General features: G+C 38.6%; 5 protein-coding genes across 16 annotated transcripts in view; all 5 read left to right on the top strand.

The window, feature by feature from the left end:
• Window positions 1-22,225, top strand: part of otud7b (OTU deubiquitinase 7B) — a 29,816-nt gene extending 7,591 nt beyond the window's left edge. Inside the window, exons 2-12 of one of the 4 annotated variants that reach the window (XM_057339275.1) lie at window positions 9,897-10,077; window positions 10,809-10,979; window positions 11,254-11,478; window positions 11,725-11,826; window positions 12,508-12,635; window positions 12,934-13,040; window positions 13,163-13,290; window positions 14,521-14,670; window positions 14,942-15,056; window positions 16,390-16,468; window positions 17,246-22,225. In XM_057339275.1, coding sequence (XP_057195258.1) covers window positions 9,993-10,077; window positions 10,809-10,979; window positions 11,254-11,478; window positions 11,725-11,826; window positions 12,508-12,635; window positions 12,934-13,040; window positions 13,163-13,290; window positions 14,521-14,670; window positions 14,942-15,056; window positions 16,390-16,468; window positions 17,246-18,691 — 2,736 coding nt within the window. In that variant the 5' untranslated portion in view covers window positions 9,897-9,992 and the 3' untranslated portion in view covers window positions 18,692-22,225. Of the gene's footprint in view, window positions 1-9,896; window positions 10,078-10,808; window positions 10,980-11,250; window positions 11,479-11,724; window positions 11,827-12,507; window positions 12,636-12,933; window positions 13,041-13,162; window positions 13,291-14,520; window positions 14,671-14,941; window positions 15,057-16,389; window positions 16,475-17,245 lie in introns of all 4 variants that reach the window. The other 3 variants (XM_057339273.1, XM_057339274.1, XM_057339272.1) reach the window with 3 other exon arrangements.
• A 2,491-nt stretch (window positions 22,226-24,716) lies between these two features.
• On the top strand, window positions 24,717-47,892 carry mtmr11 (myotubularin related protein 11). The gene is made up of 17 exons (XM_057339277.1): window positions 24,717-25,042; window positions 30,641-30,710; window positions 35,163-35,299; window positions 35,441-35,510; window positions 36,184-36,323; window positions 36,625-36,709; window positions 37,724-37,871; window positions 38,213-38,300; window positions 40,058-40,146; window positions 40,237-40,361; window positions 41,067-41,145; window positions 41,553-41,623; window positions 43,941-44,113; window positions 45,148-45,318; window positions 45,411-45,626; window positions 46,496-46,795; window positions 47,478-47,892. The coding sequence occupies exons 1-17, from the start codon at window positions 24,986-24,988 to the stop codon at window positions 47,889-47,891; spliced, it is 2,433 nt and encodes an 810-aa protein (XP_057195260.1). The 5' UTR covers window positions 24,717-24,985; the 3' UTR covers window position 47,892.
• A 7,385-nt stretch (window positions 47,893-55,277) lies between these two features.
• sv2a (synaptic vesicle glycoprotein 2A) lies at window positions 55,278-84,185 on the top strand. The gene is made up of 13 exons (XM_057339278.1): window positions 55,278-55,425; window positions 67,416-68,166; window positions 72,712-72,892; window positions 73,195-73,346; window positions 74,108-74,241; window positions 74,708-74,797; window positions 75,250-75,360; window positions 76,712-76,800; window positions 76,982-77,146; window positions 77,881-78,014; window positions 79,598-79,801; window positions 79,888-80,047; window positions 80,467-84,185. The coding sequence occupies exons 2-13, from the start codon at window positions 67,569-67,571 to the stop codon at window positions 80,648-80,650; spliced, it is 2,202 nt and encodes a 733-aa protein (XP_057195261.1). The 5' UTR covers window positions 55,278-55,425; window positions 67,416-67,568; the 3' UTR covers window positions 80,651-84,185.
• Window positions 84,186-85,080: 895 nt separating this feature from the next.
• bola1 (bolA family member 1) lies at window positions 85,081-116,283 on the top strand. 9 transcript variants are annotated; one of them, XR_008963319.1, is made up of 7 exons: window positions 85,081-85,176; window positions 86,078-86,537; window positions 88,882-88,936; window positions 101,579-101,637; window positions 103,638-103,959; window positions 104,045-104,517; window positions 104,599-107,379. XR_008963319.1 is itself a non-coding variant. In XM_057339285.1 (5 exons), exons 2-5 carry the CDS (start codon window positions 86,100-86,102, stop codon window positions 106,747-106,749), a joined length of 654 nt encoding a protein of 217 aa, XP_057195268.1. In that variant the 5' UTR covers window positions 85,081-85,176; window positions 86,078-86,099; the 3' UTR covers window positions 106,750-107,357. The 9 variants fall into 9 exon arrangements, 4 of the variants coding, with proteins under 4 accessions (XP_057195268.1, XP_057195269.1, XP_057195266.1 ...); XR_008963318.1 differs by lacking the exons at window positions 101,579-101,637; window positions 103,638-103,959; window positions 104,045-104,517; window positions 104,599-107,379 and adding exons at window positions 113,100-113,259; window positions 114,388-116,283; XR_008963317.1 differs by lacking the exons at window positions 101,579-101,637; window positions 103,638-103,959; window positions 104,045-104,517; window positions 104,599-107,379 and adding exons at window positions 113,100-113,701; window positions 114,388-116,283.
• Window positions 116,284-118,735: 2,452 nt separating this feature from the next.
• nr2f5 (nuclear receptor subfamily 2, group F, member 5) lies at window positions 118,736-128,410 on the top strand. The gene is made up of 4 exons (XM_057339279.1): window positions 118,736-119,791; window positions 124,735-125,015; window positions 125,529-125,775; window positions 126,946-128,410. The coding sequence occupies exons 1-4, from the start codon at window positions 119,425-119,427 to the stop codon at window positions 127,260-127,262; spliced, it is 1,212 nt and encodes a 403-aa protein (XP_057195262.1). The 5' UTR covers window positions 118,736-119,424; the 3' UTR covers window positions 127,263-128,410.
• Window positions 128,411-144,179: the final 15,769 nt, after the last annotated feature.

Raw genomic sequence — 144,179 nt, 5'->3', positions numbered from 1 at the left:
TATCTTTTATTGCCAGAGGTGGATAATTCTTAAGCATTTTTACTTTCAAGTACATTTTAAAATATCTGTACTTTATCAGAGTATTTACTATTTTTACTTTGGACAAAAAATACTTCCCTACATTATAAAGCACATCATACTTTTTACTCCACTACATTTCATAAATAAATGTTGTTTTTAAACTTTTAATCCTTGAGTACATTAAAATCTACCACTTTCTTTTACTCAATTATTTTTACCTTTAAAAGTAGGAAAGTATGGTTTTTTAAATGTAATTAAGTACTGTATTAAAGGTAAAAAACATATTAAAAAAATGGTTTTTTTTGGTCTCATAAAGTACAGATACTTAAAAAATGTTTAACAAATAAATCTCTGTTTATTGCACAAAACTATCACCGTATAAAAGTCTCCAATGCAGAGTGGAACAGACTCGCTCATGTGCATCCTGGACACAGAATGATGCGCTTAATATATTCGCTTCTACGTTATTTACACTCATGCGCATTGGATGCAGAATGACGTACCCACTTCACTCACGAGCATCCCGGACGCATGATGATGCGTCCTGATGATGATCCTTCTGATGTCGCGGGCATCTTTGCTCCCCAAGTTCAAAACCGTTATAACACAAAGAGAAGAGGTATGTTATGTGTTTAAATCATAGTACATTGCATCCATCCATTCCAGTGTTTTAATCTAATAACGTTACACTCAGCGAGTACTGTCTCTGGCAAAATGCATTTTAAACAAAAGATAGACTATTATCTAGTGATTATGAAGAATAATGAAAACATTGGAACGCATAACGTATGCTATATTGGTTTATTCCTCGCATAAAGCCATCGAAATACATGACGTGGAATACAGTGCATGAAAACTTTTATGGTGGTTTCCTGATAGTTAGTCCTTTTTGAAGCTTAAGCTTAAGAGTAACATCCACGGGTAACGCAACGGATCGGATTTGAATGGAACCCGTCAGTCCGATACCCGATCCAGCAAAAAAGACCCGTATCGGCCCCAATTCCGATCCAGAGTATCGGATCGGTGCGTCCCTAGTTGTGATTAAACAAAGGGCTCCAATGTGAGTGTGCACACCAACGCGGAAAACGTCAGGCGTAAAAGCGTCATTTTTTTTTTAAACGCCTCGGGCTCGTTTTTTTGGTTTGACGCGCCGTGTGCCTGGAGCTGCTGAAGTTACAGTAAAACACGACTTGGTGGCGCTCAAGCACAAAACGGTCTTGCCGAGCACACATTGACGAATGGGAACCAAGATGAAGTCTTCTTCTGTGTGACAAGCGAGTGTCAGAATGCATAAAGTTGTGCAGTGCCACCTTGTGTATCAGGGTTTTTCTGTTTTTCATCAAGCGCCATCTATGTCAAGAAGTGAATTTGCACGTTCCCTCGGATCATCGCCAGTGAAAATTGTTTGGGTATGAACGCCGAAAAAATGTCTCGAAAAACGCTGGCGATAAGCACGTGCGATTAACGTCCCGGTCTGTACGTACCTTTATACATGCATGGGCAACTTATAACACACCAAAGACACAGAAAAACACATGTTCGTGCCATATGACCCCTTTAACAGCCTTTCATGTGATTTACATTCCTTAATGAATTAAACTATGAGAAATAAACTGTTGCATTACCCGCCGATCAACGCTTGTAACAAAAATACTCCAAAATTACATTTATGCATTTTGGCATAAAGTTATGGCGATACTTGTGTTGAGAAGTGTGTCGAATCAAGGACTAAGGTCATGTGGAAGATTCAGTATTGGTTAAAATATAGTAGCAGTGGTGGCTGCAGGCAAGTCCCATTGTCAAAGTCTTCTCCGTCTTATCATGGAAACCATTGTTTTGTAGTATTCATAGAGTAGGGGTTTGCCAGATTTCTTTTTTCGCATTTCCCCTTATACAGCTGTCTGTTTTTGAGACTGTGTGTAATGTTTGACTTTGAATAAACGTGGCTATTTTTAGAGGTCAAGAAGAGGCTTTTTTAGAGTTGCCACATTGCTGAAAAGAACTTGACTTGATCTGGTCTCACAGTGCATTTTAATATTTAATTTGCAATACATTTAAATTTGCGAGACATCTCTTTAATCAGATTGTTGACCCTTCTCTAACTAGCCTTTAAAATAATTTGGTCAACAGCTTTTTGACACAATTGCCAGTAGCTTCATGGGAGGGAAAAATGTTTTGGGCATCTTAATTAAACAGTCATGACTTGTTCTATTGTTTACCTAGTGGAAGAATTACAGACTTTTTTTTCGTAGATGGTAGTTCATTAAGCTTATTTTGGGAATGCATTGATTGGTGGTCATAGATTTATGCATTTGGACTATTTAGCAGTTTTGCTTAACTGCAAATGAACAAAACATCACTGGATCTAACAATTGCTTGGGCATCTGCACTAATGACTTTTTGATGAAGGCTGGGCAGGATGCTGAAAAGCAGATATTTGTGGTGCGGTCCCTGACCTCAAACTGTACAGTACATTGACCACGTTTACATGCAACCAAATAATCCACTTGTAATCGGATTGATGGCTCTGACTGAAAACCCTTCATGTAAACGCCTTAATCAGTCCGATTGGGGTCGATACGATTGAAATTTCGATTGGATTGAAAGTAGAGGTGCGCACCGATTGACTGGCCAGAGACCGGAATCGGACGGTTTTTCGTATGATCGGCCGGACCGGTGACCACGTCAGTCTCACGTCTTGCCGATTCCAAGCCGATCTTCTGTTTCCCGTGATGCGGGCAAGAACGTCACAGCCATCAGTACACTCAAAGCCGCAAGTAAACATGTAAACGTGCGCGCGCACAGTCTGTCTTTCACGGCTCGTTTATACTCGCATGTGTGTCTCTGCTGACTGACGCGCATCTCTCATATCCGCTGACTGCACGCGCGTGCACACGCATCATGTACTGTACAGACAAAAAGGTGCACTGTAGTTCATCTCTCGCTGCTCCGTCTACACGGGGTATGTATACTGATGCTAAACTCATGTTGAAGTCGTTCACTCTAAAACTGTGGTAATTTCACCTAGGTAAAATGACATTCAACACGACTTCTACTTGTTTTTAATAATCCAAAATATAAAAAAATGAATAAATCAACCAATATATGTGATATACACTCACCTAAAGGATTATTAGGAACACCATACTAATACGGTGTTTGACCCCCTTTCGCCTTCAGAACTGCCTTAATTCTACGTGGCATTGATTCAACAAGGTGCTGAAAGCATTCTTTAGAAATGTTGGCCCATATTGATAGGATAGCATCTTGCAGTTGATGGAGATTTGTGGGATGCACATCCAGGGCACGAAGCTCCCGTTCCACCACATCCCAAAGATGTTCTATCGGGTTGAGATCTGGTGACTGTGGGGGCCATTCTAGTACAGTGAACTCATTGTCATGTTCAAGAAACCAATTTGAAATGATTCGAGCTTTGTGACATGGTGCATTATCCTGCTGGAAGTAGCCATTAGAGGATGGGTACATGGTGGTCATAAAGGGATGGACATGGTCAGAAACAATGCTCAGGTAGGCCGTGGCATTTAAACGATGCCCAATTGGCACTAAGGGGCCTAAAGTGTGCCAAGAAAACATCCCCCACACCATTACACCACCACCACCAGCCTGCACAGTGGTAACAAGGCATGATGGATCCATGTTCTCATTCTGTTTACGCCAAATTCTGACTCTACCATTTGAATGTCTCAACAGAAATCGAGACTCATCAGACCAGGCAACATTTTTCCAGTCTTCAACTGTCCAATTTTGGTGAGCTCGTGCAAATTGTAGCCTCTTTTTCCTATTTGTAGTGGAGATGAGTGGTACCCGGTGGGGTCTTCTGCTGTTGTAGCCCATCTGCCTCAAGGTTGTGCGTGTTGTGGCTTCACAAATGCTTTGCTGCATACCTCGGTTGTAACGAGTGGTTATTTCAGTCAAAGTTGCTCTTCTATCAGCTTGAATCAGTCGGCCCATTCTCCTCTGACCTCTAGCATCAACAAGGCATTTTCGCCCACAGGACTGCCGCATACTGGATGTTTTTCCCTTTTCACACCATTCTTTGTAAACCCTAGAAATGGTTGTGCGTGAAAATCCCAGTAACTGAGCAGATTGTGAAATACTCAGACCGGCCCGTCTGGCACCAACAACCATGCCACGCTCAAAATTGCTTAAATCACCTTTCTTTCCCATTCTGACATTCAGTTTGGAGTTCAGGAGATTGTCTTGACCAGGACCACACCCCTAAATGCATTGAAGCAACTGCCATGTGATTGGTTGATTAGATAATTGCATTAATGAGAAATTGAACAGGTGTTCCTAATAATCCTTTAGGTGAGTGTATATCTGATTGAGTTCTTTACTAACACAAAAAACTGCAAATACATATACATCTTTAGAGTAGAATTCACTCATAAGATTTGTAACTTTTTTATTGAAGTTGCAGCAAAAATCAACCCACTTCTTTTAATACTACAGACCCAAGATAAAGACAATTTATTTTACATTTCAGAAAAAATGAAATAAAACAATGTTAGTTTCATAAACAGAAACAGACGAGAATAAAGTTGAAGTATTTTATTGTTATCTTAGACTTTTGTGATATGAGTTCAAAAATGAAAAAGGTAAATTAAGTGACATGTTTAGTTATATTTTATTATTTGTACTTCTTTTCAGTCACAGAGTTCTTCAATTTAAGAGTTGTTTGGGAAAGAGAAGATTCTGTAATTTAATGCATCTTGGAGAACTGCATTTATGGAAATTTGGGGAAATTGTAATGTTCAATCATTTATGAATGAAGGAAAAATTATGCATGTAAATGCTTGAATCAGAGTATTTTCTCAATCAGATTTAAAAATACCTGGTGCACATGCGCAGAGCAGTGCTGCGTATGTCTTAATTATCTAATGTTTGCATCAAATATTTAAAAACACAAAACTTACCACAAGAACATGTTCTTTCCATGCAATTCAAATTATTCGAAAACTTTATTTTCATTCCAAATGTTAAAATACTGACTATATTGACATCATCCATCCATCCAGAGACTAAGTTTGAAATGAGATGTTAGACGTGTGTGCAGTGTTGCCAGGTTCCGCTACGTTTAAAGTACATGGATAATCCCGAAATTTTTAAAGGTTCTCGCGGCTGTTTCTTTCCTGCGGGTTAAAGAGGAATAATGTCGTTCATCAGATGTTGATATTTGGGCTATGCAAGGTCATGTGAGCTAGTTTTTGGATCGTTTTGAGAGCCCTTGGACTGGATTTTTTACGTGAAATGTTTATCTCCTCTGTGCTGCATCTCTGAAAATTAGCAGTGATGTTGCATAATAATGCAATGCATCCCATTTCCAAAAGAATTATAGTGACATAGTGCAATTGACTTTTCGCTCTAAACGCTTCATTATAGAACTTTGAGTTTTTATCCGGATGCACTTTGAAAACATACAGTATCTGTCTTGGCACGAAATTAGTATAAAAAAATGTTACATTTCATTATTTTCAGTGTTGCTTAATATTTTATGCTTCGCAAAATCATAACTAACATATTGGGAATATTCAAAATACTACCCAGCCATAAAGACAATAGTGGACCCTTGAAGAGCTGCTCTTTCTTCAGCAGTGGTGGAATCACTGCAGCTCTTTGTCAGGTCCTGGGCTTGGAAGAATATATATATATATATATATATATACATATATACATATATACTCTTTTTCTGGCAGTACCCAGTATTCGCTCATGTCCCAGTTTAGTGTACGCACAACTTTGCCTCTAGTTTTACAGCATGTTTGCAAGGTAGGACTGGACAGAACATGGATTCAGGGACATCTAAAAATTACCAGCCAGGACAAACTGTAAAAAAGTATTTTTATTTATATAATATATAAAAAATTATATAATTATATTTCTGTTAGTAATTCACAATTCACCTTCAAATATTAAATATCCTTTTACTGTTTGTGATTTTGGTTTCTTGGCTTGACATTCAGTTTTTAGTGAGGCCAGAAAAATTACTTGTCATTCTTTCACAGAATGACAAGTGCAACACGGCAATTTTCAAGCGTCAAGCATGAGTCAAATTCTCAGCCACATTTCTGACTGACAAGCATTTTTGCTCTGTGAAGCTCAGCTATTGGCGCTGGATAGCAGTTGGACTCATTAATGCAGCTCTGAAGCTATGTGATGATCCATTCTATTACTCTTCAACTGTGACTTTGCTATCCGTTAAGCTGTGCTCTCCTGAAATGAGAAATCCTATTAGCTTAAAGCTTTTCTCCATTGCATTTGTATTCAGATTTTAGATTTTTAGTCAGCTCAAATTTAACACTTCTGTTGGATAACAATGACAAAGAAGCTTGTAATTTTAACCAGTTCTATATTATCCAGCTCGATAACATTTGCTCTAGTCAGAATTTAGGGTTAAACGCATGTATCTTATTCCCCAAAATGATTTCTAATCTCCGTTTTTAGTTGAACCTTTATGCAGTTGCACTCCTCAGAGCTAGAGTCAGTCCAGTGCACAAAGCGAACACAACCGAGTTGACCTCTGCTTGTGTGTCGGTTTTAATGATCCTGCTATCTTAAAGCACCCACGTGTTGGCAGCAACGCACGTTATGTAACAGACAAAAGCCCAGCTAGCCACTGCAGAAAAATTCAGTTGGGCGTTGTTGGGTGCTGCCTGTTTACATCGCCTGGGTGTCTCTTGCAAAACCCATGTGCCATAATGTTGCTATACATGGGATGTTGAAACATTTGCTCATAAACAAACTATGTAAACGTACAGGTGTGCTTTGTGACTCGTTTCCCCACATGGTTTTCATTGGAGAGCAGTGTTTCCCACAGTAACCCGAGATGTTAAATCTAATGTGACTTCTGACAGGTTTTCAGGTGTGGCGATTAAACCAAAACTCAAGGCTTTAAATAGTTGTGCATTCATGAGGACTGTCAATCAGTTGTGAATGTGGATTTGCAATTCATCTTGGTACATCATCAGCTTCGATGATTAGAAAAATCAGAAATTCAAAGATGGACATTCTCAGACGACATTATTAATGTAGTTAATATTTAATATTAAATGTATGGTATTTTATATATAATTAATTAATAAAAAAAATATGTATATATAAAAATGATCTTGTGGCAGTCCTAGCCCATTTTGCTTCCCGCACTTGTTTGTTGAGTGATTTCTCTGTTTTTGGCTGCTAAGAGATGGGCTTGTGACCTTCTATGGGGGTTTGGACCTTTGAACCTGCTGTTGCATTTGTTTTTGTCAGAACATTTAAAGAGGTTGACTCACTCTTGATAATGTTGTTAAAAAAACTGTGGGAATGAAGTGAGTTATAAGCTACTGGCTGAGTCATTATCCGGGTTTCCATCCAAAGTTGCGAATTTAGCTTATGCGCAAAATTGGAATATCGCATAAAACATTTTCGAATAAGCACCGTTTCCATCCAACTAGTCACTGTCACTTCCTAATAAACTGCTACTAAATACCAGTAAGAAAAGTAAGAGAAGCCACTGAATATAATAATTTTCATATATAATAAAACTTGCGCAAGCCGACGATTACGAAACACAATAAATGCGCTGCTTTTGTGGATGCGTGCTGTTTGGGAAACACAGTCGTGACAGTTCTAAGAGGCAATTACAGAAATACTTTGACGACTTTGCTCAGGCATTTAAGAATGACCGTAACAACATTTCTCATGCTGTGTAACAAGATCAGTACTCTGGTTAGTCAGGTTACGCAGTCTCATAGTGCAGTTACGTGACTTTTTGGAGGAATTTATTTGACAAATGCGTTTCTATCTCCCATTATTCACATTAACCTTTTTCTCAAAAAAGAAAAACCACCTCAAGCGAGCGTAAAAACTTATTTGCGAATTAAGGGTTTTTAATTCGAAATTTGCCATTTCCATCACTCGTTTCTGATGCGAAACTTCAAAATGCGAATAAAACCAGACTGATGGAAACCTGCTTACTCAGGGTTTTATTTAACACCATTTCTCTTTTGAACTTTGATAAGAACAGTGTTTACTCACTAATCCTGTCCCACCCAGTGGATTAGTCTGATTCGCTGTATTTGGCAGGTATGTCCACAAATTCTTAAAATGATGCAGTTTTGATCATTAGATTGATCATCAGCTTTGATTTAAATCAGCTTCTCTGCTTGTTTTTGTTGCTTTGCCATGCACGTCTTTATTCGCTCAGCTGTAGATGCCAAACAAAATCAAAGCGAGAGAAAAAGCTCTCCCTCACTGAAAAGGCCCTTTATGCCCGTCTAGGCACAGCGAAGACGTCTGCTTTTTTGTTGGGCGTAGCGGATGGGGAGGCAAGGAATCATGAGTCATGAGCATTTAGTTGAAAACTTTGAGTCAGAGTTTTAAGGGACGCAAGGCCAGCGCTGACTGAGGAAGTAACATTACATCAGGGAGGGGTGACGAAACGCTTGACCCCAGACAGAAGAATATCATCACAGGTGACGTTTGTTAGCAAACCTGTAAAGCATGATCAACAGCAGTGTGTCATTGTTTATGTTTTAAATACAGTACTAGCTTACCTGTTACTAAATATTGCAGTCTACACTGGAGTAGGCAGTATGTTGTTAAAAATAAGATGTGATCGCATTGCTATGTCAAGCTATCATTTGGAAACAAACAGTTATTTAGCACACACTTGTATGAGTAAATATAAATATCTTTATTCACAATGCATTGCAGGTCAAGTGCTGTGGTATACTGTGTGCACAGTATGGATACATGTTAATAAAATAGTATGTAGTTTGTAAGTGTGCTAATGTAAATTGAAATGCCTGGTTTTTACTCTGGTAAAAAAGGTAGTTTGCTTTCTTTGCACTTTGACACTTTCTTGTCTCCCATAAAGCTTTGACTAACCCTACATCAGTAGCTGTTTGCCTCAAAGAGCTGCTCTGCTGGGAGAAGCATTATGGGTAGTGTAGTGCCATTGTGATGCTCCTCTGGTGTTTTCCTGCACTGTTGCAACTGACTGTGCCATTGCTGTTCACTTACAATACATTCTGGGATTTCTGTTATTTTTTTGGTTACTGTTGCCAAACAACATGCTTTGTGTACTTTCATGGATTTACCCCGTAAGATGACTCTTTTTGATACTTAGGCTGCCTTCAAATGATTGTATTTACAGGATAAGTGCACTTGATTGACTCCACAATGTTGTGCTTGTTAGAGGAAAGCGCTGGAGTTGTTTGTTAAAGAATCCTATCAGAAGCTAAATGTTATTGGTCATCATAAATCGTAATAATAATTGTCACAAGATACTTGTTTGTGTACTGTTGCTGCTGTTTGTGTAAGAATTAAACACAAACACAATTTTACTCCATTAGCTGGCATAGAGGCTTGGGTGAGAATTCAATTTACCATCATTATTATATGGAATCGCATGAATAGTAAAAAAATAGTTTTCTTTGGCCCCAATGAAAGAACAAGATAAAGCAAATCATACATATATTCACATTTCCCGTGCCTCGTGTCATGGCATTTGAAAATAAAATGAGTAAGGTTAAGTAAGAAATATGTAAAATATGAAAAATGCTACTTTTATGTTAATATTATAGGTTATTTTAATGGTAACACGGTAATATTTACATAATAACATCATTTTGAGCGATAAAGTGTTTCTAAACCAGCTGTATTGTTCTAGTTGTCCTTTAATGAATTGCAAATTCTCTTTCATTCAAACTGAAGGGTTGAGTGTTCAGCTGAGCTCAACAGCAGAGGTCACAGGAAAGACATGTGACTGCTGGAGTCAACAGATCTCCAGTAATGTGCACCAATAGGATGCACTAAGCCAAACTTGAGCATGGGCTCTCTAATGATCTCTCTCTCTTTCTGCCTCTCTTTAGGTGTGGCCAGAACAGTGCTTTTGCAGTAAGGGAGATTTGTTCTCCAGTTTTTTCTCTGCCCTGGTGTCCCCTTCTGCACTGTAAATTCATGATCACATGACTTTGGATATGGACGCAGTCCTGTCCGACTTTGTCCGTTCTACTGGAGCTGAACCTGGACTGGCCAGAGACCTGCTTGAGGGTGAGCTGGCGCCATCCTGTTCTCCGTATTGCCCTTCTATCTGGCTTGTCTTTTTTGCCTTTCAGAGAGGCATCAGTCTTTTAGTGTAAATGGGTAGAGGTGGGGTTATATCACTGCTATAGTATAAATCTCAGTATAGTTATTAAAATAATATAGTTTTAGTTAAATTCTTTAGATTGATTGACTTTGTAGACATATGTCAATAAGATGTTTCGCCACAAAAAGAAGGCATTGCATCATTGCAAAAGAGCTTCATGTTATATAACGAGAATCAAAGGAGAATAAATGAACAAAAATGTAGTAAATGTATTTCTGCCTGCTGTCAATTTTTTTAAAATCGTACTATAGATATACCACATAGTGGAATAAACTGCATAGCAGAACACACAATATACTGCCATACTTACAGACCTAGGGATGGACAGCCTTCTTTATGATAAACTGCAGGAGCCAGTGGCTTAAGCGTCTATACGAAAATGCGCAGTAAGGTAAAGCCTTAACTAACCCGTGCATGTTGCCTAGCAACACTCTATGCTGATAAGAGAAGGGGTTATAAATATATAGTTCTGCAGTATGCACGCTTGACAGTCAGTTCGCGCCAGTGTTTACAGAGACAGCTGTAGGGGAATGTGTCGTTGACCTTTGCTGTATGTAATGACGTTTGGTTAACATTTAATCTCTCAGCGGAACTTTGACCTCTCATTTTCTTTAACATACTTCATATCTCACAGGCAAGAACTGGGACCTCACGGCTGCACTCAGTGACTTTGAGCAGCTCAGACAAGTGCACGCAGGTAACTTGTCGTGCACCTTTACGGAGGAGAGAGACTACACCATCGTTGAAAAGGAGATGGCCCGAACACCACGACCCCACTTACATCGCCAGGATGACGCTGTGCAAGGTACACAAAGTACTAGAAAGCTACTGTGCATGGCCTGAACTCAATTCTCAAGCAGTTTAATTATAATTTTTGTAAATGACTTACTCGAACCGTGACACTAGTTGCATATGATATCATTTTAAGCCTCGCCCACTGTCACCTGACTTACACTGCGTTTCATATTGAAACTTGTGGTGGGCAGATAAAAAATAGGTCTAATGACTAATAGGTTACCAGTTTTAAGTTTAGAATTCTCTAGTAAGTGAAGTAATTTGAATATGTATCATGGCAGCAGCCACGGAGAAGCGACTTTCAAGGGGGATCTCACACGCCAGCTCCACCATCGTCTCTTTGGCCCGTTCGCACATGTCCAGTACGGGTGGCGTCAACGAGCTGCTTCTAGACACTCCACTTTGCACTTTCCAGCTTCCCGATCTCACCATCTACAGGGATGACTTTCGCGGATTTATCGAGCGAGATCTTATCGAGCAGTCAATGCTGGTGGCGTTGGAGCATGCTGGTTAGTCATTCTGTTTTTCTGCTTAAAGAGTTTTGAAGACCTACTGTATCTAAACCAACAATTAAGAGTTTTATATATTTACATCATATATGGATGGTAATAGCTCTGCCATATGAGACAGTAATAATTGTTTTTACTAAAATGCTGCATTTCTAGGAAACTTTCTAGGTTTTTAAACACGGCTAAAAACGTAGACGTGTCTATTTAGGTATTGAAATATAACTGTCATCACCTTTAATTTAATAGGGAGGCTTAACTGGTGGACTCGTTTGGGAACCGGCTGTCAGAGCTTGTTGCCTCTGGCTACTAGTGGAGATGGGAACTGTCTGTTACATGCAGCCTCTTTGGGTGAGTGTGAAAACTAAACCATTGTGTTAATAAACAAATAAGATTGTTATAAAGATGCTGGTCACAGTGGTGTTTACACGAGGTGTTAACATCCATCGTAGACAACCCATTCACAAGCAGACAGCACTAAATACAGGTTTAAACGGTGTCCAAACACCGCTCATTTAAAAATCATTGCTTTGTAGCCAGAAACACATTTACATTGCATTTGTAGTTTAAACAAACAGGGATGCGTTTCCCAAAAGCTTCATAGCCTAAAGTTGATCTTAGAACCATTGTCACCAATGGAGCTACGATCAATTTAAGGCTACGATGCTTTTGGGAAGCCCAGCCCAGTGCATGTCAATCCAGCAGTCAACTATTAAACTTAAACAAATCCCCAAAATCGGTCATTATTTTACTCATGTTGTTGCAAACCTGTTTGACGTTCTTCCAGGGAACATAAAGATTTTAAGCTGTTCAGTCTTCATAGCCATTCACTTTCTTTATATGACAAAAAAGCAATGACGGCGAAAGGTGACTGAGATTCTGTAATAGCTCCTTTTGTGTTTAATGGAAAGTATGTCACAGGGTTGAAACAACATGTGAGAATGTTAAAAGAAATGTCATTTTTGAATAAACTATACCTTTATGAGTTTTGTTTAATTATTGCTCTCTAAGATGTTCAACGTTATTATGCAGGTATGTGGGGCTTCCACGATCGAGACCTGATGTTGCGAAAATCTCTCTATGCATTGATGGATCATGGGCAGGAGAGAGAAGCTTTAAAGCGCAGGTGGAGATGGCAACAAACCATGCAGAACAAAGAGGTTAGAGATGTTTTTTATTATTATTATGTACTCATTTTATGCCTGAACGCACACTGCAATAGTCATATCCACACATTGTTAAAGGTGCGCTGGAAAGGATAGAACTTTACTGTAGTATTCTTTAATTTAGCCCTAGATTACAGAATCATTAGGTAAACTAGTTGATAACAAATATGGCTACAGTATGTTATTCAAATCTAAGCAATTTGCTGTTTAACTTTCTACTTGAAGGCATATAATTATGAAAATTAGATGTTTATTGTGTGCGTGCGTGTGTGTGTGCGTTAATTGTGTGCAGTCTGGGCTGGTATACACAGAAGAAGAGTGGCAGAAGGAGTGGAATGAGTTGCTGAAGCTGGCATCCAGTGAACCCAGAATACACTACAGCACCAATGGCACCAATGGGTTTGTTGGAACTTGATTTTATCCAGTTGTTTCTATTATTTGTACTGGAAGTTATATATTTTTACTGTACCTCCATGTAACCTTTCACATTTCGCTCATGACATGTGTTTTGTTCCATGCAGTGCCGAGTCGCAGGAAGAGCCAGTGTACGAAAGTCTGGAGGAGTTTCACGTCTTCGTTCTGGCCCATGTGCTCCGCAGGCCGATAGTAGTGGTGGCTGACACCATGCTGCGGGATTCTGGAGGAGAAGGTTAAAAAACCAACCAACATTTATGATAAATCCCTGCCACTAAAATCTGCTTGTGTTTCGTCATCAAATGTTAATCACAACAGTGGTCATTTACATATAGAATTCTTGGACATGAAAAACTTCTTTATGGTATAAACTAGGGGAGTAACGGTTAAAATTAGTCACGGTTTGGTGTGTGTCACGGTTTTAGGGTAACGGTTTTGGTTCGGTTCATGCTATGTTCAGGGAAAAGGGACTACTGACAAATAAAAATAAGAACAAATAATCAAGCTACAAGTAACAGCACCAATAAAACAACAGAGCAAAGCAGAAAATAAAATAAGATACTGTATATATATATTTTAAGGTAGAAATGGATTAAAGTAATCAAATAAAACATAACATTGCATATGCACAAATTAAATAAAGATGAATCATAATTGAAGTTACAGAAGCTATTGAGTCACAAGCAGTGAGTGATTTCCTTGACTTTTAACAGACAGCAGGAATATGCTGCTGTCGCTTTAAGAGGAATGAAACGGATCCAGTACACTGATACTGTACACATGCGTTGTTTTTCATCTATTTCGTCCATTCACTTATGGCATAACCTACTATGTTTGTTAAGATACTCAACAAGAGGGGCATGTTGACCTACTTTGTGTGTAATTTTGTCCGTTTAAGCGCTTCAAAGACAACTCAATATTTGCGCCATGTCTGAGACTTTCCTTATGCATGCATTGGATCTTCTCACAGCGCGCAAGCGAGTTTTCTTGTGCATCATCTTGCACTTAAATGTTTAAATTTGCAACGTTTGAATGAGTGTAGTTTAAATAGCAACATGTGCTGTTCAGGTCTCACCTGCACTCGCGCGCTCTCAACACCCGGGTGATAAAATGACTGTACAGCATACGTCAATCCTATTGAAATTTGTCTACGTTATTTGATTTGTTGTAGGTATTAAATGTGTATCCATCGACAAACATACATTAGCTGAACTTTGTCAGTCTGTTTTACGCATTATAATTTCTAACGAGAACCATATTATAAATGCGTCATCAGATTTAAGATGAACCGTTGTGGAGAACCGTGCGGTTCAATTTTTTTACCGAGAACCGTTACACCCCTAGTATAAACCCAAAAATGCTACAGAAGTGTGGAACATCTCCTTTTTAATCATTTTAATGCGTGATAATGCTGTGGTTTTTACTTTGATAACCAAAGCATAACTCATATTATTCAATTGTTTAGCTTTTGCACCAATCCCATTTGGCGGGATTTACCTTCCCCTGGAAGTAGCTGCCAACAAGTGTCACCGCTCCCCTCTCGTTCTGGCTTATGACCAGGCACATTTCTCCGCCCTCGTTTCAATGGAGCAAAAGGACAGTTCCAAAGAGCAAGGTGAGGAGCCGTGTGATTTCATGTTGCAAGTCTAATAGCTTTTATGGTAAATGCTATTTTTTCTTGCCTAACAAATAAAAAGCAAAACAAGAAATCCCTAAATTTAATCACAGCTTATTCCTTCAAGGGTCATAAGACTGTAGTCTTAAAGTTTGCTTGAGTATTGGATTGTGTGTTTTTTAAATAACTATAGTCAAATAATAAATCTAGAATTGGAGTGTAATTTAAAAAGCCACTGACCATTTGTGTTACCTTTTAAAACTGTTCGCAGTGGTGATCCCTCTGACAGACTCTGATCATAAGATGCTGCCTTTGCACTTTGCCGTGGATCCCGGGGCAGATTGGGAATGGGGAAAAGATGACAACGACAACGTGATGCTAGCAAGGTAGATATTTCATTGGACATGTCTGTGTTTTAGAAGAATGTTCTGGGTTTAAAAAAAGGCATATTCATAGCATGTTTTATTGATCACACGAGACACTATTTTTGTACCTCAGAAAAAAGCTGGTGGGTTTTTCATACTGGTACTAGGTAGCATGTAGTCTTCACATAGCCATAATATAAATATTAGATTTTACTTTGTGCAGACAAGCTTAGTTAGCCATTTTTAGTGCACTTGTCTTATGTTACTAACTACCCTTATTAGCACATAATATAGACGGTTTCATCTTAACAACATAAACAAATGGTACTGCGCATGCGCACTTTTGTGACCCCACCTTAACTTCCGGTACACATTCACTAACAATAGAGCACCTGTAGATTATTTCTGATAACACTGAAAAGAAACCAAGAAAAAACGTTACTTCGCTAAACTTTTCTCTCCGATATTTTGAATTTAGACTCCGATACCAAGTTCAACCGCTAGATGTCAATGTCCCATACGGTTTGTTTAAATGCGACCAAACTGCAGGATCCATTCAACAAATATTTTTGAATTGTTTGTTTATTTAATAAAATGAACATTGAACAAATCGTTTATTTAATACAATTATTATACTATAAAATAATAATATAAATTAATAATAACTTAAATTAAATAAATATAAATAGTTATATTATTAGACACTAGCCAAACAGTCTATACACTCGATTCATACTTGTTTTTACAAACTATAAACAATAATTATTTTCTGTGGCAATCAACAGCATGTCACAATTAAACGCCATCCATTGAGTTTCACTTGTTTTGAATCCGAAACATGTCATGTGTGCATACAACAAATTCGATTGAAAGTTAAAACATAGGAATGTTTCCAAGTATTCAGTTTATTTTGACAACACCAGTGCCAAATGACTCAGCTCTGACTCGCTTACATCACAGTTTAGTAATGCCGGACCATAATGACAGAATTAGTACTGTGAGGCCTGCTGTGACTGTGTGCCGTTGACAAACATTCAAGATTAGCAACACTCATTCTTTAATGCAGGTTAAATGCTGCTATGAATAGAAGACGGGGACGTCTTCAAATAGATCAGGATTGCGTCTGCAGTTGAATTTTGTTCCACAGAAAACTTAAATATCACTTTACCTCAGGACAGGTTAGGTTACGCACAAGAAGTGGTGTGGTTGTATGTGACAGTATTCATTTATGCACTACATCTTCTAAGCATTGTTAATAAAACGTATAGCGTGATTTAGTTTTTTCCCAAAGGCAGTTAAAATTGAGCTTGTATGTGAATATCAGTGCTTTGACCTGTTTGTTGTTTGGTTGCAGTGTAACTTTATCTCTGGAGGCCAAGCTTCATCTACTACACAGCTACATGACTGTGACCTGGCTTCCCCTACCCGTAGAGGTACAGGTGAGCTTCTTGCTTGGCTGAAAATAAGATTAGTTTAACTAACTAGGTGAAAAGTAAAAGCTTGTAAACACCGGGACGATAATCGCACATGCTTATCGCCACTGTTTTCGAGACGTTTTTCCACGTTCACACCCAAGCGATTTTCACTGGCAATGAGCCATGTGAACGTGCAAATTCACTCATGGCGCTTAATGAAAAACAGAAATACCCCGGTTCACAAGGTGGCGCTGTGCAACTTAATGCTTCTGACACTCGGTTGTCACACAGAAGAAGAATTCATCTTGCTTCCTCTTCGTCAGTGTGTGCTCGGCAAGACCGTTGTGTGCTTGAGCGCCACCAAGTCACGTTTTACTGTAACTTCAGCAGCTCCAGGCACGTGAACAAAAGCACCAATCTCATTGGTCAGCCAGTTTTAATGCGGCGCATCAAACCAAAAAAAATACTTTTTTTGCGCGTCGGTGTGCGCCGTTTGTTTAGTCACGAGGCATTAAACGTTGACGATAAACGCGCACGATTATCGTCCCGGTGTGGACAAGCCTTAACTTCCAAAAAGCATACAAAGCTTTTTTATTGCGAACACAAATTTACCTAGTTTTCAAAGATTCATGTTTAAAGTGTGTAATTTGGAGTGTGTTTTCAAACAGTGATTATTTTTGAGGATTTGGTATTTTTGAGTTATTTAAGGTCAGCCAAAAGATGTTGTATGGCATCTGCATTTGTATTAAAGCTAAACGCTTCAGCATGCATGACCTTTTTTGTCTGCATCCACAGCAAGCCCCACTGGCCCAGCCAGAATCACCTACAGCGTCTGCAGGAGAGGATGCCCGCACCCCGCCAGACTCCGGAGAGTCCGATAAAGAGTCCGTCAGCAGCAGTTCCAATGGAAACGGAGACAGTAGCGCAGCCGGAACCGGCGGTACAACGGGCAAAACGAATGGTGGATCTTCCAGCTCCTCGAGCTCGTCCAGTAACTGCTCGGCTGGAGGCACTATGGGCAAGGAGAAGGGCAAGAAAGACAAAGAAAAAGATAAGGACAAGAAACGGGCAGACTCTGTTGCCAACAAGCTGGGTAGCTTTGGCAAGAGCCTGGGCAGTAAGCTGAAGAAGAATGTAGGAGGTTTGATGACAGGGAAGAATGCAAGTGGGAGTGTAGGAAAACCGGAAGGTCAGGAGAAGAAAAAAGGCTCCCTGAGAGGTCGTAAGGGCAGTAAGGACAGCTGTCCCTCCACTCAAACCGGCTCCGAGGACTCTGGTAAAGGTTCACCATCCTCCAACAGCGAGCGGCAAAATGGAAACTGCTCAGAAAGTGACACTTTTAAATACAGCTCGGACGTGAAGGTTAGTCTCGGCATTCTCCGATCCGCTATGCAAGGCGAAAGGAAGTACATCTTTGCTGCAGTACTCACTACAAGCAACCGGCAGCCATTCCAAGAGGAGATGATCCAGCGCTATCTGTTGGACGCAGAAGAGCGTTTCCATACAGAGCAGGATCAGAAGAGAGAGGCTGAACGGAAAGCAGCCGGGGGTCTCGCAACGACCGTCGGATCCCAGATTAAAAAGGAGGGGCCAGATCTGGGTTACAGAGGTCTTGATAGCAAGGAAGAAGCTACTGACAACTCGCCTCCAACCTTCAACCCTTTGAAGTCCTCTTCTTTCAGTCCACTAATGTACTCGGGTGTGGTGCCCATCCCTAGGCCCACCTTAATTGACCAATCTCCCTCCCCACTCACCCAGCATCTTCATATGCACGGTTACCTGGAGACACGGCGACAACTCGCAGGAGGCTCACCTTCCTCTTACCCCGGCTTGCCATTTTACGCTACGCTGCCACGACACTACCCATTAGCACAAGGCCCTCCACATTCCCAGTACCACCCACCCCCCACCTCTTTGGGTAGCCCGTCCCGTATCACCCCCTGCTTGACGTCTTTTCCCCAGGAACATGACCCAGCTGATTACCCACCTGAACCGACTATAGGAGGCTACACGAATGGCTTGCGGGACTTGCGCTCTACTCTGGACGGTCGCAATGGGCCAATGCCTGTGAGGCATTATTCCTTAGGCAGCGCAGGTGGACTGGCCAACCTGCAGTCTAGCAGATGCAGAACACCTACCTGCAATTACTACGGCCACCCAGAGACAGGCAACTACTGCTCGTACTGCTACAGAGAAGAGTTGAAGAGGAGAGAAACAGAGCCAGCTATTCACAGGTTTTGAATGGATAATCTGCTCTGCCCTCTCCTAATAGGACTCCACCGGAGCCCACTGCGTGAGCCACATCATATCCTGTTTGCGTAGATCTTGCTTGAACACGAGATCAGCTTTGTCTTGTGGATGAGGGGACAGTGATGATGGCCATGGAAATGGGACTGCTGTTGTGTTACATTTGCCGTGGCTCATAGGCAGGAGCTTCAAGCTCTGCCCTTATTGGTCGTGGTCATGCCTGTCTCCTTCTAGGGGCGAGAATATAGAGCACAGACAAAAGATGTTGGAGCACAGTGTGCTATCTTGCATCACATGAACAAATGCATACCCCAAAAATACATGTTAAGCACAGGAAATTGTATTTATGACTGCTGCGTTTGTAGAAATGGTAACACTGCAGTCAGTGTAAGACTTGCCATATTGTGATTTCAGAACAACAACACACTGTTAACTAAAAATGCGCGTTGTCCGCATTGACCCAGTTTGCTCTGTTACTTTATTCTGCATCAGTTTCAAGACCATACTTGACTTAAATGAGATGTCTACTTATGGTGCTTTTTAGCTTCCTTCCTCAAAGATGTTCAACTTCAAATCAAGTGTGTGGCGGAGCTGAACCTTGACAGCCAAAGGTTTTGCTTTTCCTCAATTACTTATTCACACATATGTCCATATTAAGTGTTGGAAACATTTACAACAAAGTGGACACATTTTAATAACTGCCCATCTTAATATTAACTTGATAGATTGATCTTTTATTTTATTTTTTAATAAATGGTACATTGCGTGGACATAGCGCGAAAGTATTATATCGTTTATTTTAACAAAGTCAAACAAGGTAGTCGCAGAGAGGTAATGTTGAAAGCAATTTCTAAGTTCCCTTCCAGCGTTACTGCTTCACCAAATTCAGCGGTGTGTTCCTTGATGATATTGGGGTTAACACTGGGATCAGCTGTCCTTAAATTCACTGTACCTATATGGGAAGATTATCGCCCCAGTGACGTATGACAAAGATGCACAAAACCAAGCACTTTTCCGATGTCCCAATGTTATGCGTGCGGGCCTTAGACGTGACAACGATAGACTGTTATGTTGCTGTGCTTCTCGTCGCTATCATACAGCGTTTCGGACGAAGTTAGCAGCTCCTCTCGTGTGGACTGCAAAGGTCAGGGTTCGGCATTTGGTGCCACTGTGTCGTGCGCAGGCTCACTTCTTTCCTAGTTGCCTTTTCAGTCTTAGTTCAGTGCTTCAGGGGGATTGTTGAACTGAATTCATATTTTTCTTTGCTTCTGCATTCGTAGAGCTGATTACAGAGTTGTCTGTATTTGCGGACGCAGAGGGATACTTGCTCCTCGGTATATAAACTACATGATGCAGCATGCATCTAGATTTTATGACAGACGTACCTTTTCACAAACCTGTTATACTGTTGACAGACAGTACAATCCCTGTTAAAGCCAGCTAGTTGTATTAAAGGGTTGGTTGATTTAAAAATGAAAATATGGTCATTATTTGCTCACCCTCATGTCTCGGGCATTCACCACACAGTGATGTGAAAGTGGCACTGTTGAGCTCATTAAAAAGACAAAAAAGTTATCCAAAAGTAGTCCATATGAGTCTTCTTAGTATTTTGATTTTCTGTACCAATATTTTCATCATAACTCACGTACAATATCTATTGTAATGTGGTACAGCAGAGAGCAAGATACATCCATATCGACTTTCATTACATGGAATAAATGGCCAAAATATTCATAAAAAATTGGGTGAGTAAATAAAGACCACCTTTTCATTCTCAGTCCCTTTAAATTCTCATCGCTCATGTGGAATGGGCTGTTATAGTACTGTACGAGGATGTTGCTGCTGTGATTTTCATATGAATAGCTGATGTGAGTTACTTTTAGTGCATCACACTGGTGGTAGATGTAGAACTGGTGTTGTAGTCTCTATGAACGCCCGCTTCTAAAGCACTCAAAACAGATGTATTCAGTCATATGCAAATATCTGTGTAACCATGTCGACTTAAATGACTGATTTGCACAATTAAGAAGTAACCAAATCTAAGCATCATCAGACATCATCTGGTGTCTCCCTCCATTTGAAGCCTTTTCACATTGGGTTCTTCATTTTTATTACGTTTTGACAGAGTGAGGTTTTGCAGCAAAATGAGAATCTGTTTTATTTTTGAAAAGGATTGTTTAGTGTTATTCACACTTATAACCAATAGATGGCGCACTGGTTAAGGTTCTTTCTGGCAGCGATTACCTCCATTTCTGTATCAATACAAGAAATCTTTAGTGACCTTGTGAGACTGACAGCTTATTTCACAGTGTAAATAAGGGACAGAGAGGACGCTGCTTTTTTGTTTGTTTGTTTTTGGTCAAGCACGTTTGAATATAAAATGCAAACAAATAAGTGGATGTAATTGAACAGTTGTTTTGTCGTATGCAAGGCATATTCACCCAGACATCAGATTTCCACTGCTAATTCGCGAAAAAAATTCAGCGTGTGAGCACGTGTTTGTGTGTTTACTGTGTGTGTGTGTGTGCAGTAAATTGAGCTTTTGCAAAAATATTGCAGCTTCAAGGCACAAACGTGGGGAAAAATGACAAGTGATTCTCCGCAGGAGTTTATGTTCTCCTTCTATTGTACTCGTAGCTTTCGTTTTAACGGATCCATTTATTTAACAAAATGGAGAGGTCGTTCAAGCCACGCTGAGTTTTGGACTTCAATAAGATTGCGAACATTTTTGTATTAAGAAATAAAAAATGTTGTATAAATGCGTTCAAGTTATTTTTGTAAATGAAAAGCAGTTTTACAGTGTTTTTTAAAGATACTAATGTATGCTGTATAGGACCCAAGTTGAAGTCTGTGGTGGAGTCAGTATTTTGGGACTACTGTAGGTTGACCAAGAGAAGCTTCTTAAAACTTGAGAGTTTCCTGTGAACAAAAAACGAAACTAATTTCTCCATCAGCGATCTGACAAGATGGTATGATTTAAGAGTATATATTTGTAGTAAGACTTTTCAAGCGTTTGTGAAGTTTAGTTCTGAAACTGGGATGTTCTTTCTTACGTGGCTAGTTGTCAAACAGACGGGCCGCCCTAAATTTCATCATTTCAATTTTAAAGCAAGTTACTTTATCAGATTTTTGAGTACTTTTTCTAAATGATGGTGATGTCCGCCCTCAGTTTTCACACTAAATTATCTTATTTAATACAGTGGGCTTTTTGTTTTTTGATGATGTATCTTACTATTTTTATATAGTATGTTTTCACGGATGTAACAGAACTACAGTCAACAGCATATTTGAATTTGCATGGGACTGAAACTGTTGCATGTACAGAACTGGCAGATTTATTTGTGCATTACTTCTGGCGAATTGGGTAGTTGGTGGTTCTTTTCAGTTTTTTTTCTCTCCTTGTTTGAGGGGTGACCCTAGGCTGTGTGACAGTGCAATCTTGGTGGAAAGAACATCTGATTTTTTTTGGTTTTATTTTTTCTTTCTTTTTGCACCGTTTTAATAAAATTATCATTGTATTTAAACACAGGTTTTTGTATTGGTCTTTTTATGTTGCACTCTTCTAAATTGTGGGATCTTCTATTTGAAAAATGTACATTTAAAAGTTGTACAAGGATACATAAGTTTGTCAAACATGGGGTGCAATTATATTCTTCAAAGTGTTCATTTATAATAGAAAACATGAATTTAACATTAAAACTTTTTTAGGTATTCATTATGTATCAAGTATTTGCCACAAGATATAGATGCGTTCCCTTAATTCAGCTGGTAGAATGCAACACTAACAGCGGCAATATCATGGTTTGATTTCCGAATGACGCAAATACACAAAGCATCTTCAAATGCATAGATGTCAATAGAAACAATGGCAAACAGTGTTCTTAATCATAGATTCTCTATAACATATTTTAGCAAGGTGTATAACAAGCCGGCATCGAATATCTGTTTAGTTAATACGTTTACAAAAAGAAACAGTTTTCAAGTTGTTACAAATTCTGATGCTTGTAACCAAACAGTTCTTGGTCAACATTTAATACCATAGGAAAATTGCATTATAAATTCCTTTGTTCTGTTGAACACAAAAGAAGATATTTTGAAGAATGTAGGAAAGCAAACCTTTCTCAGGCACTTTTCACTACCATTGTCATTTTTCCTACTATGGTAGTCAATGGTAACCAAGAACTGTTTACAAACATTCATCCAAATATCTTTCTTTGTGTTCATCAGAACAAAGACATTTATACAGATTTGGAACAACCCGAGGGTGAGTAAATGATGACAAACTTTTTGGGTGAACTGTCCCTTTAATATCTTACACAAGTTTTCTGCAGTTTTTCGGTAGCATTTGTTTACAGCTGAAAATGACCACAGAATGTGAACTTTGCCTTGTGTGAGAGGATCAGTAAACATGGTTTTCCTCATTGTAATAATGATAGCATTATATCCAGCTGTTTTACTGCCGTGAAGTTAACTCTACTTAATACAAAAATATCTTTGTTTGCTTTGGCTCCCTTATAAGTCATGTAGAGCCACATTTACAGTACAGTGATTACCAGGTGTTTATGTGTTTGTTTTAAGAATAAGGGTAATCCATTTTTTGGGGTTATTTCTTGTGAATTTTTTGCTCTATTAAATTCAAAGTGAGAGTGTGATGAATAAATACTAGGAGCGCTGATATCTATGGTATCGGTTTTCATTTGTTTTTGCTTTGCAAGTATCCATTTCAAGTGCAGGCCTTTTCCACGCAGAGTTCACTGCATCAGATTATATCCATGAACCCTGATGCGGTACATGCATCACCGTGTCACTCTGTGCTGTTTGGAAGTTGCTCTAAAATGGTTCTTTGATGCTGTGGTGGAAAGGTAAGTACGGTGTCAGAAAGCGTCATGTGTTTGTTCATCTGTGAAGTACAATATGATTTGTGGTGCACCTGTGAGAGTGTTTTGTAGACAGGTGTGTGAATATAATGTGATATTTTGTGCATTTATCATAGGATTTCGTTATTTCTCCATGTTTAATATGTCTAAAGTTACTTGCTTTATTGTGCAAAAGTTTTAGCTTGCACAACTCCTACTAATTATGTTGAAAGATTTTATGAAGAAATTATAGTAGCACATTTTCTATTCTCTATTTTATACTTATACCATATATTTTATAATTTCACTGTATTCTATCACTTTCTTAATTCTGTAGTGGTTTAAATTTAATGTAAAGCTGCTTTGCAAAAATGCTAACTGTGAAAACCGCTATGTGTGTAATAGAATTTTGCAAGCCAAATCAATTTAAACCGAACATCTCTAAGAGTAGACCAACAAACAGGTCAACTGTTTAACTGTTAGACATCTGAACTCAAATATTTTCCAAATGATGTGATTGTGAAACATGTTTATGCTACATTTTCCTGCATACTACTGCACATTTAAATTGAACTATATTACTTTCACACTTCACAATTTTGAATTCCATACAGAAAAAAGAAATAATAAAAAATGCCATTTTGGTTTTAAAAGATTTTGTTTGTAATCAGATGGCACCATTAAAGGCATAGTTCACTCAATAATGAGTTTTCTCATCATTTTCTCACCCTGTATGACTTTCTTTGTTTCTGCAGAACACAAAAGAGTTTTGAATGTTGGAAAAACATTGGCACCCATTGATTTCAATTGTATTAGCACAAAAACATCAAGACATTTCTCAAAATATCTTTCTTTGTGTTCTGCAAAAGAAAGAGTCATATACAGGTTTGAACAACATGAATAAAGGGCCGTCTTTTTAGATTTGGGTGAACTATCCCTTTAAGCACGTGTGAGTGTCTTAAAGTATGTACATGCATGTATAATATATGGTCACGCAAAAAATGCGTTCATGTCGAACGATGCCAAAGACGCCCAATAATGCTGCTCACCTAGGCAGCACACTAGGATTTGAAACGCGCCCATTGAATGATGGAGTTCCATTCAGAGTTCTGGTGTACTGTCCCTTTAAGAGCCTTCAGCGCTGGTTTTTGTTACTCAGTAACACTAGTGTCGTTTTCACTATGGCGTAAGGGGTGTAAACAAATGCGATGGAAAAGCGCGTCCTCCGTGTGGAAAATACATCTGCGATAGAGATGATTTATGTCAAGTGCGTTTATTTTTTATATATGAACATAGCGAAGAGCTTTAGTGATGCTAAAAGGACGAAGATCGTCGGTTTTATGTAGCATGAAGCGGATCAAAGCTGCACTTCCAAACCGCTTTCACATACACTGTTTATCCTGTTAGTTTGCAGCTGTTTTTACTCGAAATTATGTTGACGGGGTCTAAAACCACCTTTAAAGTCAGGCAGCTGGTGCCAGACATGAAGGTAAGCCTCAACGTTTAATACTAGGCTACTAAAAATAATAATAATTTATTCAGATATCAGTTTATTATTTTTGATAGTTTTTGTTTTAATTATCCGAGTACAATATTAGCTTTACACTTGACGGGATTGAAACGTAAGACAGCTCGTGAAAGTCAAAAGGGACTGAGGTTTCTAAAACATCTGTGTTGAAGCAGTGTGTCAAATAAACACGTTTGCTTTCTTTCACCAGCAGATAAATACATGCTTAATTCGTCGTATTAGTCACTTTTCCATTGAACTAATGCGTTTCTTTGTATATGAAAACTGCGTTCAAATGCTTCCAGTTCTTTTTCAAGCTGAAATGCTTGTAATGGATGTGACCACAATGTGTGGTTGAGCCTGTGAAGTCAGTTCTTCTATTGAAAATAAAAGGAATACCACTACAACTAATAGTCTTTACAAGGATTGAAACCTAAATCGCTTACTTTGCTTTGCATTATGAATTTATTATGATTTTTGAGCTTCACTGGACATCAGACAGTTGCCATACTTCATGTCTGGATAGAGCTCTGATTCGTTTTCGTTTTTCTATTTTTGTGCCTTTTATCTTGTCGGGTGTGGTGAGGTTATTTTTTTCATTCATGCGTTATGCATGATGGGAGTGCGGTGAACAGATACCATCCTGCATTCTTTGTCAGAATATTACACGTTTAGTGCATTTTCATATTCAGATATATCTGTTCAGTGAAGGACTACTTCACTCAAACTGTTGTCATGTGCTCACCCTCATGTCATCATAAACCCATATAATGTTGTTATATCTGTGAAAAAAATATGTTTTATGAGTTTGCCATACAAGGAAAGTACTAGTACTACAGCAAAGTTCCGATATTTTGTGCATCATCTGAAGAGACGTTTTGGTGCTTTAACTTGATACTATAAATTACCATTCGGTTTATTTCCTAGGAAAGAGAGCTGCTCTGCTCTTTAAATACAGGGTCAGAAAAACAAAAGGGAGAGTAAAAGATTTCCAAGTTTGAGTTATTTTGTGATGTATTTATCACTAAAGTTGATTCAAGTTGTATTCCCATTCCGCTGAATCTCTTACTACGTTCACAGTTATTCTAATGTGCCTTAGGGAAAACTCTAGCAGATGCCTCCTCCCCGCAGGCCCTGATGTGCACAACATCTGGCTGTTGCCGTGGAAACACTCTACCCAGATTGTTCTGGGGCAGTAAATATGTATTGCTGAAGTGGCTGTTCCTTGCCCAGAAAGTGAATTTGTAGAAACAGCATTAGCGTGTGTGTATACAGTGTCAAATAGCAAGTTTACTGAATGGAGCCCACCCAAGCACACGGGTGCTTAATTCGGGGACGGTGTGACCCGTGGTGTACTTCAGGGTTATAAACCAACAGATGGAAAAAGGATTGTGAATGTAGCAGTTTTGTCGGGACGTTACCACGTGAGCTTTTCGTTTAAAATGCGTTAAGATTCAACCTGTATGTCAGTCATAGCAGTCGTTTTTCAGCTGGCACATTCAGCTGAGAGTCTCCTGCCGTCTGGAAGATTTTAGCTGGTGTCACATCGCAGAGGTTCACTTAATGGAAAGTGTTAGACTTTGCATCAGCTGGTTTGGCTGCCAGTCATGGGGAAAATAAATAAATTGTAAATAAATGGTTCATGTGGGTCGTCTAGTAGTCTGTTTTGGGGTTTTTGGTTGTCTAGTCTATTGTCGTTGTGTTTGTCAAGATGTTTATTTTTTAATGTTGTATGCATTCCACATGTTTTGCTTTAGATGTTAGACAGTTTAAAGGTCCAGTCAGTGAAATCTAGCGGCAAGGTTGCGAATTGCAACCAACCGCTCACTCCACCCCTCCCGTTCAAAACACTACGACGGCTGACAGAACATGCTGAATTCCATGCAAGGGGATGCGTGGTGTATGTAAAGCAATTGCTCATTCTAAGGTAATAAAAACACAACGCTTCATTGTGTAAGCTCTTTATACACCTCTAAAAGCATAGCTATGTATATTATATTGCATTTCTATCAATAGATCATCCCAAAAATTACACACTGGACCTTTAAATAGTAAAGCACTTTATTATTTATATTTTTAAGTTTCTGAGATCAATTTGAACTTCATAAAAATATTTAAAAAAAAAACGGATAATTATATAACCAACATACATGCTTCCCATTTTTTCTGATTGTTGTTCATCTTCCTAGGGCTGCATATGATGATGATGACACACACACACAGGATCTTATATCATCCCATTCACTCTTGCTTTGTTTGATGTGTGTGGAACACACAGTGTAGAGTCTGTTATTTGCTCTGTTTATGTTATTGAAATGAAAACTGTGATCTGGATTTACTGTGAGATGTTTAAATAAGGGATTTGTTGAGGGTCTGTCTGGGAAAATGACTTATTGAAAAACACAACATTTAACAGAAGACTGCGTGACTCATCCTCTAACTGACCTTCAATCTTTTCAGCACTGTTTATGTTTTTTACGAGATTTTAATAAGCACTATAAAGAGCATGGCGGGGTTGAAGGAAGCTTGGCACACCAGCAGCGGTTTCTGCAAATAAAACTGTGCTCTTATAGGAGAGTTTATATGTGGCGATTATATTTGACTTTTTCTGATGAGAAGTTTTGGTTGCTTATGCGTTGTTGTTGCCATTGTTTTTATGCAGTGTTATGTGCTATGATGTTGTTAGTATGTTGCAATGTGGTTACAAATGTGTTTTTAAGGTGCTGCTGTTTGGGAGCTAAGATGATTTTGCTATGTGGTTACTAAGGTTCTTCTTAGTCTGTTACTATGTGATAGCTAAAACGGTTTTCAGTCTGTTGCTATGTGGTGGCTAAGTTGTTTTACTGTGTGCTGCTGTGTGGTTGCTAAGATGTTTTTTAGTCTGTTGCTGTGTGGTTGCTAAGATGTTATCTTAGTCTGTTCTTGCTGTGTGGTTGCTAAGGTGTTTTTTAGTCTGTTGCTGTGTGGTTGCTAAGATGTTATCTTAGTCTGTTCTTGCTGTGTGGTTGCTAAGGTGTTTTTTAGTCTGTTGCTGTGTGGTTGCTAAGATGTTATCTTAGTCTGTTCTTGCTGTGTGGTTGCTAAGGTGTTTTTTAGCGTGCTGCTTTTGTGATCGCTACAGTCAGTGTTTTATATATTGCCATGTAATAAGGTCTGTTTGGTATGTTGTTATAGAGTCAATAAGGTGTTTTTAATCTGTTGCTATGTAGTTGCTAAGTGTTTTTCAGTGTGTTGCTATATAATCGCTAAGGTGTTTTTGGTATTTTGCTATGTGGATGCTAAAGTGAGTGATTTTTAGTGTGTTGCTAAGATCTTACACAGTTTTTGATATTTTGGTCCTTAGATTTTGACTTTTTGTTAGCTTCTTAAAAATAGAGATATTTATTTTATTTTATTACCTAGGCAAAACATCAAGTCTGCCCTTTTAATTTATTTAAAAGATAATTTACTATCAAGCAGAAAGTCTCAAATCGAGTTAACGCACCAAACATTTGAAACTTGAGCTTATGGGTTTATTTAGCTCCATACCCTGAGCAATAATAAAAATGATGATATATTTTTCTTCAGTTGAACAGGAGGAGTATGACTAAACAGAAATGGCTTTTGATTTCATCCGTTTGAGTCTGAGCACAATGGTGCTATTTTCAAACATTTCAAATGACCATTGAAGAAAATACTTCAAAGGTTTTATTGAAATCGCTGCATTGTTCCCAACCATTCTGAGCAGCACAGAGGAGCGCATAGAGCTGCTAAAAATAACAAGCCAATGAACAATAGCAGTACTCTTTAAAGCAATAGGTTTAAGCCTCCCATTGGGCCCCTAGTTGCCTCATTTAGTTCTAGATTGATGCTTGGCACAAAGGCATGTTGTGCCCCTTGGTGATGACTAATAAACTGAACAGTGTGATGTTTATATGGTGACGCACAGCATTCCCACTTTCCCACTGCCCGTCCTGTTGTGTGAGTCTGGCCTGGCTGGTTCAGGGAAGAGAAGGTTTGAATGTTCCCTGAGCTGGACTTCTCTGCTTTCTCTGCGGCCACAGAAGCCAGGGGAAGCCATGAGCAATGGAAACTGTAATGAGTCTTGGCCGCCTCTTTCCCCAGAAGCTAAGAGGAGGGAGGTTTTTGTTTTACGGAGAAGGAAGAAAGAGATTGCACGATAGCAATCAAGACCATGTGACTGGATTTGTGTAGACCTCAGCAGAAATACTGAGGGGTTTTTGTTGCTTTTCTTCTGTTCTTTGAGTCTGATGGCATGTTATTTCACTTCCTCAGAGTCACGATTCTCAGATAGCTACCGATGCTTAGCTATCAGTTTACATCAGTAGATGCTTTAGAAACAGGATGTAATTGTGATTGTTGGCATTTTTTTATATAATTGAAAAAATAACTTCCCAAAAGTGTAAATGTTCCTAGTGCTGGCATACTTGAGTTGCAATATGATTCTATTCTGACAGTGTATAGAAATCATTGCAGTAGCTATTTTGCCTTTGCGTTTATGTATTTTAGATATATTTTGGGCCTTTTTTTACCTCTTCTCTTAATTTAATGAAATAAGATGCCGAAACTGGGGATGTTTTTTATTGTTTAAATGATGTATTGTATTGTAAATCCATTAGTTCTCCAAAGAGAAGTTTAACTGAAGGATTCAAGTTTTTTCCATGAGCTGAAAAACTATCATACTCTTTTATACCCTTTTTTTTCGACATTTGAATCTTTTTTTAAAAAACTCATGTTTCCACTCTGGCCTTTTGGTAAGTGTGTGTTTATAGTTTTTTAGTCTGTTTTGTAGAGCAGTCCTATGGCTGTTTTTAAATGTGCTAGCAAATAAAATAAACTCGAGATTAAACATCTCGATGGTAGAATGTTACATTCAGCTTTTCCTTGTTGTCACTAGTATTAACTTCAATCCTCTCCATGTTGCCAGGATCTGAACATACTGTGTTTGAATGTGTTTATTATCCCCATGAGGCAGCCAGATGCTTGTTGTTCACACCTTCTAGGGAAATAACATGTTGGTCTTGCTAAAGAGCTTTTTCCTTTGACGTTTGCTGAAAGATGTTGGGTTGTATGTACACATAGAAATATGAAAATCCTGCTATACTTCATTTACAACGGTATAAACAAATAAAAAATTGTAGCATGTAGAAGTGAAACTTATTTATACAGTACAGCTGTGCATAGTCTGCACACTACAAGAAAAGAAACTTCAATGATATCATATGCAATGTATACAGAGGAAGGAAGTGAATTCATGCATCTTGAATAAAGCAAAGCAGCATTCTAGTGAGCGCCTATAATTAGAAGACTGTTTCGTTTTCACACGATCGGCAGCCAAATAAAGAGAGAACTTTAGTGACTGTACACCTTACATTAGTGCACAAACCTATTTTACACAAGATTGTAACATTGGCTTGCCTGACTGATTAAGTATTATTTATTGATTTTGTCGTTTAGCCTATTTTCTCTCGTGTCATTCTGACCCCATATTATTTCTATGAAACAGAAATTGAGAATGTCTAGTTTGCTAGTTTCCTACAGTGTTCATGCGTATAAACAATATTTCTGTGTTTGCTACAGGAGAGGATGTTAAGTCACAGTAGTTTTCACACGCGGGGGAGAGATGTCCTTGGCCTCTGCTGTTTGCCAGGTAATGTCTGATAAAGCAACTTCTGTTGTCATTGTGTTTTGGATGCCAAAATGGTTAAAACCAGCGTTGCTTACATCTTCCGAAGTGGTTTATAGTCTTGGCAGATTGGTACAGTAAACATTTTCCATGAAGTTTATTCACCAATAAAAAAAACAGACGGAACCGAACCGTTTTCTGTGATAACTGATGCTAACTTTGTTTGACTCTGTTCACTTAGTTTACAATAAGTTGTAAAGCTAGCATCAAATATAAAGGTAACACTCAGCTTTTCTCGGCTATCACAATACATAGCATTACAAAATGTAGCTTGTGACTGGAAAATCAATGTAATTTCATTCAAATTTATTTGAACATTCTTTCATCATTTACTCACCCTCAAGTTCTGTATAACCTGTATAAATTGCTTTGTTCTGATAAACACACAGAGAAAGATATTTGGAAGAATGTCAGTAAGCAAATGGTTCTTGGCCACCATTGACTTCCGTGTTCTTCAAAATATCTTCTTTTGTGTTCAACAGAACCGAAAGAAACGTATAAAGCAATTTTTCCTACTATGGTAGTTAATGGTGGCCAAGAACTGTTTGGTTACAAGCATTCTTCCAAATATCTTTCTCTGTGTTCAGAAATTGACACAGATTTGCAACAACTCGAGGGTGAGTAAATTTTCATTTTTAGGTGAACTGTTTCTTTAACTCCTGTCGCACTACTAAAAAATGTTCTTCAGTTTCTACCATTTCCGCTTTATTTAGTTATTCCCATTACTGTTTAGATCAATCCAATGTATGCGGTAATAACAGAGCAGCCGTGTGGGTGTGAACGGTGTCAGAAAACAATCGCTCAGTGTGCCGAATGTGTCGAACCCCAGCAGCCCCTCGCCGTAATATCCGTGTCAGCAGTGTTTTTAAACAGGAGCTTTACTCAGGAATGTTGGCAGACTCCGAGCGACCTAATCTTTAACACTTAACATCAGCACATACACTCAGCATCTCTGTGGGAGTAGAGAGCGTTTCCCCCCGCGTCGACTTTTAATAGAGCTTCTCACCTCAACGTATAAACACAGCCCTCCACTCACAGACAGTTCATTCTTTGTTGTTACTCAGCATGCATAGACTGGTACTGTTTGGACATCAAACACACAGATCTTTCTATTTCCCAGTCAGTTTCACAGAAATGTAATAGGGGTCCGAAAAGTGGCCACTTAAAGGGATAGTACACCCAAAATGGAAATTCTGTCTTAATTTACTCGCCCTTAGATTGTTCCAAACCTGTATAAATTTCTTTGTTCTGCTAAACACAAAGGAAGATATTTGGAAAAATGTCTGTTACCAAACAGATCTCACTCCCCATTGACTCCCATAGTATTCATGTTCCCTACTGACATTCTTTCAAATATCTTGCTTTGTGTTCAGCAGAACAAAGACATTTATACAGATTTGGAACAATCTGAGGGTGAGTAAATGATGACAGAATTTTAATTTTTGGGTGAACTGTCCCTTCAAGCCCTCAGATTGTGGGGGTCCTTGTCAACTAAAGATGTATAGAGATCATGTGCCACATTAGCTTGACACATAACATACTGCTGTGGAATGGATGGATTAACCATTCGGGGTCAAAGGACTCATATTGCAGAGACCTGTGGACACATATGCAGTCTCATCATCAAGTATGGACGTGTGTAAGACTTTACCTCCATTCCGCAGAATCTCAGGTGACCGTCCGATGCAGGACAGAGGAAACTGAATCAGCTGCTGGGGGTGAACAGATCTGAGGATTTTAAATCGGCAATGGACAGACAATTTTTCTCTTAAAGGGGTCATATGACACGGCTAAAACGAATATTATGGTTTGTTTTAGATGTAATGCAATGTGTATACACGATTTAAGGTTCAAAAACGCTGTATTTTCCACATACCGTGCATGTTTGTATCTCCTCTTTGCTCTGCCTCTCTGAAACATGTTGATTTTTTACAAAGCTCATTGCTCTGAAAAGCGAGGTGTGCTATGATTGGCCAGTTAACCAGTGCGTAGTGATTGGTCGAATACTGCAAGCGTGTGACGGAAATGTAACGCCTCTTACCATATTCGGAACATCAGGTTCCCAAGCAATTGTACTGACAGGTGATAAAATGTCATCGGTACTCTCCTTATCAATTCGAGCCCGAATCTGATCCGGAAAATGAAGATGATCAAGCCGATACATCAACTTTGCCAGCGCGACTTGAGCAGGATGTAAAGGATTGGTTTTAAAAAATATATGATGTTGAATAGTTAAAAACTATAGATAACTGTTTTACCTTTTATATACGACATTATAAAGATTTGCCGTTAGTGATCAACCAGTGTTACGCCATGTCTCGTCGCGACTTAACAAAGACAATAAACCCCATTATAAACACGACATTTGTTGCCTCTAGTTGGAACATAATTACTGATTATTAGGACTTATGTTGTCTTTTTTCACGTTGCGCGTGTCTGCATTTGCAGATTACACAAAGAAACAACATGCGCTACAAACACGACAAACTCAACTCGCGTTAGTCCGTAACAAAGTCTTTTACAATGAAAATATACTTACAGGCTGCGAATCTGAAGCGCCAGACTGTCCTTGCGAAGTTGTAATGGTTGGAATTGCTCCACTTTTTAACCAAAGCTTTTGTGCACAGCCGGCCTTGATCTCTCCCAGGGTCATGAAGCAATCATCTGTGAAATGCACTGCACACACATTGAATATTCGGATTGTACTGTTCTGGAACAATTGTATTGTTCATTCGTTTTTAGTTGTCTCATCTTTTGGAAGGGCAAGCAAAGACACACAGCGTCTCCACGACATGGCTGCGGCGGTGACGATACAATGAGATTTACAAGTACGCCCACCTTACTTGCGTATAGATTTGGGCGGTCTTGGTCAAGTCATACCACGAAATGACGTAGATTTGTGGGGGTGTGGTTACACAAGGCGTTTCAGGCAAGTCTGGGTGAGCATTCGCTTTTAGGTAGAATGCATCTTTTGTTCTGACACTTTCATTTTTGCAATTTTACGTGTCTAATACATGCATGGGCGACATATAACACACCAAAGACACAGAAAAACATGTATTAATTTCTTTTATGCATTTGGCAGACTATCTTCTTTTGTGATAGTCAAAAGAAGTATTCGCATTTATTTGTATTCGCGCCATATGACCCCTTTAAAGTGATAGTTCACCCAAACATGAAAATTCTTTCATCATTTACTCACCCTCTTGTCATTTCAAACCTTGATGACTTTCTTTTCCCCCGCAGAACACAATAGAAGATATTTTGAAGAAAGTTGATAACTGATTGGGAATTTTGTTTTAAAACAATTGTACATATATTTGGGCTCGGCCTTCATATTAAACCACTAATAGCAGTTGTTAAATATCCCCACTTTCTGCTGTCTGTATGATGTCATGTTTTCCGTGCCCTAATGATGTGTACACTTGCACAGATTTGTGAACCTCTGGAATGTCAGACGCGGTCGTGCTTCATAGTTTCCCGTTCACCCGACATTCCCAGACATGAAATCATGCGGTAGGACCTGGAAAAGCAGGTTGATGTGATCCGTTTCTTATTGAACCTGGCTCTGGTAGCACACTCTGTTCTCAGCTGAAACTGACGTTTAATGGAAAACAAATGTTGACGAAAACAAATCGAGTCGAGCATGTGCTTTATTTCAGAAGAGCAGATTTGCTCTACTGAAAGCAAACACAGCCTGACATGAAATTATTTTTATTACAATTGAATTGAAAAGGGAGTTTGAAAACCTCAGATGTTTAGAAGTCTTGTGGAATGTAATGAGCGTCCAGTCCTTCTCTCTGACATCTGTGTCCCATGATGCCTCAGGAATGAGCTTTGAGATGTAACGCACCCATGAGAGTCATAAAATGAAGAAACACGGTTTGGAAAAGTGACCACATCCACATTAGGAACAACCAGAGCATTTTGTGTGTGCAAGTGTGCGTTTGAGGCACCGTCTCTATAAATAGAGAAAAAAAGAGCGCCTTTTTTACTACATTATTATGTGGGCGTCAAAAAAACAAATGTTCAGCTTTTAAGCATATGATGTAATAACCTACACACAGACTTTTCACTCCTTCCAAATACTTACATTTAAGATAGCAATGCAAAAAATATGATTATTATTTACAACCTGATGCATATGTGCACTCGTTGTGTATGTTACACAGAAATGGTTAAAAGCACCTCTACTTTTACAATGTATAGTTGTATAGATGTTAAAAGGATAGTTCACCCAAAAATAAAACCTCTGTCATCATTTACTCACCCTCGTGTCGTTCCAAACCTGCATGTCTTTCTTCTGCAGAACACAAAAGAAGATATTTTGAAGAATGTTGGTAACCAAACAACATTGGACCCCTTTAAACTGTATGGACCACTGAGACGTTGTTTGATTGTCTTGTGTTTCTTCAGGTGAGTGTGTGCTGCAGAGAGCCGTGCTGGTGAGGAAAAAGCTGTCGGTTAAAGAAGGAAGTGGATGGTTGTCTGGGACTTTGTTTTGCACTCACTTCAGAGTGGCGTTTGTGCCTCAGGACAGCCAGAGACCTGATGTGAGTAGGGACGAGTAAACTAGCACTTACAAACTTTAGTGTAAATCTTGAAGTTTACGAACTTCGTCTGTAATTATCGTCTAGTCTAACATCCTCTGCAGACGTATTCGTCTTCATTGTTTCTCTTTTCTTGTCTTCCAGGATAATGCAGATCCCGTGCTGCTCGGAGACCACGATGTAGCTCTCGCTTCTATAGACAAAGTCGTGGCAGGTAAGACGGTCTTTGCTGACTGATACATAGATGACTAATGATAAGAAATTTAATTTTGCTTATTGTAATTAAAGCCTATTTTTAGGACCCTTAAAGGTGCAGTGTGTAATTTTTTTGGAGGATCTATTGACAGAAATGCAATGTAATATACATAAATATGTCTTCAGAGGTGTATAAAGACCTTACATAATGAAGCGTTATGTTTTTATTACCTTAGAATGAGCTATTTCTATCTACATACACCGCGGGTCCACTTACATGGAATTCGAAATGTTGTTTCTACAGTAGCCCTAAACGGACAAACTGCTCTACAGAGCGCAAATAAGTTATCTCCTTCGACAAACAAGCGACAGCGTGACAACATCTATGTTCTGTGACACCATAGTGCTTCGAAAGAGAGGGAGGAGGGGGGAGTGAGCCATTGGTTGCAATTCGCAACCTCACCACTAGATGCCGTTAAATTTCATACACTGGATCTTTAAAGCAGTAATTCACCATTTTTTTTATTTATCTTCACACTTTTTATGGTAGAATACTATAATTGAATTTGGCCCAAATAAACGTCATTTCATGCAAAAAAGAACAGTGCAACAAATCTGAAAATAGAAACTTATCAATTTAATTTTAGCTGTGTTTGAAAGTTTTTATTAATGCATGTAAATATCTGCTGCAGTTGGACCGTCTCGCACCAAACTGGTGACCCCAAACGGCTCTCTGAAGTTCACTCCAGAGGAACTGGTGCTGTACTGTCGGGACCTGCGTGTCTTCTGTTTCCTGTTTGACAGACTCACACCTGATGCCCAAGCGATGGAGGTTTGTATGAATATTACAAATTTGCCCAGAAACCCAATTCAAGGGCAATTAAACACCTACTAATATCTGTGCCAATTTAAATCTCATTCGTTCTCTCGTGACGAAACACAGGTGTGACAGCTTCTCACGAGACACGCAAGAACCAATGAGATATGAAATGATCATCATGCCGCCATTTTTTAATCTAGCACTCAGATCTGACTGTTTACTTTACAGTTTAAATTAAATAAGATCATATTATTAATGGTTTTCTCTCACTAATGTGTTATTTGACTTTATTATTTCCATTATTTGCTTGCAGATCACATACACCATTGCTAAGACCTACCAACCACTGAAACCTGGGACCCTCCTCTCCTTCCAGAATTCTGCTTTGGGTAGTATTGGTGAGTTATTTATTATCATATGTATTTAAGCTAAAGGAAATGAAATTAAGTTAAGTCATTCACTATAACTAGATTGTATTTTACCTTTGCTGTCTACTGCCGCGGAAAATATTAGAAGACCATTTCAATATGATCATTTTTGTTTCATTCTGTGAACTACTAACAATATTTCTACCTAATTTCTAATAAAAATATTGTTTCTATTTGCATTTATTTGCAGAAAATGAAAACTAGAGAAACACGTCAAAATGGCAGAAGAGATGCTCTGTATTTTTTCAGACGTCAAATACTGCAAAGAAAACAAGATCATAGTCACTACAAGCATAGCAATACAACAGTTCATGAATTTAGGAAAAGTGCAAAAGTTATTTTTTATGTGATAACCTAGAAATTTTATCAGCGTTTTCATGTGTCTTGTCATGCTGTCAGTCTTTCACAATGTTGTTGGATGACTTTGTCACTCCTGAGGTTTGATTTTGTTGAAATTCAACAGACACTTGACTGAAATGGCCACAATACATCTAGAAATGAGGATGTGAAATGAAAATGTACGGCTGTATTTACAATTTATACTTCGAATGCGAACAGTCACCTCTTTAAGTCATTTTAGAGTTAAATACATGAATTTCTAGTTATATTTCCAATAGGCTAAAGAATATTGAGATTGTATGTCTACAAGGCCAGCATATTTTTTCAGTAGTTTGCAATGGAAGTCCCAGCCAGCTGTACACTACACTCTTCATTGATATTGAAGTGAATCATAGAAAGAAATGTGAGCTAAGCCGGGACTGAGAGGGAAAGTCAAGCAGATGAATAATGAAAAGTAATCTGACGCAGATCACCTTCTAGCCCTTTTTCAACCTTGTTAAGGTTTGTTTGTAGTCAATTCATGTTCATCGCACCAGTCCGTTACCTCTGCAAACCAAATGAGTTCACAGCTCACGGGAGGTTCTGCATACAAACCAGATCCTGTAACCAATCCAAGCGTTCAATGCCTCCCTCCGTTGTCTATAGAGATGAAGCAGTTTCTAAGCAACCGGCGACGTGACCCAAACATGAACTGGTTCGAGTGTTCGGCGGACTGGGAGCAGGAGCTGGAAAGGGCAGGTGCCACGGGCTGGAGGGTCAGCTCTGTCAATGACCGCTTTGAGATGTCCACCAGGTCCAGATCCTCTTTCTGACTTTTTGAGTTTTCCGATTTTTAGTCACTGTTCCATTAGAACGGCAGATAATACTGAGCATTCACTCAGTCTCCATTTACTTTGATTGTATGGATAAAGAAAAAAAGGGTTACTCTCCCTTTTGTGTTCCACGGAAGACATGAAGTCATGGGTTTGGAATGACATTTTTGAGTAACTAGCCCTTGAAGTCCACTGTACATCTGCTTATGCATGCAGGAACAGTGAGCTCACCACAGCTGGAATTATAATTTCATGTTTATTGAAGCTGTGTCCATGTTGGAAGTGGAAACTGCTCAAACGTTGTTTTCTTTCGTTTTTATAGCCTCCCAAGATTCACTGTGGTTCCCCATCGGGTCTTAGACACCGAGTTGAAGAAAACATTCGCCCACTTCAATGACGGACGAATCCCAGTGAGTTTATATGTACCACAGCTGACATCACTGTACAAAACTCCAAATTCTTTAACACAACATTGTTTCTTAATTAATGGTTTTGTTTGTCATCTTTTTTTGTAACTTTATTACTATATAATTAAAATGTAGGGATTTTCCTTGCGAATGAGCAATAGTAATATTAGATTTTTCACCACACGGTTATTGTTGCCAAAATTATTCACAATGACGATACTATAGTGTTGCCTATTGAATTGCTTTTTTTTTTAAAGGGGTCATATGGCGCGAATACGTGTTTTTCTGTGTCTTTGGTGTGTTATAAGTTGCCCGTGCATGTATTAGACGCGTAAAATTGCAAAAATGAAAGTGTCGGAACAAAAGATGCATTCTATCTAAAAGCGAATGCTCACCCAGACCTGCCTGAAACGCCTCGTGTAACCACACCCCCACAAATCTACGTCAGTTCGTGGTATGATTTGACTAAGACCGCCAAAATATATACGCAAGTAAGGTGGGCGTACCTGTCAGTACAATTGAAGAGGAACCTGATGTCCCAAATATGGTAAGAGGCGTTACATTTCCATCACACGCTTGCAGTATTCGACCAATCACTACGCACTGGTTAACTGGCCAATCATAGCACACCTCACTTTTCAGAGCGATGAGCTTTGTGAAAAATCCACTCGTTTCAGAGAGGCGGGGCAAAGAGGAGATACAAACATGCACGGTATGTGGAAAATACAGCGTTTTTGAACCTTACATCGTGTATACACATTGCATTACATCTAAAACAAACCATAATATTCGTTTTAGCCGTGTCATATGACCCCTTTAATTATGCTATTAGTACTACTTTTTTTCACTCTTAAAATACAAGTATGGAGAGGTTGAGAGAGAGCATTTGTAACCATTGTGGCTCTTTAAAAGCAACATTTTGAATGGGTGCTGAATAATTTACGATATTTTCATATGTGTAGTATTAACATGATATCGATAGTCATGTTTTTAACATCACGGTTCTTGACAATACTGGAATATTGTGACTCCTCTAGTTGGCAAAAATAATATTAACCAATAATAACTACTTTCTCTTCACAACTGAATAAAATCCTGTTAATAATGATTGTGTCCTCGCCCACAGTATTAGGTTTGTTTTGAAAATACGTCTTAATGTATTTGCAATTTTCTGTCTTTAAAGGTCCAGTGTGTAGTTTTTTTGGAGGATCTATTGACAGAAATGCAATATAATGTACATAACTATGTCTTCAGAGGCGTATAAAGACCTTAGATAATGAAGCGTTATGTTTTTTATTACCTTGAGCTATTTCTATATACATACACCGCGGATCCCCTTACATGGAGTTCACCATGTTGTTTCTACATTAGCCCTAAACGGACAAACTGCTCTACAGAGCGCGTTTCGTAAATGCGTTATCTCCTTCGGCGAAAACGCAACAACATCTTTGTCTTGTGATCCGCTGTAGTGCTTTGAAAGGGAGGGGTTGCTTGCAATTCGCAACCTCACCGCTAGATGCCACCAAAACTCCGCATTGCACCTTTAATGAACAAGTTGCATAAAACTAAAAATACAATAATAGTCAGAATTTTCCATTTTTGCTTAGCCATTCTTAACCATTGCTTACATTTCTATGCATTAAAAGTATATTGTGATCCCTTTATTCTTCACTTATTATATTATTATAAGTTGCTTAAAAGCATTTGCTAAATGTGGGAATGTAAATGAATCATATTCTAATTTGATGTCTTTCTCTCAGCGATGGTGCTGGCGACATCCACGGGGCAGCGATTTATTAAGAATGGCCAGCTTCCAAAATAACATCTACCATGAGAAGGATGACATCAGGTGTGTTTCTTATTCCTATATAAAATATATACAATTCACATCTCTTAGTTGATCCAACAAGGTCGGTAATGGAGCTTCTGTGATCTTTAGGAATCTGGAGCTGGTGCTGTTTGGTGGTCAGCAGATGTGTGTGATCGTGGACCTCGGGGAGGAAATGCCATCGCCCGCGGACATCCAGGTGGCTCACACGAGACTTCGGACGCTTTGTCTGGGCGGTCAGTGCTTTTGGTCCATTGTGTCGGAAATATATTACTAAGACATTCTGAAAAAGTGAAACCTTGTTCAAAATGAACCTTCATACTGGTCCAGGCTGGTTTATGCTGATCAAAATGTAGTTGAGCTGACGTTTTTCCGGTTAAGCTGGTTATTTTTTTCGGAGACTTGCACTCTCTGTGGGTAAATGTTGAACTTTTTTTGTGCAACAGCTGTTGAGACACTTGGATACGGTAACTGTCTGAAGACGTGCAAAGGTCAAACCAAAGAGCATTCGTCGTGTGAAAAGATCAATTTCAGTGTTACTGAGAAACAGAAATGTTTTTCATCTATAGCCTCAAATTCTTCCCGTGGTTAAACCCACAACATTCCTCGCAGTAGCGCGCAGCATCGACACTTTGATTCTTCACATTTCTCTTCAACTGGCAAGGTTTTTGCATTTCTGTTGTGTGATGTTGGAATGCTGGAACATTCCTGACGGTCTCAGTACGAGGTTTATTTTTATGCATTTGACTGAATGCACTGCAAGTCACTTTCTATAAAAAGCATCTAAGTAAATGCATTTTGATGTGTTCCCTGCCCTACCAGTTGACCTACAGGAACCGGTTCAGTTGTGTCACTGAATCGAAACCACAACCTTGTATGTGATGCTAATGCAACACTCGGTTACAAAATGTTGCTCAGTTAAATAAGTTTTTGTCTCACAGATATTTCATCGTCTGTATCAGTGCCAGATGATAAATGGCTCTCCACACTTGAGAGCACACGCTGGCTCGACTATATCAGGTATATAAACACAAATATCTGTATGTGTGTGTGGTTGTAACTGATGACTGAAACAGTGTCACAGCACTGAAACATTTCTCACAGCGTCATGTTTTGACTGAAATTCTAGCTTGTTATATGTGTTTAATACAGTAGCAATAGTAAAACATTGAACATTATGTAACAGTCTTAACATTGCAGTGAACGATTTGAACAGCTTCTTATATAACAATACAAAGTGACAGTCAGTGTATTGATCTGTGTGTGTTTTAGCCTGCTGTGTGTGCGTGCGTGCGTGTGCGTGCGTGTGCGTGCGTGCGTGCGTGCGTGCGTGCGTGTGTGCGTGTGTGTGTGTGTGTGTGTGTGTGTGTTTGTGTGTTTGTTTGGTTTGCCCTGCTGTGTGTGATGTGATTGTTGCGTCTCCGCAGGTGCTTTCTGAGAAAAGCAGCAGAGGTCGCTTGTTTGCTCAGAGGAGGTCACATGACTGTTGTTCTCCAAGGTTAGTCATGTTGATCATTAACAGGCATCTGACCTGTCTCTGAACTTCGCACCCTATTGACACATGATGACTTCAGAAGCATTTCTTTACTGTACCATATACAGAGATCACCGTTGCCTGAGGTGATTTTCTCTTTGTCTAACCATACATCTAATAATATCTGAACAACAGCACACATGCTATAATGCGTTTTTATTAATGTCTTTATTGCAAAATAAACCCCGTCAGGCGATCAAAACTGGCAGAAGCAAAAGGAGTGTGAAAAAGACAATCAAATGTACATTATTGTGCTTATTGTATGATTACTTAAAGGGACAGTACACCCAAAAATAAAAATTCTGTCATCAGTTCCTCACCCTCGAGTTGTTCCAAATCTGCATACATTTCTTTGTTCTGATGAGCACAGAGAAAGATATTTAGAAGAATGCTTGTGACCAAAGAGTTCTTGGCCACCATTGTCTACCATTGTAGGAAAATTGAACTGTCCCAGAACTGTTTGTTTTCCTACATTCTTCAAAATATCTTCTTGATATTTTAATATATTTAATATATGGTGGCCTGTTTGGTTACAAGAACTGTTTGGTTACAAGCAATCTTCCATATTTATTTCTCTGTGTTCATCACCTTTTAAGGGATGGTTCACACAAAACTAAAAACTGTCATCATTTACATGTTTGACTGTCTTTCGTCTGGAACACAAAAGAAGATATTTTGAGGAATGGTTTTGTGTCCGTACAATGGAAGTCAATGGGGGGCAGTATTGTTTGGTTATCAACATTGTTCAAAATATCTTCTTTTGTGTTCTTCAAAAGAAAAAAACTCATACAGTGAGTTTTGGAATGACATGAGGGTGAGTAAATTATGAGTGAAATATACAAATAAATAAACAAAAAGACAAACTCATTTTGCTCTTTGGCTGTTTCACATCTTTGTGTCATTATTATTGTATTGGAGTTTTATTGTTTCTGGGCCTCATGTATAAAAGCAAATTGTTGTTTATTTTATGGAAGGATTGATTTGTGGTCAGTTTTTTTTTGTAATGATTTTTATAACCAAACACAGCAGCCTTAAACTGACCAGTGACGTGAGCATAGCTTCTGTTCAACCAACCAATAGCAAATGGAATTGCAATACGTTTGGTGATGCAAGTGTCTCAGAAATTCCATGCTTCACTTTAAAGATGATAAAAACAATAACTGACACACAGAGGTTCAGTTTTTTTCTCTTAACTCATAAACCAATGAACAGACACATCTGGCAATGCCCTCCAATTCTTTAAATTCCATTTTATTTTATGTTCCTCCAAACCGTTTGTTTTTCTCGGCGTGACCCACAGTTGCCCTCCAATAATCATCAATATTTTCTGCATCCTGACAAGCAGCAAATAGCTTTAGGAACGAGTTTCTCAGATGAGTTTGACATTCTCCATCTATCACTGTGAACCTGTTCACCACATGTGCTGCCAGCAGAACCACAACACGAGAGAGAGAGAGAGAGAGCGATAAAACCTCCTGATCCACTGTTCAAAGCCATATTCTGAGAACTTTAAAGCAATCCTGTCATGTAAGGTTTAAAGTGCAGTGCAGTTTTTGTGATGACTTAAGAAGTTAAAACTTAAGAAGTGAAAATGATGCCTAGAATTGGCATGCGCAGAGTGCGATTTGTAAATAACAACCGTGAAATAAATTCACATGCCCAAATTAAATGTGAATTGTAACACCGTGTCTACACCGGATGCGGCGCGATGCGACGCAACACATGGCTTGTTCTAATGGGAATGTCGCGCCACGTCCGGTGTAGACAAATTGTTTAATTATATTGGGTTCTAATTCGTTCTATTGTCTCTTGTCGTGCCGCATCCGGTGTAGACACGGTGTAAAAGTGAAAGTTAGGTGAGAAAATATGTTTTTCAGACTTCAGACTGTACTGCTTTTTAAATGTGTGCGGGAAAAATGGAAGTCCGTAGAATAAAGGCAATTTATTTCATGATATATGAATAAATATATATTCATTTTTATTTCAGCTTCACAGTATGAAGTTTTAGTTTTACTAAAAAAAAACATTTGTTACATGTAAGAAAACAGTAAAATGCTGCAAATCTTGTTTTCATTTGCATGAAACTTTTGTGTGGTCGCAAATTTATTTACACTTGTGCATGCCAAAATCCAACTCCTGTTAAAAATAAGATTTCATTTCATTATGTGATTGTTTTTTTTCATCCATAGAAAGTTAGAATGCATTGTAACCCTTAGAAGTCACAGTAATTTATTCAAGACAGTGATTAAGTAGATTTGTTTTTTTCTCTGTGTTTCTTTAGAGTCGGAGGATCGAGACATGAACTGTGTGGTCTCTAGTCTGGTGCAGGTGATGTGTGATCCTCACTGCAGGACTGTAGCTGGATTTCAGAGTCTGGTGCAGAAGGAATGGATTACAGCCGGACACAAATTCCTCAGCCGCATCAACTACCACAGGGACTGTGATAAAGAAGAGGTCAAGAAAAACAGACAGAAACCATTTATATAGTTCATTCATGAACGGTTTTTAATTAAGTTATTCTAGTTTTGTTTTTAGCTTTCTTGTAGTTTGACATATTTGACAAAATTTTACTAATATTTTAGTTTTTGTTATTTTTGGTTAAAATATTTATATGCATATACTGTATACTTTTGTCATTTTATTATTTATTTGTTTATTTATTATGTTGCTATATACAATTAATTAACTTTTATCTTAGTTCATTATTATAATTTCAGTGCCTTAAACTTATTTCAGGTTATTTCTGAGGCAACATTTTAATTGTTTACGTTTTTAGGCCAGTATTTTGTATTTATACAGAAACATTTTCAAAATCTATATTTTAGTAAACTAAAATAGCCATGTTGCCCAATATGTGTGTCCTTCCGAAACCTCAGATTCAGATTTGTTGTTTTTCAGTTGACAAGAACTTTTTAATACTTTTTATTGGTTGGATATTTGCAAAACCCAGTGACAAACATAAAAAGTGACTAACAATAAAGTTTTATGGCAAAAAATCAAAATCACGAAATATGGAGATACGAAGGCGATATCAATGTAATATTGCTATTTTTGAGCATTTTTTGGTATGGAATGAATTATATGAATAAAATCTTTATAGTTCGATGTTATCATGTAGTTATATTAAAGACACTCTGAATTCACAAAAAAATACATTTGATCAATATTTTTCAGTTGTAAAAAATGTTTATAATAACATTTTCCACAAAAATGACCACCGTATTGAATTAAACATTGCAAGGAGTTTGTTGTAGGTTATAGCCTTACTCGCAAATGACGTATGTAGTGCCCGTTTAAATTCTGCAAAAAAAATGACATTTAACCCTTATGTTGTGAGCATGCCTACAGTGTGCGGCCTAAAAAAATCTGACTATGCTGACAGTCCAGTAGGATCACTGCTCCTTGTATACCTATTTAAGTAATTTAGGAATTTACAATAAGAGTCTTGTTGAGATTGTGTTTAATAAATGTGCCGTGCTCTCCGACAGGCCCCTGTGTTTCTGCTGTTCCTTGACTGTGTGTGGCAGCTGTGGTCTCAATATCCCACCCGCTTCCAGCTTACAGAAGAGTACCTGCTGGCTCTGCATGACAGCGTGCAGCTGCCGCTCTTCAGTAGCTTCCTGGCCAACTCTCAGAGGGAAAGATGTCGCCGCTCGCAGGTACTGCAGCCCGAATTTTCAAAACATGTCAGACCTTGAAACTATCCCTTAACATTCTACAAGCATAAAACAGACGTGAAATTCCCCCGCAGCATCTGCCCCAGAGCTACACGCCTGTCAATGGGCTGAGGGAGCTGCCCATGGGTGAACCAGAGGAACCGGTGGACCCGCCTTTCCCTCCGGTGTGGGACTGGGCCCTGCAGTACAGCAGCTCGAGGCGAGCCCGCTTCACACAACCTGTGTCACAGGCCGCCTGTATTCCACCCGTCCTCAACGGAAACCTCAATACAAACCTGGAGCGCAGCTGGGTGAGATTTACCTGCAGTCAGATGTATGTAAACGGCCATCAGCCCTCATGCATAGAAAGAAGGGTGGTTTGGGATAGGAGTTAAACCATTTAAGCAAAGCAATGACACCATTGACTTCCATTGTATGAACACAAAACCACTGGGACATTTCTCAAAATATCTTCTTTTGTGTTTCATATACAGTACTGTCATATAGAGATTTGCAATGACTTGTGGGTGAATAAATGATGACATTTTATTTTTGGGTAAACTATTCCTTTAGTCTTTTTTGCAACAATGTTGAGTTGATCACACAAAGCTGCTGCTATTAAAGACTTCAAATACAGTGAAATCGAAGTCTGGTGTCTTAATAGTGCTTCACATGTAGAGATCACTTTCATTGTTTCCAATACAGCAGCTCAGACATCCAGCCTATGGTTTCATTATGGTTTTATTAAGTTTGGGACAACGTGACGGTGAGTTAGATGATGAAAACAATTAGATGGTGAATTATTTCTCTAATCTCAGGTTGCTCCTGGGGGATTGTGGCTGTAATGCGTCTATTGTAGGTCACTTCAAATGAAAAGCCACAGCTAAATGATTACAGACTTTCTCATTCCCTATATAGGAGGCTCAACATTGATAAGGGATTTGATAGTACAGGACAGAGGCGTTAATTATGAGGTAATAGGCAACGTGCATGTCAAGATGATCATCATTGATTCATGTTTTCATGGCTGCCCTAGTTGGCTATAAATCAGAAGGATGTTCTTTAGAAAAGAGGCCAACCTGTGCCACATTTAGCTCATTTTTCTAATTGGGCTGTCAGTATGACTGTACCTCTTCATTACCCTGTTAAAGAGTGTGTTTATTTTGTCTCTGTCTCTCAGCACAGTGATGGACTGCCGGGTTCGGTGTTCCTGCTGTCTCGTAGTTCATTCTCCAATCCCTCAAACCTGCTGCCCTGGCGGAGCGGGAACTCCGGCTCTTACTGGAAGAGTCACCGCAGGGCTCCTTCCTCCGAGGGTTTGTCCGGACTTGAGCGGCTCATCAGAGCCTGTTCACTCTCTGATCCCTCAGAAAACACCACCACCCTACATGATCCGTTCGAGCCCCTGCTGCCCCTCCTCATAGGGCCCTGTGTCAGAGTATGGAGGGGATGCTATTTACGGGGTGCGCTACACCCCCAGGTAAACTCTTTCGGATCTGACCACATGGTTGACAACATAACTTTAAAAAATACCTGCATTTGTTTAATATATACATACAGTATATTATGTATACACACATATATACACATGCATGCATATTATATACACTTATTTATATAAGTGTTTATATATGTATAGGATATATATATATATATATAATATAGTAGACATTCTATATAAGAAAAAATCGGTTCTTTTTTATATTATATAGTCTCCTATTTTTTAACCTTTTTCCTATATAATCTACTCTTTTATATAATATTATATAGAAAATTATATAGAGATGTAGATCATATAAAATATAGGAGCATTTATAATAGAGAAGTATAGAATAGATAATATAGGCTATATATAATAATATATACAGTATGATCAAATATGATAATATAGAAGAGCACATTAGATAGAATATAGGTTATGATATAGGAGATAAAGGCTATATATTATGATATACTGTAGAAGAGCATATAATGTATGTTATGATATACTATAGACAAGTAGACAATATAGGCTGTATGTTATAATATACAGTAGAAGATCAATCAGGCTGTACGTTATATAATATAAACTATATATACACCAAGTTGTCTACAAAGGCATTGTGAGATCATGGGTGTTTTTGTAACAGCGAGTCCTTGTTTTCTCTCCTTCCTGTCCGTAGGCCTTTTCGCACCCCATGTCTTCCTGCAGCCAGCATCCTTTAGATCAGCTGGCCTTTGAAGTGCAGGAGCTCGGAGAGAAACTCGCTCAGGCTTCTGTCAGACACCCTGAACACCAGACCAGACAACAGGAGCCACGTCGGCTGGAGTCCAACCTCAACCAGAACGCCAACAATGGGACCTTCCTCTTCTCCTCTAGATCCTCTCAACACCAGCCACCGGCCAGCAGAGGGTCAACCCGACCCACAAACCTTACCAGAGCCCCATGGACCGCCTCCGAGCCGCCCAGGTCTGCACAGAGGATTAGCGGCAAGCACACGTTTCTGTTCGGCCACCAACAAGAGTCACAATCAGTCCAGCGTTACATTCCATCTCCTAGTGCCAAATATCCCAAACACGCAGGAAACACACACTGATCTGTAGGCAGGAGAAGCGACGTTCTCTAGTGTTGCTATCCAGTGGACAAATGCTTTAAAATACGGTACAAATCAGGAACTTCATCAGAAACGTTTTTCTATGCACACATGTGGATTTAAAAGAGACAATGCACAGCATGGGGCTTCTTCTGTGTGAGCAGCTATATAGTATTGAAAGAAAAATAGCTTGGCAAAAAAAAGGTCATCTGTTGAAATTCTTCCTCTTTTTTGAAAAAAAAAATTAAGTTCTCCCAGAGACCGCCACAAGTTTGGACAGTGAGTATTAAGATTAAGTAGATGGTGACAGCAGTGACAATAGAAAAAACTGTGTCTGCATGTTAAATGTTACGTGTCTAAAGTTCATGCCAAAAAATTTGTTCGGTACCTTCGCTGTAGTTTAGTGGTATTTTATGGTACGGTAGGCTTGTAAAATAGGCAAGAAAATGGCTGCTGTAACTATTATATTGTAACAGGTTTTGCAGTTTCTTGTACGGCCACTAGATGGAGACAAAACAGTCAAAGAAAGTTCAGCTTCTGCTTGCCTCTCTTTATTCACACACAGTGGTACGATGATGTCCAGTAAATTATGCATTTTTGTATTCTATTAGTATTAAAACTAAAAAAGGAAAGAATTGAAGGAAACTAGATGCAATATAGTTGACATTACAAGCATTATTATACTCTGCCGTTTTAGTGCATATTTAAGTGTTATTTCTTCATGAAATTGTGATGTATTTTTTATAACTTCATGATGAGAAGGAACTACAGTAAATGTGCAAGTTATGAAGAAAAAGTGAGCACAAGAACTTCATTCTAATGTTAAAGGACATTTTAATATGATTTTAATACGTATTTTTACCTGCATGTTCCAGGAACTCTTTCAACATGAGATTTTGTCTTCTCCCGTCATTATCTTGTAAAAAATTTTGTTAAAGGGTATAGATTAACATAGATCCTCAGTCTCTCAGAATGTCAAGCAATGAAAAGGGTGCTAGTGACGTTAACATACGGTATTTGTTTAAATTTCACCCTGAATTATTCAGTCACATGTCAGTATAAATGTGTTTCACAGCCGATTATGTTCACTTGAAAAATCTGATTGGTTTTGTTTCTTGGATATCAAATATTAGACGGCACAAGGATTGCTCTGATTTAGGGCAATGACCAATACTTGCCTTAAATCGATTTGCAAAATATGTTTTGTAATTTCCACCCTTTAAACTGCCACAGGCACTTAAACAGCTTTTCTTATTCTTTTATAACAACCTTTATTGGCGCATTTTAGATAAATAAATACATCTTATAGTTCCTGAATATATTTCTTGGCTTCCTTACCAATGCTTATTCCGGCGTATTAAAAACATGACACATCTTATCAAAATAGATATTTACAACATGAACACTTTGCAAAATGCATTACACTGTGATATAGTTTTAAAATCCATGAATTGCAAAGGTATAAACGTTTACATCAACAGCACTCATTACAAAAATACAAATAAACACTTAGAAATGTTAAAGGAAACTGCTCTACTTCACTACTGTATATCATCTGCACTTCAATCACGAACAGAATACAAACTGAATCTGGAGTATCACCAGATATGAGAAAAACCTCTTTTGTGCTTTCAGCATCAACATTTCTTTAAGCATATCAAATCTATTGAATAATCTGACTTAACGATTCATTCTCATTTTACAGATAATAAATTCCACAGATGCTTATCTATATTTTGTCATTGGTTATAAAGACTGTACAGTATGTCCCAGTTAATCTGATACTTCATTATGCATAATATTCAGCCTAATAATAATAATAATAATAGACATTTGTGTTCACTTTTGTGCAATAATCAATTTTGGTACTATGAGGGGTCACCACATGATGGCCAATGTAAAATCTGCATCCTGCAGTGTAACCAGTAGAGAGCCACTGTATTAAAGAGACAGTTCACCTAAAAATGACAATTCTTCCATCATTTACTCATCCTCGCGTCATTCCAAACCTTTATGACTTTCTTTAATCCACAGAACACAAAAGACAATATTTTAAAGAATGTTGGTAACCAAACAACATTGGCCTCCCTTTCACTTCCATTGTATTGACACAAAAGTACATTTCTGAAAATATCTTTTGTATTCCAAGAGTCATATACACATATGGCATGACACGAGAGTGAGTAAATGATGCAAAAATTAGTTTTTCAGGTAAACTATGCCTTTAAACGACTCGATTATTCCCACTGGCCTCCCTTCTCCTCAACCAGCTTCTGTTTCTGACTTCCAAAGGGTGAACAGTGGATCATGCCCTGGTAGCTGTGAGACGGAGCGAAGCCTCCCAGACGACGGAGGGTTTTACACATAGGGCAGGGATATTCGGCCAGGCCTTCTATATCTTCAAAAGCCAGGTTAACAATCTGATCGGAGCAGGGGTCACAGTAGAGGTGTCCGCAGGAGAGGCGCTTCAGTCTGGCCTCATAAGAGATGCAGCACTGGCAGTGAGGAACATCTGATCCCAGAGACAGACTGCCTGTGAGCGAGCTGCTCTCCATACTGGCTGCTTGACTGGAGCCGAGCTTTGTGGACGACCTGCAGAACAAACACAAACCAGAGTTATTTGGGTAGAGTTTTTGCATGGAACGCGTAATTCGCTTCGGATAAAGGTGTGATGCATAAATATAGTTTGAATGTTCTTGACAGCATATTGTTTTTCTTCGCCCTAAGGTCTCCAAATCCTTTTTCCAAAGGACCAAATGATCTGTTTTGCTATCAACATTTATTTTATAGCTTTGTTTTCCAATACTTTAGCATTTGTGTCCCAATTTTTGGAGAGACATTTGAGACAAAATTGATGACACCTAACTGAGAATGCTCACCTAAGCAATGAGAGCTCTAGAAAAGCCATGTCGCTTAACCTATATTGTCTCCCTGAGATGTGTTCTACATTCACACGTTACACCTCAACATATCATGTCACTGTTATCTTCACGTCTTTTTTTCTTAATCGGATGTACTACACATGTGCATTTGCAATACTACATGTAGCCAACAATGCATTATCTTCAAAAACATGATGTTCACATCAGGTATTGCCATAGCAACACACCCCTGTTGTTCACGATTCATACAGTTCTGCATGCATATGCGCGCAAGCAGTTACATGTTCCTACAAAAAAATGCGCAACATTGACAGTTTTCGGAAAGCATGACCTACCTTTGTGAAGACGACGGCGAACCTTTAAAGCAGTTGAAGCTGAATGTCGCAATAATCTTCCAACACATGTTCACTCCTCTCATGGTAAATCATTTGAGTGTTGTGACATCTGGAAAGCCCGTTCATAATTCTTAGACATGTTTACGCGCGCGATCGGACACATAGGCTCCGCTATTTACCGCGAGGCGCAGTCCATTAAAACGCACTTCACGATTTATCGTCTCGAGGTGGGAAGGAGGCTTATAAATATAAATCAACAGTATGCGATTGCTCTCGATGGTTTTCGAGTAAGGTGCCGATAGAAACCGTGACCGAGAACAATAAAGACGGAGAAAATCTGCCCATCACCCATCAAGCAAGCTATATACGCGTATAAATCTCTATATGCTTCTCTCTCTAGAAAGTTTCAACCCAAACAAATGCACGAGCCGTGTGTGTCTCTCTGTCTGTGTTTAGCTGACAGATCCTGTCTATTTCAGGTTCGTTTCTCATGCAGCGTCATTCTGACATATGCATGTGCACATATTTGTGCGTGCACGCTTTTCATCATCAGCCATAAATGCTGTTGACTTTGAGATGTATTCAATTAGACTGGGCTACAATATCTTTTATAACGTCATTGTACACTAAAGATTAATTTAAGTAACATATCTGTCAAGACAATGTTAGTTTATTGTATATATTTATTGTCACAGTTATGCACACCCCTCCGTATTATAATAATGCGTCCCTGTGTTTTACTTTATTATTTATACTACTATTTATAGGTTTCGCAAAGGAGGGCATGAAAATAAAATAAATACGAATGACTTTTATTTCTACTGTTTCTACTGTTTTCTACAATGATTCTACTATTTTCTGAATGCAAAAATTCCAATTTACAAAATAAAATAATATAAAATATTTTGTCGTCATTTATTTGCCCCCATTTCTGTATATGACTTTGTCTTTTCCCTCTGTGGAACACAAAATAAGATATTTTGAGAAATGTCTCAGTGGTTTTGTGTCATTACAATGGAAGTCAGTGGGTTTCAGTGTGCTTTGATTATCAACATTCTTCAAAATACCTTTTTTTTGTGTTCTGGAAAAGAAAGCAAAAAGTCATACAGTTTTGGAATGACATTAAAGGCTTTTCAAGAGCTCTGAAGTGCAGGTCAAAAAGCTATTCAATTTAAATCCCCATACAACCTAAAATATTAAATATTCTACATAATCTTGCAAAGCAACACCAAAAAATGTATTTCACAGACATATCTTAAAAAAACAAGGGTTTCCAAAATTCCAGTTTGCTTTCTTGTCGATTTTAGGGCACCAAGAAAAACAGCAGTCTGCAGGGAGCAGCTAACAATAGTTAGTACATCTTTCATTAGAACGGTGGCACAAATGAGACCCAGAGCACAAATTAACATGTGGAATCAGAGAAGCATCTGCTGGAGCTGGACTTTTTCTGCTTTAATCGCTACAGGGGCTGTATCTTCATAAGGCAGAGAGGTATAATTTAACATTAATGAAGTAATCCATTGTTGTGACAATGATTAGGATTAAAAATGTCTTGCTCTTCTATTGTCTCTTACTGTAACCTGATGATTATTCCAATCTAACTTAAACAGGTGGAATCAGAGACAAAATTGAGTATTTTGTTGAGATACTTAACATGCTGTGCATGTTGCTAAAGTAAACATAAATTACTGTTCGCAACACACTTTATTTTTGAATATTTTTAAGTGATGCAAGATATGTGTAACAAGAAAAAAATAGGACAATTGAATGCTATTAATCAGCAATTGTTGGCCATTACGGGGCACATGGTTGGAGGACAGGTTAAAAAGTGTCAAGAATTTTGCATAAGTAAGCCATTCGTAATTTGTTCGAGTAAGCTGAAACAATGTTTTTTTTCACAGGGTTACCTCACTAGATGGAAGATGCAACAGGAGGAGTGGAAATAATTTTCCAGTTTTAGAACTGCCGTGGGTGCAGAAATTCTACACTTTGTCTTTAATAATCAAATATTTTACCTATTAAATTGTATTTAAATACTTATTTATTTAAAACATTTGACACATTTAACCCTTGTGTTTATATTTTTGTTATTCAGCTGTAGTCTACAGCACTATTCATTTTTAAATAAATACAGCCTTAAGAATTTATGTAACAATACTTGACAGATGTTTACTCTCCAATTACAAGCAATAGACAGCATATATAATATTTGTCAATAATTGGCTCTGTTAAATCACATTTATCAAATAGGGTGCAATTCGTTTTTCTTGTCAAATGGGTGAATTCAAATGGTTGTTTATATTGAATAAATATAAATGTCTGAGTTGCATCAGTTTTTAGTGAACAGTGAAAATAGGTCCCACAGATCCAAACACCACATAAGGGTGTGGAAATAAGAGAGCCTACATTTTGTCTTCCAAGAATTTGTCCTTTTTTTGTCTAACAGGGTGTTTGTTGAATAACACATTTGATCTATTTGTTTTAGATCATAGTGATTTTGGGAGGCCAAATATAGGAGACCCTAGACCAGGTAACGTCTAATTTCAACAAAATCTCATTGAAATTTGCATCTCCTTTATATGGCCATAAAGAGATTAAATATGGAAAGAAATCTGTGGCATTGGTAATGTGTGATACTGTCCTTAAACAGATGTTAAGGTGTATTAGCTTCAGGAGAAAGGGTCTACAGCAGTTGTCAATCAGAGGTGACTTGCAGCCTTATTTGAAAACCAGTCACATAGCCATACTGCCTGTTGCTAAGCACTGCATTAGCCCATTATGTCTGATATTATCGCCACTTCTTACAGTCACAGATTTTGCAATGCAGGTTCATAAAGGATACCTGCCAATTCTATGACAACGAACGCTTATGCAAATAGCCCTAAATTATGCTGAACCAGTTTTTCTATTACTGTTTTGCAGATCTCATGTTCCATGTCTAAAGGCAGATGGTGCCATGATTCATGATGTGTGCTGCAAACAACAGCTTTTATTAATGATGAAGCTCTGTGCCTGATGCAGCCAAAAACACATTATAATTTTAATTAGCGTGTTAGAGAACTGTTGGTAAATCCTAGCTGCCATAAAGATTCAAAGAACAGTTCTTACAAAAGTTCAAATTTGGTCTTTATTTACTTAATCTCAGCATCTTAAACAATGACTAGGCTATCTAAAATGTTTCTATAAAATCTAACCCTTTGCACAACTGCAGAGAAGATCAATTTTGATTTCACTACAAATCCTAAACAGGTTGATAACATCATTAATGCTGATGGACTTATTATGTTTTCTAAAGTCTGTGTAGATGTTCTTTTCGAAAATTTGGGAAGACATTAAATGTATTTCTAAATATCATAAAGAACTGGTTGCAGCAGAGAGTAGAGTTACCATGGCAACCTAAATTGATAGGCTACCTAACTGAAGGGGACAGTCTCTAGTCAGCTACAGATCAAAAACAACATTAGTTATTGTTTCTAGTAATATGTTTTTGTAAATATTTTTGCCTCTGTGAATTTTTAACGTCTTTATTTATCTCATTTTATCTAAAAAGTCTGCTAGCATTATAAAAACCGTTTTAGTGGAAGTGTAGCCGATTATCAAGAATAAAGTATAGGGCGAATGTTTTCATCACGCGATTTTTGCTTCGAATTAAATAGTTTATGTGGGCTTTGCAGTTTGACATAATGCCAAAATAACGATTTTGGGGCGTGAGTCATGACTGATGTTATATTTGACAGTACACTCGTGTGAAACGCCCCGCCCATTATAGATAATTGTGCGCGAGTTGAGGCGGGGACGCTCTTCAGATGCAAATCAACAGCTCTACTATCGCCACGCCTTAGTTCCTGGGGGCTAAATGAGTGGCTGCAATGCAGACGTTCTCTAATCAGGCCCCCGAATGACGAATGAATATTAACCACATAACGTGGCGTTCGCCTCACTGATTGGCTGAAAGACAGACCTTAGTAGGCGGGCGCTAGTCAGCTGGTCTATGTGCGGGTCTATGAACGAATGCTACTATTGCGACGGCTTGCTTTATAAATAATTAGATTACGTAACCGGACGCTCCAGTAAAGTAACCACGCAGCGTCAGGGTGAGGTCATTAATATTCATCAGCAAGGCATTCGCCATAGTAGGAAGTTAATTTCGCGTGTGGTAGTAGGGTTGCACCCCCGTACACGTCACGCGCTCCTGCGTTAGGGTGAAGATACAAGCAATGTCACACAGCTCTCCTCATCATCACGACCAATATTCATCGAATCTTGTGTAGAATTATTTCTGACAGCACTTGGAAATATCATTAGAGCTACATCGCACTGGTAAGTGATTTTTTTCCAAACCTTACATATATTTTTGCCGGTGATTTGAAAGAGTCTCTATAAATGTATTTAAATACCTTTTCCTGTGTTATATTAAACACATGAAGCCTGTAATGATACATACATACGAGTTCAATGTTATCTGCTGCTGTTATTTTGTCAAATATGTATTTCATGAATGAGAATCATTCATTTGGAAAATGGTGTGAGAGCATCGTTGTTCCATGCAAACATAATATTCATCGAAATTCAAATAGGCACGTGTTCCTGCGTAAAGAATTGAGAATGGGAATTTTAATGCAGTCTTTTATCATTTTACGCGACTCGTGCATCAAGACATTAATATTTATTGTTTTAAAGCAGATTGTTCAGCTGCGCATTATCTTGCGATCAAAATGGTTAATTATTTCTTATGTTATATATTAGTGTTTTTATTATAGTTTTTTTTTGGCATGGGCTAAAATCAAGATTAAAAGGGCAATTGATGAAAGATTTCCATAGAGACATAAATGCATATTAAGCCTCGCCCCTTCACCCAATATTGGTTTCCATTTTCCTTTGCCTGGATTTCCATCTGGCATTTGGGTTTTTCTCTGCATTTGACTGATCAAGAGAAAAATTGATGATAGGTTTATAGCGCGTGTATCTTGAAGAATCAAAATGACCTTGCAGCAGTCGTGTAAAAAACCTGCTATGTGTATCTTGTGCGCGCGCGCGCGTGTGTATGAGGCTACACGATGGCTTGGCCCATTGCTGATTTGATTCATTCTTGTCACGACAGCATGTGTCGTTTGCTTTGAATGCTCAGATTGACTGAATTGGCAGTGATGCTGTATATACTACCACATGTGTACATATCAGTGCTCCTCTCTTAAGGAAATGTTAGGCTGTATTTTAAATGGTGGTGCATCCCTGTTGAATGCATGCAATGGCAATTATAAGTACTGATAGTATAAGCAGAGTATTATGTTGATCGTATGCATCATATATGTAGAGCTTGGAATGGTAGGACTACTTGCAAAGCTTTCTAACAGATGTCTATTGACATCTGGGGATCTTTATATTTGCTATTGATAATAGTAACACAGCCCATCAAGGATGCACCAAGGTCTTATTCTGACGACCTAATCCCTTTGAAGGGTGAGAGCTTTGTGGGATCCAAGGGTGTAGGGATCCCAAAATCTGTTCCTTGGAACGCGCTTCTGCGTCATCTTCCCGTGCCCATTAAAGAGCCACCGTTGTTGCACAAATAATCTGGGCAAAGAATCGTGGGTGCGAAGTGTCCATCAATTGTCCCCTCTGAAATCCTTCATCTTGATGTGGCCAGTTTTGAACACTTCCGCTTGGAATGACCCTTCAATATTGCGGTCATGGCTGTTCTGCCTCTGAATTTAGATTTGCATGCCCAAAAATCGGAGTGCCCCGAGCATATGATTTTGGTGCCCCTTTATTATTGTGCCCATATGCATTGCATGTGGTGGATAACGTTTATTTGTATAACATTTATTCATTATTACCCACCCACACATCCTTTGCTATGTTGGTATTGCTAGTACAGTCCAGATAGTACGGTAGCATACACACTCTTAAAAAGTAAGGGGGCTTCACAATGCCGTAGAAGAACCTTTTTTGTCTAGATGGTTCCATAAAGAACCTATAACAGCAGATGAACCTTTCTGTTTCACAAAAGGTTCTTTGTGCCGAAAAAGGGTTCTTCAGATTATCAAAAGGTAAGGCTGAGATGGTTCTTTAAAGGGATAGTTCACCCAAAAATGAAAATTCTGTCATCATTTAATGTACCCTCGTGTAATTTCATACCTGTATAAATTACTTTGTTCCAATGAACACAAAGAAAGATATTTGGAAGAATGTTTGTAAGTTTCGGTACATCATTAACTACCATAGTAGGAAGAATTAAATGGTAATCAAAGGTGCCCTAGAACTCTTTCCTAAATTCTTCGAAATATCTCATTATGTGTTCAACAGAACAAAAAATACAATATTTTTTTCCTACTATGCTAGTGGATGATGTCCCAGAACTGATAAATTGCTAACATTCTTCCAAATATCTTTCTGTGTTCATTGGAACAAATGCATTTATACAGGTTTGCAACAACCTGAGGGTGAGTAAACGATGACAGATTTTTCATTTTTGGATGAACTATCCCTTTAAAGAACCTTTGTGGAACCCAAAAATGTTTTTTCTACATTGGCATCGCTGTGAAGAATCTTTGAAGTACCCTTTATTCTTAAGAGTGCAGAGTAAAGCGATCAGTTAAATACATTAACTTCTAAATAATTATAAATCATAATGAGCATAAATATATTGGAAGTATTAATGTGCACTACACCCAAAGCTTAAAAAGCATATTCAATACTAACTTGGGTGTTTTCCAGAAACAATGATATATACAGTTATTACAAAGGTTGTTTGGCATGCTATATGTCTTTATGTCTAATCCATTAGCCATTGGTATGAGATATCCTTGCAAAGCCTTTACTTCCAAAGGCCGTATATTTGATCTAACAGGGTGCAAGTAGCCAAAAGCAACACAATGACTTCAGAGAAGGTGTTTCTCTTAATGTGAATCGATTTGCAGCTTCTGTTGTATTTAAGCAGGCCTGTGGTGACTCCGTAAGTGGCCAACTGCTCTGGATTGCAGTAGTTTTTCAATCATGGTGCGCTGCAGTGAGCTTTCCGTGTAACCTTGAGAGGAATTCTCTGAGGAGTGATGTGGCAAAGCAGGAAAGGGAGTACATCTTCACAAGAGTGCCTTCAACGGCAGGAGTGTTAATCTCTGATCTCTGCTGGTGCCAATGTTTTATCAGACTGGGCCATCATTCAGAAGTCTTTCAGGAATGAGGATTACCCTGTGTTTGGTGGCTCACTACATGAATAGGAAGCTTGCCTTTGAACAGAAATCTATACATTACCATGTATTTACATATAGACTGTAGAGTGACTCATGATCTCTCACCCAATAATTTCTGTTTAGGCTTCACTGTACAGTACACACCACATCCACCATGATGGTTTCTATTTAAACCTGTTGAATGCTATGTACCTCTGTGTGTATTTAAGATGAGAAGATAATGCTGTTCCGTATCCAAATACAATTTTAATATCTCCTTTTTAAACAAGTGTATATTCTTCTAATATACAGCTTTCCTGTTGTTAATGAAACAGATTGACGTGATATTCTCCATTGTAGTTGATTCCAGTTCACGCTGGATTATTTTGGGCTAAAATGGAGGCAGGGCAGAGAGGATGCTGGGTGGTGCTGATGTAGCAGAGGCAGGAGTGATTGTGGCCATGGTGACAGCGCATGTTGAGAGATTTGTTCCAGGGCTAATCTGACTCACAATGCCTCTGCCCTTTCCAGAAAGACCACTGTCTCCTAACCATACACTAACCACTGTAGCTCCCTCTGCTAACTAGCTCCTCCTCTACTTTAAAAGAGCCGTTTCCAATCCATTTACTCGAGGCTGCTGCTGTCACTCTCACTATCTGAAATACACCAGATGCATAGAGCCACAGCCTTGTTAGCAGGTTTTGTTTTCCCAAGCGTATGTCAAAATAGCGTTAGTAGATAAAAGAAGTACAACACACACCCGAAATGCCTGTTCAGATTACTTGTATTAATGTTAAAGTACAAATTATTTTTTATTGCAGTGATTTTTTAAATAAAAAGCAGGACAACCATAAGTACAAATATGTTACAATTGTAATAATTCAGTATAGTGTATTCTGTGTTGTTTGCGTTATGGTAATGTAGATTTATATTGATATATTCCTTGAATGCTATTGTAATTCAATAGTTCTTTTTATTTGGGGGCAATGGTATAGTCCTTATCATTTCTTGTTGTTTAAAACCAGCATGGCTTTCTTTCGTATAAAACAAAAAAACACTGAGACATTTCTCTAAATATCTTCTTTTTAGAAATATCTCTGTGGTTTTTTTGTCTATGCAATGGAAATCAATGTGGTCCAATGTTGTTTGGTTACCGGTGTACTTTAAAATATCTTCCTTTGTGTTCTGCAGAGGAAATAGAGCCAAGAAAGGTGTCTTTACTGTACATATTGTGGCTGCATGGTAAATTATTAGCTTTTATGTTCATAATGAGGATTTAATACTCAGATAAGACAAGCGAGTCAGCTTGTATTGTTCCTGAAGGGCCCATTGTTTAAACTGAAATTACGTTTAGATTATTTTGAAGTGAATCATTTATAAGCAATTTCGGTTGTTATTATAGGGTTATTAGGCAGAGTAATTATTGTATATTTGCTAATATACTCATGTAGCCTCATCTCAATTTGCACATCTGTTACTTTTTCTGCTGCTATTGTTATCATGTAAGTTGCACTCAATGTTGCACATGTTACTGCACTATTGTTTTTTGCACATAAGTTAATACTGTACATTCGCATATATACATTTCATATACATAGTCTATGTTTAGTTTTTATTGTTATGTTTCAGCATAGTTTTTTATTATTATGTTTCTTACATTGTATGTATGTGTGTATAGTTTGTGTATGTGTGTGCATAGCTTTGCACTGTCTTGTCATTCATTGTGGACAGCAAAGTAAGGATTTCATTGCTCATGGAAACTTGTTTCCTCACTGGGCATATGACAATAAACACTTTGAATCTTGAATCTAATTCACAGACATAAATACAGGTTAATAATAATGCCAGCACTATTAGAATACTACTAGAATTATATAGTTTTGGATTGGCTTGCATTGCTGTCATTAGTCATGACAGACCCCTCCTCTTTTACACCATATGCAATATCTCTGAAGGTCATTTTTGCTGTGCAGGTCTTCTATCTTGATGCCAACCTGGCATTGAACTTGCACTGGAATTCCCTGCTAAAGAACCGGTTAGGCTACATAATGCATGTAAAATGTCCACTAGAACTGTTAGACATACAGTGAAAGTCTTCCCCAGATCTGTGCCTTGATACAATCCTGTCTCAGAGCTCTAGTGGCAGTTCTTTTGACCTCATGTCTTGGTTTTACTTTGATATGCATTTTCAGCTGTTGCACCCTTTATAGAGAGGTATGTGCCGCTCCAAAGCATACTTATTCTATTGAATTTGGCACAGCTTAACTCCTCCTTTGCTTAAAGGAGGAAATTAGCGCAAGGATTTTATGCACAGTAACCCATGCTCATTTTAGGACAACCTGCTGTTGAAGTTATTTGATGTGATCTGACCCAGCATCCCTCACAGCTCTGATCCTAAACATCTGCTTTACGGATTATCAATGAGATTAGGCAATTTATAGAATTACTGTAACGTGATATCAGATAACCAGAAAGCACACTGGTGACTTTATAATCCCTGGACGAAGAGATTAACTATGTCTGGACATTATGTTGTCATATAATCTGGCTCATCTGAAGTTTGTAAACACTGCTACTGTAACATTCCTGTCAAACACCCTGGCAATAAATTCCTCATACCTGTTACGCAGTATGTTTTGAACTCTGTAACATCAAAAAATGAATAGGCTTTTGTTGTAAATGAGGAACGTTTATATATTCTTTCAATAAATATGGTCTGGTCTGGTCAATATCAGGCTCAAGAATAGTAAATACATTGATGATTTGCTCAAAGAGATAACATTAACTGCTCAGTAAAGGATTGAGAGGATTTTATGAATTCATATTTTGTGGTACCAAATGTTGTTTACCACCAAATGCTGTCACCCTTTGGAGGATGATGTTATCAAGAAGCTGGGTTTTGTCTTAGTCTAAAGGATTTTACAAAGGACTAACAGGTTGAAAAGTTATATTGAAGACATAAGAAAACCTACTGTATAAACAAATTAAACATTTAAATAACATTACAAAGAAAACATGTTAAAACATTTTGATTAGACGGTGGAAGCATAATGAAGCCCTGCGATATTTCTTAATAAATGTTTTTTTATCCTTAAAAATGTGAATTTAGTGTTTTATTCAGGATATGACGACATGGATTCGTGAAAAACTGAATAGTAGAAATGTTTTGAAAGAGAAGGTTTTTGCCATCTGGTTTGATTCTAGATTAGAACTCTGAAGGGAATCTTTTGCTATATTCATAAACATTTCCCCATGTTTTAAATGTACCACAGCACATCTAAAAGGCGTATAATCCCATATTGCTATCAGGACAGTGTATCAGAGAGTAAATGTGACAGGTCTGGGCTGCTGGTTTTTGTTCTATATTGTTGCCATATGTTCCTGTGCGAGTCTAATTGAAATGCAAGTGTTCCACCAAGAGAAAGGTTGCTGTTCCCAGCAGAACCATCTCACACACATCACTGCTCCTACACAAACTATTGCCGCCCAGTCTGCAGACCTGAATAGAGATAAGATGTATTTTGGAAGTGCAGAGGAAATGGTTACCATGGCACCACGCTGCAACAGAGCTGCTGTCTGTACAGGTTATGTACAGGTACAAGAGCCTGTCATTTAGGGCTTTTAAAAGATAGTTCAGTCAAAAATGACAACTTGCACATCATTACAAACCTGTTTTGTGATGCACAAAATGGTTTAGCACTTTTTTTTAAACAACGCAAGTAGACAGTACACTCCACAATGCCGTAGAAGAACCCTTTTTGTCTAAATGGTTCCATAAAGAATCTTTAACATTCAAAGAACCTTTCTGTTTCACAAAAGGTTCTTTGTGGCGAAAAAAGAAAGTGATGGTTCTTTAAAGAACCTTTGAATGAATGCTTCTTCTATGGCATCGCTGTGAAGAATCTTTTAGGCACCTTTATCTGCAAGAGTGTAATGCTCTTCAATGAAGGTGCTACCAAAGGTTCTTCACATCGATGCCATAGAACCCTTTTTGGTTCCACAAAGAACCATTCAGTCAAAGGTTCTTTAAAGAACCATCTCTATCTTACCCGTTATAATCTGAGGGACCCTTTTTTGCCGCAAAGAACCTTTTGGGAAACAGAAATATGTTTAAGGTCCCCTGTGGAGCCATATAGATATGGTTCTGTTATGTGATTGTAAAGCACCTTTATTTTGAAAGAGTGTATAAATGGACAAAGACATTTTTTATGTTATGTACTGGAGATCTTTTTCTCCGCTATAAAATATCACATCGGTGGTGAGTAAAAAAGTAAATTACAACATAAATTTAAGTCTGTTCCTCACACAAAGCTATCCTGAGGCTTCAGAAGACATATTGATATATCGCACACCAAATCTTGTTTGTTTTTTTCTTGTGGTTTTTAGAGCTTGGCAGCCAAGGTCACCATTCAATTCCATTTTAAGAAAAGGAGCAGAGATATTCTGCTCTCAGAATAATACGAAAATTGGCCGGGTTTAAAGGGGTCATATGTCGCGAATACGTGTTTTTCTGTGTCTTTGGTGTGTTATAAGTTGCCCACGTATGTATTAGATGCGTAAAATTGCAAAAATGAAAGTGTCGGAACAAAAGATGCATTCTATCTAAAAGCGAATGCTCACCCAGACCTGCCTGAAACGCCTCGTGTAACCACACCCCCACAAATCTACATCAGTTTGTGGTATGATTTGACTAAGACCGCCCAAATGTAAGGTGGGCGTACCTGTCAGTACAATTGCTTTGGAACCTGATGTTCCAAATATGGTAAGAGGCATTACATTTCCATCACACGCTTGCAGTATTCGACCAATCACTACGCACTGGTTCACTGGCCAATCATAGCACACCTCGCTTTTCAGAGCGATGAGCTTTGTGAAAAATCTGCGCGTTTCAGAGAGGCGGGGCAAAGAGGAGATACAAACATGCCCGGTATGTGGAAAATACAGCGTTTTTGAACCTTAAATCGTGTATACACATCGCATTACATCTAAAACAAACGATAATATTCGTTTTAGCCATGTCATATGACCCCTTTAAATGACGTGAGAGTAAATTAATAAAAAAAAAAATTATTGTAGAATTCAGAGAATTCAAACCATTTTCTTTACCTGCTTGTAAAGGCACAGATTTCAGTACAACTGCAGTCATTTCAGTGTAGTAAGTGAAAGGAGTTGTGTGTTTGCTTGGCCACAATGTTAATGATTCACTGCTCATGTTGTGTCAACACATTAGTGATTAAATACTCTGTAGAACTCATGTATGGATCATTCAATGCTAATCTGCCCAAAGATCAAACACAAATAGAAATGTCTGTCTGTCATTATACCAGGTGTCAGATGGAATGGTAGGCATACTTACTGTAATATTTTCTCTCCGGATCTGTGAAAGATTTGTCTACATGCCGAGAAATCATACAACCACAGATGACAGCATAAGGCAGCCAAGTGAGCCATTTTTCCATTGCACCAGTCACGACGGCCCCAGATTTTCATCGTTTTACAATCATCACAAGTGCTCTTTTGCAATGTACTGTATGTGTTTATCAGTTCTGCAGTTAATGTATCAGACCGTAGCTGGTTCCCGGCTAAAGCAGAGGTGTTGAGCAGTGCTGACACATCAGATTGCCTTTTTGTCAGTCGCTGAGGGGCGAATGTCTGACCATCTTGTTATCTTCAGAGACACAGGTTAATGTGGGCGCTGAGAGGCTGCTGCATGGCTGATGAGTTTCATTCAGAGAGAAATCCTCAACAAAGAGACAAATCATGGTTACCTTTGTTAAGAGAAAATTAAAAATGGCTTGTTTACACTTTAATGTAGTTTATAATATTTTCCCCACACCCCCAAAACACCCAGTCCCAGCCCTAAATATCACTCATTTTAGATTAGTGCAGCAACACATTTCTGTGCAAATATTTCTGCAGTGTTTTAGAGCTTCTAAGTACCTCTGAGATACTATTCATGTGACTCAATTATGTGTATTAGATTATTAATGCAATAACTGGATTCAGACCAATTTCAACAGATTGTAGAAGGCAATGGTTTTATGAATTTCTCCTGGGAACGGTTTAATTGCCCTTTTCAGAAATCCTTTTCAATTGGTTTCTTAACAAGTTGTTCCTCTGGAATATGAGCTGAGAAAACAAACAAGGTCAGGTGAAGGCTACGGCACCTCCCACAAACCAGTGGTTCCCAACCTTTTTTCCTTGGGGCCCCCCACGTACATATATGACAATCGGAGCCCCCCCAACCCTCATGCGTGTGTGTGTGTGTGTATACATACACATTATTGCTACTCAAACACACATATATAGATAGTAAATATTAATAAATGAAATGAAATAATTGAATAATAAATTAAATTAAATGGTTAAATATGAGTAATATAAAAGATTTTAATGACATTTTTACTTGAATACTCAAATACATTTTCAGGTTGTTGCAGTCTATTTTCAGGTTATTGTATGAACATACAGAGTATACTGAACGTTATGAAAGAACTCTTAAACATTAACATTGCTGTACTTGCATAAAGAGATGCAGGCTACTGTCAATTACTGCTTATTTTTACAAGGTGTCTTTTCATTTTGTTTGGTTTCATGCTGTCGTTTAACAATTTTTCACCACAGAACACACATTCTGGCCGAGACTTGTCTTGTCCTTCAATAAAACCTAAATTTACGTAGGTTTTGTCATAGCGTCTAAACTTTTTCCTTTATTTCCGACGAAGAATCACCGCATTTACGTTTCTCTGCTATTTTTCCTTTTGATTTTTATGTTAACACGAACAGTGTTGGGTGTAACTAGTTACTAAGTAATTAGTTACTGTAATTTAATTACTTTTCACTTGAAAACGTAAAGTAAGGGATTACTCTTATTTTTTCTGTAATTTAATTACAGTTACTTTTGATGTAATTAGACTAAATACTTTGTGTAATATATGTGTGTGCAATAGTGGAATTAACATCAAAATTCAAAGTCTAACTTTAAAATCTGTGCTTTAATGTATAATTCTCACATTTGTAATACTTTGGTCGGTACATAAGAGTACTTTATGTAGTTCATATTATTTATTTGAATGAATTAAAAGAGCCGTCCTTGAATCACTTAACTAATCAAAGTTGATGTATGATATAGAAAGTAATTAGTAATAAGTAACTAAATACTTTTTGGAGAGAGTAATTTGTACAGTAATCTAATTACACTATTGAATATGTAATTAGTAACTAGTAATTAATTACTTTTTCAGAGTAACTTACCCCACACTGAACACGAACGTTGACGCCTGACAGAGGACGTTTCTCATGTGAGTCTCATAGCGAGAACAGCGCGGGTTTCCATCACTCTGGTTTTATTCGCATTTTGAAGTTTCGCATCAGAAACGAGTGATGGAAACGCCAAATTTCGAATTAAAAAAACTTAATTCGCAAAAAAGTTTTTACGCTCGCTTGAGGTGGTTTTTCATTTTGCGAAAAAGGGTTAATGTGAATAATGGGAGATGGAAACACATTTGTCGAATAAATTCCTCCAAAAAGTCACCTAACTGCACTATGAGACTGCGTAACCTGACTAACCAGAGTACTGATCTTGTTACACAGCATGAGAAATGTTGTTACGGTCATTCTTAAATGCCTGAGCAAAGTCGTCAAAGTATTTCTGTAATTGCCTCTTAGAACTATCACGACTGTGTTTCCCGAACAGCAGGCATCCACAAAAGCAGCACATTTATTGTGTTTCGTAATCGTCGGCTTGCGCAAGTATTATGAAAATTATTATATTCAGTGGCTTCTCTTACTGACATTTAGCGGCAGTTTATTAGGAAGTGACGGTTGACTAGTTGGATGGAAACGGTGCTTATTCGCAAATGTTTTATGCGATATTCCAATTTTGCGCATTAACTAAATTCGCAACTTTGGATGGAAACCCGGCTAGTGCTTCCGGCTACCGCGAAGCCCCGTGTGAATGTCTGCCAATGGAGCAGGAAAAATTGAAATAATTATTTATACAAGATATAACTATTTTTGACTGCATTATCTTGGCATTGTAAGCACATGATTTTTTTTAAACATACAAAATATTTTTATTTAAAATGATTAGTGGAACATTTATGCAGCTTTGTTTAACCTCAAAGCATGTCAGCTCCCACGCCCCTCATGTGAACTCTGGCGCCCCCCTAAGGGGGTCGCAGACCCCAGGTTGGGAACCACTGCCACAAACCATTTTCTTATTCAAAGACAAAAATAATATTTAAAAAATCCTGCTTTAAAAGACATTGCTGACATTTGTGACTTTATATTTGTGAAAACAGATGCTACACATGAAGGTTATGATCTTGAAGGTTAATTTCAAACATAGACTGTCTAGAAAACTAACCATTTTGTGGAATAACCTGTTTGTTTGTTTTTTTACTTAGAATAGGTAAAAGTACTTTAGTACTTTATAATATTGTACAATATATTCTACAGTATATTGTACAATAACAAACCTTGTATGACTAATTTATGTGTATCTAGAGAGACAACATTAATAGAGACTATATATAAAATGTATACCGTTACTAAGATATTTTTCATTTTAAATTGTATTTAATTTGATAAAAGTGTGCTTGGTTAAGGTTAAAATAAATAAACGCGATATAGTATTGCACAGTATATGCTACCATAGTGTACATTGTGTGACTAATCTATGACAGAATATACATTTATATAGACAATATAGAAAATGCTGGCTGTAAAACAATCATTTATTTAAATTTGATGGATTATTTATTAAATATATATTTTAAATACATTTTACATATTTATTTACTTTTTTATGTATTTTAAAATTGTATTCAATTTAAACATTTATTTATTTACATTTAAATGTATTTTCATTTTTATTTCTTTTTTAATTGTTCTTTGTTTTTTAATGCATAACAAAATTGTAATGCAAAGACTTAATGCCTTTTTAATTTTTATTTTGTGGAAACATTCGATCTAGACATGATGAGATGGTTTTGTAAGATTCACATATGTTGTTTCATCATCACACAGAGTAGGAGGCCATTTGCTACATGTGTAAATTCATGTGTAGATATTGACTGTAAGGCGTGTCGCTCGGTGGCATCGTGTTTAACAGCACTGTTTCTTTTATATTTTCAGATTGCAGTGTAGAGCACTGAGCTCTTATAGGCGCATCGGCTGCTCTCCAAGGTCCTGAACTTCCTCTAACCCAGCTTCACTCAACTACATGCGAACAGCCAGCTCCTGACACCCGGTTACAGCTCTCTTTACATCAACGCACAGCATTCAATCATGGATGAGGGTTACAGAGACCGCACCGCCTTCATTAAAGGCGCTAAGGACATTGCCAAAGAAGTCAAAAGGCACGCAGGTAAAAAAGTGGGTCGCCACGTGGACAAAATGACCGACGAGTACACCAAGCGTTCTTATGCTCGCTTCGAAGAGGACGACGACGACGATGACTACCCCGTTCAGGCCCAGGACGGCAGCTATTACCGCAGCAACAGCAGGGCCAATGACGACGAAGGTGCTCACAGCGACTCTACAGAAGGCCACGACGAAGATGATGAGATCTACGAGGGCGAGTACCAAGGCATCCCTAGAAACGACTCTGTTGAAAAGGGCAACAGAGAGGTGGAAGGCGTGGCACAGTCGCAGTTCCGGGACAAGTCGCAGTACGAGGGGGAAAGGAGGAAGGATCAGGAGGAGTTGGCCCAGCAGTACGAGACCATCCTTCAGGAGTGCGGTCATGGTCGTTTCCAGTGGACCCTCTACTTTGTGCTGGGTCTGGCCCTCATGGCCGATGGCGTGGAGATCTTCGTGGTGGGCTTTGTACTGCCCAGTGCTGAGAAAGACATGTGTTTGTCTGAGCCCAACAAAGGAATGCTGGGTAAGTAAAGAACAGCTCTTTGGCTTTCACATTTGTGTGGTTTGTGCTATATTGTTGTTTGTGCTAGATTTAATAGCTAAACTTTGCCAGTCTGTCAATCAGACCTGTATTAGTAATGTCACAAAATGTTTTAGAAAAACTGAGATGCCCCTTTTCTCATGATGAAAGTAAAAAGTAGAGATACATTAGTGCTCAAAAGTTTAGGGTCAATTATCAAAAAATACTCATCAAAACTCTCACTCTAAAAAATGCTGGGTTATTTTCAACCCAGTGTTGGGTCAAAAAGAGACGAACCTTTGTTGGGTTATTTTAACCCATTGTTGGGTCAAATACAGTATAAATTGGGCATTTATTGGGTGTATTCAACCCAATGGGTTGGAATTGTCCCTATTTGACCCAACGCAGGCTTGAAAATAACCCACCATTTTTTTGAGTACAGAATTACACGAATTGAACTATAGGAATTATGTCGTGACTTTTTATATTTTAGCACTTCATTATAGCCACCCTTTGTCTAGAATTTGCAGAAATTCTTCTTGAGGTTTCACTATGAGATGCTTTCTAAACAGTATCGAAGGAGCTGCCATCTATTCTGGATGATTATTTCCTACTTTTCCTCCATTGTTCAGTCCATGTCTTCCATTTAATTTCTATTAAAAAATAATTTGAGAATAAAAGAAACTAATTTGTTTGCGCAATATTTTTTTGGCCCACAAAACTAATTTGCGCATGTTTAAATTGTTTGTGTATGTTTGTGTGTGTGTGTGAGTATCAGCGAGTCTGTTGGTTTATATTGTTTTCTGTGAATTATATCCATTCCTGTGAAAGGTTCACCTTTTGATCACCAGTATAATTTCTCGAGGCCATTTTCCACTGTCATCTGCTGGCCAACACACCATCTGTCAGTCCATCCAACAAGGACACACAATCCCCCATCGTTCAAACCAAACCCCGCATTGACGCAGCTTGAGCTATAATTAACCGACAATAGAATACTGAACAGCGTGTTTCATAACGCCTGTGTAATATGAAGAGGACATCACTCAGTATAGATCAATATGGGTTTTTCCATTGTGCATGTAAACATGTACTAATGCATTCATGCAGATGTGGTTGCACCACGTGTGGCTGCTTTTAGACCCATTTTATTGTGTTTTTTTGTCATTCTTTATTATATGTTGTCTTTGTAAAATGATACTTGATTTAGAATTTAGGCCTGCATGGTCGTGTCAGCCGTTTGATTCATTCTGCTTGGGTCTGTGTGCGTATGTGATATGCCATTGGGGAGCAGGGCCCTTGGTCTCTCCCTTATTACAAAACAGGCCTGACTCACACACGAGAGATCTCCGCCGGGTCCTAGTGCCTTCTGACATCGCCGCACACGAAGCGCTTCAGTCTCTGTCACATAAAACGCTCCAATCAAATTCAGCAGCGTGGATGTGTGGGATGAGATGGCCTACGGAGGTTTTTTCTGCTCACTGCACCCAGCAGTCAACCTGCGTGTTTCTCTGCCGACGGTGGGTCCAAATGTGATGAATGAGGCGAAACATAGATGAAACGCTGTTAGTGCTTAAAGAAAAAGAATCGAAGGGTAGTATTTATGATGGCAGCAAAAGAAATGATATAATTCTGTTTTATTCTATCCCAGACGTCTGGAATATGTCAAGGTTTGATTGATGTTTATTACAACCATATGAATTAGATTTGACATATAGATGGATATTCAGGTGTGTGTATTTAGTATTTACAAAAGGAGTTGGAATGATTGATGGATGGAGGCTGGATAGATATACAGATAGACCGAGCATCTCTTTGTCTGTGTTACCGTGAGAACACTGAAGGTGAAAGGTGATGCTGACGTAGATCTTTGCAGCACACCGGGTGCCAAGCGCCACATTAGTCTGTGTGAAAACCAGAATACACAGACCCTCCACAGTCCGCTGCGCTCTCCTCACGCGTGATGCAGAGAGAGAAACCCAGTGCACTTGCTGAACGAAACGAGACTATAAATAATCTCTCAGCCCCTCCCCCGCTTTCTCTTTTCCAAGCCCGGAGCTCGTGCGCTTTTCTGTCACTGTGCAGGAGCATCACAGCCTCCTCTTTCACCCTTCCCCCCTCTGCTCTTTCTCTCTCTCTGAGGAGGAAGACGAGGAGGTCGGGTGTCTCCAAGCCCCTCCCCTCTCCTGCATCTCTGACAAACCTAACCCTATCTCTGTGATGTAGTGTCTCTGTCTCCGCCCACTCAGCAAGCCCTAACTGGCCGGGTCGTGCTATCTGTTCATATATGGAGCATCTGTGGGGTTAGCCTACAGCACAGGCCGGCTCTTTTTTAATTCAAGTCCGCAAAAGGAAAAGTGTTTATTAATGTGGTCAGGTATTGTGTAAAATCACAGCCCAACATCGCACAGGTGTTCAGCATCATCATCAGCGTTGTGCGGGTCTCCCTAACGAATGGGCGCTCCATCACTGCCTTCGAAGGTCATAAGAGGGTCTGGATGGGTAGAGACGTCTACATTAAGCTTCGCAGAGTTGCACAGAATGCAAAAATGCATTTATTAGATACATTTCTCAATTTTACCATTCTCAAAAAGAAAGGTAATACATAATGACATTTCCAATATAATAAGTTATTCCTTCATCAGGCTTTGTACGTTCAAATTCCCAGCGTTATATTTTAGCGGTGCCTGTTTCTTTTGTTCATTTCATTTACAGTGGTATTTTTGGCCTCAGTCTGAAGGTTTCAAGAGGCTTCTCCTGTTTAAGGTTTGTGTGTTGTAAGGGTGAGAAAACAGGCCCCGCTGCTGCATTGCAGTAATGTCTATCTTTGTCTATCATCATGGCTGTCAGACCCAATGTGAGGACCAGGTGAGCTGACAGCTGCCTCACCAAACAAATGAATACATCTGTATCTGAAAGAGTGTGAAAAACAGCCGAAGGGGGTTCGCTTGTTTTAGCTGGTTTAAGATAAGCTAGCTGGCCAAACTGGTGTTGAGCTGGTGAACCAGACTAGGAGACCAGCTAAAACCAGCAAACCAGCCTTTGGTCTCCCTCAAGCAGTGTATGTGTTTTATAACTATGGACAGTATTTTGTGTTGGACAGAAAACGTAAAGCATAAGAAACAAGTCACAAATGTTGAATTCTTCAAAATTCACCAAAATTATTTTGAGTTAGACGGCGTGCACTGTATGCATTGTCACATTTTTTGTCATTTTTTATTTCTTTATTTTGAAAACAGTGGTGTCATGATTATGAAAACCGACAGACGATTATTCATTGAGATTATGACGATTAATTGACAATTTGGCAATTATTTCTCCTGATTGCCATATAGAAATGATCATATACTGTCATTTTGTGTGCCTTACTCATTATGAGTCAAATAATTGTCAAAAATGATTGTGATTATTCAATTTAATCCTTTTTAAAATTTCCTCTGCATTATAAGATTAATACTCTTTTGTATTATATTGAATTATTACATTCATTTAATAAATGAACAAAATGTAGAAATATGAAAATTCTGTAAATCACTATAAAGTGACCATAACAAACAAGACTGCAAAGTCCAGAGCGTCCAAACTAAAAAATGAGATTATCAATTATGAATATAATGGTGTTGTCTGCCTTTAGATGCAGCAAAGTCTGGGATTACTTTAATCAAACTGATCAACACACAATAATACAAAGCTGATATGATTCAAAACATGGAGAAATGTTATTTGATCCTCCTTGTGTCTTTTAAATGTGCACAATAATTGTTGTTATCTGAAACAATTGCATTCAGATGGTTATATAATATTTGTGACAGCCCTAAATTTGAGAATTGTGTGCAACATAATGTATCAAATATATTAGATTCATATTGTATCCATATGATTCTCATACTGCCACATCTCTGCCAGTGGTGCCAGCAGTTGGCTCTGGTGTTGCCGGATGACGCATGTCTGTGTTCACACCCTCAGTCATGTGACCGGCTGGTGGTGGAGCTGTGAAAACAGAAATCTCATTCAGCAGTCTGTGTGAATTCTTTAAAACAGACCTTATTTAAGCACTGAAGACATTTTCTCACAAAACGAATTTGAGCTCTTCGCTCATTTTGAAAACTGAAGAAAAATGTTACATTGCAACACATGAATGCTAACTTTGAAATTGTATTTGCATTTTATCTCATGTTGCCCAAGCAACAACCAGCAATATGTACAGTATCTTACTTAACCTTTTATATATTTTGAATTGTCATGTTTGTGTCAGATTTAAGAAAAGACATGAAGAGAAAAAGCGTTTCAACATAACTAAAACCAAATTGGCTGTGCCATGATTTCTGACAGAGGAACTTTATTTTTTTGATATATTATTTTATCTAAACTATTTTGTGAAAGGGCGAGGGTCGTTTTTCGTATACATATTGTTGGTCTCATTCAACACAGCAGTTTTTTTACTGTCTGTAGAGAGTAACACCCTAGAGTCGCCCTCATCTGACACGGTATGTTTTGATATCAGTATTGATCTCTCTCTCTCTCTCTCTCTCTCTTGCTCTCTCTCAGGTCTTATTGTGTATCTGGGTATGATGGTGGGTGCCTTTGTGTGGGGAGGTCTGGCTGACAGAATCGGACGCAAACAGACTCTTCTTATCTCTCTCTCCATCAACAGCGTCTTTGCCTTTTTCTCCTCCTTTGTTCAAGGATACAGCTCCTTCCTGTTCTGTCGTTTGCTTTCCGGTGTAGGGTAAATGAAAGTTTTACATCACTTACAGTCCCTGTATTACCAATAAAGCGACTATAACAAAAAACAATTTGCAGATCAGTTTACTTGTTTGTGGTGTTTAATATCAAGGGTGAAGTGTGCAATGTTGTGTGCCATTAGCATCACCAAAACATGGAAAAATAATGACATTTTTGAAAAGGGGTGTACTATATATATACACAGTTTTTGTTATTCTGTACTTTAATATAGCATAAACGATGCATAATATCCTGGACTACTAAGGTTATTTTCTGTTCATTTTTTTATTCTCTCTCTCTCTGCAGAATTGGAGGTTCTATTCCTATCGTGTTCTCGTATTATTCTGAGTTTCTGGCTCAGGAGAAGCGTGGTGAGCACTTGAGCTGGCTCTGCATGTTTTGGATGTTTGGAGGCATCTATGCTGCTGCCATGGCCTGGGCCATCATCCCTCACTATGGTAACCGTTAAGCTTTTGTTTTGGGGTGTAGCTTGCAACAATTTTCACCTTGTGATTAATAAGCGATGCCGAAGCGTAGAAACCAAAAACTGGATAAGACACATCATACATCTCATCGGTCTCCTTTACAAAAAAGTTTTGAAGGTCTTGGTTGCCATGGATACTTTTCAGACACATCAGTCATTTGTCACAACAGTTTAATAAGTGGGTCTAAAACATTTAGTGCATAAGCACGTCTCTCCTCAGGCAGTTTATTTTTTCTCGGCATCAGCAGTTTGGTGCACAAACTGTGCCAGTCACGGCCTGGGTTATGAATAATAATTACAATATATGACATTCATTCTAACTGATCCAGTGAAACGTGGATGTGGGCAGGTAAGGACACGGTAGGGGACCACTAGCCATAGTGGGATTATCATTGACCCCGTGCGTGTTTGTTGACCGCAGTGCTAGCAGACTGATGTTTTTGTTTAACATGGCCGGCTACAGTACATTTATTTTAGCTTCACACTGGGTTCAAAACAAATAAACCTCTTAAGAATAAAGATTATACTCAAAAGGAGGGTGCATTTCCAAAGTGAAGCACTTTAAAAAGTTTGCAGTGTATTGTCATGAAAAAAACATTGGAATTAAACACCAAATACTCACCAATTTCCTAAATACTCGTTATGAAAGGATATTTTGAATATATTTTAGACGGATACATTTCATCAGAGAGAGTTTTTCTTTTTGACTAATACATGTCACTTTCTGTTAACCAGGCTGGAGCTTCCAGATGGGATCCGCCTACCAGTTTCACAGCTGGCGAGTGTTTGTGCTGGTGTGTGCTTTTCCATCTGTCGCCGCTATCGCTGCCCTGACCACCATGCCAGAGAGCCCACGCTTTTTCCTGGAGGTCAGTGATCTTCCACATCACAGTTACATGAACTTTCATCTCTGTTCTTAATCCTGGAGGTAAAATACAAACAGTCATTGCTGGTAGGAAATATTAATTATGAAATATCAATTTAGATCCTCCCACAGCTAAGGAATAAAGTTGACAAAATCAATAAAGAGGACAATGCTCGATTCCTGTCATGATTTGTAAATCGTTTTCTAACGTGTCTTATTTCCTATTGATTTATTTATATACACAAATGGTAGAAAATGTTTACATAATGTATGTTTTAAAGCATCAGCAACTTTGCTTTGTTTGAAATATAAACCATGACACACCAACATCGTATATAAGCAGCTACTTTTTGTCCCGTAATAATTGGTAACTATGGTAACCAAGATTTTTTTCACTGACGGGGCCTGCTTGCGGACCGTATCTAGGAATCATCCTAGTTGATTCCACTACAGAGTTTGTGTTTTTACAGAACGGGAAACACGATGAAGCCTGGATGATTCTGAAGCAGGTCCATGATACGAACATGAGGGCTAAAGGACACCCAGAGAGAGTTTTCTCCGTGAGTACCACAGCATCTCTACACTCACTCCTCAATAACAAACAGAACAGAAATGATCTGTGGGAATTTTCATTTCTCAATATGAACAATAAATTATGCAGTAAGGCTAATGAGTTTCAATTTGTCGGGCCGAACTGGAACTCAAAGTGTTTAATGAAAAATCATGGCTGTTTTATTACGATGTGACCGTTGTGTAAAAGCTTAGTGACTCAAGGCATATATAGTTAATTTAGTCAGAACTGAAGGGAATTTTTACTATACGTAGATTTACTGTATTTACAATAAAGGCCCTCAAGTGTCTCTTTTTGCTCAATAAACGCAGCTCACCTCCCATTGACAGATACCAGTGTTCTTTCTAAATAGCTGTATATAAAGATTCTAAACACCTAACCACATACAACTGTCTTCTTTGGTGTGTATAAGTAATAAGTATAAAGTTGTCAAATCCACAGGTCACCAACATTAAGACGGTGAAGCAGATGGATGAGTTGGTTGATATGGGCGGTGAGGGCACCGCATGGCATGTGCGCTGGAGGATCAAACTGACCAATCTCTTCCATCAGGTACTGTACAATAAACACAGCCGATAGCTAAGAAACGGAAGTCCTAATAAAAATCTGCAGTTTGCAACAAATCTTTTAAAATGTTTTAAAGAGGCCATATTTTTGTAGCTTTTCTTTTTTTTGTTAATCTGCACCAACAAGTCATAAATATTTTTTACAACCAGATTCACCCTGTTTTTACCATGGTATCTTTAAGATATCTGTTGTAAATGATTTCTGTTATAATTGTCTTGGTTGTTATAAACTTGCATGTGAAATGAATAGCAATAGTACATTTGCCTGTTGCTGATGTGTAAATGTAGGTGGTCATATGTTAACAAGCTGAAAGTTGTGTGACATTGTATTAAATAAATAAAACTATGGTCTGGGTTGAATGAGCAGGGAGCTCTGTATTAAGAATGTGTACACTATAAAATTTTTTGAATTATTTTCAACCGAGCGTTGGGTCAAAAGGACGAACCCGAACCATTGAGTTAAAATAATTAACCCAGAAAATATTTATATTTGACCCGCCAATGGGTTAAAACAACCAAGCATATGTCATTCTACAACCCGGTTTGTTACTTTTTGACCCAACGATTTGTTAAAAATAACCCAGAATGTTTTTAAGTGTAGAGGAGTATATTTTGTCATTTTTAAGTTGCGTTTTAAAGGGATCATCGTATGAGCACTTACAACAAGTTGGTATGATTTATTAGGGTCTTCATGAAATGTCTGTAACATATTTTGATTAAAAACACTCAATGGCTGTGTAAACAAAACCCTTTTTGCCTCGTCAAAAACAGCTATGCTCACAGCAACCCGTTTTGGTGTATGTCTCTTTAAATGTTAATGAGTTATTGCGCATCCCACCCCCCTTCCGTCCGGCGTGTCAACACAACACATGTGTAGTACTGCCATGGCAATCGTTTAGCGAAATAATATTTCCTGAACTCCTCCGCGGTTAGTTTCGTTTTAAATGTCTCAAATCATTCGTCTGGAGACTAAAAAATCCATCACAGCAAACAGCGCCACTTAGTAATATGCTAACGTTGTGCGTGTATGCTTGCCTAAAATCCACGGAATGCGCACCTGCAGATCTCAGCGGAATTACGTGGAATAACATTATAATAAGAGCGAAATCTGAACGGCTCGATTTCTCACATGCTTGCAGGGAAAGGCAAACCCAAACAACCTTTCTGGGTTCTTGTTTTTCACGTTTTCTGAGTTGGTAGATGCACTGGGGACCCGATTATAGCACTGGAAATATTATTATTTATTAATATAATTATAACTCGGAAAAAGTCCGATTTTCATCCGATGAGCCCTTTAAAGATGTTTTTACAACAATCTTTTTAATGAAATTTTCCAGGTGTGGAGCAACTTTCTGACAGTCTTTAATCCAGAATACAGGAGGACCACCTACATGATGATGGCTGTGTGGTTTTCCATGTCCTTCAGGTAAACAATAACCTACAGGTACACTGTATTACAGACTTTCAAAATGACTTAATAGTATCTCATGTTACGTTTATTAATATGTCCTGTTTATGATGTTTCATTTTAGGACCTATTTAACCGGGCAATGTGAGTGATAATGATTTGCCTCATTCGCATGTTTTTAATCTCTTTTTGCCCTCAGCTACTACGGCTTGACTGTTTGGTTCCCTGACATGATCAAGTATCTGCAGAAACAAGAGTACTCCTCACGCACAAAAGTCTTCATCAAAGAGAAAGTGGAGCATGTGACATTTAACTTCACCCTAGAGAACCAGATCCACCGGAATGGAGAGTACTTCAACAACAAGTAAGCACTGCTCACCGGCAGCATGCAAACACTTGATGTGTACTTTTCTATCATAAGTGAAATGCTCAATTGTGTCATTCTTTTTTTGTCTTTTGTCTTAAAATGAACTTAAATTAAAATAAAACTAAACTATTAACTCAAATAAAACTAAAAGATGCACAGAAGTTAATAACATTTTATGTGTAAACTTTTGTCCAGTCCTTATCTTGTTTTGTGGACTGCTAGATGTAGTGAAGAGCGTTTAAATTACTTGATGACTTCGAAGGTGGCTGCCTATGGGGACAGCAAGACAGCTCACTAGATTTAACTCACAGTAATTGTCATTTAGATGCTTTGATTTGAGGTCTGTGTTATTGTCCTCAAGCACTTTCCGTATTTTCCACATTTGCATAAACGTACACATAACAGATTCTGAATGAAAAATGTAAAATCATAAAGAAGCTCTCTTTATTATCTCAGTTGTTTCTCCTAGAAAGCAATGTGAATAATGGCAATTGAGTATTTTGATTGCTTTGGTTTTCCCGAGGAGCAGAATCTGTCTTATATCTTTACAATTTCTCAGATTTGCCAAGACATTAAAGTTTGCTATTTGTTATTATGTTTTTTCTTTTAAAAAAAGGTTAAGAGAAATGTACAAGACATATGTGATACTTATTCAATTATCTTCCATTTATGTCTCCTGGGTTATGAAAGAAAATCATCTGAGCAGTTTTCCTTCTTCCTTGTCATTACAGGTTCTTGAATCTGAAGATGAAGTCTATGGTATTTGAAGATTCCCTGTTTGAGGAATGCTACTTTGAGGACATCACGTCAAGCAACACCTTCTTCAGGAACTGCACCTTCATCTCCACCCTGTTCTACAACACCGGTGAGAACGTCCCAAATTTAACCCCTCAAATAAAGCGTTTCGGTTGATTTTTCTTGAGTGTTTTTGTCAGTCAGGCATATAAAATAAAGATTCAAGCCGCAGTCTTTTCCCGTAGTCTTTTATGTACAGGTATTATCCGTAGTATAAAGATGATCGTATGGTGTGTATTCCCTCGGTCAAAATGGCCCCGGTTTCTGGAGCTATTGCATGCATTGAGATTGTTTCAGGTATCCTAGCAACAACAGCTCAGATTCTTCCACAGCTGTCTTTGACAAAATGACAATCTGCATTTTATGACTCAATCATGCTGGGCGTTTATGATTGTTCCTCCGAGCGTTGCAGGCTTCAGATTAATGCAGAGACAGAAACCACAGCTGTCTACCCAGATCAAAATTTAGGTGTACGTAGTCACAAACATTGTTCCCAGAAGTTAAAGAGCAATGAACGTACTTAATAAAAAATCCAATATGGTGAACAAAATGAGCAAAGACATGTATTTTGTAATTTAATACTAAAACGTATTTATGATTTCAGAATCAGCTAATTAATATTGTTAAATGAATGTATAAATACAGCCGCGGAAAAAATGAAGAGAGGTTTAAGATCAATTTTAATTTAATCAGCATTTCAAGATGTATTGTGGCCATTCCAGTCCAGTGTCACTATTCAGGAGTGACATAAAGTCATCGAACAGCAATGTGAAAGACTGACAGCATGACACTGTGATAAAACATGAGAACTGTATATCAAAAATTTGAATATAAAACTGTTTTCCTGTGGCTCAGTGGTTAGAGCATGGCGCTAGCAACACCAAGGTCGTGGGTTCGATCCCAGAGGACTGCACATACTTAGAAACAAATGTATAGTATAATGCAATGTAAGTCGCTTTGGATAAAAGCATCTGCCAAAGGCGTAAATGTAAATGCAAATAGAGACAATATTAAATAAAAAATTGGGATAAATATTGTCGCAGAATGAAACAGAAATGATTTTTACCTATAAATAGTAAATTCAGAAAATAATTTTGAAATGGTCTCTTAATTTCTTCCATGGCTCTATATAAAGGATGATATAATCTCATTAACATTAGTAGCTCAAATCAGATTCTGTTGGATTCAGTTGTTGAGCCCAAAGGTTAAACACGCTCCCGAGTTTTTCTCTGTTTTCTATGCCATGAAGACTGACACATCTATAATGCCGTGCTCAGCAATATCTCTGTGTTTAAAATGCATGCATTGACAAAATGCATTATTCATGCAGACAATCTATTGATCCGTATACTGTAGATGTCTGGCCTATAAGCACTTACCCATTAACCCAGTAGTAAGGGATTTCGAACACACGCCTAATGTATAAATAATATTACCCAGAGTTATTTGTTCTTATAAATAACAGACATCTAGAAATATGAACTAAACATTTTTTCAGCTATATGCACAGAAAGACATAATAAACAACACTCCATTAGATTTATAGTTATACCTGGTAAAAAAGTGTACCTTTGCCGGGACCTCAAGATTTGCATGTAATGAAACAATAGGTTGTTGTGTTGGTTAATGAGGCTCCTGTCCTTTTTTGTTTAGACCTTTTTAAGTACAGACTCATCAACAGCAAGCTCATCAACAGCACCTTCCTGCATAACAAAGAGGGCTGCATGCTGGACTTCAGCGACGATAACAACGCCTACATGATATACTTCGTCAGTTTCCTCGGCACGCTCGCTGTCCTACCTGGGAACATCGTGTCCGCTTTGCTTATGGATAAGCTCGGTCGTCTTAGGATGTTGGGTAAAAAACATTAATTTTGCATTAATGCAATTACTTTACGAAGGCAATTACCCTGTGTAAAAGCAACGCATATTTTCTCACTGTAGCGGGTTCCAGTGTGATATCCTGCATCAGCTGCTTCTTCCTGTCGTTCGGAAACAGCGAGTCGGCTATGATCGCATTGCTTTGTCTCTTCGGTGGCATCAGCATTGCATCGTGGAACGCTTTGGATGTGCTCACGGTGGAGCTGTACCCCTCTGACAAGAGGTGGGCCAAGTTTGTGTTTCTGTCCTTAATGTTATTCTTGAATATCGCCACTATTGTATCATTTTCGTTATATGAACGTTATACCGTTATATCTCAGATATTCACAACATTGTTTGGAGTCATAAATAATCATTCATGGTTGCAAATCTGTGCTGCATCGCCTCTGCAGTGCAGATCAAATGCATCGTTATTTTAGGGAATACCTCAAAATTCTCAGTCAAAATGTGATTTTGGCACTTGTGTGCATTCTTGGAAAGAAAATACAGTATATTGACAGTGCCTGTGTGCTGTTTAGTGCCCCTAAGTGGTCAATCGATGAACAGCTGTTTGATTTCAGAAAACATCAGGGATTTTATGTGTCTATTCTGTTGTAAATAAATACAGTGAGATTGACACTTATTTCATATCTTTTTTCACAGAACAACAGCCTTTGGGTTCTTGAATGCCCTTTGTAAGTTAGCTGCAGTTCTGGGCATCAGCATCTTTCAATCGTTTGTGGGCATCACTAAAGCGGTGCCCATCCTCTTCGCTTCGGGTGCTTTGGCTGTTGGAAGCTTCTTGGCTCTCAAGCTTCCTGAAACTCGTGGTCAGGTGCTCCAATAGTCCAGCATTCTAGCCAGCAGGTGGCGTGCTTAAATAAGGATTGCCCAATTGGTGTCGCCCGTATCCCAAACCCCGTTCGTGAGTGAGCGATGCTGGATGCAGCCGAAACAATTTCCACATTATACAGATCAGTTAGCGATATGTTCATTCCTCCAACGTGTGCAATTGTATTATAACTCAATTTTTCGTCTCATTTAAATCTGTGTGTATAAATGTGTATTCCCTGAATTCTTGGGTAGGGAATATCAACTGATAGTATGTAGTGCTGGCTGCCATGTCTTTCCAAAACGCAGATCAGTTTATTTAATTTATGAATGAATCCCTGACCCCATTCCGATGTCTTGTCTCAGAGAAATAATAGTGTGTGAATGCGTCGAAAAACTGCCATGTGAAACACATTCCGGCTTTGCGTTCTTTATGGTGTGGTTGTGAAATTTAACATGATCACTTAACTTTACCTTTAATCTTTTTTCAATTCGTCGTGTGATTTCAAATCCATCACTGAGGACCGGGGATGTCAGTAAGTAGATATTTGAATAGACAGTGTTGATCTAGTGGTGATGGTTGTTGCGTTTGCTCTAGTTGTTTGTGTCCCAAGAACTCTGTGTGTCCACAAAACATAAAACTTGCGCGTGATCCCGTAATTGTCTGCAATTTCGGCTCAAGCGCTCAAGTTTCCGTGCAATTATTGTTATAGTCACATCATAATAGGCAGTACAGATGTTTTCTGTAACACTTAATTTTGGTTTCACTCCATCTGGAGAATGCTCTTACTCTTTTAACATGTCTGATTATTGAAGGTTGTGCATGTACCGAAGTGTGAAAATTCCTAAGAATAGGCTTGAAGATAACTGAAGGAAGCGCTCTGTCTACCCATGATTCTCTGTCTTTGGACATGATGTGAAATATGAGATAAATAGTTATGGGGTTTTAAAGGCAAAACATTCTTTCAGTTTCGTTATTCTATTTTAGAGTAGCTCTGGCTGTGTCCCCATGAATGTGCACTAGTGAGAGTTACACCGACCGTGACCACCGATGTGTCCTGCAGTAAACACTCTCCTTCAAAACATTCATTCAACACACGCGGCTAAAAACGAAAGGAAAAAATAAAGCACAAGGTGACTTGATTATACTATCCAAACCAATAGGTTTATTTTGATGAATATGTAAATTATGTATTGATTATAAATATATATAAAAACGAGCTGTTAATCAAGTTTGTCTGTTTAAAAACTCTTGATCTAATAATAAATATACAAATAAATATATATACATGTATGTATACTGTATATATATACTTTTAAGGAAAAATACTTTCATGTTCAGATGTTGATCTAGTACCAACTTAAAGTCTTAGATTCATTTTGATGTATGTATATACTGTTGAAGGATTTTTTTGTTATTTTTTTAATTATCAAAGTAAATATGTTTTAAAAAAGTGACTGAATAACACAGCACACACAGACACCCTCATAAATGTTTTCTCTCGTGTTCTTATAAAGAAACTGAGGTATCTGTTTGTCTGTGAGGATGTGTGGAAGTATGTGTGCTTGCATGTTGAGTGTTCTCTGAATATTTGTATTCATTTATATAACTGTTTATGAGCGTACGATTTTATAGTATTTTTTACTTTGAGTATCTGTAGAAACAGATGTCGTGCAACATGCGGGGTGAATTTTTGCTGTATCATTGTTAACCTGATGTTCGGAATTGTTTGGTGACATGGTAGCAGTAACTAAATAGAGCATCAAAAACAAGCCACAGAAAGATACTTTAATCGTTTTTAAAACCCTAAATTACGTAAGCAATTATTTGACGAAAAACAAAAACTGTATCTATTAGGACAAACAGCTAAAAAACTCAAATTCGGCTCCATTTAACCAAGCACAATAATAGTTTCATGGAGAACTAGTCTTTCTTGTCCAAGCAAAAAAAACCTTGAAAAGGATACAACCCCACCCGGTTAAAAGCTATTTTCCGTCTCTGATGCTTCTGAACAAGCTACACTGCAACAGTTTTTCGGTGTCATTCAACTTTGTTTACTGCCATTTTGTAGGATAGCAGCCATATTATGTGCTCAGAGTAGACACACAACACAACCGGCCATTTTAAATATAAAGGGACTTTTTTAAAACAACTTCAAGACGTACACACAAATAATAATTCAACCGAAGTAGTTAACGCAAACTATTTATTTTAGGCTCAAATGCAACTTCTGATCAAGCGCGCTTTAAATAGGTCAATAGTGACCTTATAGTTCATTTCGTTTAGAGAAAGTGACACTTTACACATTATGATGTGAAAACCAGCTTGTTTTCCTAACGTGCCACACACGTCGCATAGTTTTAAAAAGGAACCGTCCTAGAAACTGCCATCCCTGCCGTGACCTTTGGTCAGCGTTCCTAGAGTCACAGATGCCGTAGTGACAATCTTTACGTGTTCCATGTGTGAAAAGTGTGCATCTATAATTGCCAAATATTTTCTACTTATTCGGTTTGTAGATCTCACATCGTGGCATGAAGAAGAATATACCACATAATACATTCACTTTTAAGTGAGTAACGTGAGCGAGCATTAAAAGAAATAGACACACGCATGAATAGCACAGAGTTTTGAGGCTCATAGATATATCTTAATCGGGTCTAGTGTTTTACTCAAATGGGACGCACTTAATGCTCTTGTAAAAGTTGAGTTTCAAAACTAAAATATTGTTCTTGAACAAGCCCGAAAGCTGGTTAAAATTAGTGGATAGGCTACTTGAAAAAGACATCAAATGAAAATTTGCGTTTGTCAGACACTTGTGTTTGTATGCAACACCAGCCATCTGTTGATATAAAACTCCATTAATGTCGCTGTCACAATTTCCCATTTAACTACTTTACCGTGAAACATTTTCTCACAACATTTTTTCTCACATTCGGTTTCAAGTCCTGCAGTGTGTAACTGTTCATTGTCACATCTCAAATGTGTCGCCGTTGTTCATTGAATTACAAATGAGTGTGTAATAATTGCTGTTGTATGCTGTGAACTGCTGAATTACAGTAACTTATCTCAGTGAAGCTATGACTTATCTCTATGTAAAAGCAGTCCTGGATTTGGTGCACTTCATCACTTAAGATTGTGTACTGGTTGTGAGACTTGGATTTTGTTACAGGGTCTTTTCTATTTCTAAACGTGTTCACTTAGCAACAATCAATCTTGTGTGCAAAAAGAAATCAAAGCAATAAGTGGTAAACATGTATCCTTGCTCGAGCCCCGAACTATTGGGATAGGAAGCACACTACAATGGCCATGTTCAACGAAACAGCTGAAAGAAAAAAGGCCAACATCCGTGTACTCAGAAATATAGGCTACCATAGGTCTTCTGATGCTTTTGTCAGTTTCAGTGTATTGCCATAATTTAAATGTGACCGAGAGTTTATCACCTTATCATTGTACTGTGCTGTAGAGATTGTAGTTGTTTGTATGTAAAAGAATAAATATGTGGAACAATAAAACAAAAAACGTAAAAAATGTTGACGATATTATAAGAGTACTGTTTGCTGTTCATTTTGTGATTTGTTTTCTTGTATATGAGAAATGAAATGATGTTGGCATTACCACTGAATATATAATATTCCATCCTTACCAGAATGGTTCTGCATTAAGCCCTACAGTTTTTGAGAGGTTAACTTTTTTGTCGCGTATGCGGGGGAATTTGTGCAGAAAAACTCCTTTCGTGGTTTTGAATCATACATGCAAATAATAAACAAACGTTATAATGCTTGAATAGATTGCGTTGTCAATGCATTTATTACATTTGCAGGTTTTAAGTTAGGGGTTTGGACTTTCTGTCAATGCATTTCTTTGGTGATTGTTTTAATTTAACCACAACAGTATATATTTGACATATCCTACATCTATAAAATAGTGATAAATAACACTCTGTCTAAATTCTGGATCCTATATGGAGAAAGCGTGAACAGCGTGCGTTTGAAAATAAGGACATGCTTTAAAATGCTACTTTTATAACGTGTAACGTTAGGCCTACAAATGAAAACCATGTTAAGTTTAATATATATGACAGGACAAACGTTCGGTTTTGCGGGACAAGCACAAGCTGTTGGTGAATTGCCAAAATATTAATTATAGGAGGCAGGCCTAGGCCGTTGCTGCCTGCTTGCACACTCAGGTAACTCGGGTAATAAAACTTTTCTGTCAACACAAATTGTGTTGTATTATCGTTATATGTAGAATTAAACTATTCAGAATGTTTATTATACTTTTAACGTTCAAGCCTATTGCATTGCGCAGATCGATTGTCGAACAACATCGAGTACCGCGAGAGCGATTCGACAGCACGGCTTTTGAACAACTCTCGCGGTGTTTTGATAACATACTCCGATCAGTCTGCGCAACGACGCATATAGTTGAACTGCTGCACACTCGCCGATAGGCGGCAGTAACGTCTTTGAAACTGACGTAGGGTAGGCATGCACGAATCGCTTCCTGTTTGTACAAACAACACGGACAGTCCAGCGTGAAAGGTGAGTGAAATTATTTCCACTTTTTATTATGCATTTCTATCCTCCCAATGCTATTTGTCTGACGGTTAATTAAATATGCCTTAGAATATGCCTTTTAAAGAACACGACGTGGACGGTGTTACACAGCGATGTAGACAAATCTAGAACATGTTGTATTATTAGTCTTTCTGTCATGAACTCTTCTGTATGACATTCAATAGAACATGCCATGTATTTATATCATTACACTACTATTCGTTTATACTTCACAGACAATAAAAAGATACAAGATAAAAGTTGTATTTTGGTACGTTTCTCAGTCATGTACCCGAAAATACGTTACCTGTGTGTGAAGTCTTTTAGTTCTATACAGGGCAATAGCCAAATAGATATGATTCAATTTTGAGTTTCTATTTTAAGTAGATGTTGTATTTTCCAGTGGTAATTTATTAAGAGACAGTCAAGGCGTTTCTTAATTTTTCCTTTACATTAATAAAAAGATTAAATAACGTAACATGTATTTTGCTTATAACGGTTTAATGTTTACTTAATAGTATAAATTATAATAAATTATTTTTAGAGTAATGTCTTTAAAGTCACCCTCCATCCTTTTAGCTATTTGTAATATCCATTAGCATCACCTTTTGCTTTAACTTTTTATTATATTTTATTTATTATATTTACCTGCAAAGTGTAGTTTTTAAAAGCATGTGATGTTTTGCTGCAGGGTTCCAGGAACAAAAGTAACATGGGTAATTGTCGACAAAGAAACCGTAATTGTGTCCTATGATGTGACAGCAAAAATGTAGAGAACAAACTGTTAATAATATATTATTCTGTATTAATAATAATATATAATCTAAAATAACTTGATATTTTTTAACTACACAAATATATTTACCTCCAGCATGTTTACTTTCAGGTTGTCTTCTCTCTACCCCCTGATGCTGTCCAGTGCTCTTCGCTGCCTGCGCCCTTCTTGTTTCAGTCTCGCCTTTTCCAGACAGCTGTTACATCATCAGCCCCACATGGAACACAGTGGTTCCCGACCCGTAGAGACCACCATACGGACCAAACTGACCCAGGCTCTCGAACCCGAGCACCTGGAGGTCCTAAACGAGAGTCACATGCATGCCGTGCCCCCCGGTTCAGAATCTCACTTCAGAGTTCTTGTGGTGAGTCCACAGTTTGAGAGTCTGTCCCTCCTGCAGCGGCATCGGCTTGTAAACGAAGCCCTGAAGGAGGAACTCAGTACCTGCGTTCATGCCCTCGCCATCCAGGCCAAGACACCCCAGCAGTGGAGCAGCAACCCCAGTCTGGCCAAAAGCCCTCCGTGCCTGGGCGGATCCAAACATGATAACACAATGGCTGAGAAATTGAAGGCAGGTCAAGACTGACTGTGGAAAAACGGTTTTATTGCAGAAACAAACTCTGTTCTTAGAGGGTTTATTGTTGTAATGGTCAGATATGAAGTGAAGTAAACAGGTGGTTTGTTGCTCTTTTGCTTCATGCGGATATCTGAAGTTTTATCTGACCTAGAGAAATATTTTTCCTTCCCCTATATAAACCTCAATAAACACAATTTGTTCCTATTGGGTTGGACTGGTTTAGTAATATAATATAACATAAACTCTGCTTTTTTCACGTCAAAAGCATATCACTATTTTGATTTATCACTTGGAACTCGGAGGGTGTGAAATTACGATCGGTTTTAAATCCTTGTTAAAAATGTACCAAATAAAACGGAAACTAAAAAAAACAAATCTAAAACCTTGTTTAGTGCAGTTTTATCTTTCTGGCCTTCACTGCGCCAACTGAATTCCATTTTAAAAATGTTTACATTTTGCATTATGAAAATGGACATATTTTCATGACCATTAGGCATCTCTTTACCATCACTGGCTTTGGTGTAATACATCTATGCCCAGTTTCACAGACAACACTTACAGGTCCAGTGTATTAAATTTAGCGGCATCTAGCGGTGAGGTTTAGAATTCCAACTAACAATGTTTTTACCTTTGTCGTTTAGGGCTACTGTACAAACAACATGACGAATTCCATGCAAGGGTTTATGTAGATAGAAATAACGGTAGCGCTTTATTTTACAGTCCCGTTTCCCATGTACATACTGTGTACTTATTATAGTAAATATTATAACTGGGTAATAACTAGGTACTAAACCTGAACCTACCCCTAAACCTAATCTTATCCCATGTAGTTACTTTAAATTACCCACCCAGTACTTTCTTAGGTAAGTACACTGTAAGCACACTATATGTACATGTACTGTAAAATAAAGTGCAACCGAAATAACTCGTTCTAAGGTAATAAAAACAACGCTTCACTATGTAAGGGCTTTATCTAAAGACATAGTTATGTATATAATATTGCATTTCTGTCAATAGATCCTCCAAAAAATGACAGACAGCACCTTTAAGTCCAGGCTAAAATGAATATGTGAGCTGTCACGATTTTACCATGTATTTTAGACAAGCTAGAATGTTGTAATTAACCTTTTTTATGTAGGATTTGAAATTTGCCCAGCTACATTACTGTACCTTTTATTGAAGCTTTAAAAGTACTTAAATGATATCAAAATCTGTCTATAATTGTTCCTAGTCACTTTCTTTTGCTCAATTTGTAAATAATTGGGGTAGTACACATACTTATAATATATACCGTATGGCTTGAATGCAATGTAGGTCGCTTTGGATCAAAGTGACTGCTATTGCATAAACGCAAATGTATATATTTGCACCTCCAGAGGGCAGCATAATATCAGTTCAGCGTTGTGTGTGATCATGGAGGTTTGTGGAGTGATGCCTCTGTTAAACACGAATGGCCATGGATTCGTTTTACAAGTCCAAATATAATATAAAGTTATAATGATTTGAATACGTGAGATTATGGAAAGTGGAAAAATTTGGTGGTATGTGGACAAAAATGTAGACAGCAGGGATGTGATGTTTCAGATCAGTTTGGTAATGATATGGTCTGTATTATAACTTCATTATATGTTATATCATTTAAAATACCTCATTGTAAAATAGCAATATTGGGCGAATGTTATTGATTAGAATATACTTTCCTACAAGTTTTAAGGCAAAACATCAAACGTGTGGAATACACAAAAACTATGTTTAAGTGTCAACCTTATACAGATGCTGAATTCCTTATGATATTATCATACATGCAGTTAACACAATATCAGTATTCAAAGTGTTTAATATCATAGCTATTGCCAATACTGGTACATTGTGACACCACTAGTTCCAAAACAAATAGATGTTTTCTTGAAAGATGTTAAAGGAGTAGTTCACTTCAAAATTCGCCCCAATTCACTTTCATTGGTTATTTTTATTCCTACTATGGAAAGTCAATGGGGGCAAATTCTGAAGTAAACTACTACTTTAAGAGCCACAATGGTTGCAAACTCGCTCTTCCTACACTCATATTTTGAGTATAAAGATAAAGAGAAACAAAAAATATATATAAATTTGACCAATGCCTACATATATTTATTACATTTCAATAGATATTGTGATAATATTGTTACCACGAATTCCTTCTGGCCACACTATCGTGTCACGAAGATCTGATGTTATGACAGCCCTATTGGGAACCAATGTATTATTTATTATATTGATTTCACTGTATAATGTCTTACATTACAGCCTCCTGAGATTATTGTATTGTGTGATGATGATGAATTGCTTCTGTTTACAGTGTATTCGAGCGGACAGAACTGTTCTTCATCGCTGGAGCCTGGAGTCAGCAGAAGGTAAAACCTCCTCGAGTTCATTCATGCATGCAGATGACTTGGGTCACAAAGCCAGTGAGGAATCAGAACAACTGGTGTCGTCGTTTGGCTGGAAAAACAGCAACACGACCGTTTTATGGCTCCATCCATTAGAGAGAGCCCTAGGGCGATCCCACACAGGTCAAACCCATGCGTGTTTAACGTTCGCTGTCTCAAGAGGGCATAGAGGACCCTCAGAGTGTGATTTGTGTGCTTGAGTTCCAGGTGTGGCTGTGCCTGAATGATAGCTACATGCTTGATACAAGCCAGAACAGGAAGACCCATTACACAGGTGGGGCCGGGCGGGTATGCGGCCGAGCGCTTTCCAGCCGCAGTGTGACCGAAGGCTGATGTGTCCCGGCCGGGGTCACGAGGCCTGCCAGGATGGCGTGTTTCAGTGGGAACCGGACTGGTAGTGCGTCAGAGCCGGGAGAGTGATGGTGCCAGGCCTGGCTGGGATTCTGGACAGTACGGTGTTCCCGCCAGCGTTTGATTTACAGGCCTGTGCTGGATCTGGGCTCTCTGACACAGCTGACCTCTCTAGGTTGAGGGTCAATAGGTTAGAGATGGGTGCACCAAATGGTTGTCTAAAAAAACTCCTATAGGAACGGGCTGTCTCTATGGAATAGTCGTCTGTACCGTTCCTCCGTCTGATGCACTGTTTGTGTACTGCGGGGGGTGAAGCGTTTACCATTTGCTGGGAAATGGTCAAGTTTCATTTGCACAAAAAGAAAGCATCATTAAAGTCCATGGTGCCTAAAGAAATAGTTCACTTAAAAATGTACATTTTGTCATTGTTGCATTTGCTTACACGTGCTTAACCTTACAGTAATATTTTAATAACTCAAGTACCCCTACTTTGACTTGTGAACAAAATCTGACATCGGCCACTTTGTACTTTATTTGTACATTATTTGAACCCATCATTGGGTCAAAAAATGGAAAAACTCAACAGTTGGGTTAAATTAACCCAGAATATGCTTATTTTTGACCCATCAATGGGTTAAGACAACCCAGAATTTGGGGTTGAAACAACCCAGCATTGGTTCATTTATAACCCAACGGTTGGGTTTGTTCATATTTGACCAAACGCTGTTGTTTGTGTATTGTTGTGTATTTGCGTGTTATATATTTCATACCGTACAAACTCAACCGTTGCGTTATAAATTAACGTTGTTGGGTCAAATAAAATTTGGATTGCGTTTGTCCATTTTTTTTTAAAACTAACCCAACATTTTTGTTCGGTTAGTGTATATGACCGTTGTAATACCATTGATGAACATTCATTGCATTTTGTGTTTTACAAAAGAAAGAAAATAAGGAGATTGCAACAACATGGGGTGAGTAAATGACCCAACTACTCAATTAAAGGGAAAAAGGAAGTGGCTTTTTTCAATCTCAGTCATGTATTTTTGTTTTTCGACAGGCTAAACTTAAACACATGATCTCCAGAAATGTCTGCATTGTTTTCAGCCACCAAACAAAGAGTTGAAACAGTGCATTCAGAGGGGATATAATCCGCACCGATTGTTTATCCATTTCGGAGGCGAAGAAGACAATTCGATTTGAGGTGAGAGTAATAGCTCATTAAGACTTTTTAATTTGCAGGATTTTTTTTGTCCGGCTGCTCGGCAAACGAATGACACTAGTGAATGAGAGGAAAAACAAAGCCGGAATGGGCAGGACAATATCCTTGTGTGGGAGAATTAGTTACACTCAGTAGTCCGAGTATTCAAAGCAGAGAGGAGATCAGTGGGGATTAAGACAAAGTCCACACAGGTGGGTGATGGGAGTCACATGACAGCACATTACCTCGTTTGGGACATTAAAAAGTAGGACGGTATTATATTCTATTTTATTTAATGCCACGACTCGTGGTGAAATCGGATCTGAAGCCGGGCCAATAAAAACGCTTGTAAATCTTTTCGTAAAATTGAGTTAAAATTCGATAGCGCTTTGAAAGTTGACACAACCCTTTTGAAGTCCATGGAAAAATGAACGTTACACAATTGCATTCACCGTTTGATTCATAAACGTAATTACATTTTTAAGTTCCCGCCATGATCCCAGGGTGGTTGCGGGGGTGTTAAGGGTGATTGATGGGCGGTTGCTCGGTGGTCATTTTTTTTATCCATTTTTTCTCCACAAGGCAAAAATCACGGATCTGATTACTTAAGAAAGTAAAAGTACATACATCAAACTACACAATTTATTCATGTCTGCAGTCTCTAACGTAGGAGAAGTTATGAATTTGTGAATTTAACACAATTTTAAGCATGCAATGAAAAAAGCTAGTTTGTTTCAACCCAGGATTAGGTGAAAAATTAACAAACCAAACCACTGGGTTTACGTAAACCTACGCTGGGATTTTTCAACTCACGGTTGGGTTTGTCTATATTTTACCCAGCTATGGGTACATAGAAAAAACCCAACATTTTGTGAATGTGAGCGAAAATTATGCGTACCTTGAAACACCACAATTTTTGGACTGTGTTATGCACGCGTCAACATTGTGAAGAACTAACGTTTGTTTATTAGCCCTGTCATAGTTGGAACGGTCAGCGTTATACTTCTAATTGAACTCTGGGTCAAAGAAACACAACCTGGTAGAATAGGCTTTAAATACCACCATTTTACTGAAATCCCGTTATACAAGCACGCGTTATAAGAGCACAAAAGCCGAGCGGTGACCCCTATTTGAATAAAGAGCACATAAACCAAAATCGAGGAAAAAATGTTTTTTTTTTGCAGTATGTTAATGATGGTTTCTAATTCCCCTCATTAACTTTGACCCTACAGATCCAAGGATAATGTTCTTCCCCTGAAAATCTCCCACTCAGGGTCTAATTGTGTGGACGCGGTGAGCGCAGGACTCAGAGGTCACGAACAGAAAACAAGAGAGAGAATGGAGGGTTAAGCTGAGATGCGTGGCCCTCTGAAAAGAGTCAAAAGCGCCTCGCACCGGCTCGGACAAAAACGTGATCTATTGTTGCCGCGTCAACCCCGCGTGATATATTCTATCCTACACGCATGGACAAAACGGATCTGTGATTATACAAGCGGCGGCGCTCTCCCGGGCTGTGTCGCTAAAGGAGTTTTGGACACCAGGCCATTTGACCTCCGAGTCTTCTGGTCTTTGTTCCCGTTGCCCTCTATTCCTCACCCTGCTCTGAACCCGGGGCTCCAGTGTTCTCTCTCAAAATAAAGAGCCGGGGCCCGCAAGTTTATTTTCATTAGCACTTTAAAACGAGGCCTCTGAGAGCGTAAAGGGCCGCATGAAAGAAAGCCTTAATGTAGCGATTGGAGGTTAAATAAAACATTTGACCAAATAAACCTCGAGGTTGGCCGAGAGTTTACTGCGTTTCCGCTCGACGCTTTACGTTTAACATGCGATCTGCTTTTCTTTGCTAGCAGCTGATTTGATGTAGAGATTGTCGTTGTGTCCGGTGGGTTCGGGAATTAAGAAGTGGAACACACACCTTTCTCCGTGCATTGGTTTAGGTTTGGGTAGGCATTGCTCTGCTCTGGTTACAGCCCTGAGGTAGTTCACGCCACATTCGACCGCAGGGCTGTGCTTCAGTCCTGTATTAGGTCGCACATTTTTGTCACAAAATGTTTTAATCGGTCATTACTTTTTTACAAAAGTAGCTGTTAAAAGTGATGCTTTTAAAGGCAAAATCCATTTTTCCCCAAGCAATCCGAATTATACTTTTGCATGCACAAGCAACACTGATATTTCGATTTTATTTCAAAATGTCTCTTGTGTTTTTCCGCGTGACTCCCCTGAACTTTACAACATCACTGCAAAGGTTCTTGACCATTTATAAAATAGACAAACAGCCCGTCTCGCAAGCATTCAGGGCTCTTTGTTTGAACTCCTTTGACCAGAAAATATCCCGCACCTACCAGCCGAAATGCATCTTCCTTTTTGCTGTAAGTGCACCAGTGACAGCCTGCGGTCTTGTTTTTACTTTCATACCTAAAGCGCGCAGGTCCATGAGCCACTGAATTATTTCATCCAGGTCAGTGTTGAGGATAAGAGAAAGAGCTGCAGATGTTCATCATCTTTGGCCTAAGGGATAGTTCACCCAAAACTAAAAATTCTGTTATTATTTATTCAACCTCGTGTGATTCAAAACCTGTATATGTGAACTACTTTCTTCTGTGGGACACAAAATAAGGTATTTTGAGAAGGTATTTCGTGTTGAAGTAAATGGGGGACCATGTTTGGTTGTCTTTTGTGTTCTGCAAAAGAATAATATGTTGGACATTGAAAAATGTAATGACATTTTTATTTGATGCTCTTGTGCTGGCTGCAGTTTCACATCTAATGTGCGTGAGCTCTTTAAATTGAAATGGATTTGGCTGTCAATATTTTATCGCTCATCCGCTGGAATAAAAACGCTCTTGAAGTGATCCCAACAGTATTGTTTCTCTGTTTAGTTATTGATATAGATATGTGCTCTGTAATTCTGCTCAATTTAAAAAGATTTTAAGAACTTTATAGTATCTGTGTGTGAAATTCTTGTTGGTATTAAGGTGTAAAGTTGTGATACCATTGACTAAGTTTGTCATGAATAGCCCTTAGTGCTGATACGGCGTTAAAATTAAATAAATAAATACAACTCTATGGTTATAATTGTTCTCATAGGTTTAAACAGGCCTTTAGTTTAGTGGACAACATACTTAAATTAACATGTGATTTTGAGAAACAGTTTATTGAGTACATTTGTATATGTTAAAGGATTTGATTCCGAAACACTGTTAAAGAAGTCAAATTTGTCCAAATCATTCTTACATTTTATTCTGGGTTTTATAAAACTATATTATTGAACAAAACTACTAACAAATGTATATATTTTGTCAAACAAAACATCATAATATGTGGCTTTAGAAGACTTCTCAGTTTAAAAGGGATATGTAATAGCCTACTTTTGCTTTTGGTTTTATAATTTTTTCGAGCTTGACAGCTTTGTTCATTATAAACGGATGGATGCACGCGCCTGGACCAATGTTAACTTCCTTTCTGTGTTTGATTGTAATATAACAATTTACTTTATATTTATGTATTTTAATATTTTATTGTATATTAATAGTATTCAATTAAATTAAAACCACTCAACATTTATAGATTCTTTGCAGAAGTTAACTTTGGGCCACATGACATGCAAAGACTCTTCACAATTTCTCTGTTTGGGTTCCAAAATAGCAAAACTGTTTGGAAAAACACAAAGGTGAGTAAATATTGATGGTATTTTTGTTGTGTGAAACAGTTCATTTAAGGTTCTAGGTCTTGTTTTTTTTTTGTTGTCCACTTGATATTTTTAGAACGACATTTTACAAGTTAAAGAGAAAGTTCACCCCAAAATGAGAATTCTTTCATCATTTACACACCCACATGTCATTCCAAACCTATGACTTTCTTCTGAGGAATCCAAAAGATATTTTTAAAGGTCGTTGGTAATATAGGCCCCTATTAACCTCCATTGTATGAACACAAAACCACATTTCTCCAAATATCTTCTTTTGTCTTCCACAGAAGAAAGAGTCATATACAGGATTTAAATGACATGAAGGTGAATAAATACCACAGGATTTTTATTTTCAGCTGAACTATCCCTTTAAATAAAAAGCATCTTCTGACATACGCTGGCATTGTTTTAGTCCTATAAGCAAAATGAATCGAGTATTAGCGTTTGCTGACAACACGAAACATATGTGAGCGTGGCCTTTACAGAATTTCATCTCGCTCTTTTAAGTGGCTTGCTCCAGGGCGACCAAGTAGGTCAAGAGAATTGACATGAGGTGAAGAGGTTCACAAAAGCGTGAGGAGAAGGTCAACCGTAAAAAATCCCCCACTTTGGTGTGGAAAAGGCCAGGACACTGAGACAGGAGACATGGAGACCAGAGCAGGACCAACAGTCTTGTCAATGTTCTCTGTCGACCCCCAGTCAAAACTGCTCACCCCTATCGCACCCCTGCTTAGCGGTGGTAGTCGTGGGCAGCTTTCTCGCACCCTCTTTGTTCCCGTGCCAGCTACGGGTGAACCGTGAGCCCACACAACAGGAAGCGTTGGAACAGTAGGAAAAAATGAAACCTCATTTCAACTGTTGCTCATTTTTCTGCAAAGCTGTTTTGGATGTTTTTACTGTCCAAAATGATGAGCTTTGTTGCAATAATTTGATTACTTTATTTTTGCACCTTCTGTCTCTTTTAAAAAATGAATGCACAATTCATTTGGATATATCCATATATCTGATCACTGAAACCCGGCCAAAACTGTCACCCAAAACGTTGACAGTGTCATTTACTGTAAAGAGCTGTCACATCAGACAGTAAAGTGAGAGCCGGTGCTTTCGGGAGTGTGGAAAGGGGAGGGGACGTGAAAGGAGGTAAAAGAGAAAGGTGGTGGGTTTGCCTCTGCTCCTCCTTTTTGTCAGGAGTAAGAGGATGAAACCTGTCATTAGGAAGGTTAAATGAAGAAAGGCCTCAATGGGGAGGCCATTGTGTCGGAGCAGTGAGGAGGGTTAACTCCTTAGTGCCTCAAAAAACATGGCTTGCTGCTTTGTTCGGGGCTGAAAGAGGCCGAGGGGGGCCAAACGGAGGCCCCGGTGCTAGAGAAAAGCCCTGTGGGCCGGGCCACAGTGGGGGTCGGTGGGGGGGACAGGGACCTTCAGGGACTTTTTCATCTCTTGTTTTTCTTTCTTTCGTAGCAGCTCATCCAGAACCCGCAGGTTTAGAAGCTCCCTGAGATGGTTCATTCTCGAGAGATTCCGTTCCCTTGTGTTAAAAAATGCTCGGCCAATGAATGCATAGATCTGCGTTTAAGCCTCCCTTCAATGCACGGCTTAGAGATTTACTCGTCCCCGTGTTAAAATTGGGGTCAGAAATCTGTTGGATTGAAAAGTTTCGTCATAATGACGCACTTCAGCTGAAAATCAGATCCGGCTAACGATTGTAAAAATACATCCCATGCAGGCAGGTCTATGGGCTGTGAGTGTCAAGGGTCTTTTGTGATCGCTGTGTGTGCTTTTACTGGATGTTTGTGTAATTATGTGATTAACTGGTGAGCTGCGTTTAGAGCCTAAAATGGACTGACAATTTTGGGGTGAAAGAAATGCAATTTCTTTTTGCAGCTCTTTTTCCAAAGAAGATTTACAGAGATTTACAGAATTATGTATCTAGAAATTATAACTCTGGTTTGATTTTAATGAAGTAAAATGTGTAAAACTGAGAATACTTTAATTGGTACCTGAAAATATCATCAAATTAAATCCATGCAGGGGGTGAGAGATGTGTAGAATTGAATCAAGTTGTGAAAAGCAGTACAATGCAATAGCATCACAATCTGTTGTACAAATGTAAAAAAAATGCAACTTAAATTCAAATGACAAATTTTCAAAATATGAACAATTAAAAGAAAATGTTTATACCATTCAACCTTCTGTATGTAAATAATGAAATAAGAATTGAATAATAATTGGTCTGTCACTGAAATATATAAAATTTAAATGCAATATCAAATTCAAAATTAAGAAAGGAACTAAGAAGAACCCTAGGAAAGAAAGTCTTAAGGGATTAAAAGCACAAACTTGAAATAAATAAATAAAATTCTATTTCAGTAAGTTTAACACAAACAGCTTTCGCTCAGGTCAAGTGTTGGCAGCCCAGCTGATAGGATTAACCAGACCTCATATCATAAAAAACAAACTTTTTGATGTCGTATTTTTTTCGGCTCTTAATTTTCAAATACATTCAGATTGGCTGTACAAGTAATCTTATTATTTTTAAGGAATAAAACAACAATGTTTTCATCACTTACTGGTCAAGCTTTTACAACGTATAGCAATATATCACATGCTTTCTGTCAAATCTGGGTGATATGTTAGTTCTTTGACCCATCACATGAAATTGTTTTATAAGAAACATCTATCCTTTTTTTCATTATTAATGACAGAGAAAGTTTCCATATTCGCCTCAAAGGGATACTTCACCCAAAAATTTTAATTCACCTTCGAGTAGTTCCAAATCTGTATGAATGTCTTTGTTCTGATGACAGAGAAAGATATTTGGAAGAATGCTTATAACCAGACATATTTTGCCCCCCATTGCCTACCATAGTAGGAAAAAAGTGCACCGGACGGTTTGCCGTCCTACATTCTTCAAAATGTCTTCTTTTGTGTTCAACAGAACAAAAAATATGATTAATAATTTTTCCTACTATGGGAGTCAATGGGGGGCAAAATCTGTGTCTGGTTATAAGCATTCTTTCAAATATCTTTCTCTGTGTTCATCAGAACAAAGACATTTATACAGATTTGGAACAACTCAAGGGGAGGGAATGTTGACAGAATTGTCATTTTTGGCTGCGTATCCCTTTAAAACATTATAGGGAGACATTTAAAACCGACTGGTTTCACTCATCCTCTAATTTGGTTTCCGTTTTGTCTAAATGAAACATAAGGAAAAGAAAACATTTACTGGCGTGATCACAAAAGGCCACGTTTTAACTACAGTGTATGTGTTTATATGTTTTTTTCAGTTGGTCATTGAAATCTAGAGTCATCCTCTTCCCGTCCCTCTGTACCTGCATGTCTTATAAACCTATTTGGCCAATTAGTGACTCCATTGAAAGGCGCTCATTGAATGCGAGTGCAATCAGTGCAGTAGCTCAATAAAACACCAGTTTAGTTTGATCAGGATTTGCTCCTACAGAGAGCAAAAGCTGAGGTCATCAAAACCCCATTGAAAGCATCATGCAGTGCCAGCATTCTCACCGGGCAGAATAAAGACGGCTGAGTCTTGCAATGCTTCAGTGTTTCTTGTTAATGGCAACCTTTGTGACTGGTAGATGAATTACCAAGAGACAAATTGAGGATCAAGTGGATGTTCAACGTAGCTGGTTAATGAATACTCGCTTCAGAATGAGTCCGAAAACTACAGTGCTTTCCCATTCTGTTGACACAACGGAAAGCATTCGCTCCTTCTAATTGGACACTATAAATGCGATAATGTCACTATTGGGGGTTTTGGTTGCACCTGTATTTTGTTTGAGGGTGTATCACTGGCAGTCTGCACTCACATGGTACCCAAGAGAAAATAAGACACGACCGAAGAAAAAACATTGTGTACAGTGTAGTAGTTCTTATAAGTTTAAAACGTGTTGCCATGTAATGTCATTATTTTGCCTCTATATCGCCATCTCTGTTTAAAGCATAAAATTGCAGGTTTTAAGTCAAATGCAAAATCACACCTGACAGCTCAGCTTATAAATTGTTATTATAAACACAGATGTGAATAAAGAAGGAGAAATATATATTTTTATGCGTCCGCTCAATAACTGATTTTTTTTATTTTTATATAGATTGCTGCTTGTAAAAAGCTTTATGTATATACAGTAAATAACACATTTCGATGTACCCAAAGTGCTCTTTTTTTTCACAAACTAATTTTGTACAAACAGTTATAGTTAGTGATAGTTCACCCCAAATAGAATTCTGTCATCATTTACTCTTGTCATTTCAAACCTGTATGACTTCCGCTGAACACAAAAGAAGATATTTTATAAGTTGGTAACCGAACAGCGCCGTCACCCATTCACTTTTATATGGACAGAAACCAATGCAGATGAATAGGTGCCAGCTTACAACATTCTTTAAGCACATTCACTTCAAGAACATCTTTAGTGTACTCAACTGTGGAATTTGAAGACATCATGAATATAAATACTAAAGACTATATTTTTTAGTATATTACAGTAAGTACAAATTGAAAGGGATAGTTCATCCAAAAATGAAAATTCTGTCATGAATTACTGACCCTCAAGTTGTTCCAAACCTGTGTAAGTTTCTTTGTTCGGTTGAACTTAAGGAAAGCTATTTGGAAGAATGTTAGCACCTGAGATTTCTGGAACACCATTGACTACCACAGTAGTAGAATTCATTATTGTATTTTTTTTCGTTCTGTTGAACATAAAATTTTATATTTTGAAGAATTTAGGAAAGCAAACACTGGGGCACCTTTGACAACCATTTTAATTTTCCTACTAGGCCTACAGTTGCTAACATTTTCATAAATATTTTCTCTTGTGTTTAACAGAACAAAGAAACTAGTAAAGGTCTGGAACAACTTGAGGTTGAGTAATTCATGACAGAATCTTCCTTTTTGGGTGAACTATGCCCCTTAAATGCATTAAAATCTAGCACTTTAATTACTTTATGGACGCGTACTAAGCATACTTAAAGTATAAAAAGTAAAGAAATACTGTATTTAAGTGTACGTTTTAACTGGGTTGTGAATAAGTGCATTGAAATTCTTTACATTTTTTACTTACAACTTTTCACAAAGGTCTAGAAAAGTCATTCCTCCAGCATGGAATGGTGAAAGTGGAAACCATATTGTTGTGGAAATCAAGCTAGGAAAAGATGTGTATTGAGTGCTGTATCCCCATTAAAGTTCGCACCTTTTTCTGTTTAGATTGTTGTAGTGACTGGCTGTGAGAGGAGGGCCGCTAATCACTTTCCCTCTTCACCGGCCTGAGTGAAAGATCACAGTTCTAGCGGGCCGCCCGGCCCACCGTGGCCCACGGCTCCTCCTAGCCTCTCTTTCCCACTCCTGGGGAGCCTGGTTCAGACCGCTGAGCCATTGATCAGGTGAATGATGGCTTCATAAAGCAGCCTGTCGCGGTTGGGACGCGCGGTTAAGGAATGCCTTCCCACTCTCCCTTAGGCAGAAGACAGATGCTGATTCTTTTTTCCCTCCGAGCTGCTTTCCCATGATTCCCTAGGGAGAGCATTAGGACGGGTTGCGATGGCCCTATTGTGAGCCGGCGAGGGTCACACATTAAGAGGTGACCGAAGCGTACATAGTATTTGTTTCTGCGCGGTTATGACACACACAGACGTGCGTGGCCATGTGTCATTTCGATCCCGGCTATGGAAAAGATGTTGGGGGTGGCTCAAGGGGAAATGGCCCCTGTGATCAGGGATGACCATAATAACCAGTTTGTGTGCTGCTGCTTTTTCTCCCCCAAAGGCTTTTGGGTGACGGCACACACTGGGCTTTATCTGACTCTTCATTGAGGCGGTGACTGTCTAAGCAGAGGCGTGGAAATCAGCTACATTTAATCAGACATGGTAAAAAGTTAGAGAAGGTGGATAAGGAGAGCTTTTCCTTCATTGATTTTCCACACTTTAGGATCCACCACACTTGGTTACTGGGGTTGAAAGAATTCCTCCAGACTGAATAACAGAATAAATAAAACCACATGGTGGCTTCACAGATTTTCTAGATTTAATAAACCAAACGTCATTATTAAAGCAGCCCAGTGGAACTTGTTGTTTCTCAGCTCAGGAGTCCTCCGTTTAAAGGGATAGTTCACCCCAAAATAAAAATGTTGTCATTACTTATTCACCCTCGTTTCAAGACATGTATATGGAACACAAAAGACATTTTGCAGTGGTGTAAAGTATTGGAGTAAATGTAATTAGTTACTGTACTTAATAATCTTTTTGGGTACTTTTACCCAAGCTACTGGGTAGTTTTACTGAGTATTAAAGATATTAGCAACTTTTACTCTCTACTTGACTACATTTTTGAATAAGTATTTGTACTCTTTACTCCACTACTTTTGTAATGACTAATGCAATTACACATTACATTTTGCATTTGCATCTTTTTTTGCAGCAGTTTATTTCTGCTACAGAAGAAGCAATATTGCCATTTACAGGGCATTGAAGGTACTATATCTTGTGCATTTTGCCCTTACTTGCTGAAACTTGTCAACATGGCTTCTTTATGCGAATGCGGGTGCATTATCAGGTAGTTGACATCGCTGGTGTTTTATGTGGGAAGAGAACATGACTGCAGCCGACGATAAAGCCAAAACCAGCATGTCCAGTGCAAAAAGACTTTGACTTTTGTAATTTTACTTAACATCATTTTATTTATCCGTTTTACTGAAGAGAGCTTTTTGAAGGATATTGGTTTCCTTATGAGCACTTGAGCTTAACTGAGACTTGGGTGTTTGGAATAGACGTACGTTATGGTGTTCACCTTGATTTGTTGCAATTTTGAGGTGTTCAGTTTGATGAGATGAGCTCTCCTCACGAATCAATGTTTCGTGTTGAGGACTAGTGCTGCTTAGAGTCAACATTCAGTATGAGTAAAATACTCAAGTACTGTTAAAATCAGATACTCGAAGACTTTTACTCAAGTCATTTTGGAATTGGTGACTTGTAACTTGTAATGGAGTCATTTTCACTGCAAAGTATCTGTACTTTTACTCAAGTATGGTTTGCAGGTACTCTTTACACCTCTGACATTTTGAGAAATCTATCAGTGGTTTTGTGCTCATACAATAGAAGTCAATGGGGTCCAAGTGTTGTTTGGACATTCTTCAAAATATCTACTTTTGTGTTCTACAGAAGAATGTCATACAGGTTTGGAATGCCATAAGAGTAAACAAAGGATAAAATAATTTTTACTATCCCTTTAAGTTATGTTTAAGAATCAAAGTTAAAGAGAAAAAACACAGATCATTGTCTCACAGCACATAATATGTACAGCTATAAAATCAATATATATAATATAGTTCAGATAATTGGACTTTTCAATTTTTGGCAGATCTGAGCACAGTTCAAGACACAGCTGGGACATCTTTTGAAACCCTAAAGGAGATGCATGTAAGTTTTTTGGGATCTTTTGGTCACTAGAAAAAATTCATGTTTTTGTTAGTCAGACCCACATCATTATTCAGTTTTTTAATCAATACCAGTGGCGGCTGGTGCACACTTTTTTTGAGGGGGCGCAACAAACCATTTGACATGTGATGTAAGTGTATCATCACTGCTTAGCTAAAAAAAGGTTTAACTATCAAAGCATGTAATGGTGTTTATTAATAATAATAAGGTTCCAGTCCAAAGATATTGCAGTACTTTATTATTTATTATAAAATTCCTAGATGCTACAGTGTTTTTGATCCGTACCATAGTAAATATTAAGGTACAGTATAATACAGTATTTTCTACAGTTTATCAATTCACTATTGTAGTGTATGGAGTGTTCAGGAAACTCTGGAAATGTTAATAATGACCATAGAGAGAGAGAGTAACCCTGTTTATTGTTTTGGTTGGCCATCCATCTCTTCTGTAACAAAATACGAGTGTAACTTTTCAGTTAACTTTAGTTAAGTAAAGAATAATAACAGTCCATCGGGTGTTTCGTCATTTATTTGTGTTAAAGGTGGAGTGGTTGATTTGTAAAGGTGCTAACTTTAGCGTGCTAGCACTGAAATTATAATCCTACCATCTATGCGATTTGCCGTCCAAAGCCACGCCTCCTCCAAACACATGAATGTATTTCGTAAATCCACGTAACGAATTACAAACTAAATCCATTAAATTCTTCTCGAAGCATGTACATACCTGTCCAAAAGAAAGACAAAAAAAAACTTGTTGTCAGTTCCGCAGGAAAGTTTGATTGTTTCTGATTGTCTGCCATTCTCCCTACATTGACACAGCGCTCATGACGTATGATATGCAAAATACGTTGGCTGAAAATGTACACATGACCAGTCACAGCGTTCGGCCAGAATGTTTTGATTGGACAAACTTTTTTTGGTCCTACGCCTTTCACAGACGATATCTAATTATAAAAATATTATTTGACCACTATACTTCTTGATTGCTATCAGGATATAAAGAGATTTCCAACCAGCATGACGAAAACATTTTCTGGACAGGATCACCTATTCTGCCTTTAAGCTATACAAGCACAACAACTATAGTTAGTACTACAAGTGTAAAAACCAAAGTGAGAGTAAACAGAAAAAAAAACAATAACAGGGATTACTTACACAGCGCACAGCATCCAATGCAAATAGCATCAGTGATTATAGTGGGTTCTATGCTTTTGTCACGTATCTCACGTGCAGTGTAAAAACTTTATACTAAGGGCTAGTAAAGCTCATCCTTTACGGTTGAGAATTGTCCAGTCACGTGAGGACAAACATGTAAAAATCAACATTGATACGCTATCAGCAAAAGTAGGAGGGTCTAGGGCGCACAGAGCTGCATGTGCCCTGGCGATGTTCTGACGCGAGCCAATTAGAGAGCAGCCTCAGGTCACCTGCCTGCCAAAAGTTTGTGTACTTACATAACTGTTTAAATAATACTTTTAACAAATGCAAACAGAACTACCAGGTGAATATAGTGTGATTAAATCTATTGATTTCAAAATTATTTTGCAATTTATAATATACTGTATGTTGAACTTATGTATAACAGTCTTCTTCTCTTTATAATTTGATGGGGCTGTGCCCCGGCGCCCCTATTGACCAGCCGCCACTGAACAATATGGCCATAAATAACGTAAAAATAAATTCCCTTGCCTTTTTTAAATCACATTTATGATAGAAAGTTGCTATTTGTTTTATGTACATAAAAAAGTCTATTATACATTGTCAAAAATCTGAAATTAATCGTTTTAAAATATTTTAATATTTTCTGTAATTCAACATTTTTAACTATATAAAAAATTGGTAAAAATAAACATAAAATGTTGTAATATTTTAATTTTTTATAGTGTATGTGTAACAAGCTCTCCTCAGTCGTCAGCTACTTTTACTCTTAGATTTTACTCACCTGTTCGTACCTCTGGATTAAACCTACATCTTGCACCTCAGCTCCTTTGTGTGGCATCGTCCTTCTGACCATCTGTAGTGTTACAGTAGATCTGACCTACAAACAATGATGACCACACCCTCCTCGTCCACCTCACCTGCACCAAACCCGGATCCCTTAATCAAACTCATTGGACTTCTGCGCACTCAATTACCCTCCTCACCTCCCCAACCCGGTGCAGTGTCCAGTCCCATGGCCGTCCCTAGCTGTTATTCTGGTGTTGCAGCGGGTTTATTCTCCAATGCCAACTATTCTTCGAAATGCAACCTCAACTGTTTTCTTCGGAGAAAGCCAGGATAGCATATGTCATCTCTCTGCTCACAGGTAAGGCCCTTCTTTGGGCACAGAACGTCTGGGAAACCGGTGATCCTCTCACAGAAACATTGACAGCTTTTCTTGGGCACTTTAGGACAGTGTTCGGACAGTCAGCTAATCTTCTCTCAGCTCAAGATCAATTACTCCGGTTAAAGCAGGGACGAGCATCTGTTGCCGAATATGCCATACAGTTCAGAACCCTTGCAGCTAAGTCCGGTTGGAATGAAACCACCCTCATCACTGTCTTTCACCAAGGTCTAGAACCCACCGTGCGTACCCACCTGACCATACACGATGACACAGTTGGCTTAGAGAATCTCATCCAGTATACTGTTTGCATGTCGCAACGTCTTGCAGCTGTGCCTCCGACAAAACCCACTGCATCTCCTCCACGCAATCCCATCTGAACAACCCCCGAATCCTCCAGACCCAGAACCCATGCAAATAGACCAGTCCCGTCTATCTCGTGAAGAACGAGCCCGCCTCATCCGTCACCAACTCTGTTTATATTTTGGAGGAAGAGGTAATTTGATAGCTACCTATCCCGTCCACCCACCTCGACCCATGGTGAGTACGGTGCAACCAGCTGCTTCCTGTTGTTTGACTCACGTTAATGTTATAGTGACTTCCCCTTTTTCTCTGTTTCAGCAAAGGCCCTTTTAGACTCTGGTGCTGCAGGAAATTTCATTTCACACTCCATGTTAAATACCCCTCGACTCCCACGCCAAAAGAACTCTCAGAACCTACAGATTCATAACATCTTGGGAAAGCCATTGGGTCGAGGTCGGGTATGCTATCACTCTCCAGCGATCTCCCTTCAAGTAGGGGACCAGCACGAAGAGAACATCTCCTTCTGGGTTCTGAAGGGTTCAACCTCCAATATCGTCCTGGGAGCTGTCATTCCTAAAGGAGGAATCTATCGACTATCGGTCCCGGAACGGAAGGCCATGGATTAGTACGTGAGAGAGGCACTGGCACAAAACTTCATTCATTCGAACTTCAACGATTTCTTGGATTTGCAAACTTCTACAGACGCTTCATATTGAAATTCTGCTCCATTGCTTCACCCCTCACTTCCATGATAAGTCAACAGTCCAAGTCTCTGTCCTGGAACCCCAATGCCCTCAACGCCTTCTGTCAACTCAAGAGAGCCTTCTGCACTGCACACTCTGTCTTCCGGACCCAGCACTCCCCTTCGAAGTGGAGGTCGACGCATCGACCACTGGAGTGGGTGCTGTGCTGTCTCAATGACAAGGCAATTCTCCATCCATGTGCCTACTTCTCACGTAAGCTGTCCCCGGCCGGAGCAAAACTACGATGTCGGAAATCGAGAACTGCTGGCTATTAAGCTTGCGCTGGAAGAATGGCGGCACTGGCTAGAGAGGGAGCCAATCCCCCATTTCTTGTAACCACGGACCATCGGAATCTCGAATACCTGAAGAGCGCCAGGCGCCTTAATCCCCGACAGGCCAGGTGGGCTCTGTTCTTTACATGGTTTCACTTCACAGTTACCTACCGACCAGGAACAAAGAATGTTAAAGCAGATGCCCTCTCTCGCCAGTTTCACCCCGATCCTGAACCCGTAGACTCTGATCCCATTCTTCCTCCAAACATGGAAGATTGGAAGATTTACGAAGAAATAGCAGCAAGTGACCAGCAAGCTCCACCGGGAGGTCCTGAGGGCAAAATCTACATCCCCCAGGAACATCGTGTTACCCTCATTGACTCAGCTCACTCCGCTCCGGGATCAGGACACCCAGGCAGTCAGCAAACCCTCTCACTCCTGTCTGCCGGTACTGGTGGCCAAGGATGTCTCAGGATATCTCCCAGTACGTCCAAGGTTGCTCAGTTTGTGCCATCTCCAAAACCCCATGTCGAAGTCCAGAAGGTAAACTCATGCCATTGCTCATTCCTCATCGCCCATGGTCCCATATTGCAGTAGACTTCCTAACTGACTTACACCTGTTCGAAACATATACCTGCATCCTAGTGGCCATCTATCGATTCTCTAAAGCTTGCAAACTGATTCCATTACATCGTCTCCCTACAGCCTTCCAAACAGCAGAGGCTCTTTGCAATCACGTATTTCGTAATTACAGACTGCCTGAGGATATCGTATCGGACAGAGGTCCCCAGTTTATATCACGAGTCTGGAAGGCTTTCTGCCAACACCTCAACATCACCATAAGTCTCACCTCTGGATATCACCCGCAAGCAAATGGCCAAGCTGAGAGAAAGATACAGGATATTGGGAGGTACCTGAGATCCTACTGTCACGATCATCAGTAGGGCTTGCACCGTTTTCTACCCTGGGCTACCAACCCCCTATGTTTCCCTGGTCGGGTGAACCCTCAACACTGCCAGCAGTGGATCACTGGTTTCGGGAGAGCGAGAGGGTCTGGGCCCACAAACACCTGCAGCAGGCGATCTGCAGGCAGAAGAGGTATGCGGACACCCAACATTCACCCACTCCTCAATACCAGCCGGGACAACTGGTCTGGTTGTCCACCCGGGACCTCCGCCTGCGGCAGCCCTGCAGGAAGCTGAGTCCCAAATACATCGGCCCTTTCCCCATACTGCACCAGGTCAACCCAGTCACCTATCGTCTTCAACTCCCCGCTCACTACTGTATATCATCTTCATTCCACGTATCACTGCTTAAACCTCACCATGACCCTGTCTCTGTTCCCTCCACAGAACCTGATGCTGAGCCACCACCTCCTCCACCACTCGACATCTCCCAACAGATCTATCGGGTTGAGTCCATCCTCGACTCCAGGCGGCGAGGCGGTCGCCTAGAATACCTGGTGGACTGGGATGGATACGGACCGGAGGAACAATCATGGGTGGCTCTTGATGACATTCTGGACCCCACTCTTCTCACAGACTTCCACAAAGCCCATCCGAATTGTCCGGCCCCTCGTCCTCGTGGCCGTCCTTGTCGTCCTGTGAGGTCCGCTGGAGCGGACCGTGGAGGGGGGTACTGTAACGAGCACTCCTCAGTCATCAGCCACTCCCCCATCATCTGCACCTTCCCCCGGTTCACTCCAGTTCTTTTTCACCGGACTATTGACTCTCACGGACCTCACTTCCCATTATCCTTTGCACCAGCCATTCACCATGATTGCACCCGCACCTGATCATCATTCCCTGGACACTATTTATAGCCTGTTTTTTGTCATGTTCATTGTCAGATCTTGTTGTTGTACTGTTTCCTTGTCTGCTATACTTTGACCCTCCTGTGGATGTTACCTGTTTCCGTTCGTGTTATATTTACCTGTGGATGTTTACCTGTCATTGGATGTTTCTCGTTTATTGTGGATGTTACTTTTGCATTTTACTCACCTTACTTAAACCTCTGGATTAAACCTACATCTTGCACCTCAGTTCCTTTGTGTGGCATCGTCCTTCTGACCATCTGTAGTGTTACAGTATGGTTAAAAACTTGTTCATCTTAAATAAATGTAAATATCTCTGGTTGAAAAACGTTAACGTCACATTTTTTTACTAAACTGAAAATCGGTCCCACACACACCGACACCACACAAGTGTTAATGTTATGTTTCAGGCTTCAGGCATCAACATTTCTGTGATGTTTTTTATTATTATTTAGAGACAGAAGTGAGACATGTAATTGTCACTAGTAATAGTATAGTCCAGTAAAAACATAGACAAAGCTCAAGTCAGGGTAAATGAAAATGATTTGATATGTTTTGATTTTTGTTAAATCTGAGCCAAGTTTGAATCATTTCATTTCATATTTAGATGCTCCAAAGTAAACACGAGAGATTACTACTATCTTTTGGTCAGAACAATAAAATCTCAGTGTTAAACAACTGTGATACTACAGAGAAATTTGGGTCCTTCCTTTCAAAATTATCTGTAAGGTATCGACCAGCCGAATTTCAAGTAAAAGGGAAAAGTAACAAAGAAAGATAACCGCTCGACAAAGTGAGGCAGTATATCAAATGACCAGACACTCACTCAACAGTCAGTTTGTTGTCATGCACATGAATGGAGCTAAAGCTGTGCGCACACTAGCAAGGCAAGAATTACTCAGACGCAACACAAGAAGCCTTTTCACTCGTGCTCAAACACTGATTACATTGTAATGGCGCAATCAAAGAAGAAAATGACAGAGCGGCTCCGTCTAACACATAATACTGCACTCATGACGGTCAGATGGTCCAGAAGGCATTGTGCGAAGCTTTTAAGTTGGTGGCCAGTTGAACAGGAGAGGCTGAATCGCACTTTAAAAGCGCTCCCTTGATGTCACAGGCTATTAGCCAGATATTATATGTAATTGTACTCTGTGGATCACAAGAACAAGGGGTATACAACGGTAGAAGTCATCCCGAAAGTGTTTCTGTGTGTGTGTGTGTGTGTGTACGTGAGCGTGTGGGAGGCTTGCAAGAACAGGAGATTTTTTGTTTTGCAGAAAAAGAGCCTTGGACACTTCATCTTCTCTTCTCTGTGCTGCCAAAAAGGCCAGAGGTCAAATGTCAGGGTGAATGAAGAATTCCGAGCTGCATGCCGACAGATCGGGTTTCAGGACCGGGGGAGGTTGGGAGGGTAGTGAACAGCCCTAGAGCAATAGGTGCCAGTATATGTGCGAGGTCCTCTGAGCAACTTTTATTTAAAACATCTTCCAACTGCCCTTTAGCTCTGAGGCTTTATGAGGTTTCACTCAAAGTCCGACGTATTTTCTCAAAGTTTCCTTGCGAACGCATGGTTTCCCAATAACCGCTGACCCTCGAGTTGCATGTCCAACTGTGTTAAAACAACAGAAGTAATTCGTTCGAGAGTGTGTATCAGGTTAACATTTCAGTTCGGGCATTCGAGTTCCAAATCTGTGTACATTTCTTTGTTCTGATGAACACAGAGAAAGATATTTGGAAGAATGCTTGTAACCAAACAGATTTTGCCCCCCATGGACTACCATAGTAGGAAAAAATACAATGGTAGTCAAAAGTGCCCCAGAACTGCTTGCTGTCCTACATTCTTCAAAATGTCTTCTTTTGTGTTCAACAGAACATAAAAAATGATGAAGTAATTTTTCCTACTATGGGAGTCAATGGGGGGCAAGATCTGTTTGGTTATAAGCATTCTTCCAAATATATTTCTCCGTGTTCATCAGAACAAAGACATTTATACAGATTTGGAACAACTCGAAGGTGAGTAAATGATGAAAGAATTTTTAATTTTGGGTTAACTATCCCTTCAACGAACATGAGCAATTGTTGGTGATTTACATTTCTTGATATTCAATATAGTGCAAAACTTTTTAATTGTGCTTTACAGAGACAATCCAGCACTCTGAACCAAACCATATGCTTTTCTTCAAAGTCTTAGTCAATGGTTCAGTGAAGTTGTTGCGATAAATTCTAGATTAATCGTTTGTTTAAGTGGGTTAATTGTTACCTCTCTGCTGTAGAGAATCAAACGAAGGCAAACAAAATCCATCATGTTTTTGTTAGTTAGAGAGAACAGCCTTTGTGCTTTTTAAAGGGATAAACACTTCTTTATTTGTCTGTCCATTGTGAACCCTGTAAATGATCATCACTCCACATGTGCTGTGTGTTTCAGAATTAAGTCCTGTTCCAGAATCATGCATTTTAGCTGTTGCAAATTGCACTTCTTTACAGACCCTCATAAAGTCACTGTTAATAGTGTACAGCCGTATTTTGTTAGACTTTATTTTTAACAGCTAGCTATATAAGCCATGTTTTTAATTATTTCTTTACAGAAATTAAGATTTGACTTGATTTTATAAACAATTTTACGGATTGTTCCAGTTCTCGAATCTGATTGGACGAGAGGTGTTACTATTTTGTACCGCTCTGGTACTACAGCAAAGACGCAGGTAATTACTTTTTATTATTGTTAAAAAAAATTTGCCAGTCCCTACAATGTTTTCATAGAGGGACATCAGCTTGGTTCTAAAACAATGTTTTGTTTTTTTGTGTTGGCAACTTTCTTTCTGGTCAACATCTGAAATTAACCGTCAAGTGTCTGATGTTACAATAACTTGTTTCTATAAGTGATACTTCAACTATAAAACAGAAAAGATTACACAAATGCGCTCTGAGCAGTTTTGAGATACGAGCTTTAAAATTTTTACTTTCTGTTAGATAAAACCTTTTTTTCCATAAAAAAGTCGCAAATATTTAAACAACGTAAAGCAAAAACATCAAGTAATGTAAATATGTTGTCACAGAATAAGAATAAATGTGAATAATTAAATTTTAACAAAAAATGTCATATTGTTAGATTGTTTTAACAAGAGGTCAGACCTTTTAATTCCAAGGTGACAAAATGTTTTGATGCAATGCATTATGGGATTGTTCCACCTGCAAAGGAAATGAAAATGACAAAATCTGTATAGTTCTTATACACAAACACATATTCATTTTATTGAGTATACTAAAGCAAAGTTTTAAGTATATTTTAAAGTATATAGTATGTAGTAATTTCAAGGACTAGTATACTTGTAAGTGTACTATTTCAGTACTACTTTTTTGATTCATAAAATTATACTTTTAAGTATGCTTACAGTAGAAAACTTTGAGGGCTAGTTTACGTTAATGTTTTTCTGAAAAGTACCCAAATATATTTCTGAGAAGTACATCAAACATAGATTGGAAGTATACTTTATTTTAAGTTTTAAAGAAGTATGTTAATGGCACTTCTTATCTGCTAATGCTAATCTTAAAAAGCAACAGTCTTCGCACAAGCAGTCTACCTATGGACAGCTTACTAGGTTTCAGGCCACAGCTATATTCTCCCCTGCTGCCAGAATAGAGCGTCTACAATGGGGCACTTTACAGTATCACATATTTAACCTCTTTCAGAGACCACCTGCTCCACAAAGGGATCATGAAAGACCCAAACAAGTTGTTGACGATTCAGACTGAGCTCCAAACCACAGAGCCTTGGCTTGTCACCCAGCTCTCGGGGGCTTTGAGTTCTACCCATCCGAGTCCATATCTCGGACTAATGGGGAAGTTTGTGGAGTGGAAAAGCTTTGATGCTTGCCTTTTCACAACGTGTCCCTTCCATGATTGGGGTGAGAATTGGCCAGCAGGGCTCCAGGAGGAAAATGTAAACCTTGGATTAGCTGGACTAATGGCCCCTTGCCTGTCGTTGATGTTAATTAGCGTTAATTGGTGCCCCTGCGCAGTTTTGGGGGCGACCTGCGCATGGTGGAGTTTTCAAAGCCGCCCCTTTTGCTAATAACACCGGGGCAGAAACACTTGTCCGCTGATGGGCTCTCTCTGTTTGTTCTTCACTCATTGTCAAATCCAATTTGTTTTCGCCACAGTAATTCCTATTCACTCGGCCTGATCTTCACAGTTATTCAGGGGGTCAGTTTTTTTTTTTGGTGGTCTTAGCCCCGTTGATGCCCCCAACCCCCGCCACCCCACTCAAAACTTGTACTTATGTCTCCACCGAGATTTGATGCCTTTTTTGGTAGAGTTTTAAATATGCATACTCATTCCTCAATAGGACCAAATAGTTGTTTTGGTTTTGTCTGCAGAGTACCTCACACACCCGGACGGGCCGCTTAGTGTGAAATGGGGCCCCAGTTTGGTGGATTTTTTGTGGCTAACACCTGGTATCACTTTATTTACCCCTGTCCATCTCAAGCCTTAGAACAGCGGGGCCATCAGAGCGGCCCCCATGGACGTCAGGGCCGCCTTTGATGGGGGGAAATGATGCCCCACATTGGAGCCTCTGCGATGACTTTACCAGCACCTGACCCTTGTGACCTCATATCCCCCTCCCCACAGCTGCTGGCCCCCATTGGCCTCCGCTGGACTCTGGTGCTGGAGTGAACAGAGAGCGTTGGAGGGGGAGTACAGCAAAAGGTCAACTGGTGGTCAGAAGGTTTTTATTGGGATTGGGAGGTAGAGAGAGAGAGAGAGAGAGGCAGAGAGAATGTGTTAAAGACCACCGTCTGAGATTTTAACTGCAGGGAATGTGGCCTTCCATATAGGTGAAATCAAGACTGCTAGGACCTCACCTCTGAATGATAGGTTCCTCACACACCTTTGGTTCTAGACGTGATCCAGACATGCGAACATACGGTTGTGCATACACCTTGCAGTGCATTCCTTAAATACAGTATGGATGTATATAAGGAATGCACTTCACACATACTGTTTTATATACTGTATATGAAGTGTGTAGCTTAGTTTCTGTTGTGCAATGCACATCCTTTTAAAAATGTGCAAGATTTTCAATAATATGTAAAATACATGATATATACATTATATATATAACATGTTGTGTGTGTGTGTGTTTTCTGGAAATATATATAAAGAATAAATTATGAAATATATAGATTACATCAAATACATGTTATTATTGCAGATGTTTTATATGATGTGCATTGCCGAAACTGAAAAACGTAGTTTATAATCAGACCATTATATTCATAGTGCTTTCAAGCAAATGTGTGTATCTGATTTTTCATAAAATGTAGATTAGCGATGCTAATTCTGAGAAAATAATTGTATGTAAAATGTAATCGTTTCAAAATAAAAAGATTGCTGAAATGATGACAACTACATCAAATTTGAACCATTTTAAGACATGGACTTGCAACCATTTCATCCAAAGGCTCGAATACCTATCAAAATGCAAAGTCAATACAGTGCAAAATTGACAGAGATGACAAAATATTTAATCAATTAGCATATAAAGTGTCATGTTAAAAGCGTGTGTGTGTGTGTGTGTGTGTGTGTGTGTGCGTGCGTGCGTGCGTGCGTGCGTGCGTGCGTGTGTGCGTGTGTGTTTTATACAGTAGGACTCAAAAATCCTCACCTTACTAGTGTCATGCTTTACCAGGTGAGCTACAGTGAATGTTAAACAAAATCTTGAGATTTTTAGAACCATGGGCAGCTCCATATGGTCTCTAGACATTGAGGACATCAAAAGTTCGGAAGTTTAAAATCTGGTCGATGAAACAAGTATTGTTTATTGGTCGAACACAGATCTAAATACTTCGTGTGTCGTCCAATAATGTCAATGGTGTTTCTGGTCCTGTGGGACTGTGACTATAATAAGCTTGACCATCAGAGGACCTCTAATCTAGATCAGCAGTGAAAGTCATTTTCCTCACGTTCCCTCTTATTTCCTGTTTTTAGCCTCTTCATCTGCTGGCGGACACAAAAATGACACGAAGAAAAGCGCTCGCCTCAAGATGCATCGGTGCTACGTGTCAGAGCTGGCCATCGCAGCAGATTGAAACCCTCAGTGGGCGGGTAATGTGCGCTTTCCAGGCGACCGCCATGTCGAAGAGAAACGGTGAGAAAACACAAGGTTATCTGCAGATGTGACCCTCGATGTCACGCTCGCCCTGCTAGAGCCGTGCCTCGGAGTCACAAGGACTTTCCCTCCAGCGGCCCTGCTTGAGTAATTTATTGCTCCATCACATGACTGAAGTCCGGGAGTAAAAATGGCCATAAACATCATATTATGGAAGAGAGACTGGGGGTGTTTAGCAAATCTGTTACAGCCCACTATTCTGCCTTGTTAAGCTCATTGGTCACAGTCTTCCCGTCTGAGGATAATTTATAATCAGATTTCTTTCCTCTGGCGGCTTGATTTACGTGCGTTGTTTTGATGAGTGGTCCATTTCTTTTTTTAGGAAAATCAAAACAGAGGTGCTTCATTTCCCATAATGCATTGGTCATCTGTACTTTACAAAAACTCCATTAAGTTCTCTTAACTGCATGGGGAGACCAGAGTAAGTTGTCCCTATTAATGTTCTCAATAAATATTTCTTATAGAAACCTTATCGAAATATTTTGGCTGCATATTGGGGTAAGTTGCCACAAAGGGATCCTGGTGGGAACATATAATCAAAATTCAAACAGTAAAACTATTTTCATGTGCAACAACATTTAAAAAAAGATATTACATAAATCAATTTGGGCCAATAAAAATGATTATATAGTATTTAAATAATTCATTGTTTTCCATACACAACATATGTGACAATTTACCCCGACCTGACATTGTACAAAAATACCCTTGTCTTGAGAACACAATCTTTTCATTGTAATATACTTTCATTATAGGCCTATGCCTAACAAACAGCACAAAACTGTGATAATATTGGGATTTTAAAGTATATTATTTAGTAATATTGGTGGTTGCACAAGGTTTATACATGACAGGTTTGAACCACTACAAAACCACTGATAGAGAATTTGATTCAAATTCCCGCTGAAATATAGCATATAGTATAAATATAGTGTAATAACCAGCCCCACAATAAACACACTCTGTTATATCTTCATTATCTCTCTCTTCTCTTGTGGTTGCTGTTGCTCTATAGGAATCTTTTTATGGAACTGACATTCCTGGCCAAAACAGAAGCTCTTGTTTAAGAAGTTCCCTCCTAACCGATCCCTTTTTTCATCTTCCTAGGTTTGAAGCCCGGGAGCAAAGGTCAAGACCCCCTCCAGCTTCAGAGGCATGTCAGGTCATGCTAGCCACATACTGTTGCTCTCACCGTTTAAGCCCAGAAAGCAAGAAATGTGTGCATAGACAAAAGCCTATGAAAGTTGTATGTCGTCCACATGATATAGACACGTGCTGAAAATTAATTCTTATTTATGAATTAGTATGAATCTTTAATATTGTTTGCAAGACCCTTTGTAATAGATAGTTAACCCAATTTTTAATTGCATAATTTATTCACCCTCATGTTATTCCAAATCTGTATGACTTACTTTCTACAGCAAAACACAAAAGAAGATATTTTGAAGAATGTTGGTAACCAAACAACATTGGCCTCCATTGACTTCCATTATATGAACACTAACCACTGAGACATTTCTCAGAATATCTGCTTTTGTCTTCTATAAAAGAAAGTCATATACAAGTTTTAAACCAAATTAGTTTTTATTTTGAGTGAACTAACCCTTTAAATAAAAATACAATAATCTATAGGCTACAGTTCAAAAGTTTTCTACATTCTACAATTTAAGATATGAAGATAATAATTTATTTTGAACTACAGAAACATTTTCAGCTTTATTTCAAACCTGAAGTTCATTATTTTCCCTCTGTACAGCTTGCTACCTCTCGGTTAGGACAGTACAATGTAAAATGTTCTGGGTCGTGCTTTAGACGACCATCCGTGTCATGAGGGTTACTTGCACATTTGACCCATATTTTGACTGTATCAGCAAATAGCGAGAGCTTCATATTGCTACTGCTGTGAAAAATGAGACTTGGATGCATAAACAGGAAAAAAAACAGGGAGAAACGCAAGACTCCTCAGAATAGATAAACAAATAACCAAATAAATCTAGAGGACATTGGGGTGAGGGCAGGCAACCCCATAAGGGTCAGTACAGGAACAGATAAATCTCGGTTAAAGACGCCATGTTTCTCAACATCTAACCTCTTAATCAACTCTAATCAGACAGAGGAAAGAACACACAGTGAATACTCACAAAAAAGTAAATCTTTTCCTGTAAGAGCTGTTGTATCATGTTGATTATTTTACAGTACTGTAATGTAACTGTTATGCTATAGCAGTCAAAGATTTGGACACACTGAACTAAATGAATGTTTCTAATGACGTTAAAAAACTTTCAGACTCCTTTAACACTATTTAAAACACTTACCAGGATGCACCTCATGAAATGAGAGAATGATCAATGTGCACAGAGCTGTGATGTGAACAAAGAATGGCTACTTTGAAAAACAAAAACATAAATTTCTGATTTTATATATTTTTACACACAACAGCATTTTCTCTTTCTTTTTATTGAATCATCAATTCAATACAATTAAATTACATTTACATTCATTCGTTTAGCAGATGCTTTCATTCAACATTTTGCCTTGACACAAATGACACAAAATGAATATAACAAATGCAATATGATATATAGCGTTCTTCCATTTGTGATATTTCATTAGGTTGAGAAATTAATAATGAGTGGCTGTGTCCAACCTTATGTCCAGAATATAGATATTTAACTGCCATTATGAAAATGGATACTACAAAGCAATACGATTTTCACTTTTAATGCAATTGTGACATTAGCCCTAGTTTTAAAATATTGCTAGAGATGTTTTTGAGATATCTGTGTTATATATTCCATTCATGAGTACTCTGAATACTCATAACTATGCATTTGAAGAAATTTTGAAGAAAATGTTTAATTTAGTAATTTATCTTAATATACAATACTGCTATACTAAAAATTTTGTCATGAGTGCTTTCTAAGACATATTGGAAGAAACATGCTATAAAGCTAATATTTTATTGATATAACCATCACATCACTTGACTACAAGTTGATTGATACTTTGACTGAACCTGTAATAAATAAATAAATAAACAAACGTCTTCACTGTTTTTAACTTTGTCCAGCACAACGAATCCAAGGTTTGAGGAGAGCAAACCTTCTAAACTATATTTTGCTTTACACTCTTTGTTTACAGGTACGTTTTTAGACTGGCTTGTCTTTCACGTCAGAAACGGTGGCACTGAATCATGGGTCACAAACTGTCAAAGTTTCCATAAATGAACCTGTAAACCAGTGGCCTTTGCATTTCCTATAGGCCATGCTATGCGGTCATGTTTACTCCATGACCTCAATCATCAGTCACCTCACAGGCATGTGTTCCCTGCGCATTTATCTTCACATTCGAACGGACCCAAAGAGACATCTGACATAACAGATATTAGCTGTGGGTCTGATAATAAAATTCAATCTGAGAACACATTCATGTGACCAAACCCTTATGATTTAATCAGTGAAATCTTTCCACGGCTCATTCAAGCAAAATCAGTCCACGTGTAAAACCTTTTGTATTATTAAAAAGCGATATTGTTTTGAAGTCACACAGGGTGATTACATAATGAATTGTTAGTTTTGGGTGTTGAGTTATTTATATATGAACAGGCCCTCTAATATAAACTGAGAATGTTAGAAAGCACCTCTAACTTAATTTATAAATTCTTACATACAGACACCGTTAGAATCACAAATACTTTTCCCATCAAATCGTGGTCTCGGGCCGCATGCCACAGAATGATCTAATAGTCAGTCAAAAGGCTAATTGGGGGACAGGTAGGGTTACATGTGACAACAATTAAGCTAAGCTAAAGGCCAACTTTATAGCCTCTGGCACTAGAAGTGTCGTGCTAAACAGGAACAACAATAACATCAAGTTTTTTCTTTGCCTGCTGCTTAATTGGGGACCATATGTTTCGTGAGTATGCCTAAATAATTTATTTTCTCTCATTCATGGTTTTACTATACTTGAAAGTTTTTATATGTTTGTGCATTGTAAATAACCTTTGCAGTGTTTTGATTGTTTTATGGCTGTTGCTTTGCTAAGGCATCAACACAAAAGGTGTGTGTTTACTTAACATCTAATGTTGGAATAAAACAATATAACCTTTTAAACTGTGACTTTCTCATGTTTTAATTTAATGAAGCTGTCCAACTTTTAGATTTTAGCGAAAGAAATTGTATTACGGTAGTTTTTTTAAACATCATGTCATGTGTAATAAACTTTTTCTAACTATCTTATTAGCTGTTTTAATTCACTGTTGTATAGTGCTTAATTTAAACTTGCCTGTATTTGATTGAATAATTTAGCTGTATATTAAAAAAACCTACACTACAATAATGATTAATGGTTACAGTGATGTGTTTTAAAAGTAACTTGTACCTACAGTATTTCATTTCCTTGATTTAGTACAGAAATTAACACATTTTACATGTACTGCCTGAAACGGTTTGGATATTCAATCGGTATGTTAAAATGTTGTATGTTATAAAGCCATCACCATCATTAAAGAAGTCACAAAATGCCTAAAACAAAAGTTCAATAGATCCAGCTAGTTTTAATTCTATCGCAAAATCAAATGATTTGAGAATACATTTTTGTCAAATTCTTAATGCATATAAACATGCTTAATGTTTTAACAGATTTGTACATTCTTTGCATTTTAATGGTAAAACCTTGTCTGTTTCTGTTGGCCTTTTGTGCATTAACAGCTTCCCAATATGTTCATTACAGACTAAACTAACAGAAGCGTAGACTCCTGTGAGGAACCTTTGTCAAATGGTGTGGATTTTAACACGTCCACAACACTATTAAAACAAGGTACCCAACAAAACCCTAAGTTTTGTTTTTCTAGCAGAGATCATAATGAGCATTTATTTTGCTGTTTGGTTTAATATTTAAACATGTGTCAGTGTTTTAGAGATTTTGTTCAATAAAAGTGCACAATACAATCACATGGTTACCAATTAGGTTATGTCCTACAGTATAACTGAAATAATTTATCCAAGGAACACAATGGAAAATTACTCGAGAATTAAAAAAATATTATTGTTTAAGCAGCATAAATTAAATTTGTTTTTATGTCAACATTTCTTGTGTGTGGGGTATACTGTTTGGATAGGAGTAAATTATATATTATTTATTTCCTAATAAAGTATTAGAAGTAGCAGTATGTTTTTATCTCTTGGGATTCCCTGTGTTTAAATTTAGGATTTTTCTGTATTAATTGTGCAAGAACAGCACCTTTGTCCAATTGGACAAAGGCGCTCTTTTCGCAGCTTCACTGACCAATTGGTGGTCTTATTTTATGCAGACCCCACCCCACAAGAAAGGGGTCATACTCTAATATGGTCATTCTGTCCTAATAAGGAGTGGTGTGGGCGGAGCTCCAGCGACCACGGCTGTTTAGTGTCACTTTCACCGAATTCGTAACTACAATTCACGTAGATGAGTCGGACAGCTGGCCGGTGAAACACAGGGACGGGCAAAAGATCTCCCCTTGTAAACAGGGCACACAAGTTTTGAGCCGGACGGATTCTTTACGAACCGGTACAAAGACACGCGTCACCACGGACGGAACTTTTAGCGTTTATTATAAGGAGCGCGCTTGCGATTATTATTTCTTTCTACGCGTTATTAATACAATATTCTTTATCGTTGCATTCTTATTGGTGACATAAGACTGCGATTGCGTATCGCATCAGGGGTGCAGTTTGTTATCGAATCCGCTAAATACCCAATAAGAATAACAATAATAAATTCGCTCGCGCATTTAAAGCGAAAGCTCTCACGTGGGATTTCAAGAAGATCGCGAACTTTCAAACTCATCGCTATGGTCCTCTCGTGACGAGGTTTTATCGCACGGACGTTTTCGTTCATTATTGACAGTATTCGGAGCGACCCAATCTCCAAGTTGGACATGTTCAGGGGATTTTCGCGCTGGGAATGAAAACACGCAGTGCTGTTCTGTTATTAGAGAACCAAACTTTCATTCAATCAAGTTCTGTCGTTGAACGATCTTGAGGGGCGAAGCGCCTCGTTTAGATCTACAAGATCTAACGCCATACGGGATCGTTCGTGATCTCTTCCCCGCGCGAACGGAGCTACACCGTATCGGCTGTTACAGCAAAAGTGTTACAGGATAGCATGGCAATGGTAGTAAATCAGTGGCAGGAGAACATTTCGGCCGATCCCGGGTCCCAGCTGCAGATCTGTAGTCAGGAGCCGGGCGGGACCCCGGGAACACCCTCGGGTTCGACGCCGGGCAACGACGCGCTCTCCGGGGACAAAATTCCCAACGTGGACTGCATGGTGTGCGGGGACAAGTCCAGCGGCAAACACTACGGCCAGTTTACCTGCGAGGGCTGCAAGAGCTTCTTCAAGCGCTCGGTGCGACGGAACCTGAGTTACACCTGCCGGGGGAACCGCGACTGTCCCATCGACCAGCACCACCGGAACCAGTGCCAATACTGTCGACTGAAGAAGTGCTTAAAAGTCGGAATGAGGAGAGAGGGTGAGATCTGATCTTACAATTTATCACCATGCAATTTATGTAGTTTCAGATAAATAACCTTTGCCAATACACAGCATCATTTCAGCGCATAAAAGACCCATATTTTCTTCTCTGAACCATGTGAGTTTCTTTTTTTACGCGCGCTGCTACAAATAGTTAACGTTATTCGAATAGTGATTATAGACAACAGAAATCACCATGGTAACCATACTTTCCACCAAGACTTGAGTTGCAACATGTATAGTTGTGAAATCGTAAAATTAGGCCAAATATTTATTTATGTATTAAACAGCTTCTCAGAAGAAAACCTCATAATATTTCTTTCGACGTCAAAATTCTTCGTTCTGATCAAACCAAGTTGCCAGTGTGTCTGTTAACAATAACTGCAGTAACTATGGCATTTTGGCGAAAACTTTGGTTACCATGGTACATTTTTGCAAGGGGGTTGTTGGTGTCACCCCCAGCTCCATTCAGTTTTATAGAGCTGCTTACATTTTTTGACCCTTTTATTTATTTATTAATTCATTATTTATCGTGTTGGCATCCGGTACTCTTGTTGCCACTGAAGGGGCTCAAGTGTAATTGTTATTCTTATCTGACGAACTTTTAATAACTCTTTTAGTCCACTCAAGAACTGAATTGCTTAACCTAATACCAATGAAGATGAGTGTATATTCATTCTAAGATGCTTCTGACAAATTTAGTTTTCTATTAGAGACATTGTGATAAAACTCAACACTGCACCAACAATTCACCCTAATACTCATTTTTATTCTTCATAAACGTTATAATCGTGTCTATTTGTTCATATAATTGTGCGTTATTTTTTCCTACTTTATAGTTAAAGCAACTACAGAGTGTAATATATATTTTAAATTACATGGTTGTTAAGATGGCTGTTTTCTGTTGGTTGTGAGAACCACATTTAGCAAAAAATCACTGCAGGGTAAATTCATGCTCTTGATTGACCTCTGATATGAATATGTGCTGTCTGAATCTTAAAAGACTTTTGTAATGTTCATAATGCGGCATTACATGCACACTTTCTTTTAATGTATTCCGTTTCAGGAATGCATTTTAAAACATTTAAAACTTTTTTTGCTCACCATTCTGTTGAAATTCAAAGTTGTCTAATAAATGTTCAATGTTGTATATTTAGGAAAATCTGAATGATAGTGGCTTTGTGTTGGTTTTTGCACTATTATAATTTTTTGTTAACTCAGCTCCTTTGAGAGTGTAGTAAATACATAATTCTTATTTATTACACATTTTCTTTCTGTTTGTTTTGTCTGCCTTACTTCATGCATTTGTTAAAACTAAAACCCATTTAACAATTCGTTTTGTGTCATGTTTGTAGTGGCAAAATACAGACAAAAAGCCCACGCAGAATATCATCTTTTCATAAATAAGTGATGTTTTCTCTGAATTATGCAGTTAAGTCACAGCGCTTGTGCTCCACATGATCAAAACAGTTGTGTCAAACAATCAAAATACTTACCCCATATTTTTTCATCCATCCAATGCTTAAATTATGTTTATTGTTCACATACAGGATAATTTGTTGCGAACAATATTGTTGAAAATTGTTTCTTAATGCATAAATAGGCAAATAAATAATAAACTTCCTTTTATATGTACCTTTATTACATATTCATAGATTTGCAATGTAGTTTCGGATCTGGGTTTGTCAACACATCTATAGCAATACATTCTGAATATTTCATGTATGAGGTTGATGTAAAGCAGCCACTCGCAGATACAAGAAATCATTATTCATAACAGGTAAAATTGGTCTTTTATGTCATCATTAATTTTTTAAAAGGTGATTTCAGCAGTGGATCAGCCTTTTACATAAGACTTCTCTACTGTTGATCATATAGCTCATGCTTGTTATAGATGGGGTCACATTCATTTCGCTCTAAGGGTCTTTGTTTTTCTACAGTGCTCAGAAATCCCACTCTCTCTCCTCCTACGAGCTCATCACATGCATTTGGTGTTGAATGAGGCTGAATCATGCGGAAGCTTCCACTGCAGTTTATAGATTAAAAAATAAATAAATAAGCGCATTAATAAATGCAGAAATGAATAAGTGTGGCCAGTATATCGATCCGTCACTGATTTATTCAGATCATTGCATCTAGTGTACATACAGTACATTCTAGTGCTTATGTTTTTATTTTTTCATTTTTCAACATATAATGCCTCAACAATCTAAAGATCCCATAGTGTTGTGCAAGATGTCAAGGGTTCAACTAGTGCTATCTTGTCTAAGAGTCATAGAGATGAACCGAGGTCTTCCTCACTCCTCTTCTTCCATCGCTCTACCTGTTTTTACACCTTCGGGTGCTCTTGACATGACTGACATTCCAGTCTGACAAAGGGCACCTGTGATTGAAAGAAAAGAGCATGATTGCCCTGTCAGTCCCACAAGCTTCTGCAAGTATGTGTCTGCTGGAATGTTCCATATGCAGTGCTTGACCTTTGTCAGAGCTAGAAAACCAATATAGACCAAATAAAAAGCCTTTCAGAAGAGCCCGTATACACAACATATCGTTTGTCCTCTCATGTATATTCTCATATTAGGGCAGGAATGATGATTATTATTATTGTGTATACTTAGGGTTGTGATTTGAACTTTGGCCCGTAACACGCCTCAGACATCAATGGTAACTCTAAATTGTGCAACTTGTTGAGGGGTGTGCTTTTATTTTACTACTTAAGCAGTCAGATTTATGAGTTTAGCCCGGTGGATGATAAAACAGGCAAAACATTGCTCAAGACTTAAAGAGGGACCTGAGGCAGAATATTGGGCCGGTGGGCTCTTTTGACTCCATAGCAACGGCTTGCAACCACCCACAAACATTTTTTCACGCACGGCCAAGTTAACCCAGCCAACATACTGTATATAATTTGCACAGCTTTCATGCAGAACTGTGCAAAAGTGTCACATCAGAACAGGGAAGGATGTCGCAGCACGCATGCAGATGCGGTTAACAGAGCGTGTCAGTCGTGTTCTAGCGCCGCGCGTCCCGCCAAACGTGCTGAAACGGTGACTTCATCCCATGACCTGTAAATCACTCACTTCACATGTGCGAGGTGAAAAATAGGTCAACGGAAAATAAACATTAATAAAAGACAGGATCATTGCAAAGTCCAAATGCTCTCTCTCTCTGCATCTCTGTGGGGTTTGGGTAAATATCACCCTGCCACCTGGTCGATTGACTAATCCTGCTGTTCTACCAGTTGAACAGGTGACCTCCAGCGGAAGTGACTCTTCCTTTTCCAGGATTCGCTGTGTAATATAAACTCCTATATGATTCGCTCAATTATTCATTCAAACCCGTAATGACACGAAAACCTTTAGTAAATAACATTTAATATTTATATAATATGAAATATTTAACATTCTGCTATTTCTAGGTCACTAATCAAATGCAAACAAATATGTGAGACTGAATGTTTGTTAATGCTTTAGTGCATACAGACACATCTCAGATTTTGTTTTCATTGAGCCACACAAGATGTTCGTTGGAACAATCTCTGATCCTTTTGGGATAACACGGGTCAGCAGGTTATGCACGTAATTTGGAGTCCATGCCAGCTTCAGCTGTTTTGAATATGTCATTCGTTATCATTCATAATGTAATTTTTTCATTAATTTATAAGAAAAGGCAAAACTAACTATTACCTGTTAAATTGCTGCTAATTCATAATAATACTGTCTGAGTAATCCAGGGTTATAATAATACTGGGTTAAATAGGTTGGTGTACTAAAGTGATGTAAAATGTTGCAAAAATGTGGTCACGCATTTGTTTTTTTGCTCAGCATGCATTGAACGCTTTGCTCCGCCCTCCTGGTTTTGTGAAATGCCAAAGGTCCATCACAACCGACCAGTTTCAGAGATCGCGAAACAGGAGAGAAACAGGAAAGTTCAGCTGCCATAACTGTTGACCTCTGTGTAGGAGTCATGTGTTAATCCCCGAGCGTGTGTTCAGCGTATTGATTTATCAGAGCCTCACATGTGAAAAAATGTATAATGCTTGTTAAATGTATACTGCGATAATAGCTGTTTCTATTTTCATAATTTAGGATGATAATATGAAACAATGTTAATACTTAAAGGGATAGTTCACCCAAAAATAAAAATTCTGTCATCATTTACTCACCTTCGAGTTGTGCCAAATCTGTATAAATGTCTTTGTTCTGATGAACACAGAGAAAGATATTTGGAAGAATGCTTATAACCAAACAGATTTTGCCCCCCATTGACTCCCATAGTAGGAAAAATTACTTTATCATTTTTTTGTTCTGTTGAACACAAAAGAAGACATTTTGAAGAATGTAGGACAGCAAACAGTTCTGGGGCACTTTTGACTACCATTGTATTTTTTCCTACTATGGTAGTCAATGGGGGGCAAAATCTGTCTTCTTCCAAATATTCTTTCTGTGTTCATCAGAACAAAGAAATTTATACAGATTTGGAACAACTCGAAGGTGAGTATGATGACAGAATTTTCATTTTTTGGTGAAGTATCCCTTTAAATGAAGCATGCATGCTACGTATATAAAAATTAGACAACAATCTCTGAGCAAGAATATTTTCTTCTGGGTTTCTCATTCTTTGTACATTATAGTAGATTAAGTTATTGTCCAGACAAGAATGGCCTCTTTTCTGCCCTTTGCCTTTGGCTGAACCATTTGTTTGAGAGAGTGTGAAAAAGTCTTGTTCAAATCCTAGTGTACACTAACTCATTATTCATTGATAGACAGCAGACGGGTTGTTGTCTCCCTGATGTGTTGCACAGATTCTGTGTAGCGTACAGTATCACATCAGTATTTTGAATTCAGATGGAGCCTGATCCATTGTTTTTCCTTTATGTTTGTTTTTGCAAGCACTTTACACATTCTAACAGCTCTTTGTTTTTTTATTTCCCTCTCTCAGCTGTTCAAAGGGGTCGAATGTCCAACTCACAGACCAGTCCCGGACAGTATCTGAGCAACGGAGGAGACCCGTATAACGGGCAGCCGTATCTCTCTGGCTTCATCTCTCTGCTCCTGCGGGCCGAGCCGTACCCCACCTCACGTTACGGAGCCCAGTGCATGCAATCCAACAACCTAATGGGCATCGAAAATATATGTGAACTGGCCGCCCGTTTGCTCTTCAGTGCGGTGGAATGGGCGAAGAACATCCCTTTCTTTCCTGACCTACAGCTCATGGACCAGGTAAAGCACTTTAAATCTGCTTCAGTTGATGGATCATGAATTTAGTTTACAGTTAATGTGACGTGGTTAAAATAGGGCTCAAAATGACTTTGTGTTACTGTGATTTTACCATGTTAATTATAGTAAATAAGTAATAAAAAAGTTACTTAAAGGAGTAGTTTACCTCAAAATTTGTCCCCATTAACTTTCCATAGTCATTTTTATTCCTACTATGGAAAGTCAATGGGGAGCAATTTTGAGGTGAGCTACTTCTTCAATGCTTTTATTAAAGGGAGGTGAGTTAATAAACAAACAAATAAAAAATATAAAAAAATACACTGAATAATTTATGGTTGCTAAGCAACATAGAGATTCTAGTATGTTACTATAGAATGTGCAGGCACAGGTTTCTAACCTTATTACAATTGCATTTTTAAAGGTTATTTTTTATCTAATATTGAATACTGAATGAATGTTTTAATTTCAATGTGTTTTTGGTTGACGTGTAAACCTATGCAATGATTTTATGTCTAGGTGGCGCTTTTACGCATGTCGTGGAGTGAACTGTTCGTTCTGAACGCTGCGCAATGTTCTATGCCGCTGCATGTAGCGCCTCTGCTGGCCGCCGCTGGTCTGCACGCCTCCCCCATGTCGGCCGAGCGGGTGGTGGCCTTCATGGACCACATACGTGTCTTCCAAGAACAGGTGGAGAAACTGAAAGCTCTTCAGGTAGACACTGCCGAGTACTCGTGTCTGAAGTCCATTGTGCTCTTCACTTCTGGTAAGAATAATCAACTTAAACTTTTGACTATTTGGGCAAATTATTATTAATCGTCACTAAATGTCGACATTATAGCGTTGTTTCTACTATGAGTATTCAAACTCTTTAGCTCACATCCCCATGCTCTAGTTTAGATTCCCTGCTCAACCTGTCAGAAACCTGCACTTTTCCAAATGGATGACTGAACCCACCGATCTTGATTCATTTTTTTTATCACTCAATCCTTCATGCTTCCATCTATTATTGAAACCAGGCAAGCAACGACCCCTTACCCCCGCCCCGACTCCCACCAACACGACTGAATTATGCATGCTGAGTTGCAGTAAGACGGATTTGACTCAGTCTGGCAGTGACCTACATAACCTCTGTAGCCCAGGGCATCAATGTGATCCATCCTGCAATTCCAGCCAAAGTCCCCCTTCCACCCCCTGCCGAGACCCGCTGGCATAAGCTAACAGGGACAGACAAACTCTTGTGGCCCGTAACCTTAGTCCAAACCTCCGATCGCCTCACATCACCCAACGGGGCCTCTAATGTCGGCCAGTTGCCCCGATCGCCCAACGCGGTGCGCTGGCAGCCCCCAGCGTGTGTTCTCACTGCAAAACACAAAGAGAGAGAGGGCGTTTTGCCACGCAACGCTAGCATGAGAGAAGCTGGTGTGAAAGCACGCAAGGCTTGTCAGCACCGACATTACGCCACAGACTCATGCCTTGGTCCCTCCCCCTTTCAAACGCCGGCTCCAGTAATTGTAGATGTCTTTATCGGAGCTCATGGGATGTAGAGAGAAGCTGCAGTTGTGTCACGCTCAGTGGGTGTCTTTGCCCTCATAGAAATATGAAGCTATTAATCTTTTGTTATCAGGACTGAAGCCCAGCGGGACTGAATGTACGAGTGCACCAATGATAAGTAGTAGCGTGGCACGGAGAATAGGAAAGAGGGTCATGGGTTAAAACCCATTTGACAATTTTACACACTCTAGGGACGAATTCAGTTCACTCTTTCAGAAAATCCTGCGTTTTATCTACTAACCACTATTTAAAGAGCTGATTCAGTAAAGTATTCCAGATTGCGGTAACAAGGGAATGGAAATTACGTTCAATACAGTGAATCATATGGCCCATTGTAGTACAGTATCTCCTACCTTTCTCATCTGTTTACTTTCTACTTCAGATGCCATGGGTCTATCTGATGTAGCCCACGTGGAGAGCATCCAGGAGAAGTCCCAGTGCGCTCTTGAGGAGTATGTGCGGAACCAGTACCCCAATCAACCCAACCGGTTTGGCCGTCTGTTGTTGCGGCTGCCGTCCCTGCGCATCGTTTCCTCTCCCGTCATCGAACAGCTTTTCTTCGTACGCCTGGTAGGCAAAACGCCAATCGAGACCCTTCTGCGGGACATGCTGCTATCAGGCTCGAGCTACAACTGGCCTTACATGCCCGTCCAGAGAGATCGGCCCATCTCCCTCCATTACAACGAGAATGGGCCCTGATCCCGTCCCCTGCCACCGTAGGGTCATGGCTGATACAGAGGATCTGATGGTAAGCCACGCCCCTTTCTGCCACATCGTCACTACTCACTTATATGAAGCACCAGCCGTTTGTTTTGCCAATGAGAGTGGAGCACACCGCTCGCACCGGACGGTTGGACACTGTTACTCTTTCACGCAGAGGTTCTGTAATGGAGGAGCGTGCCAAATGTGCGGCGTCCAATACTGATTTTGACTCAAACAGAAGCCATTAAATGCAAGGCCGACATTTTTACCAGAAATGCTGTTGAAATTAGTTGGACGTTTAAAGAAAAAGACGAGATTCTGGTCAAATTGAAACTGTTTTCCCAGCTTCTGAATTTGAGGCGAACAAGGTTTGTTACGGCCTCAGTAAACGTGAAAGACTCTCACAAGGCTCAGAGAGAAAACCATTGCCAAAGCAGAACAGGCAACTGAACTCCAAACTGGAGGAATTTTGTGGACCTAATGACTGAGGTGAAATTTTGTTTGTCTTGTTGATTTTATTTTCATTTAGGTCTCTGATAAAGTGGGAAAACTTGAAAGAGGCACTTGAAACCAGCCAGATACCCTCATTATATGTGCTCTTCTCAGCTACGTCCAAATATTCAGCGAATCCAGATGAAATGTCATCTTGTCATGCACAACATATTGTGTGCTAGATACAGGTGTTTATCTCCTGTAGATTGAGGAAAACACTTTAAGGTGAAATAGGGTATTCTGGGACATCGAGAATATGGGAAATATTGTCACTAACATTAACATGTTATCACAAATGGGTAGGTTGTCACAAATGGCAAAAAATGCCCCAGGTCACCCTAATTTACCCTAAACCAATAAACTCAAGACCTCAATAATGCCAACCGTCTGCCTTTGATGACCAGATATATTGTGTAGCACAGGTATTATCAAGTATTTTGGTTACTTTCTTGACGTTTGGATCTGTTTAAACCCCGTTTTCACATTTTTTAACATGGCACTACAGCTTTTAAGGCAGAGTTCGGATATATAAGCCATTGGGACCTTTGAAAGCAGGACCTGTTGTATTAGTTCACAGAATATTTCTATAAAAGTATGTTTGATTTCTGTATTTTAGGTTTGGAATATGAATTCATGAAATAAAATCTGTCATGCACAGCATTCCTGTTGTTGTTTCGTTGCTCTTTGGGTTCAGACCGCAGGGAAAAAGTGCCTATCAAATGCTATATTACACCCTAGGAATTGTAACACGTTCAATATTATTTCTTTTGTAATCCATATTAGGCCAATTTGGGCCTAATCTTTCTTTGTAAGCTCTGGGAAAATGAATCGGAACCCAAAATGCAGATCTCTGGCCTTTTGGATATGCCTGTATATTTGACTTAATGGCAAAAAGCTTTCTATTTTTCCAGCTGACAGGCTATAGCCCTCGGCGTAATGCACCCACCACCATAGTGGATACTAAGAACTGTTTTACCAGGATGTTTAACTTGTATTTAAATTACATTAAATAGCACTTTACTTTGTGCTAAAATAGCTGAAAAATAACTTAAGTCTCATTAAACCACGCAATTCTTTCTCAAGGGAAACATTCTCTCGTGAACACTCTGTCTCTGCCCCATATGACAGGTCGTGTTTGTTTCACAGTTTCGTAGTTCCGTTTGGCATAAGTTGACATGTGTAGTCTGAAATGCCTTTATTGCATTGCATTTATTGCCAATTTGCAACTTGTGTGTAACCAAACCAGCTCCTGAGGGACCAGATCTATGAAGTGCTTGACTGCTGATGTCTGGACAGTTTCTCCCATTATAGCCAGAGCTCATTGACTCAATGGTCAAACCTTCAGTGTTTTAGTCTTTATCTTGAAGCTCCAAGATAAACTGTTTGATCTTTGTGAAAGCAGGACAGTTGTATATTGGATTGTGGAGCCAGACCTAATGCATGTTTGCTACAACAATGTCTAAGAGCTGGAATGTGCATTAAAAAAATAATGAGTTAAAAATGAATTCAACCTATTTACTTAATGTTTCTAAAAATCTAATTATAAGTTAAAATTATTAATACTGCAAATAAAAAATATACGAACAATTTGTTGTAGTCAATTAAGACATCAATATTTAATTTTATCATGATGCAAAATGTAAAAATACTTTCAATTTTGCAACAATCATTTGGTGTTTCTTTACTATAAATGCACAATGTTAAGCAGCTATTCACATTTATGGTGTCCGTCTTTACACAGAACTCAATTGGCCGGGTTATAAGTCAAACCCGTGGCCTTGGTTTCTCCAGACCTCTTAAAGCAATAGTATTGCAATAGAGCAGCCATTATGAAAATGACTTATACCTTCATTTCAGAGCTGTCACTCTCAGTTCAACTGTGACCTCTCCACCCAACGCCAGCGAATATTACCTCACTGTAAATATAAAATAGATCTGCAGGACCATGAGCTCTAGTGGTGTTAAATGACTACATGAATGTTGGTGCATGTACATCACACACAGATTTTTATAAAATGGCTAGTTGAAAATCCAAGCGCACTTGGAAATGCAATCGTTGTGTTCTTGCTGGTTTGAGAAATGTTTGTTGATTTAATGACTTTAAATGGGGATTACATGTGTTCGGCACACTTGAATGCTCTTAGGTGCATCCTTATTTTCCCCCCAAAAAAGAAGAAACATTTCAAACCGTTTCCTGTTAAATGTTGATTTGACAGACAACAGTTTGTAAATATTAAATATTAATATGAATATATTAATATTAAATGTTAATGTTTCAACTTAAAACAGCTTTGTTGCCTATCTATTTTTATTTTACAGCCTACATTCCTAAATATTAAAAAATATATAAAACTATTTAAGTAAAATATTTAGCCAAATTATGTATGATAAAATTTGGCTTTAATTGAGACTTTTCAAATACAATTAGCAGACAGTTACACCACCTATACATTTTTACTTTAAGACCCACAAAAATATCAAAATGGATTTTAAATCAGAACAAATGTTCATCATTAAAATAGGTATGTGGGTTGTTGACATACCGTACATGTGCCCTGGTGTGACATAGCAAAAATGTAGAAAAAAACCTGGTTAATTTGTATAATGAATATTTATATTTATAATATAAAATAGCATGGAGATATATTTTTAGTCTATTATTTATTCTCTATTAAGTTTTTTTCCCTGTCTTGCCATAGGACCCATGTACGGTTTATTGGTCAACTACCCATATTCATGTCAAAATCTATGTCAAATTATTACATTATATTTCTGAATAACAAATAAAAGATGTATTACATGGCAATTTAGTGTTGAAAATATAATTTTTGTTACATATTCTTGCGAGATAGGGCTGGATCAAAAAAATATTTCAACTCAACATTGAACTAAACTAACTTTCAATCCTACTATACCATTGTTTATAATCTGTGTTTTGTTTAACTCTACATGATGTTTCAGGTTAAGGTGACGAACCTCGTGTCATTCCTCATAAATCATTGAGAGATGACAGTAAATGTTCCAAACTCAGCTACAGCAAACACACGCCGTGCTGTTTCTGAGCAAACAGCAGTGCTTGACTCATTCACATTTATCCTCTATCTGATATGACACAATCTCAATTTACCAAGAGCTCTCGGTGAAGTGGGTGTGGATTGTTTGAAGGGCACTGTGGCAATGCGTGTTGAAAATGTTAACAATGAGAACGAATGAGGACGCCTGGGGCTGTAGCGTGTCAACTTGAACGTTGGTCCGCAAGGGCAAGCGGTCTGTCTCTGGGAGGTTTGGCCAGCCAGCCAGCGCTGTTGAGATCAATAGTTGAGACGTCAAATTGAATTGAGGTCAGTCTTTGAGCATATGAGGTCTCTTGGTTTTGGCTTTCTGTCAGGCAGCCAGATGCTGAAGTGCGGCTCCTGCCCCGCGGCTCTTTCAGGCCGTGTTCAAAGCCGTACGGGGGGCTGATTTGGGACGACTGCATATATTGAGGCTGGTCTGTGCCAAAACCCCATTTCTTTATAGTAGGTGTTTTCCATTTTCATCTGAACATTCAATTCCGTTCGTATTATATTTTTAAATGCCTCATCGGGAGCGAAACATCCACAGCATTTTAACAAAGTCGCATGCCCTTGATATAGCTGTTATAAATCCTTAAAGAGGGTTTGACGAGGATATATGGCAACAGCATCAATATTGATGTGTGAGAAAGTCTTTCCAAAAACCCAGTTAAGCCGCAGGGCATCAATATTGATGGTGTTGTGCTGCCTCTCAACTGCCCCAGGGCAACTCTCAAATAGTAATTACCAAAGTGCAAGAGTTTCAGCATTACCAACCTCGAAATAAGGCCATGAATATTCCTTCTGATGATGTGGAAATCTTCCTACTTTTGCACATTTTATGCTTGAGCTTTTTAGATTCTCAACGAGAGAGCGGGCAATGGTGGAGTGGCAGATTTTTGAGAAATATTCTCATGTTTTAATGACACGCAACACAGACATAGATTCACACTGAAATATGTTTGATATTTTTAAGGATGCTGGTTTTTATGGAGATCGTGTTGGGCAGCGCTTGGTTAATAAATAGAGTTAAAGGGAAAAATGAACATTCTGTCATCATTTTCTCAAGTTTTCCGAACCTATTAATTTCTTTCTTCTGTTGAACACAAAAGAAGAATGTTAGCAATTTTGAGTCCTAGGACATCATTGACTACCATAGTAGGAACAATTGAAATGGTAGTCAAAGGTGCCCCAGAACTTTTCGCTTTCCTAAATTCTTCAAAATATGTCATTTTGTGTTCAACAGAACAAAAACAATACAATGTGTTTTTTCATATGGAAGTGAATGATGTCCTAGGACTCAAAATTGCTAACATTCTTCTCAATATTTATTGTATGTTTGTTTAATGACAAATTTTCTGTACAGCTGCTTTGAAACAACGCAAATAGTAAAAAGCACTATAGAAAATAAATGTTGAATGTATGGTCCTGTTGTATAGGAAAAAGACATCTGCCAGACCCGAATCTTGTGTTTCACAGGAGGGAAAAAGTCTCACATGAGGAAAAGTTTTCACATGAGGGTGAGTAAATGACAAATATTTCTTTTTAGGGTAAGCTATTTCTTTAAAGTACATGGGACATGTGTCTGGGCACTGCTTCTAAAGCACAAAATGGATTCCTTTGTCATGATTCTATTTTAAAACGTAGAAAAACATGCAACATTTTGTCTGAAATGTAATTTTATTAATTACACGTATTATTTAATTTGATTTATTACACATATATACTGTATATGTGACCCTGGACCACAAAACCAGTCTTAATCAGGGCCGGATTATCCAATAGGCATTATGGGCCCAGGCCCATGCGCGCTTGGGGCCCAAGCAAGGGGAAGAACATTTCACATAATAGTCTTTCCGCTATATTCATTCTGCCATGCGCTTCTCTGGCCCGCGCACGTGGAGGTGCGCATACAAAACAGTGTTTCTAACTTAGGAAGTCTATCTCTTGATTTAACTTTATGAGCCCTCTAGCGGCTTTTGTTCAGAAGAAGCGCATAGCGACAAATCTAGCGACTTCTTGGATAAACCTTACATTTCATTCAGTGAGAAAATGTTGCCAGTGCTGCCCGGGGGCGCGAGGTCTCTCTTTCCCCGCGCTGGGATCGCCTTCTCTCTGCGTCACTCTGTACAGTGAGCGGCAGGAAGAAGCAGCAGTACACATAATTCACCGTACGACAGGTGACTCCTGAATGAAATGAGTAGCCTATGGCGTTTCCAACAACCTGTCACTGTTATCGACTGTTTGGATATATAAACATGAACAAAGTTCGCCTGTAAATATGCACATGGTTACGTAGTCGGAGGCTGTGTGAGAATAGCCAAATCACCATTTTTCATGGTGATTTGTTAGATGATAAGTCGGAACTGACAATAGAAAATATGTCAATGAGAACGGCTTTATTGTTGTAAATATAATCTACGAGTTAGAATACCCTCACGGTTGTCTTAAATCTCAAAAGGTAAGAGTTGTTTTTGGTGAATTTTATATTGACATGAGGATCAGTTCTAACTGCCTTACTTTACCAATATTTAGCCTTCATTATTAGATAATCCACAGTGCTTTTACATACATTGTAAAATGTTTACATACATGCAAATACAGTATTACGATGTCGTAATATAGGCTAAAGAAGTACTTATAATATTCGTTAATGCCGTTTAACACATTACTCGCTTACATAAGAACGTGAGTCGTGAGGTGCTTGTTACACAAGTAAAGTTGAACAAATTGACAAATAACTCTTATAGTATAGGCCTAATCATTGACAAAGACTGCCCGTTTATAAAGATGTTAAGAAAATATTGGAGAATTTCACCTAAGAATCTTCTTAAGAACGTCCTGTAATTTATCTGAAAAAAGTTATTATATTTTCTCGTAAGAGCAGTTTTGTGAATCCGGCGTGTTTGAATTATGTAAGAATCTGATAGAACTGAATTAAAACTTGAGGCGTGGTAGTGTGCTGCTTGCATATGCCAGTGAGTTACAGTATGCTGGGAAATGTCTTAATATTGTTGCTGCTGGTCCAGGAAAGCATTGTTGCAATCATGTGGTGTAAATCCTGTATGATGTAGGATTTGTACAGGTGTTGATATTGTCCTTCAGAATATCAGAAGGAGCTTTATTACCAAGTATGTTTACACACAATTTGACTTGGCCACAGGAGCTTAGTGCAGAAGAAAGTGTACACATGGTGCAAACGTAGATGAAAGAGATTAAATATACATTAAGATTTAAATAATATTAATATAATATAATATTTAAATAAAAATTTAAAAAATGCACTATATACAAACGTGAAAAAAATATAGACAAAAATACATATAATTGTTTAAATGAATGTGCAGATGTGTTATTTACAGGTTTATTGTATTGTTTCTTAAAATGTACAGTTTCCAGATGCTATGTGCAATGTGCAAGTGTGCAATGTGATGGACAATGCATGTGTGTGTGTGTGGGGGTGGAGGTCTACAAGACACTTGTGCCCAGGGGCCTTTGAATTCTTAATCCAGGCGTGGTTTTAAGCAGCACGGGAATATTTGTGGCAAAAGCCAACAAAACATTGTATGGGTCAAAAGTATCGATTTTTCTTTTATGCCAAAACCCAATAGGATATTAAGTAAAGATCATGTTCTATTAAGATATTTTATAAATTTCCTACCGTAAATCTATCAAAACTTTATTTTTGTGAGTGGATGCAGCAAAATCACTTAAATGGCTGAAAACACGCCTACAGACGTCACTCACTACGGCCCTCTCTTTAAGAATTTCCCAATCAAGTTTCGTATCTATGTAAAGCTTAGAATTTCAGCTTTCGGGTTGATCTACTCTTCGCAATGTCATTGCAGCGGTAAGCCAATAGAGAGCGTTAGAACAAACCTGTTTCTTCTTAGCAATGGCCTGCTACAGTGCCTCTGGTTAACAACTTCAAAGGCAATTTTCTCATTTTGATTTTTTGCATCCACAGATTCCAGATTTTCAAATAGTTATATGTCGGCCAAATACCGTCCTATCCTAACAAACCATACATCTATGGAAAGCTTATTTATTCAGCTTTCAGATGGTGTAGAGATCTCAATTTCGAAAAATGTACCCATAAGACTGGTTTCGTTAAAACAAAATGAACTGCACAGCTTACATTTAGGGGTTAGTCACAGCAGCGCCATATTATGCCATAAACATAAATATAAATGATAGTCGTTGAAAATTAAAGAAACATTTCCTGTTCACCACGAGCTTGATTGTTTATGTTTGTTTGTGAGAGTCAGATACTGACCCTCCACTGATTCCAGACCCAGAGAGATTAAATGTCCCAGATTCGCAGGCTTTTTGTAGATGTTTGCAGCCAAATTTCCCGAGGGCTTTCTCCTTCCTGTTTCATTATGATTTCCATACTCCACATTAATGATATCATACTCTTACTGTTGCCGACTCCTCCGCTGGAGCACAGATATGATTACAGCGTGGCAGTTTCTGGGTCAGTAAGTTAAATATTTTAGATGGCTTATTTTTAGACACGTCTGTTTCCACTTTGTGTGTGCTCTCCCCCATGTTTAGCTTCCATCTCAACGCTCTCGCTCTCACTCTCACTCTCGCTCTCTCTCTCCCTCTCTCCACTGTTCTAGCTGTCTTGGCCCTGGGCACCATTTGACCCAAAAAGTCATCATCATATCACCCAAAGGCCTGTCAATGTTACCCAGAATCGTTACGTGCCATTAAGACTAAGTAGAAGTCACAAGAGAGTGTTCTGGTAGTGTCATTTCATTTAACTACATATACTGTAAGTTTCAAATGTGTAGCCAAGTGTAGCCTTCGTTGATTTTTTTGTTTGTTTACCAACCAGTTCATGATTTAATAAGCATATAGCTTGACCCAGATAGCCGTGACTTAATTAAGAGATCTTAAAAGCACTGAGGAAATGTTTATTGCTCAGAGGTTGCTATTTATAGCTCAGATGATATTTTATAGGTCAGTAAAATGTTTTGTCTACCTAAAATTTAACTCTAAAAGGTACACAATAGGTCTTTATGGTACAATTATGTACCCAAAAGGTTCTGGGTTTTGTACCTGTAGAAATACAGAAAGGAGCCCTTAAAAGAACAGTTTACCCAAAAATGTAAGTTCTGCCGTCATTTACTCACCCAACTCAAGTTCTCAAGACTCAAATCTGTATGAATTTCTTTGTTCTGATGAACACAGAGAAATACACTCACCTAAAGGATTATTAGGAACACCTGTTCAATTTCTCATTAATGCAATTATCTAATCAACCAATCACATGGCAGTTGCTTCAATGCATTTAGGGGTGTGGTCCTGGTCAAGACAATCTCCTGAACTCCAAACTGAATGTCAGAATGGGAAAGAAAGGTGATTTAAGCAATTTTGAGCGTGGCATGGTTGTTGGTGCCAGACGGGCCGGTCTGAGTATTTCACAATCTGCTCAGTTACTGGGATTTTCACGCACAACCATTTCTAGGGTTTACAAAGAATGGTGTGAAAAGGGAAAAACATCCAGTATGCGGCAGTCCTGTGGGCGAAAATGCCTTGTTGATGCTAGAGGTCAGAGGAGAATGGGCCGACTGATTCAAGCTGATAGAAGAGCAACTTTGACTGAAATAACCACTCGTTACAACCGAGGTATGCAGCAAAGCATTTGTGAAGCCACAACACGCACAACCTTGAGGCAGATGGGCTACAACAGCAGAAGACCCCACCGGGTACCACTCATCTCCACTACAAATAGGAAAAAGAGGCTACAATTTGCACGAGCTCACCAAAATTGGACAGTTGAAGACTGGAAAAATTTTGCCTGGTCTGATGAGTCTCGATTTCTGTTGAGACATTCAAATGGTAGAGTCAGAATTTGGCGTAAACAGAATGAGAACATGGATCCATCATGCCTTGTTACCACTGTGCAGGCTGGTGGTGGTGGTGTAATGGTGTGGGGGATGTTTTCTTGGCACACTTTAGGCCCCTTAGTGCCAATTGGGCATCGTTTAAATGCCACGGCCTACCTTAGCATTGTTTCTGACCATGTCCATCCCTTTATGACCACCATGTACCCATCCTCTAATGGCTACTTCCAGCAGGATAATGCACCATGTCACAAAGCTCGAATCATTTCAAATTGGTTTCTTGAACATGACAATGAGTTCACTGTACTAGAATGGCCCCCACAGTCACCAGATCTCAACCCGATAGAACATCTTTGGGATGTGGTGGAACGGGAGCTTCGTGCCCTGGATGTGCATCCCACAAATCTCCATCAACTGCAAGATGCTATCCTATCAATATGGGCCAACATTTCTAAAGAATGCTTTCAGCACCTTGTTGAATCAATGCCACGTAGAATTAAGGCAGTTCTGAAGGCGAAAGGGGGTCAAACACCGTATTAGTATGGTGTTCCTAATAATCCTTTAGGTGAGTGTATATTTGGAAGAATGCTTTTAACCAAAAAGTTCTTGGCCCACCATTGAGTATAGGAAAAACTTCTTTGTTCTGTTGAACAAAAGAAGATATTTTGAAGAACGTAAGCAAACAGTTCTGGGGCACTTTTGACTACCATTGTCATTTTTCCTACTATTGCTTAAGATTTATAATAATGGAAACAAATGAGATAATAGTCAAAATACATGAAGAATAGGGTGATGGATAAATGTAGATTTGGCTATGTTTGATGAGAAATGTTTCATATTGAAATCTTCACTAATATTGACTTTTGATTGCAGACTTGAGAAATCTGAGCTCAGTTTGTGACTGTTGAGATCTCCACTTCATCTCTTTGGTGTCTAGGAGAACTAACAGAAATATTAAAGAGATCTCATATGTGATTTGTATTTCTTATAAATATATTTCTATACGTTCAGGGACGTGTCACATTTGTGAATTCTTATTTTTTTGTTTATTTTATTTATAAAGCACTTTTAAGTGCTGTACAGACATAATAAAAGTAATACAAATACCAAGGGTAGAATAAAAAACACAATTACAACAAATACACATGTCCACCGTACATAAAAAGCACCTCTGTATTAAATGCAAGACAAAAAAAATTCTGGGTGTTTGAGTTTTCTGGTATAATTCACTGAGCACTTTGTGTGTTTTCAGGAGAGCTTCCACATTACTAACACTTCTGTTTCTTTAGAGCTGTACATACAGTATATTCCCCACGTGAACTCTGCAGGTCCGGCACTGATGGATCTACTCCGTTAGATCACAGTCAAATTCTATTGAGCTTTAGAGTACAGTAAAGTCAGGGTAATTGTTGCACAGATGAGATACCATTGAACAGAACAGAAGAGAGGCTGTGCTGGGATGACATAGAAAGTAATAGCACTCATTCCTCATTGCCTTTAGGCAAATTTCCCATCATGTGCTTTCCACACTCGCTTTGGCGACCCATCCGCATTGCATTTACATGTTTTGAGCAATGAATATGTTCGGGCAACAGATTTTTAATAGTTTACAAAAATTATATGTTTTTAACATTATTTGCTAAACTTATCTTTTTTGTAGTGTTGGCATCACTACTTTTTTTTTTTTAATCTTAGAGCTCTAGCGAAAACAACTTATTTTAAAAGTCTGTACCTTACACAAAGACATTGTACAGCTTCATATATTTTTTTGTTAGAGGTCACTATCAGCTATGTAAATCTGTGTGAAGGTTCTACAGTTTCTCTTGTTGCATTCCAGAGAAAAAAATGACAGGGTTCAGAATGACATGAAAATGAGTAAATATTGACATTCATTTTTGGATGAACTACTGCTGTACGATTCTGGTATCATTCGCTCCAGTGCATTAAGGTCAGCAAGTTCATATTAAAGTCCTGGAATGACTTCACATGACATTTCGATTGCTTCATCCTTACAATTTTCTCTTACATTCATAATTGATTTGCAGCATTTTGCACCGTTTTAACATTCAGCAGTTCAACGTTGAAAGGAATCAAGGGGCCGTCTGGCCGTCATAAATCACACATGCAATGAATTCATTATGTGTGCTTTTTTGTCTTGTGCCCGCAGCATTTTTCATCACAGACATACAACGATTCCTAGTCGATGCCACAGAGGTTCATTGTGTCTCTGCCAGCCCCTCACAGAAGCCCCGTCCAACTTCTCACCTGCAGCATTGTGCTCTGCGGATCTCACTGAAGGGTAATTGGGAACTCGCATTCTGTGACCAGCACTGCTTTTGTTTCTCTGCTCAGACGCACTGACCCGGATGTGTGAGGTCGCAGTCATGTTAATTGGCGTGGGGTGTTGCAGCTGCATGATTCGTAGTGTTTTTCCACAAGTCTGTGTGCGTGTGTGTGGAAATTGCTCATTGGGGTGAATACATTTTTTCCACGGGACACAATTAGAAACAAATGTAAAAATATTTATAACTCTGAAAGAGTTTCTTTAACGATAGAATGATAAAACAATAGACAAGAATAGTGTCATGCAAGGCATCCACCACTAGGGGCTAACTGGCACATGCTCACCAGTTTGGCCTTGACCCCTCGGTGTAAAACACAAAGCTTTGGGCTGCTCACCTGTCCATCTGTCATTACTTTTAGTGGATCTACGGTCAGTCCGGCTCGGCTCTGGACACAGGAATAGAACAGCTGTTCCCACAAACCCAGACTGGTCCCAGTAACACCTGTTCTGACCTCGGTGACATTTAAGTCCCAGTTGTCTCTCCATTTGTTTTCGCAGCGGCAAGGTGTCCATGCCTCCTAGGTTTTCCTAGTGTACAATGTATAATGATTTAGGATCTCAACATTTTTTTATGATCCATATGGCCTGCAAAAATATAAATCTCTGCAATGTGGCGTAAACGGAACAAGATATACAATGTTAAAAACTTGTTGGATGGTGTGTGATTTTAGCCATTGGGAATTGATTGGAATGTGAACAGTGGTCTCTATGATGACAGATGGTTGGTGGGCAGGAGATGAAAATAAGAAGGCTTGGTGACACAGATCAATTCAAACAATAAGACAAAGAGCGTTTAGTAAGTAATTGAATTTGATTTTAAAGTTGTTTTTAAGGTTTAAATCTGAAGCAAATGGTAAAGTTTTAGAAGGTCACCATTTCTTTTCTCCAATTAAAATCAAACCAGAGGCCTTAAAAAGCTTTGACAATGGCAGAAATGTTCAGGCCTTTCCCTATGGGACAAGCAGTACACTCACAGAGCTCCTAATGTGCACTTCTGACTCCAAGGCTGTCAGAACAAGGCTAACACACATGACCCTTACAGGACAGCAGTTAGGGTCATGGTCAACCTTGTACCCTCCGCTGAGAGATTTCAGGCATTTGTTTGGGCAGAAATAGGGCTGCACTATGAGGAAGTTTTCAAATAAGGGTTGTGTTATCACTATGAAGTAAATCAAAGGTCTATTTTATTTACATACACTCAAAAAAATAAGTTGTTGGATTAACTTAATTTTATTAGGACACCCATTTCCACACAATTGAATTGGTTTATCTGAACTTAAACTGGGTGAACTGAACAGACAAGTAAATCTTAAGTTTGTAACACCTAGCTTTTTAGTCCTGCATAAATGGAACCTGACTGAGATTGCTTCAACTCTCTTGCGTGGTATGTATTAAATGCATATGGTGATATTCGCATTAAACATAATCAAACTTAGCACGCAAGAATAACAGTTCATTGATGCCAGAGTACGTCCATCAGATCTTAGATACCGCATGCAAGCACCTCATGCTTCAATCAGCGTCATTGTATTTCGTTTTTTATTTTTAATGTACATATTAAATGTAATTAGCAAACGTGTGTAATACGATATTATACAGCTGCCTCTTTTGTATTTTAAAACTATTAAACATTAATATGTGTTTCAGGCAATATTTGCCTACTCTGATTATATTAATTTCGTTTGAAATAAAATTGAATATCAAACAATGGACTCTTCTCGTTTTCAATTCAAATAAAAAAAGCTGGAAAGACGGTGGTGGGAAAGTGTTGGACGTTACGAGGAAAAATTAGACACAGAAAAAAAGGAAAGTGAAATAAGTAAAAGAATCAATTAATCAATCAAAATGGAACTGCTACAGCAACGCTATTGGCAGCAGTATATTTCAGGAGCACTTGCCGAGGTAGGGCTGGCCTCGGCAGGTACATAAGCGCTGACTACCCGGGATCTCCCACCTCCGAAATTGTCTGAAGAAATTTTCAAATAGTGGCTAACCTTATAATTCAACGCCAGATTTGAAGTCTAAACAACTATATTCTCGCCTCAAAAACTACATTTCGTGACATAACAACAATAGTATTTCCAAATGTATTACTTACAGTTGTGCGTTCTCTCTTCCGCAATTACGGAACGTCAGTTGGAGCGAACTGAATTCTGGGTTATGACCCCTATCAAGTCCGCACAAGTCACCTACCTATGCAACCTCGATAAAAGGGGCAGAGCAAGAACACATCCGGGGATTTGAACTGTACTTGGCTAGATGTGAACTTTGATTTGGAACAGTACTTGGGCTGTTTCTGATGACGTTTCACAAGTCCACAAGGACACAAGTACAGACAAGGAGAAATATTGAGAAACGGCCCTTACTTCCTCCCTAATGCTTCTTCTCTGCCATCTTTTATGCTAGCAGACAACTCAGACTACAGAGCGCCCTCTAATGACAGAGTTAATTATAACACCAACATTTACAGGTGAAAATGTGACAGTAAACTGTTAAAAGTTCATCAACTTATTTTATTTAATGTCAGGTGTGTTAAGCCAATTAAATGTGAATGCTTCAGTGCAACACTATTTTTTAAATGAACATCTTTTTTTTACCATATGTAATGTATGGTGCTAGCAGGGAGCACAAGAGGGTTTACTGCATTTGCAGAGTATTTACTCACTGAGTAAAGCTGGATGTATACAATGGTATAAATGTGCTCGTCCCCAACCTAAGTAAAACATTTACTCGTCACCACTATGGTAACCCCCCCAAAAATCACAGACAACAGAAAATCTTTTGAATTTTAACATTACAGAACAGTAAACACTAACAATCTCCTTATCCTCACGAAATCACAAATACAGTAGCACTTTATCAATTTTAAATCTAAATCCAGTCATAATAGTAAAGCATGCTGGGAACTCAATCCGCTGTGTAGTTTCAGTTAGTCAATGAAAATGATTCATGTTATCCCAACACAAATGGACTAAGTTATGTCAAAGTTTTTTTTAGATATTATTACTTAATCAAAATAACTCAACAGCAGTTTAATTTATATTACTTGGAATGCACAATAAAAAAAACATTATTTTGAGTTATTTGTTTCTTGCAAATAAACTCATATACTATTTTTTAAAGAACTATAGAATTTAATATATACAGTAATATTAAAATACTAATGTGGACCAAGGAAAAACAATACCTTTTTTATTTGTTAAATTTCGATTATCATATCATTTAAAAAAAGCTTTTGATAAAGGGATAATCCGCCCAAAAATAACAATTCTGTCATGAATTACTAAACCTGTATAAACGTTTTTGTTTTCTTGTACACATTTGGAAGATATTAGGAAGAACGTTAGCAACTATGACTTCTCGGACATCACTGACTGCCGTATAGTAGGAAAAATGATTGTACATTTCTTGTGTTCTGTTAAACACAAAAGAAGATATTTGAAGAATTCAGGAAAACAAACAGTTCTGGGAAATCTTTGACTACTATTTTTGACTACCCCAGAAATCTCAGTTGCTAACATTTTTCAACAGAACACAAAAATGTATACAGGTCTGGAACAAATTGAGGTTGAGTAATTCATGACAGAATGTTCATTTTTGGGTGAACTATTCCTTTGAACAGTCCCTTATTTAGAAAATCTACTTAATTTACAGCAAAGGTGAAACACAGCTGAGAACTCCATAAACTTTTGAGCAATAACATTTTCCTCAGGGTAAAAGAAATCGATGTGTTTTCTTATGTTGTGTCACATGTCTGTGCTCTCTACTGTATGTTTAACACACTGTCAGTACTCTAATGGTCCAGCGTGTGCATTTCATATAGGTTCTGGTTTTCCTTTCACCTCTGCTTGACACCCCCAGGCTTACATTTGCCCCAATTCAAGCACAATGCTAATGTTCAATTAGACTCCCACCAGTAAATCAGCTTTATCCTGACCAGTTTACACTGCAAAACATGACTAAAGTCCTGTGACAGTAGCAACAGAATACCAAACAGACTCAGGAATGGTATGAACGACACTGACCCGTCCATGACCCATGTGCTGCGTTTTGCAATCGCTGTGTGGCCGTATTATATCAAGAGGATTACAGAGCCGTTGCGTATGTACTCAATAAAGTGTGTGTGTAGAGTTTTAGACAATTTAAAACTTAAATTCGCAATCAATAAACCTGGATGTGGCATGACCTCACACCCCGGTGTTTTACAGACCACATAGCAAGAAAGGCGGCTAGAGTTGATCTTCTATGACTGTCGCTGTGCGTCTGTTTGTGGTGTAGATATTGCGAAGGTGTGAGAAAGCGAGAAAAGTGTGTGATGTGTGTGTACACGGGTGTGTAGTGTGAGACGTTTGAATTAAGTGCTTGTGTGCTGGTCTCGGGGCTGGCTGCCCGTTTGTAGCTCCCAGGGAGATCCGTGACCGACGCTCCTCAAGTTGAGGGTTCATTCTCAGTTCAGCAGAAGGTTCAAGCAGCGGTCAACGGGCTATTCTGCTACCAGGATACTCTTAATATTTTTCAGTTTCTCTCTCTCTCTCTCTCTCTCTCTCTCTCTCTCTCTCTCTCTCTCTCCGGTTCTCTTTGTCTTTTCTCTGCTTTCTGGCATTAAGCGTTCAGGCGATGCTGGCAATGTATTAAAAACTACAGCTGGAATGGTTTTATTTCAATCGCCGGCATACCATTTATTTGTTTCACACTGTTTTTTCTGTCTAGGTTTCTCTATACAGAGAACAACATCACTGCAGTCATGTTTTGTTAATGGTAAACAGATCTTTTGAACATACTGGTATGGTGGGATTTGTGGGAAAGTCTATTGAGTCCCTTTGTTCTCCACACAAAAATGCAATGACCTATTTTAAGGGTTTACATAAAACAATGAGCTGATAAGTTCATGCACTTCGGCTGCAAGCAGCTCTATTCATTCAAATGATGGGAGGATCAAAAAAGAAAAAGTATTTAAATCAGTGGTGTAGTCAGAATTGAATTTTTTGGGGGGACCACCAAAATGTACATGTGTATTCTATATAGAAGCAAGTGGAAAGCTGGGGGGTTCAGACATGAAATTAAGGGGACCTCCAGGCCCTCCTGTAATTATGCCGATTTAAATATCTTGCTAAATTGCTAAATGTCTATCTTGTTTGACAACATAGCTGATGATGTAATGATGTACCGT

The sequence above is a fragment of the Triplophysa rosa genome, linkage group LG8 (genome assembly GCF_024868665.1).
Source record: "Triplophysa rosa linkage group LG8, Trosa_1v2, whole genome shotgun sequence".
NCBI lineage: Eukaryota > Metazoa > Chordata > Actinopteri > Cypriniformes > Nemacheilidae > Triplophysa > Triplophysa rosa.
This window is presented reverse-complemented; position numbering and strand designations above follow the sequence as displayed.

Excerpts from the sequence above, each read along its gene's own strand:
- mtmr11 (XM_057339277.1), top strand. The coding sequence starts at position 24,986 with ATGTTGACGGGGTCTAAAACCACCTTTAAAGTCAGGCAGCTGGTGCCA. Across the intron at positions 35,300-35,440 it reads AGGACAGCCAGAGACCTGAT|GATAATGCAGATCCCGTGCT; the intron begins GTGAGTAGGGAC and ends CTTGTCTTCCAG. Across the intron at positions 46,796-47,477 it reads GGGGTGCGCTACACCCCCAG|GCCTTTTCGCACCCCATGTC; the intron begins GTAAACTCTTTC and ends TCCTGTCCGTAG.
- sv2a (XM_057339278.1), top strand. The coding sequence starts at position 67,569 with ATGGATGAGGGTTACAGAGACCGCACCGCCTTCATTAAAGGCGCTAAG. Across the intron at positions 68,167-72,711 it reads GCCCAACAAAGGAATGCTGG|GTCTTATTGTGTATCTGGGT; the intron begins GTAAGTAAAGAA and ends GCTCTCTCTCAG. Across the intron at positions 74,242-74,707 it reads GCCCACGCTTTTTCCTGGAG|AACGGGAAACACGATGAAGC; the intron begins GTCAGTGATCTT and ends GTGTTTTTACAG.
- bola1 (XM_057339283.1), top strand. The coding sequence starts at position 106,278 with ATGTTTCCCTGGTCGGGTGAACCCTCAACACTGCCAGCAGTGGATCAC.
- nr2f5 (XM_057339279.1), top strand. The coding sequence starts at position 119,425 with ATGGCAATGGTAGTAAATCAGTGGCAGGAGAACATTTCGGCCGATCCC. Across the intron at positions 119,792-124,734 it reads AGTCGGAATGAGGAGAGAGG|CTGTTCAAAGGGGTCGAATG; the intron begins GTGAGATCTGAT and ends TCCCTCTCTCAG. Across the intron at positions 125,016-125,528 it reads ACCTACAGCTCATGGACCAG|GTGGCGCTTTTACGCATGTC; the intron begins GTAAAGCACTTT and ends TTTTATGTCTAG.